This window comes from Nerophis lumbriciformis, linkage group LG23, assembly GCF_033978685.3.
Source record: "Nerophis lumbriciformis linkage group LG23, RoL_Nlum_v2.1, whole genome shotgun sequence".
Lineage (NCBI taxonomy): Eukaryota > Metazoa > Chordata > Actinopteri > Syngnathiformes > Syngnathidae > Nerophis > Nerophis lumbriciformis.
This window is the reverse complement of record NC_084570.2, coordinates 31,551,388-31,666,939: the sequence shown is the minus strand read 5'-3', so window position 1 is coordinate 31,666,939 and position 115,552 is coordinate 31,551,388. Positions and strand designations below refer to the sequence as shown.

At 37.8% G+C, this 115,552-nt stretch overlaps 5 protein-coding genes across 8 annotated transcripts in view; 3 read left to right on the top strand and 2 right to left on the bottom strand.

Moving 5' to 3' along the window:
- The first annotated feature begins 10,741 nt into the window (after window positions 1–10,741).
- suox (sulfite oxidase) lies at window positions 10,742–54,484 on the top strand. Of its 3 annotated transcripts, none has more exons than XM_061984742.1 (5): window positions 10,742–10,852; window positions 41,305–41,375; window positions 41,444–41,603; window positions 49,086–49,352; window positions 52,977–54,484. In XM_061984742.1, exons 2-5 carry the CDS (start codon window positions 41,317–41,319, stop codon window positions 54,171–54,173), a joined length of 1,683 nt encoding a protein of 560 aa, XP_061840726.1. In that variant the 5' UTR covers window positions 10,742–10,852; window positions 41,305–41,316; the 3' UTR covers window positions 54,174–54,484. The 3 variants fall into 3 exon arrangements, with proteins under 3 accessions (XP_061840726.1, XP_061840727.1, XP_061840725.1); XM_061984743.1 differs by having other exon boundaries at window positions 10,779–10,848; XM_061984741.1 differs by lacking the exon at window positions 10,742–10,852 and having other exon boundaries at window positions 41,293–41,375.
- A 132-nt stretch (window positions 54,485–54,616) lies between these two features.
- Window positions 54,617–67,808, top strand: LOC133622241 (uncharacterized). The gene is made up of 3 exons (XM_061984744.1): window positions 54,617–55,507; window positions 66,199–66,486; window positions 66,570–67,808. The coding sequence occupies exons 2-3, from the start codon at window positions 66,199–66,201 to the stop codon at window positions 67,125–67,127; spliced, it is 846 nt and encodes a 281-aa protein (XP_061840728.1). The 5' UTR covers window positions 54,617–55,507; the 3' UTR covers window positions 67,128–67,808.
- A 19,508-nt stretch (window positions 67,809–87,316) lies between these two features.
- mmp19 (matrix metallopeptidase 19) lies at window positions 87,317–106,062 on the top strand. Its single transcript, XM_061984745.1, has 9 exons — window positions 87,317–87,604; window positions 87,671–87,756; window positions 96,592–96,722; window positions 96,907–97,122; window positions 98,280–98,525; window positions 102,887–103,009; window positions 105,132–105,296; window positions 105,358–105,485; window positions 105,544–106,062. The coding sequence occupies exons 1-9, from the start codon at window positions 87,506–87,508 to the stop codon at window positions 105,772–105,774; spliced, it is 1,425 nt and encodes a 474-aa protein (XP_061840729.1). The 5' UTR covers window positions 87,317–87,505; the 3' UTR covers window positions 105,775–106,062.
- Window positions 106,063–106,366: 304 nt separating this feature from the next.
- Window positions 106,367–107,244, bottom strand: LOC133622632 (transmembrane protein 198-like). Its single transcript, XM_061985462.1, has 2 exons — window positions 106,713–107,244; window positions 106,367–106,656 (listed from the first exon to the last, which is right to left on the bottom strand). Exons 1-2 carry the CDS (start codon window positions 107,242–107,244, stop codon window positions 106,367–106,369), a joined length of 822 nt encoding a protein of 273 aa, XP_061841446.1.
- A 2,309-nt stretch (window positions 107,245–109,553) lies between these two features.
- The window catches only part of LOC133622243 (transmembrane protein 198-like), a 63,396-nt gene continuing 57,397 nt past the window's right edge, over window positions 109,554–115,552 (bottom strand). Inside the window, exons 3-5 of one of the 2 annotated variants that reach the window (XM_061984746.1) lie at window positions 115,311–115,552; window positions 115,106–115,254; window positions 109,554–113,354 (exon numbers count right to left, since the gene is read on the bottom strand). The exon at window positions 115,311–115,552 is cut by the window's right edge and continues 334 nt beyond it. In XM_061984746.1, coding sequence (XP_061840730.1) covers window positions 113,205–113,354; window positions 115,106–115,254; window positions 115,311–115,552 — 541 coding nt within the window. In that variant the 3' untranslated portion in view covers window positions 109,554–113,204. The remainder of the gene's footprint in view (window positions 113,355–115,105; window positions 115,255–115,310) is intronic. The other variant, XM_061984747.1, reaches the window with a different exon arrangement.

Genomic DNA, 115,552 nt, shown 5'->3' with positions numbered 1-115,552 from the left:
ACACTTGTGATTTAGGGCTATATACAGTAAATAAACATTGATTAATTGATTGAATTTAATGGCAGCAACACGTTGCAAAAAAGTTGTCACAGGGGCATTTTTACCACTGTGGTACATGGCCTTTCCTTTTAACAACACTCAGTAAACGTTTGGGAACTGAGGAGACACATTTTTGAAGTGGAATTCTTTGCCATTCTTGCTTGATGTACAGCTTAAGTTGTTCAACAGTCCGGGGTCTCCATTGTGGTATTTTAGGATTCGTATTGCGCCACACATTTTCAATGGGAGTCAGGTCTGGACTACAGGCAGGTCAGTCTAGTACCCGCACTCTTTTACTATGGAGCCACGCTGTTGTAACACGTGGCTTGGCATTGTCTTGCTGAAATAAGCAGGGGCGTCCATGATAAAGTTGCTTGGATGGCAACATATGTTGCTCCAAAACCTGTATGTACCTTTCAGCATTAATGGTGCCTTCACAGATGTGTAAATTACCCATTCCTTGGACACTAATACAACCCCATACCATCACAGATGCTGCTTTTTGAACTTTGCGCCAAAACAATTCGGATGGTTCTTTTCCTCTTTGTTTCGGAGGACACGGCGTCCACAGTTTCCAAAAACAATTTGAAATGTGGACTCGTCAGAACACTTTTACACTTTGCATCAGTCCATCTTAGATGAGCTCACACATTTGTTGACAAAGTGGTGACCCTCGCCCCATCCTTGTTTGTGAATGACTGAGCATTTCATGGAAGCTGTTTTTATACCCAATCATGGCACCCACCTGTTCCCAATTAGCCTGTTCACCTGTGGGATGTTAAAAAACAAGTGTTTGATGAGCATTCATCAACTTTCTCAGTATTTTTTGCCTCTTGTGCCAGCTTTTTTTAAACATGTTGTAGGCATCAAATTCCAAAAAAGCTAATATTTGCAAAAAACAAAAGTTTTCCAGTTCCAACGTTAAATATCTGGTCTTTGCAGTCTATTCAATGGAATACAAGCTGAAAAGGATTTGCAAATCATTGTATTGTGTTTTTATTTACGATGTACACAACGTGCCAACTTCACCGGTCTTTGGTTTTGTATTTCAATTGGTGCTAAAAAGAGAACCGAATGCGTATCATAGAAAAGTAAGAATAAAAGCTGCTAAAATAAGTTGGGGAAATGACCAAAGTTCATGGAAATAATGAATCTTACAATAGAATAATCACTTGCCTAATATCTTATGTTTGCAAATGTATTGGGGAGACTTCTGAAACTGCTACATATTTTGTTATACAGTATTTACAAATTCTCAGGCCAAATGATGCCTGACTTTAATGACTCTCTCTTGATGGAGATGGAAACAAATGACCAAAGATTAGTCTGTTTACCTTTTTGAACAGCAGTGAAAAATACATTTACCAAGATAATACTGCTTAATAATGATAATATAAGATAAGATAATAATGGACTTCTCCTTGCAGGTGTAGTTTGCAGCACACCACATGGACATAATGTACAATTAAAAACTATTTTAATTCTAATCACCATATTTGTGCAGCTCTTGTAACTGGATCACGTTCTGCCGATGTACCTAATGTAGTGTCCAATGTAAGTAAGCAGGTTAACAAGTATGTTTTTTAATCCATCTTTAGTCAAAGTTTTTCTGTATCTGACTAATTTTTTTGCTTGTAAAATATTCTGAATACCTACTGTAGAGGATGTCTCTTATGGGCATCCATAGTTGTTGGACTTAATGGGGAGGTAATATCCTTCAAAATTGACACAAGTGCAGCGGTCACCGCGATCCCCACCAATCTGTATAAATACATCAGAGATGGCCCCTTGATGCAAACAACCAAGAGACTATATGGCCCCAATAACATTGTACTACAAGTCGCTGGGCAGGTAAAATGTCAGCTTAAGAGTAAAAATGAAACAGTCACCCAGCCCGTGTTCGTGGTGGACTCATTGGTCAGACCCCTACTGGGCCTGCCAGCCGTAGAGGCCCTGCGGCTGGTGGAGCGAGTAGATGAAGTAGAGCATCCAGGAGAAACATTTAAAAACAGGTTTTCCACGGTGTTTGCTGGTCTAGGTAGGCTCGACGGGGACTACAGCATTCAATTGAAGGAGTATGCGAGACCCTATGCACTCACGACACCACGCAGGGTGCCAATTCCTCTGACAGAAAAAGTAAAGGAGGAGTTAGAGAGGATGGAAAAGATGGGGGTCATTTCGAGGGTGGAAAGGCCAACATTGTGGTGTGCAGGCATGGTGCCCGTAGTTAAACCTAATGGGAAAATCAGAATCTGCGTGGATATGACCAGACTTAATGAGGCAGTATGTAGGGAGAGGCACATATTGCCATCAGTAGAGCAGTCACTGGCACAGTTAGACGGAGCAAAGGTATTCACCAAGCTGGATGCCCGGTCTGGTTTTTGGCAGATTCCCTTGGCAGAAGAAAGCAGAGAACTTACAACATTTGTAACCATGTGTGGCTGTTTTTGTTTCAATGTCCTACCATTTGGAATTAGCTCAGAGCCAGAACACTTTCAACGCCGCATGTCGCAGCTCGTAGAAGGACTGACAGGGGTTGTTTGTCATGCTGATGACATATTGGTGAGTGGGGTGGACCGGCAACAGCATGATGAGAGGCTGACAGTGGTGCTCTCCAGACTTCAGGATGCTGGGCTCACCCTAAATGAAAAATGCGCATTCGCACAGCCAGAGTTAGTGTTTGTGGGGCACAAAATCAGTGGCGAGGGCATAGCACCAGACCCTGAGAAAGTCAGAGCAATCACAGACATGTCTACTCCACAAAAGGTAGCAGATGTGAGAAGGTTTCTAGACATGGCAACATACATGGGTAAATTTTTGCCTTTTTTCACAGACATAACCAAACCGTTACGGGACTTGTTAGCAAAGGAGAGTGAGTGGGTATGGGGAGAAGTGCAACAGGCCGCATTTGAAAAAGTGAAAAGGGAGCTGGCCTCAGACAGGGTGCTGGCACAGTACAGGCCGGGTGCCAAAACGAGAGTGTCCGCAGACGCTTCTTCTTTTGGGCTCGGGGCGGTTCTCACTCAGATGCAAGAGAACAAAGAGTGGCGGCCAATAGCATACATATCACGCAGTCTCTCTGATGCTGAAGAGAGATATGCACAGGTAGAGAAAGAGGCGCTTGCAGTTACATGGGCATGCGAAAGGCTCAGCTCATACCTAATAGGCCTGCAGTTCACCCTAGAAACAGACCACAAGCCACTGTTAGCTCTGTTAGGAACAAAGGCACTGGATGACGTACCCCCGAGAATCCAGCGCTTTCGCCTCAGGCTCCTCAGGTACTCATATCAAATAGTACATGTCCCACGGAAAGCATTGATAACAGCAGATGCGTTATCACGCGCACCCATCGTGCGCACACTCACAGACGATGAAAGGGAGGTGAAGGTGTTTGTGGAATCAGTGCAACAGTGCCTACCAGCATCTAAGGCAAAACTACAACAGATTAGAGATGCACAAGAGCAGGACTCCATATGCAGACGGCTTAGAGAGCTATGCAAACGGGGGTGGCCCAGACAGGAAGAGCTGCCAGAGCAGCTAATGCCCTACTGGATGTACCAGGGCGAACTATACTGTGCAGGAGGACTTTTAATGAAAAGTCAGAGGATTGTGATTCCTCAAACTATGCAAGCAGAAATGCTGGCCTGTCTGCATGAAGGTCATAAGGGTATATCTAAATGCAAAGCAAGAGCAGAGCAGTCAGTGTGGTGGGTGGGCATAACGAGTCAAATCACTAAAATGGTGGCACAGTGTGTAACATGCATTAAGAGCCAATCACAGCATCCTGAGCCCATGATCCCATCAGCACTACCCCAGCGCCCCTGGCAAAAGGTGGGGGTGGATATGTTTTACCTGAAAGGCAGCTCCTACCTGTTAGCAGTGGACTATTATTCGAGATGCATTGACATTGAGAAAACCCCAATTACCACATCTAAGGGGATTATCAATACACTTAAAGGCATGTTCTGCAGGCACGGAGTCCCAGAGGAGCTACGGAGTAACAATGGTCCACAGTTCTCATCAGCAGAGTTCACAGCCTTTGCCAGAGATTATGACTTTTCGCACGTGACAAGTAGCCCTTACTCCAGCCAAAGTAACGGAGAGGCGGAGAGGGCTGTCAAGACGGTGAAATTGTTGTTACTTAAGAATGAGGAGGACCCATACAGGGCAATGTTAGCATATAGAGTCACACCATTGCACCATGGGCTGTCACCAAGCGAGCTCCTGATGGGAAGACGTCTCCGCTCGCCGCTGCCACAAGCGTCATCCAACCTCAAACCACAGCGGCCCAGAACAAAGGCCTTCGAGAAAAAGGACTATCAGCTGAAATGCACACAGGCTCAGAACTTTGACAGCAGACACCGGGCCACACAAAAGCCCGAGCTGCGGCCTGGACAGTCAGTATGGATATCTCCCTCAAAACAAACAGCTACAGTGATCAGAAAGAAGTGTGGCGTGTCGGCCTATGTGTTCGACACTGGAGCAGAGGAGGTGAGGAGAAACAGGGCTCACCTTCAGGCTCTTCCTGAGCCACAGCTCCAGCCACAGTCGGCTCCACAAGAGCCACCAACCCCACAAAAGGAACACAGAACAGAGAGGGAAGCAACACCAGGTATACCAATCAGAGAGCAGGTAACCCAGACACCGAAAGCAAGAGATGCTCCAAGACGGCAGGTAAAGCCACCGGGGTGGCTTAAAGACTACCGTATTTTCCGCACTATAAGGCGCACCGGATTATTAGCCGCACCTTCAATGAATTACATATTTCATAACTTTGTCCACCAATAAGCCGCCCCGGATTATAAGCCGCGCCTACGCTGCGCTAAAGGGAATGTCAAAAAAACAGTCAGATAGTTCAGTCAAACTTTAATAATATATTGAAAACCAGCGTTCTAACAACTCTGTCCCAAAATGTACGCAAATGTGCAATCACAAACATAGTAAAATTCAAAATGGTGTAGAGCAATAGCAACATAATGTTGCTCGAACGTTAATGTCACAACACACAAAATAAACATAGCGCTCACCTTCTGAAGTTATTCTTCATTCGTAAATCCTTCGAATTCTTCGTCTTCGGTGTCCGAATTGAAAAGTTGCGCAAGCGTGGCATCCAAAATGGCCGGTTCCGTCTCGTCGAAGTAATCGGAGTCAGTGTCGCTGTTGTTGTCCAGTAGTTCTGTGAATCCTGCCTTCCGGAAAGCTCGGACCACAGTTGTGACCGAAATATCTGCCCAGGCATTTACGATCCACTGGCAAATGTTGGCGTATGTCGTCCGGCGCTGTCTGCCCGTCTTAGTGAAGGTGTGTTCGCCTTCGGAGCTGTGTGAAAAAAGCCACCCGGCCTCTTCGCGTAAACTTCCCTTAACCACTCGCTCATCTTTTCTTCATCCATCCATCCCTTCGAGTTAGCTTTTATGATGACGCCGGCTGGAAAGGTCTCTTTTGGCAAGGTCTTCCTTTTGAATATCACCATAGGTGGAAGTTAGCATGGCAAGCTAGAACCACAGTGAAGGATGACTTCTCATTCCCTGTGGTGCGAATATTCACCGTACGTGCTCCCGTTCCACAGTGCGGTTCACAGGAATATCAGTTGCTGTGAAATACGGTAGTAATCCGTGTGCGGATGGAGAGATTGCGTCTTTTTATGAACCGGATCCTTTTCGCTTAGTAGGAGCCATTTTGTGGTCTTTACAGATGTAAACAGGAAATGAAACGTACGGTGATATCCGCGCGTTTTTTCTTCTTCTTCCGGGGGCGGGCGGTAGCTTACAGTAGAAGAAGAAGCGCTTCCTGTTCTATGGGGGCGGGTGCTTACCTTGGCGGTTGCTTGCGTAGAAGAAGAAGCGCTTCCTGTTCTACCGGGAAAAAAGATGGCGGCTGTTTACCGAAGTTGCGAGATCGAAACTTTATGAAAATGAATCGTAATAAAGCGCACCGGGTTATAAGGCGCACTGTTAGCTTTTGAGAAAATTTGTGGTTTTTAGGTGCGCCTTATAGTGCGGAAAATACGGTATGTCTTGGGAAAGGACAGGACATAACGAAACACATCTTGTGTAATGTCGAAGCCTAAAAAGGCAATTACTGTTTGATTGTAAGTTGGCAACACTGTTGTTTTTTTTGTTTTGTTTTTTGTTTTTGTTTTTTTTCTTTCTCAGGGAGAAATGAGGATGGTAAGGAATTTGTTATGCAATTCTCATACATAATGCCGTTAAAGGGTGTTAGGTTGATTCATTATAAATGGTGATCCTTATTTATAAATACATTGCAATGATTGTTCATTTCTTGTTGTACATTGGAGAAGGGGAGATGTAGTGGATGTTAATGTTGTGTCGTTCGCGAACGATTCGTTCGAACGAACGAATCTTTTGAGTGGACGTACTGAACCGAATCACTTCATGAACTGATTCGTTCCTTTCTCAGTTCAGTTGAGCTCCGCCGCGACCATGCCGGTGTGAGTGGAACTGGCGCATTCTGTGACTCACTGAACCCTCAACGTCGGCGAACGACGCAGCCAGCTACTCATCATGGGGGCGGGGGGAGGGACTGAGCGAACGATTCGTTCACCGCGGATTAACGACATGAATCACTCAGTGGACGACAACGCTCTCGCTCTCTGCTCTGCTTGCCCCAATGCCGCGAGTGATTCTCCTTCTGCCGCGAGTGATTCTCCTCCCGTCGCGGGGATATGTTTCATGCCATTGGCATCCGTTCTCCATTCATTCTCCAAGCTAACGGCTAATGTTGACTCAAGCCACATGAAAACAAACACACACACGCGCCCCGTCCCAATTATCTCAACACATAAAGTTATGAGAGTAGAGGAGACAGAAAGAAAGTCAGTGCAGGCAGGGCAAAGCTGAGCAGCAGCGACACGAGGGGGAGGGGCGGGGGGTAAAGTGTAGGGCAGGCTGTTTTGAGAAGATTTAAAATAAAAATAATAACTAATGTATGTCATACATAGGCTATTATTTACACAGTTATTGTAACAAAAATAATCGGCTCAGCTCATCCAAAGTCAGCCAGCTTGTATTTTTAAATGCAAATCTGGAGTAGGGGCAAGATCTTTGGACGAAAATACCTTGATAGAGAACATAATGTGCAAGAATTACAATCTTTCCTTTGTTTGACACTTTTGGTGTGTGTGTGTGTGTGTGTTTAGTTTCTTGATTTTTATATTATTTAAGCTATTTATTTTCTTTTTTATTGCATATTTAAGTTGATATTTCCATTTTTATATTTTTAAATGTAAGCTACAGAAATGTTAGTTTTAATGTTGGCATTTCTGGCACTTGGTTTAATATTTGTTTTGTTTTATTTAAGGTAGCCTATTTATTTTCTTTTTGTTTGCACATTTAAGTTGATATTTTCTTTGTTATATTTTTAAACGTAGGCTACAGAACATTTAGTTTTTATGTTGGCATTTCTGGCTCTTAATTTATTTGTTTTATTTTGAAGGTATTTATTTTCTTTTTGTTTGCATATTTAAGTTTACATTTTCTTTGCCACAGAACATTTAGTTTTTATGTTGGCATTTGTTAAGGGTTTCTTAATTTAATATTTGTTTTTGCACTAAACAAACGAGGCCTATCTATTTAACTGTTGATTGCAAGCATTTTAGTAGGCTATTACTATTTTTTTTATTTCCCACTTTTATTTATTTCTTATTTTCATTTCAGTGCAATAAAACATATTTAACAACCAAGACATTTAGTCACATTTTGTTTATTGGACAGGCCGGAAACGCACACGCAGTGTTTTTAAAAGTAACAGAATCTCTACTACAGCTGTAATGTCTGTTTGCGAACGTCAAGGGGAGTCTGTCAGGGCAGAGAGCGATTCACGTCTGTCGCCCTCTCCTCTGGCCCACAGAACTGTAGCTGAGTGATTCAGGTGCTCTTCACGAACCTACAAGCAGGCCCGGCCCTAACCAATCTGGCGCCCTAGGCAAGATTTTAGGTGGCGCCCCCCCCACATCGGCAGTGAAGTGTATATACGCACAAGAAACCGAATAGCTTTGTCTTTGACCTTTTTTTTTTACTTAAAGAAAGCAAATTAACAATCAGAATAGTTAACAAGATAAAAAAAAATATGAATAAATAAATGAATGCAAAAAATAAATAATGAATATATGAAATACAATATTTTTTACATACATATTGCTTAATTAACATTAATGATGTGCACTTTAACAACTAGGCTTACAACTATACCTAATATATAAAGGGGTGGAAAAGTGACTATTACCTGCAGGGCAAACATTAGCTAACCAGAAGGCAATAATGTAAACAAAAAACACCTGCTTAAAAGATCTAATACAAATGTCCCTGAGGAATGTAAGGTGGGAGTACTGTAATTACCTAACGTTACATTATTATTTTCCATAACAATTTAGCCCCCTCCACAATATTAACCCGACGTTAAAACAGAACTAGCTATTTATTGATTAGCAATTGCCGAATCATGTAACATTAGCTTAATGCTAAAAAGCCAGGTTACTATCACATTCTGTAACAGACAAATAATTTCATGTAGGCTAACGTTACCTACCTGCTACCTCTGTCTTTTCTCGTTTCTCCTCCTCTTTTCTCTTTTTTCTTCCCTGGGCACCTGACAGTTTTGGCCGTTTTGACATCTTGTGTTGATTTTTTGATGTGGTGACGTCCAAAAAGAGTCATGATACGGGAAGGGAGGGGGTGCACCGTGGGGGGGGGGGCGTAATGTTGTAACAAATAATATTTCTATTATATAGGCTTTACTTTGCATTTTAATTAACGAGGGATTATTTTTTGTATTTAGAAATAATAGTACTAACTTTTTTTTTTTTCTCCAACATTTGTGGCACTGGCGTGGCGCCCCCTGATGGACGGCGCCCTTAGCATTTGCCTATACGGCCTATGCCACGGGCCGGCCCTGCCTACAAGAACTGACTAGTTGTCATTTAGGACGTGATTCAGGTTCGCGCTGCACTCAGTCACTCATTCAGAATCAGGACTCGCGAACCTACTGACACAGAGAACTGACTGTGTCGCGGAGGAGGACGTCACATTGAGGCTCTCGTTCAGTCACGTGCGCGTCGTTCATTGGGTGCTGAGGGCTTGTGTCGTTCGCGAACTGACACACACCGAGATCTGCCGCTGGGGAAGCTGTTACTGACTGACTCATGATTCGCCGACCTGCCCACAGAACTGCTGCTGCAGAAGTGATTCAGTGATTCGGTGAACGAATTTTTTGAACGAATCAATTTGAGGAACTGATTCTAGTGATTCAGTACAGTCAAAAGAACTGCCGATCCCATCACTACTCTTATGATCATCCGTAGTTGTGTACGTGTGTTCGGAGCATGCGCAGTTGGTTCAGTAAAGTCTACACCACTGAAGTGGACAGCCGTGTGTGTGTCACTGATTTCTACACTTACAATTAAACCTTTTTCTTGCCAAAAAACGAAAAAAGTTGTTGTTGTCTGTTGTTGCTTGATTTGATTAATGACCAAAATACGTGTAACGCGAATTTAAATTAAATTATAAAAACGTTGTTTACAACGTCAATATGGAAATAATTTCTTTCTTTCTTTCTTTCTTTAGTTTATTTCGAACATGAACACACTTACATCATAATACATCACACAATTTCATATCATTTCATTTTACATCATGCCCGAAAAGGAGTAGGAAGAAGCAAAGCTTATTTAATCCTACCCCTTTCCCACTTCAAAGCGTTTACAAATATATAGAATCATTTGCTGACCTTTTTATATAATAAAATAACATCTATGAATTAGTATACAACAGTTTTGTAATATGTAATTAATTAATTAATTCAGTCATTATTAACATACTGAGATGAAGAATATCTTATTTTCAATAAGGTTGAAAGTATTTCTCATAATTCTTCTTCTTTGTACCAGATTGGTTAGGCGCTTCTAACCAATTCACGCTTCTAACCGTGAATACTATTATTACACAATTTCTAATGCATTTTATTAGTTTTTTGTTTTTTTTAACTAAAATGTAAAAAAAAATGTGGTAAGTTGCAATAATTTCACCTAAAAAGTTTGTGTATTTTACTGGAAATGGAAAAACAGTATTTATGGTAAAAAAATAAATAAATAAATAAAAAAGCAGCTCAGTTGCCAGAATTTTACTGTAAAATTTCCTTTTTTTTATTGTAAATAAAAAACTGCAATTTTACAGTAACATTTTGGCACCTGAGCTGCCAGTTTGTTTTTGTTTTCACCGTTTTTTTTAACTGTCGATTTTTCGGTGTATTACTGTAAATGCCAAAACGGCACCACAGTTTATTACAGTAAAAAAATAAAAAATAAAAAAGTTTTTTTCATTTTGAGAAAAATGCCGTAAAAACCACAGTAAATTTCACAATTTTACCATGAAATCTATTGCTACTTTTACATAAATTGCTCCCAAAATATTACAAAATAGACTTAGACTTAGACTTCCTTTTTAATGTCATTCAAATGTGAACTTTACAGCACAGATAAGAATGACATTTCGTTACATAAACTCATGGTAGTGCAGGATAAAAAAGCAATAAGGTAAAATATAACAAGAATAAGACAAAAAGACTCAATCTAATTGTGTGTATTTGTACATTTCCAACAATTTACGGTGAAAAAACACAACAGCGTCGACGCCAATTTTGACCGCGAGAAAACCCAATAGATAAGAAACAAAAAGGCGGAGATAGAGTCGGTTCAAAAGGCACAGATCTACGCGAAAGACCCACTACTGCTACGTTCCACATCTGACTGTTTATTTTTGGCGTGGCCACATACAAGCAAGCGTCTGACAGCGCGTATGTAAGTTTGGTCTTTTGTTATGTTATTTTCATTTATTATGCTTTTGCTTGATTTAACACCGGAGAGAAGAAATAAACGCATTTCTTCTCTTTGGAAGCACACGTTTGTATTGGTGGGGATGTCGTCCGTGTTGACTGGCAGTGGCGAAGCTTGCTAGCAAAGTTAGCTCTGAAGTCAACCTTGTTTGGACAGACAACAAGTGACGAAACACAAACGTGCTCTTCCCGAACCGTTATAATGGTGTCGAAATCCAGACGTAATCGACTAAAAAGCCAGTAAACGCCTCATTTAATTTGATGGATAGAAACATGTCGGACACCACGTTTACCCCACGTGACGTTAACGGTACAGGAAACAGTGTCGGAAATGCTGGTTTTGTCAATGCATTGATATTTTCTGTTATTGTCATGCTTATTGGCATAGCATCGGATTATCATTTTGGCGCGTGTGCGGTTCTCTGCCAGGAATGTCTTATCATAGTATCGTGGAGCTTCCTTGAAGCCTGACTAATGTCATAAAAGCCTGCTTAATATTCAATATCAGATCTGATGGCAGATTCATGTAAAAGTGTGCTCACGACTTGCATGTTGCACAAGAAATGGTCTTAAACTTTATGGAGTGTACTGTCAGTAGGACTTACTGTATGACTTACTTACTGCATGGTTCTCGGACTTGTTTCACCAAGTACCACCTCAGAAAACACTTTGTTGTCCAAGTACCACCATAATGACTGACATTAAAGTACAGTAGTGTAGCAGACCTAAGTATTCATCAAGTACCACCATAATGACTGATATTAAAATACAGCAACATTAAAGTACAGTAGTGTAGTAGACCTAAGTATTCATCAAGTACCATCATAATGACAACATTAAAATACAGTAGTGTAGTAGACCTAAGTATTCATCAAGTACCACCATAATGACTGACATTAAAATACAGTAGTGTAGTAGACCTAAGTATTCATCAAGTACCACCATAATGACATTAAAGTACAGTAGTGTAGCAGACCTAAGTATTCATCAAGTACCACCTTAATGACAACATTAAAGTACAGTAGTGTAGTAGACGTATGTATTCATCAAGTACCACCATGATGACTGACATTAAAATACAGTAGCGTAGTAGGCCTAAGTATTCATCAAGTACCACCATAATGACAACATTAAAGTACAGTAGTCTAGTAGACCTAAGTATTCATCAAGTACCACCTTAATGACAACATTAAAGTACAGTAGTGTAGTAGACGTATGTATTCATCGAGTACCACCATAATGACTGACATAATACAATAGTGTAGTAAGCCTAAGTATTCATCAAGTACCACCATAATGACAAACATTAAAGTACAGTAGTGTAGTAGACCTAAGTATTCATCAAGTACCACCATAATGACCAACATTAAAGTGCAGTAGTGTAGTAGACCTAAGTATTCATCAATTGTTTTAACAAGTATATTTCATATGTTGGCCACTGTGACATGACACACAATGTACAAACATCAACATTGACACAACACATATTTACAGACTTGATGAAACTAGGGATGTCCCGATCCGATATTTGGATCGGATCGGCTGCCGATATTTGCCAAAAATTGCGTATCGGCAAGGCATGGGAAAATGCCGATCCAGATCCAGTTTAAAAAAAAAAACTCCGGTCCGTGTTTTCCAACGCACCGATTTAAATAATACATTCCACTTTTCTGCTGCTCCGTAATTTCCGTTCCGCATTTTCCAGCACACCTTCAACACATCCACAGGTCTGTGGATTCTCACGCAGTTGCTTTTAGCTGCTGGCATTACACGACAGGCTCTTCTCACTCTTTCCTGTGTCTCCCTCTCACAGACAGCAAGTGCACCTTCTTACACACGTCACATACTGTCACGTCATACGTCACATACTGTCACGTCATACGTCACATACGTATACGTCCTCCCCGAGCAGAGAGGTAGCAGCATGGCTAACGTTAGCTGTGATGCTAGCGCAGCCGTGCGAGCAACGCTCCCTCTAAGGTGCTCGCCTCTGCAATTGCGCACTGTTTAAGCGTCCTCTGCGCATAGCAAATCTATGCCACGCACAAAATCAAATAAAAAAATAAGCGCATAACAATTTTCGACACGACACGGACACGACAGAGAAAACAGTTTTCGTCATCATTGTTCAAATATTGTGACGTCTGTCGAGACGCTTATCTCCATTCGGTGCCACACGTCCACACCATCAAAATGAAGAGGCAAAAATTTCCACATCAAGACCGTATGAAAAAATTAGTGATTTTTTTTAGTTGTGATTTCCTTCTCTGCATGAAAGTTTAAAAGTAGCATATGTTAATGCAGTATGAAGAAGAATGTTTTAATGTAGACATGCAAGCCTTGAAAGAAAATTTTTGAAAATCAAGACTACATTTCCTGCAAATGGGTGCATTTCTACCCTATATTTTAACTTTAAATTTATTCTCATATCAAACTCTTTTGGCTGTCTTTTTGACACTTACATCCAGCGCCCCCCTCCACACCCTGGATTATAAATAATGTAAATAATTCAATGTGATTATCTTATGTGATGACTGTATTATGATGATAGTATATATCTGTATCATGAATCAATTTAAGTGGACCCCGACTTAAACAAGTTGAAAAACTTATTGGGGTGTTACCATTTAGTGGTCAATTGTACGGAATATGTACTTCACTGTGCAACCTACTAATAAAAGTCTCAATCAATCAATCAAAACACATAGAATCATCATACTGCTGTGATTATATGCATCAAGTGTTCATTCAAGGCTAGGGCAAAATATCGAGATATATATCGTGTATCGCAATATGGCCTTAAAATATCGCAATATTAAAAAAAGGCCATATCGCCCAGCCCAAGTTCAATGATGCCATTTCTGTTTGTCATGTATAATTTTGTCTATTTTGTGTTTATCCTTGAATAAACAGGTCAGTTTCTTGTTACCAACCATTGTGTATTATTCAAACTTCCCTAATTCAGCTGGCTAGTTGTTATCAAGAGTACTAAAACCCTTTTCAACATGATTCTGACAACTAAGTAGGCTAAATAACTTTAAACTTTAATACATGCTCGGATAGGCCAGTATCGGTCAGTATCGGTATCGGTCAGTATCGGTATCGGATCGGAAATGCAAAAACAATATCGGTATCGGATCGGAAGTGCAAAAACCTGGATCGGGACATCCCTAGATGAAACACTGGGATGGGGCTTTAAGAGAACTAGGAGACATTTGGAGGATTTGGGATGACTGCTGGTTGTCGGCAGGCTCAGTTGGAGCTGCTGCAAGATAAAGTCGACTGTAATCCCCACAGCTACTGAAAAGCTGCCAAGACAGGTGTAAATGATTGATTGGCATGAAGGCCGGTGTAAATGATTGATTTGCCAATAGGCAGGTTTAAATTCTCTGGTCTGATGAGACCAAGTTTAGAGTACATTCCATAATATTATATTATGGAATGTACTCTACAAACAGGGTTTGTATATATATATATATATATATATATATATATATATATATATATATACACACACAAACCCTGTTTCCATATGAGTTGGGAAATTGTGTTAGATGTAAATATAAACGGAATACAATGATTTGCAAATCCTTTTCAACCCATATTCAATTGAATGCACTACAAAGACAACATATTGGATGTTCAAACTCATAAACTTTATTTTCTTTGCAAATAATAATTCACTTAGAATTTCATGGCTGCAACATGTGCCAAAGTAGTTGGGAAAGGGCATGTTCACCACTGTGTTACATGGCCTTTCCTTTTAACAACACTCAGTAAACGTTTGGAAACTGAGGAGACACATTTTTTAACCTTCTCAGGTGGAATTCTTTCCCATTCTTGCTTGAAGTACAGCTTAAGTTGTTCAACAGTCCGGGGGTCTTCGTTGTGGTATTTTAGGCTTCATAATGCGCCACACATTTTCAATGGGAGACAGGTCTGGACTACAGGCAGGCCAGTCTAGTACCCGCACTCTTTTACTATGAAGCCACGTTGATGTGACACGTAGCTTGGCATTGTATTGCTGAAATAAGCAGGGGCGTCCATTGTAACGTTGCTTGGATGGCAACATATGTTGCTCCAAAACCTGTATGTACCTTTCAGCATTAATGGCGCCTTCACAGATGTGTAAGTTACCCATGTCTTGGGCACTAATCCACCCCCATACCTTCACAGATGCTGGCTTTTCAACTTTGCGCCTATAACAATCCGGATGGTTCTTTTCCTCTTTGGTCCGGAGGACACGACGTCCACAGTTTCCAAAAACAATTTGAAATATGGACTCGTCAGACCACAGAACACTTTTCCACTTTGTATCAGTCCATCTTAGATGAGCTCAGGCCCAGCGAAGCCGACAGCGTTTCTGGGTGTTGTTGATAAAAGGTTTTCGCCTTGCATAGGAGAGTTTTAACTTGCACTTACAGATGTAGCGACCAACTGTAGTTACTGACAGTGGTTTTGTGAAGTGTTCCTGAGCCCATGTGGTGATGTCCTTTACACACTGATGTCGCTTGTTGATGCAGTACAGCCTGAGGGATCGAAGGTCACGGGCTTAGCTGCTTACGTGCAGTGATTTCTCCAGATTCTCTAAACCCTTTGATGATTTTACGGACCGTAGATGGTGAAATCCCTAAATTCCTTGCAATAGCTGGTTGAGAAAGGTTTTTCTTAAACTGTTCAACAATTTGCTCACGCATTTGTTGACAAAGTGGTGACCCTCGCCCCATCCTTGTTTGTGAATGACTGAGCATTTCATGGAATCTACTTTTATACCCAATCATGGCACCCACCTGTTCCAAATAAGTGTTTGATGAGCATTTCTCAACTTTATCAGTATTTATTGCCACCGTTCCCAACTTCTTTGTCACGTGTTGCTGGCATCAAATTCTAAAGTTAATGGTTATTTGCAAAAAACATTTTTTTTATGAGTTTGAACATCAAATATGTTGTCTTTGTAGCATATTTAACTGAATGTGTTGAAAATGATTTGCAAATCATTGTATTCCGTTTATATTTACATCTAACACAATTTCCCAACTCATATGGAAACGGGGTTTGTATATATATATGTGTATATATATATATAATATATATATATATATATATATATATATATATATATATATATATATATATATATATATATATATATATATATATATATATATATAAAGATTAGAGTACATTCCATAATATATATTATGGAATGTACTCTAATCTTGGTCTCATCAGACCAGAGAATTTAAACCTGCCTTTTGGCAAATCAATCATTTACACCGGCCTTCATGCCAATCCATTATTTACACCTGTCTTATCAGCTTTTCAGTAGCTGTGGGGATTACAGTCGACTTTATCTTGCAGCAGCTCCAACTGAGCCTGCCGACAACCAGCAGTCATCCCAAATCCTCCAAATGTCTCCTAGTTCTCTTAAAGCCCCATCCCCGTGTTTCATCAAGTCTGTAAATATGTGCTGTGTCAATGTTGATGTTTGTACATTGTGTGTCATCTCACAGTGGCCAACATACAAAATATAATTGTTAAAACAATTGATGAATACTTAGGCCTACTACACTACTGCAATATAATGTCAGTCATTATGGTGGTACTTGATGAAAACTTGGGTCTACTACACTACTGTATTTGAATGTAGTGTACTAGTATATATTACGGAATGTACTCTAATTCCATTATATATATATATATATTTATTATTATTATTATGGAATGTATATATATATTATGGAATGTACTCCATATATATTTTATGTTTGAAGAAACTGTGCCTTTCAATAAATCTCACATTAAATAAACATTCTACCAAACCCAAAACCTGTGAAGTTGTCACATTGTGTAAATAGTAAATAAAAACAGAATACAATGATTTGCAAATCATTTTCAATTTATATTCAATTGAATAGACTGCAAAGACAATATATTTAACGTTCAAACTGAGAAACTTTATTTTTTGCAAATATTAGCTCATTTGGAATTTGATGCCTGCAACATGTTTCAAAAAAAGCTGGCACAAGTGGCAAAAAAGACGGAGAAAGTTGAGAAATGCTCATCAAAGACGTATTTGGAACATCCCACAGGTGAACAGGCTAATTGGGAACAGGTGGGTGCCATGATTGGGTATAAAAGCAGCTTCTATGAAATGCTCAGTCATTCACAAACAAGGATGGGGCGAGGGTCACCACTTTGTCAACAAATGCGTGAGCAAATTGTTTAAGAACAACATTTCTCAACCAGCTATTGCAAGGAATTTAGGGAATTTACCATCTATGGTCCATAATATCATCAAAAGGTTCAGAGATTTTGGAGAAATCACTGCACGTAACATTGAACGCCCGTGACCTTTGATCCCTCAGGCGCTACTGCATCAAAAAACATCAGTGTGTAAAGGATATCACCACATGGGCTCAGGAACACTTCAGAAAACCACTGTCAGTAACTACAGTTGGTCTCTACATCTGTTAGTGCAAGTTAAAACTCTATTACTATGCAAAGCCAAAGCCGTTCATCAACACCCAGAAACGCTTCGTTGGACCCGAGCTCATCTAAGATGGACTGATGCAAAGTGTAAAAGTGTTCTGTGGTCTGACGAGTCCACATTTCAAATTGTTTTTGGAAACTGGACGTTGTGTCCTCCGGACCAAAGAGGAAAAGAACCATTCGGACTGTTCTAGGGCGCAAAGTTTAAAAGCCAGCGTCTGTGATGGTATGGGGGTGTGTGAGTGCCCAAGGCATGGGTAACTTACACATCTGTGGAGGCACCATTAATGCTGAAAGGTACATACAGGTTTTCGAGCAACATATGTTGCCACCCAAGCAACGTTATCATGGACGCCCCTGCTTATTTCAGCAAGATAATGCCAAGCCACGTGTTACAACAGCGTGGCTTCATAGTAAAAGAGTGCGGGTACTAGACTGGCCTGCCTGTAGTCCAGACCTGTCTCCCATTGAAATAATTCCACTTCAAAAATGTGTCTCCTCAGTTCCCAAACCTTTACTGAGTGTTGTTGTTAGCGTAGTAGACCTAAGTGTACATCAAGTACCACCATAATGACAACATTAAGGTACAGTAGTGTAGTAGACCTAAGTATTCATCAAGTACCACCATAATGACAACATTAAAGTACAGTAGTGTAGTAGACCTAAGTATTCATCAAGTACCACCATAATGACAACATTTAAGTACATCAGTGTAGTAGACCTAAGTATTCATCAAGTACAACCATAATGACAACATTTAAGTACATCAGTGTACTAGACCTAAGTATTTATCAAGTACCACCATAATGACAACATTAAAGTACAGTAGTGTAGTAGACCTAAGTATTTGTCAAGTACCACCATAATGTCAACATTAAAGTACAGTAGTGTAGTATCAATCAATCAATCAATGTTTATTTATATAGCCCTAAATCACAAGGGCTGCACAAGCCACAACGACATCCTCGGTACAGAGCCCACATAAGGGCAAGGAAAAACTCACCCCAGTGGGACGTCGATGTGAATGACTATGAGAAACCTTGGAGAGGACCGCATATGTGGGTAACCCCCCCCCCCCCCCCCCTCTAGGGAGACCGAATGCAATGGATGTCGAGTGGGTCTAACATAATATTGTGAGAGTACAGTCCATAGTGGATCCAGCATAACAGTAAGAGTCCAGTCCACAGTGGGGTCAGCAGGAAACCATCCCGAGCGGAGACGGGTCAGCAGCGCAGAGATGTTCCCAACCGATACACAGGCGAGCGGTCCACCCCGGGTCCCGACCCCGGACAGCCAGCACCCTATCCATGGCCACCGGACCTGTGTGTCTCCCCCTCCACAAGGGATAGGGGGGAGCAGAGGAGAAAAGAAAAGAAAAGGCAGATCAACTGGTCTAAAAAAAAAAGAAAAGGGGGCTATTCAAAGGCTAGAGTATACAAATGAGTTTTGAGATGGGACTTAAATGTTTCTACTGAGGTAGCATCTCTAACTGTTACTGGGAGGGCATTCCATAGTACTGGAGCCCGAATAGAAAACGCTCTATAGCCCGCAGATTTTTTTTGGGCTCTGGGAATCACTAATAAGCTGGAGTTCTTTGAACGCAGATTTCTTAACCGGGACATATGGTACAATACAATCGGCAAGATAGGATGGAGCTAGACCGTGTAGTATTTTATACGTAAGTAGTAAAACCTTAAAGTCACATCTTAAGTGCACAGGAAGCCAGTGCAGGTGAGCCAGTATAGGTATATATATATATATATATATATATGTGTGTATATAAAGGTACTGTATATACAGTGTAGGCGTAATATGATCAAACTTTCTTGTTCTTGTCAAAAGTCTAGCAGCCGCATTTTGTACCAACTGTAATCTTTTAATGCTAGACATAGGGAGACCCGAAAATAATACGTTACAGTAATCGAGACGAGACGTAACGAACGCATGAATAATGATCTCAGCGTCGCTAGTGGACAAAATGGAACGAATTTTAGCGATATTACGGAGATGGAAGAAGGCCGTTTTAGTAACACTCTGAATGTGTGACTCAAACGAGAGAGTTGGGTCGAAGATAATACTCAGATTCTTTGCCAGGTCGCTTTGTGTAATTGTTTGGTTGTCAAATGTATATAATGTCGGTGTTTAGCAGGACCGATAATCAGCATTTCCGTTTTCTTAGTGTTGAGTTGCAAGAAGTTAGCGGACATCCATTGTTTAATTTCATTAAGACACGCCTCCAGCTGACTACAATCCGGCGTGTTGGTCAGCTTTAGGGGCATGTAGAGTTGGGTGTCATCAGCATAACAATGAAAGCTAACACCGTATTTGTGTATGATGTCGCCTAGCGGCAGCATGTTACTACTAAATAGTGCAGGGCCAAGAACCGAACCCTGAGGAACTCCGCACGTTACCTTAACATAGTCCAATGTCACATTGTTATGGGAGATGCACTGCATCCTGTCAGTAAGATAAGAGTTAAACCAAGACAAGGCTAAGTCTGACATACCAATACGTGTTTTGATACGCTCTCATAAAATTTTATGATCGACGGTATGGAAAGCAGCGCTAAGATCAAGAAGCAGCAACATAGATGACGCATCAGAATCCATCGTTAGCAGTAGATCATTAGTCATTTTTGTGAGGGCTGTCTCCGTAGAGTGATTTGCCCTGAAACCAGATTGAAAAGGTTCACAGAGATTGTTAGACACTAAGTGTTCATTTAGCTGCTGTGCGACAATTTTTTTGAGGATTTTCGAGATAAACGGAAGGTGGGACACCGGCCGGTAGTTTACCATGAGGTCAGGATCGAGGTTAGGTCTTTTGATCAGAGGATGAATAACCGCTTTTTTGAATGCTAGTGGAACAGTGCCAGAGGAAAGTGATAAGTTTATAATATTTAGCACTGATGGACCTAATAATACAAAAAGCTCCTTGATAAGTTTCCCAGGAAATGGGTCAAGTAAACATGTTGTTTGTTTTGTCCCATTAACACATCTTAACAATTCCTCTAATGTTATTTCATCAAAGAGAGAGAAACTATTTTGGAGGGCGGTATCCGTCGTAGATACAGTCGTATCTGTGTTAATAGAACCCAGTTGTAGCTGCGATGCATTGTCTTTAATCTCCTTTCTAATGAGTTCAATTTTCTTATTAAAGAAATTCATAAAATCATCTGCCGAGTGGGTGGAGCTACTCGGAGGAGTCCCTTGTTGGGTTAGCGATGCTACTGTACTAAACAAAAATTTAGGATTATTTTTGTTGAGGTGGATGAGATTTGAGTAATATTTAGCTTTAGCTAAGGTAAGCATGTGTTTATAAGTTATTAAACTATCACTCCATGCTTGATGGAAAACCTCAAGTTTAGTAGCACGCCATTTGCGTTCCAGCTTTCTACATGATAATTTATGGGCTCTAGTTTCTTCTGTAAACCATGGGGTGCGCCTTTTAGGGGCTCTTTTTAGCTTTAGCGGTGCTATACTATTAATGGTGTCGCACAGGGCGTCGTTAAATTTGTTAGTGAGGTTGTCAATAGAGCCGACATAATTTGGGAATGGTGCCATTACCGAAGGCAGTAGGCCAGCAAGAGTCATCGTTGTGGCAGCATTAATGTTGCGGCTGCTATAGCAGTTATTATTATTATTAGCTTGTTGACAATGAGTCAGAACTTCAAATTTTATAAGGTAATGATCGGACATTACTTTAGTATACGGGAGTATCGTAACTTTGGAGGTGGTGACACCCCTGACAAGCACTAGATCTATCGTATTACCGTTGCAATGCGTAGGTTCATTTATTATTTGTGTAAGACCACAACTATCAATTATAGTCTGGAGCGCCATGCACTGAGGGTCCGATGGGGTATTCATATGGATATTAAAGTCCCCCATTATGATTATATTGTCGGCGTGCGTCACTAAATCAGCAACGAACTCTGAAAATTCACTGATGAAGTCCGAATAGGGTCCTGGGGGGCGGTAGATAACAGCCAGGTGGAGAGGCAGCGGTGTGACAAACCTCATAGTAAGCACCTCAAACGAGTTATATTTATTATTTAGGTTAGGGGTAAGGTTAAAGTTTTTGTTGTATATGAGTGCGACTCCCCCACCCCTTTTAATGGGACGGGCAATATGCGCTCCCGCATAGCCAGGAGGAGACGCCTCACCCAGCGCAAAGAAATCGTCTGGTTTGAGCCAGGTCTCGGCGAGACCAATGACGTCAAGATTATTGTCTCTAATGACCTCATTAACTAATTACGTTTTGGAAGATAATGATCTTATGTTTAAGAAGCCCATATTATAGGTAGTGGGCTGTTTTGAGGAGTTTTTGTTGAAATTATCCGTAGTAGCAATATTAATAATGTTGTGTTCATTATGTGTAGTGCACTTTAAATAATTTCGACCATATCTAGGAATTGATATGACGGGAATTTTCCGATTGTTTGCTTGATGTTGTGATAAACTGAACGCATCATAACTTGCCACCTCAGTAGAGTGCATGTCTACTTCTGACACAGTCATCACAGAAAAAACATTTTGTGAGTTGTGTATTGTTCTAAAATAATTGCTATGTGTGCAGGGATTATCCAGCCTGGCGCTGGCTAGTTCTATTTTAACTGACTCCTCACCCGGACTAGCGCTTCTTTGAGGATTAGCCTTTCGCTTTGTTGTTAGCCCCGCTCGGCATCCCCGCTTCTGCTTCCGCTCACACCGCTTACGTGTCATTCGTTGACGGTCCCTGCTGGCACTTAACTCCGCTGCTTCAGAGGCCGCTGGATGTAGCCAGCGAAGTATTCCCATGTTAGCGAGGAGGTCCAAAGTAGACCTAAGTATTTGTCAAGTACCACCATGATGTCAACATTAAAGTACAGTAGTGTAGTAGACCTAAGTATGCGTCAAGTACTGATCTAATGACAACATTAAAGTACAGTAGTGTAGTAGACTTAAGTATTCATCAAGTACCACCATAATGACAAAAAAGTACAGTAGTGTAGTTGGCCTAAGTATTCATCAAGTACCACCATAATGACAACATTAAAGTACAGTAGTGTAGTAGACCTAAGTATGCATCAAGTACCACCATAATGACCAACATTAACGTACAGTAGTGTAGTAGGCCTAAGTATGCTTCAAGTACCGCTCTAATGACAACATTAAAGTACAGTAGTGTAGTAGGCCTAAGTATTCATCAAGTACCACCATAATGACAACAAAAAAGTACAGTAGTGTAGTAGACCCAATTATTCATCAAGTACCACCACAATGACAACATTAAAGTACAGTAGTGTAGTAGACCTATGTATTCATCAAGTACCACCATAATGACAACATTAAATTACAGTAGCACAGTAGGCCTAAGTATTCATTAAAAACAAGGCAGACGTTTTATGTTTATATGTAAGTATATTTCATAATTGTGGCCACTGTAACATTGCACACAGTTTGAACAGTAACACTCTGTTTGAATGTCGTAAAATAAAACACTGTACTTTAATCAAGTGATTCCTTGGCAAAGCACTGGCTGGAGCCCAGCAGTCGTAGAAGTACCTCAGTTAGAGAATGACATCACCACTGTTAGTCAGCTGAGTGGATGCTGATTGGTCCAATGAGTGGGAGGTCAAGAGTTTCAAGGTTCAGGTTCATCATTTTTCAACAAGAAAAAAAACTTGTGGACCATTGTGGAGTGTTTATTGAAGATGGTTTAAAGATTGTGTCAAAGTCTAGTACTCCACATGTAGTAGTACCCAGGAGGACTAGTACTCCACATGTAGTAGTACTCAGGAGGTCTAGTACTCCACATGTAGTAGTACTCAGGAGGTCTAGTACTCCACATGTAGCAGTACCCAGGAGGACTAGTACTCCACATGTAGTAGTACTCAGGATGTCTAGTACTCCACATGTAGTAGTACTCAGGAGGTCTAGTACTCCACATGTAGCAGTACTCAGGAGGTCTAGTACTCCACATGTAGTAGTACCCAGGAGGACTAGTACTCCACATGTAGTAGTACCCAGGAGGACTAGTACTCCACATGTAGTCGTACTCAGGATGTCTAGTACTCCACATGTAGTAGTACTCAGGAGGACTAGTACTCCACATGTAGTAGTACTCAGGATGTCTAGTACTCCACATGTAGTAGTACTCAGGATGTCTAGTATTCCACATGTAGCAGTACTCAGGAGGTCTAGTACTCCACATGTAGCAGTACTCAGGAGGTCTAGTACTCCACATGTAATAGTACTCAGGAGGACTAGTACTTCACATGTAGCAGTACTCAGAATGTCTAGTACTCCACATGTAGTAGTACTCAGGAGGACTAGTACTCCATATGTAGTAGTACTGAGGATGACTAGTACTCCACATGTAGTAGTACTCAGGATGTCTAGTACTCCACATGTAGTAGTACTCAGGAGGACTAGTACTCCACATGTAGTAGTAGGCAGGAGGTCTAGTACTCCACATCAGTGTTGGCGCTATGAATCTTCAAAACGGGGTCCCAGGGACCCCATCAAATCATAAAAATGGGGTCCCACAGTAAATGTATGGGGTCCCATTTTTTGTAACCGTTTTGAAAACAAATTATAAATGTATGCATTATCCCGTTATATCTCACATTCTATTTTGTGTTTTGGAAAAAGGTTGTCATAAACGTTACTTAAATCATTAAACAAATAACACAAAAGAAAAAAAATGCAGTATTTGTGATCAATTAAACTTTCGGTGAATCAAAATTTAAGAAACTGTACCGGAAAGTGCATTACTTACAAGTCGACCAATAATAAATCATGAATAATTTGACCCGGCAAATATACCGTATTTTCCGGACCATATGGCGCACCGAATTATAAGGCGCACTGCTTATTTTTAATCTTTTTTCACATATTAGGCGCACCGGATTATAAGGCGCATTAAAGGAGTCATATTATTATTATTTTTTTGTAAATGTAAAAGACTTCCTTGTGGTCTACATCAGGGTTCCCCAACCTTTTTTCCACCAGGGACCGGTTTAATGTATGCATTACTTTCACGGACCAGCTTTCTATGTGTGGCAGATAACAACAACAACAAAATTAGCCTTTGGCAACAATCTGAAAGTTAAGTCGGAGAAAATGCGGTAGTTTATAAATTAACTAGATGAGGCAATTCCTGAAGGAATTGCATGTGAATACTCCAATGCTGACAGAATGAAGTATGAATGTAAGAATAGTTTCAATGTTGGAATGTTTTGAATGTTGAAGCATTTGAATTTCCAGGAAAACCGGAATTTGGTTTGGAATTTGGGAAAGACTTAGCTTGAATGTCCAGGATGAGTGGAATATGTTGAAGGTGGAATATTTTGAATAGGTTGAAAAATGTTGGAATTGTGAAAGAGTGAAAAATGGATAATTCATTTGGAATGGGGACAATGTCCCTAAAAACTGAGAATTCTTGTAAATCTGGGATTTTTTTTACAGTTTTTGAAAGGGAGCACACAATTCTTGAACAGGCTGAATATTTTGAAGTGGGAGTTGTGGAACTTTGAAAAATGTCCCATTCTTTTCAATGGGAATTTCATGGAAATTTGGGGATTTCGGGAAAAGAGGGAATTTTTTGGAAAATGCAAAAACAATTGAATCTTCAGAATGAGTTGAAATGGTTGAGGACCGGCGTCGGACGCTACGGAGCAACGATGAAGAGGTGGGGACTTGCGGAAGATGCCTCCTGCGAATGTGGGGACCCAGTCCAGACAGTAGAGCATATAGTAACTAGTTGCCCCAAACACCGTCCACCAAATGGCGAACAAGGTCTGATTGACCTGGACGATGACACGTTGACCTGGCTCGCCTCAACAGAGCTGAAAATCTAGACACATGACAGAAGAAGAAGAAGAAATGGTTGGTGTTGGAATTTTTCAAATTGGTCGAGAAATGTTGAAGTAGTAACATCTTTAATTGAGAAATGGTATTAAGGAATTCCCGGAATTTGAAATGGGTTGAAAAACGTGGAAGGAATAGTTGCTAGAAAAAAGGGTCAAAAAAGGGTTTGAAAAAAACTGGAATTTTTTTTTTAACTTGAAAAAATTATAGTTTCAATGTCCAGATGAGTGGAATATGTTGAAGGTGGAATGGTTTGAATCGGTTGAAAAATGTGTAAATTTGAAAAATGGCCAATTCATTTTGAATGGGATACATTTTCCGGAAAACCTGGAATTCTGGGAATTTTGGGAATATGTCAACGATTGGAATGGTTTGAATCGGATGAAAAAAGTGGAAGGTAGAGTGCGCCAAAATCTGGAGAAGAAGAAGAAGAAGTTGAATAAAAATAGATGAATTTTGGTGTAGAAGGGGCGGTATCGCTCGGTTTGTAGAGCGGCCGTGCCGGCAACTTGAGGGTTCCAGGTTTGATCCCCGCTTCCGCCATTTTAGTCACTGTCGTTGTGTCCTTGGGCAAGACACTTCACCCACCTGCTCCCAGTGCCACCCACACTGGTTTAAATGTAACTTAGATATTGGGTTTCACTATGTAAAGCGCTTTGAGTCACTAGAGAAAAAGCGCTATATAAATATAATTCACTTCACTATTAATTGTGTGAATGCCTTTAAAGCAGGGGTGTCAAACTCAAATACAGAGTGGGCCAAAATTTAAAACTGAACAAAGCCGCGGGCCAAGGTTGAACAAATTAACCTTTTAATAGGGACCCAAACACGTTTTGCATTGAATATTGAACAAGCAAGGCTTATATAACTTTATAGTGACATGCAAAATCAAGTTTCAAATAATAATAAAAATAATAATAAAAAAATATCAATGGCATATCAAATACAATTTAAATAAAAAATGAATGCCTCTTTTCTATTTGCAGCCTTCTGAGGTAAATATCAACATTAACTTTTTCCACAGCCTAATAAATTTGAAAATAAAATAACAATGAATAAACCAACCATTCAGGGCTTTAAACTGCTCAGTTTGCAACACACTGATCTATTCTGATGTGCTCAAGCCAGATACCTGCCATCTTTTCTTGGATGCTAGTTCATTAATGTCGGGGCTCAGGCTTTGAGCTGAGGCAACCTTCATTATTGAACGAAGGTGTTCATCAGTCATTATATCTCGTAGTCCACCCGGACCACAATCTTGGGGGCGTGCTTTAAAGGCACTGCCTTTAACGTCCTCTACGAGCTGTCGTCACGTCAGCTTTTCATTCATTCTAGCAACGTGCCGGCCCAGTCACAAGATATGTGCGGCTTCTGTACGCACACACACGTGAATGCAAGCATACTTGATCAACAGCGATACAGGTTACACTGAGGGTGGCCGTATAAACAACTTTAACACTGTTAGAAATATACGCCACACTGTGAATCCACACCAAACAAGAATGACAAACACATTTCGGGAGAACATCCGCACCGTAACACAACAAAAACACAACAGAACAAATACCCAGAACACCTTGCAGCCCTAACTCTTCCGGGCTGCAATATACACCCCTGCTACCACCAAACCCCGCCCCCCCACACACACACACCTTGTAGCATCCCGGAAGAGTTAGTGCTGCAAAGGATTCTGGGTATTTGTTCTGTTGTGTTATGTTGTGTTACAGTGCGGATGTTCTCCCGAAATGTGTTTGTCATTCTTGTTTGGTGTGAGTTCACAGTGTGGCGTATATTTCTAACAGTGTTAAAGTTGTTTATACGGCCACCCTCAGTGTAACCTGTATCGCTGTTGATCAAGTATGTATTGCATTCACTTGTGTGTGCGTGCAGAAGGCGCGCATATTATGTGACTGGGCCAGCACTCGTTGGACTGGATGAAAAGCGGACGTGACGATTTTCGGGAAGGGCACTGAAATTTGGGAGTCTCCCGGGGGGGTTGGCAAGTATGACAATTAGCGGTGAATGCGGTGTTACCGCGGCACCGCTGCTGTATATAATCGGCGGGCCAGCTCTAGTGTTAATTTGATATCGCCTCAAGGGCCAAGTGAAATTACACGGCGGGCCAGAGTTTGACACCCATGTCTTAAAGCATTCACACAATTAATGTTGCTGTGCGGCCCGGTAGCATATGCGTCACGGACTGGTACCGGTCCCCGAACCGGTGGTTGGGGACCACTGGTCTACATAACATGTAATAGTGGTTCTTTGGTCAAAATGTTGCATAGATGATGTTTTACAAATCATCTTCAAGACGCTTTCTAACAGTCGCTTCAGGATGCGCCGTTTTGTGGGTGGTCTTATTTACGTGGCCCACCTTCAACAGTGTCTTCTCCCCCGTCATCTTTGTTGTAGCGGTGTAGCGTGCAAGGACGGGAGTGGAAGAAGTTAACTGTTTTAATGACATTCAGACTTTACTTCAATCAACAACAGAGCAGCATCTCCTCATCCGGAAACAACAACACCGGAAATGTGTCCTGTGAAAAACCGTCTAAAGTTCCTTGGGTGAATTATGTAAACTCACTACACCGGTATGTTTTAGCACTTTTATGGCCAGTTTAAGAACTTTACACTACTTTATATTAGAAATGGCACTAAAACATTTACTACTAAAACATTTTGATAGATTTTTGAGCGCCGTGTGTAATGTTCTATATTTTCAATGGAACTAGGGCTGCAACTAACAACTAATTTGATAATCGATTAATCTGTCGATTATTACTTCGATTAATAATCGGATAAAAGAGACAAACTACATTTCTATCCTTTCCAGTATTTTTGTGACGATGTGTCACTTCATTTCTGTTTGTTTCCTCGTGTTTGTATTTACTTCCTATCAGTGCTCTTATTTTGGTTTCCACTTCCTGCTTGTTCCGCTGAGCACTGTTTATTCACACACCTGCTGTTGATTGGCAGCTGGTCCACACCTGCGGCCAATCAACATGTATGCCTTGTCTCGAGCACTCTTCAGTGCTCGATGATAACTCTTTATGTTGGAACTGTTGTTTGCAAGACTGCTTCATTTCTCTGTTGATGATAATTAAAGTCATCTTACCTGCTCATCGTCCTCCTGGTTCTTGCATCTTGGGGTCACAAAAACGGCAGCCATGCGAGTTCCCAACAATTTTATTGAAAAAAAGCAGCATACTGGCACCATACTTATTTTGATTATTGTTTCTCAGCTGTTTGTAAATGTTGCAGTTTATAAATAAAGGTTTATAAGAAAAATAAAAAGGAGCCTCTGCGCATGCGCATAGCATAGATCCAACGAATCGATGTCTAAATTAATCGCCAACTATTTTAATAATCGATTTAAATCGATTTAATCGATTAGTTGTTGCAGCCCTAAATGGAACATTTAAAATGTTGGTGTTTACTTATCTCTTATGTTTGACTGCGATCTACTGGTCACACTTATAATTACACCTTGTACCAAATAAAATAGTGTAGCGTCCCGGAAGAGTTGGTACTGCAGGGAATTCTGGGTATTTGTTCTGTTGTGTTTATGTTGTGTTGCGGTGCAAATATTCTCCCGAAATGTGTTTGTCATCGTTTTTGTTTAGTTTGGTTTCACAATATGGCACATGTTTATGACCGTGTTGGCGATGTTTATACGGCATGGCTGTTGAGTAATAATGCCCTTCATTCACTTGTACATGGGATGTTCAAAAGCAACATAGTTATTTAAATTGGCTAAAATCATACAGAATGACAGCTTTTCTGACATCTTCGATTTAAGACCATTATCACCCCTTCCAACACTTTAAAAGCATTCAGGTGGGTGCGCTCAACCGTACAGCCCAGATAATCCAGTAAACAAAACGCCGGCGGAAAGCGAAAATCCTGTAAAAAATTTTTTTAAATCCGGAATTTCGCGTCCTTTCTGATTTCAATGCATAAAAAGACACAAAAAGTGCTTTAGCGCCAACACTGCTCCACATGTAGTAGTACTCAGGAGGACTAGTACTCCACATGTAGTAGTAGTACTCAGGAGGACTAGTACTCCACATGTAGTAGTACTCAGGAGGACTAGTACTCCACATGTAGTAGTACTCAGGAGGACTAGTACTCCACATGTAGTAGTACTCATGAGGACTAGTACTCCACATGTAGTAGTACTCAGGAGGTCTAGTACTCTATGACTGGTGAAAGATTCAAACAATAAATATATGAATGGTGAATGATTCAAACAAAATATCTATATTCAAAGATTCAAACAATAAATCTATGAATGGTCAAAGATTCAAAGATACAAACAATAAATCTATGATTGGTCAAAGATTCAAACAATAAATATATGAATGGTGAAAGATTCAAACAATACATCTATGACTGGTCAAAAATTCAAACAATAAATCTATGACTGGTGAAAGATTCAAACAATAAATCTATGAAAGATTTAAACAATAAAACTATGAATGATTCAAACACTAAATCTATGAAAGATTCAAACAATAAATATATGAAAGATTCAAGCAAATCTATGAAGGATTCAAAGATTCAAACAATAGATTTATGAAAGATTCAAACAATAAATCTATGACTGGTGAAAGATTCAAACAACAAATCTATCAATGGTGAAAGATTCAAACAATAAATCTATGAAAGATTTAAACAATAAATCTATCAATGGTGAAAGATTCAAACAATAAATCTATGAATGATTCAACGATTCAAACAATATATGAATGATTCAAAGATTCAAACAATAAATCTATGAATGATTCAAAGATTCAAACAATATATGAATGATTCAAAGATTCAAACAAATCTATGAAAGATTCAAACAATAAATCTATGAATGATTCAAAAATTCAAACAATAAATCTATGAATGGTGAAAGATTCAAACAATAAATCTATGACTGGTTGAAAGATTCAAACAATAAATCTATGAAACATTCAAACAATAGATCTATGAATGATTCAAATATTCAAACAATAAATCTATGAATGATTCAAAGATTCAAACAATAAATCTATGAAAGATTCAGACAATAAATCTATGAAATATTGAAACAATAAATTATGAATGGTGAATGATTCAAAGATTCAAATAATACATCTATGAATGGTAAAAGATTCAAATAATACATCTATGAATGGTGAACGATTCAAACAATAAATCTATGAATGGTGAAAGATTCAAACAATACATTTATGAATGGTGAAAGATTCAAACAATACATTTATGAATGGTGAAAGATTCAACGATTCAAACAATACATCTATAAAAGATTCAAACAAATCTATGATTGGTGAAAGATTCAAACAATAAATTTATGAATGGTGAAAGGTTCAAACGATAAATCTATGACTGGTGAAAGATTAAATATTTTAATCTTTCACCAGTCATAGATTTATTGTTTGAATCTTTCACCATTCATAGATTTATTGTTTGAATATTTGAATCTTTCACCATTCATAGATTTATTGTTTAAATATTTTAAACAATAAATCTATGAATGGTGAAAGATTCAAACAATAAATCTATGAAATATTTAAACACTAAATCTATCAATGGTGAAAGATTCAAACAATAAATCTATGAATGATTCAAAGATTCAAACAATAAATCTATGACTGGTGAAAGATTCAAACAATACATCTATGAAAGATTCAGACAATAAATCTATGAATGGTGAATGATTCAAAGATTCAAATAATACATCTATGAATGGTAAAAGATTCAAATAATACATCTATGAATGGTGAACGATTCAAACAATGAATCTATGAATGGTGAAAGATTCAAACAATACATTTATGAATGGTGAAAGATTCAACGATTCAAACAATACATCTGAAAGATTCAAACAATAAATCTATGAATGGTGAACGATTCAAAGATTCAAACAATAAATCTTTGACTGGTGAAAGATTCAAACAATAAATTTATGAATGGTGAAAGATTCAAACGATAAATCTATGTCTGGTGAAAGATTAAAAGATACAAACAATAAATATATGAATGGTGAAAGATTCAAACAATAAATCCGAATGGTGAAAAATTTTAACAATAAATCTATATTCAAAGATTCAAACAATAACTCTATGACTGGTGAAAGACTCAAACAATAAATCTATGAAATATTCAAACAATAAATCTATGAAAAATTAAAACAAATCTATGAATGATTCAAAAATTCAAACAATATATGAATGATTTAAAGATTCAAACAAATCTATGAAAGATTCAAACAATAAATCTATGAATAATTAAAAAATTCAAACAAGTATATCAATGGTGAAATATTCAAACAATAAATTTATGACTGGTTGACAGATTCAAACAATAAATCTATGAAAGATTCAAACAATAAATCTATGAATGGTGAATGATTCAAAGATTCAATTAATACATCTATGAATGGTAAAAGATACAACGATTCAAACAATACATCTGTGAAAGATTCAAACAATAATACATCTATGAATGGTGAACGATTCAAAGATTCAAACAAATCTATGATTGGTGAAAGATTCAAAGATTCAAACAATAAGTCTATGAATGATTCAAACAATAAATATATGAATGGTGAAAGATTCAAACAATACATCTATGACTGGTCAAAAATTCAAACAATAAATCTATGACTGGTGAAAGATTCAAACAATAAATCTATGAAAGATTTAAACAATAAAACTATGAATGATTCAAACACTAAATCTATGAAAGATTCAAACAATAAATATATGAAAGATTCAAGCAAATCTATGAAGGATTCAAAGATTCAAACAATAGATTTATGAAAGATTCAAACAATAAATCTATGACTGGTGAAAGATTCAAACAACAAATCTATCAATGGTGAAAGATTCAAACAATAAATCTATGAAAGATTTAAACAATAAATCTATCAATGGTGAAAGATTCAAACAATAAATCTATGAATGATTCAACGATTCAAACAATATATGAATGATTCAAAGATTCAAACAATAAATCTATGAATGATTCAAAGATTCAAACAATATATGAATGATTCAAAGATTCAAACAAATCTATGAAAGATTCAAACAATAAATCTATGAATGATTCAAAAATTCAAACAATAAATCTATGAATGGTGAAAGATTCAAACAATAAATCTATGACTGGTTGAAAGATTCAAACAATAAATCTATGAAACATTCAAACAATAGATCTATGAATGATTCAAATATTCAAACAATAAATCTATGAATGATTCAAAGATTCAAACAATAAATCTATGAAAGATTCAGACAATAAATCTATGAAATATTGAAACAATAAATTATGAATGGTGAATGATTCAAAGATTCAAATAATACATCTATGAATGGTAAAAGATTCAAATAATACATCTATGAATGGTGAACGATTCAAACAATAAATCTATGAATGGTGAAAGATTCAAACAATACATTTATGAATGGTGAAAGATTCAAACAATACATTTATGAATGGTGAAAGATTCAACGATTCAAACAATACATCTATAAAAGATTCAAACAAATCTATGATTGGTGAAAGATTCAAACAATAAATTTATGAATGGTGAAAGGTTCAAACGATAAATCTATGACTGGTGAAAGATTAAATATTTTAATCTTTCACCAGTCATAGATTTATTGTTTGAATCTTTCACCATTCATAGATTTATTGTTTGAATATTTGAATCTTTCACCATTCATAGATTTATTGTTTAAATATTTTAAACAATAAATCTATGAATGGTGAAAGATTCAAACAATAAATCTATGAAATATTTAAACACTAAATCTATCAATGGTGAAAGATTCAAACAATAAATCTATGAATGATTCAAAGATTCAAACAATAAATCTATGACTGGTGAAAGATTCAAACAATACATCTATGAAAGATTCAGACAATAAATCTATGAATGGTGAATGATTCAAAGATTCAAATAATACATCTATGAATGGTAAAAGATTCAAATAATACATCTATGAATGGTGAACGATTCAAACAATGAATCTATGAATGGTGAAAGATTCAAACAATACATTTATGAATGGTGAAAGATTCAACGATTCAAACAATACATCTGAAAGATTCAAACAATAAATCTATGAATGGTGAACGATTCAAAGATTCAAACAATAAATCTTTGACTGGTGAAAGATTCAAACAATAAATTTATGAATGGTGAAAGATTCAAACGATAAATCTATGTCTGGTGAAAGATTAAAAGATACAAACAATAAATATATGAATGGTGAAAGATTCAAACAATAAATCCGAATGGTGAAAAATTTTAACAATAAATCTATATTCAAAGATTCAAACAATAACTCTATGACTGGTGAAAGACTCAAACAATAAATCTATGAAATATTCAAACAATAAATCTATGAAAAATTAAAACAAATCTATGAATGATTCAAAAATTCAAACAATATATGAATGATTTAAAGATTCAAACAAATCTATGAAAGATTCAAACAATAAATCTATGAATAATTAAAAAATTCAAACAAGTATATCAATGGTGAAATATTCAAACAATAAATTTATGACTGGTTGACAGATTCAAACAATAAATCTATGAAAGATTCAAACAATAAATCTATGAATGGTGAATGATTCAAAGATTCAATTAATACATCTATGAATGGTAAAAGATACAACGATTCAAACAATACATCTGTGAAAGATTCAAACAATAATACATCTATGAATGGTGAACGATTCAAAGATTCAAACAAATCTATGATTGGTGAAAGATTCAAAGATTCAAACAATAAGTCTATGAATGATTCAAATAATACATCTATGAATGGTGAAAGATTCAAACAATAAATCTGTGAATGGTGAAAGATTCAAACGATAAATCTATGACTGATGAAAGATTCAAACGATAAATCTATGAATGGTGAAAGATTCAAACGATAAATCGATGACTGGTGAAAGATTCAAACAATAAATCTATGAATGGTGAAAGATTCAAACAATAAATCTATGACTCGTGAAATATTCTAACAATAAATCTATGTCTGATGAAACATTTTAATAATAACTCTATGACTAGTGAAAGATTCAAATATTCAAACAATAAAGCTATGAATGATGAAAGATTCAAACAATAAATCTATTACTGGTGAAAGATTCAAACAATAAATCTATGAATGGTGAAAGATTCAAACGATAAATCTATGACTGGTGAAAGATTCAAACGATAAATCTATGACTGGTGAAAGATTGAAACAATAAATCTATGAATGGTGAACGATTCAAAGATTCAAACAATAAATCTTTGACTGGTGAAAGATTCAAACAATAAATCTATGAATGGTGAAAGATTCAAACGATAAATATATGTCTGGTGAAAGATTAAAAGATACAAACAATAAATATATGAATGGTGAAAGATTCAAACAATAAATCCGAATGGTGAAAAATTTTAACAATAAATCTATATTCAAAGATTCAAACAATAACTCTATGACTGGTGAAAGACTCAAACAATAAATCTATGAAATATTCAAACAATAAATCTATGAAAAATTAAAACAAATCTATGAATGATTCAAAAATTCAAACAATATATGAATGATTTAAAGATTCAAACAAATCTATGAAAGATTCAAACAATAAATCTATGAATAATTAAAAAATTCAAACAATTATATCAATGGTGAAATATTCAAACAATAAATTTATGACTGGTTGACAGATTCAAACAATAAATCTATGAAAGATTCAAACAATAAATCTATGAAATAGTTCAACAATAAATCTATGAATGGTGAATGATTCAAAGATTCAATTAATGCATCTATGAATGGTAAAAGATACAACGATTCAAACAATACATCTGTGAAAGATTCAAACAATAATACATCTATGAATGGTGAACGATTCAAAGATTCAAACAAATCTATGATTGGTGAAAGATTCAAAGATTCAAACAATAAGTCTATGAATGATTCAAATAATACATCTATGAATGGTGAAAGATTCAAACAATAAATCTGTGAATGGTGAAAGATTCAAACGATAAATCTATGACTGATGAAAGATTCAAACGATAAATCTATGAATGGTGAAAGATTCAAACGATAAATCGATGACTGGTGAAAGATTCAAACAATAAATCTATGAATGGTGAAAGATTCAAACAATAAATCTATGACTCGTGAAATATTCTAACAATAAATCTATGACTCTTGAAATATTCTAACAATAAATCTATGTCTGATGAAACATTTTAATAATAACTCTATGACTAGTGAAAGATTCAAATATTCAAACAATAAATCTATGAATGATGAAAGATTCAAACAATAAATCTATTACTGGTGAAAGATTCAAACAATAAATCTATGAATGGTGAAAGATTCAAACGATAAATCTATGACTGGTGAAAGATTCAAACGATAAATCTATGACTGGTGAAAGATTCAAACAATAAATCTATGAATGGTGAAAGATTCAAACAATACATTTTTAACTGGTGAAAGATTCAAACAATAAATCTATGAATGGTGAAAGATTCAAACAATAAATCTATGAATGGTGAAAGATTCAAACGATAAATCTATGACTGGTCAAAAATTCAAACAATAAATCTATGACTGGTGAAAGATTCAAACAATAAATCTATGAAAGATTTAAACACTAAAACTATGAATGATTCAAACACTAAATCTATGAAAGATTCAAACAATAAATATATGAAAGATTCAAGCAAATCTATGAAGGATTCAAAGATTCAAACAATAGATTTATGAAAGATTCAAACAATAAATCTATGACTGGTGAAAGATTCAAACAACAAATCTATCAATGGTGAAAGATTCAAACAATAAATCTATGAAAGATTTAAACAATAAATCTATCAATGGTGAAAGATTCAAACAATAAATCTATGAATGATTCAACGATTCAAACAATATATGAATGATTCAAAGATTCAAACAATAAATCTATGAATGATTCAAAGATTCAAACAAATCTATGAAAGATTCAAACAATAAATCTATGAATGATTCAAAAATTCAAACAATAAATCTATGAATGGTGAAAGATTCAAACAATAAATCTATGACTGGTTGAAAGATTCAAACAATAAATCTATGAAACATTCAAACAATAGATCTATGAATGATTAAAATATTCAAACAACAAATCTATGAATGATTCAAAGATTCAAACAATACATCTATGAAAGATTCAGACAATAAATCTATGAAATATTGAAACAATAAATTATGAATGGTGAATGATTCAAAGATTCAAATAATACATCTATGAATGGTAAAAGATTCAAATAATACATCTATGAATGGTGAACGATTCAAACAATAAATCTATGAATGGTGAAAGATTCAAACAATACATTTATGAATGGTGAAAGATTCAAACAATACATTTATGAATGGTGAAAGATTCAACGATTCAAACAATACATCTATAAAAGATTCAAACAAATCTATGATTGGTGAAAGATTCAAACAATAAATTTATGAATGGTGAAAGGTTCAAACGATAAATCTATGACTGGTGAAAGATTAAATATTTTAATCTTTCACCAGTCATAGATTTATTGTTTGAATCTTTCACCATTCATAGATTTATTGTTTGAATATTTGAATCTTTCACCATTCATAGATTTATTGTTTAAATATTTTAAACAATAAATCTATGAATGGTGAAAGATTCAAACAATAAATCTATGAAATATTTAAACACTAAATCTATCAATGGTGAAAGATTCAAACAATAAATCTATGAATGATTCAAAGATTCAAACAATAAATCTATGACTGGTGAAAGATTCAAACAATACATCTATGAAAGATTCAGACAATAAATCTATGAATGGTGAATGATTCAAAGATTCAAATAATACATCTATGAATGGTAAAAGATTCAAATAATACATCTATGAATGGTAAAAGATTCAAATAATACATCTATGAATGGTGAACGATTCAAACAATGAATCTATGAATGGTGAAACATTCAAACAATACATTTATGAATGGTGAAAGATTCAACGATTCAAACAATACATCTGAAAGATTCAAACAATAAATCTATGAATGGTGAACGATTCAAAGATTCAAACAATAAATCTTTGACTGGTGAAAGATTCAAACAATAAATTTATGAATGGTGAAAGATTCAAACGATAAATCTATGTCTGGTGAAAGATTAAAAGATACAAACAATAAATATATGAATGGTGAAAGATTCAAACAATAAATCCGAATGGTGAAAAATTTTAACAATAAATCTATATTCAAAGATTCAAACAATAACTCTATGACTGGTGAAAGACTCAAACAATAAATCTATGAAATATTCAAACAATAAATCTATGAAAAATTAAAACAAATCTATGAATGATTCAAAAATTCAAACAATATATGAATGATTTAAAGATTCAAACAAATATATGAAAGATTCAAACAATAAATCCATGAATAATTAAAAAATTCAAACAAGTATATCAATGGTGAAATATTCAAACAATAAATTTATGACTGGTTGACAGATTCAAACAATAAATCTATGAAAGATTCAAACAATAAATCTATGAAATAGTTCAACAATAAATCTATGAATGGTGAATGATTCAAAGATTCAATTAATGCATCTATGAATGGTAAAAGATACAACGATTCAAACAATACATCTGTGAAAGATTCAAACAATAATACATCTATGAATGGTGAACGATTCAAAGATTCAAACAAATCTATGATTGGTGAAAGATTCAAAGATTCAAACAATAAGTCTATGAATGATTCAAATAATACATCTATGAATGGTGAAAGATTCAAACAATAAATCTGTGAATGGTGAAAGATTCAAACGATAAATCTATGACTGATGAAAGATTCAAACGATAAATCTATGAATGGTGAAAGATTCAAACGATAAATCGATGACTGGTGAAAGATTCAAACAATAAATCTATGAATGGTGAAAGATTCAAACAATAAATCTATGACTCGTGAAATATTCTAACAATAAATCTATGTCTGATGAAACATTTTAATAATAACTCTATGACTAGTGAAAGATTCAAATATTCAAACAATAAATCTATGAATGATGAAAGATTCAAACAATAAATCTATTACTGGTGAAAGATTCAAACAATAAATCTATGAATGGTGAAAGATTCAAATGATAAATCTATGACTGGTGAAAGATTCAAACGATAAATCTATGACTGGTGAAAGATTGAAACAATAAATCTATGAATGGTGAACGATTCAAAGATTCAAACAATAAATCTTTGACTGGTGAAAGATTCAAACAATAAATTTATGAATAGTGAAAGATTCAAACGATAAATCTATGTCTGGTGAAAGATTAAAAGATACAAACAATAAATATATGAATGGTGAAAGATTCAAACAATAAATCCGAATGGTGAAAAATTTTAACAATAAATCTATATTCAAAGATTCAAACAATAACTCTATGACTGGTGAAAGACTCAAACAATAAATCTATGAAATATTCAAACAATAAATCTATGAAAAATTAAAACAAATCTATGAATGATTCAAAAATTCAAACAATATATGAATGATTTAAAGATTCAAACAAATCTATGAAAGATTCAAACAATAAATCTATGAATAATTAAAAAATTCAAACAAGTATATCAATGGTGAAATATTCAAACAATAAATTTATGACTGGTTGACAGATTCAAACAATAAATCTATGAAAGATTCAAACAATAAATCTATGAAATAGTTCAACAATAAATCTATGAATGGTGAATGATTCAAAGATTCAATTAATGCATCTATGAATGGTAAAAGATACAACGATTCAAACAATACCTCTGTGAAAGATTCAAACAATAATACATCTATGAATGGTGAACGATTCAAAGATTCAAACAAATCTATGATTGGTGAAAGATTCAAAGATTCAAACAATAAGTCTATGAATGATTCAAATAATACATCTATGAATGGTGAAAGATTCAAACAATAAATCTGTGAATGGTGAAAGATTCAAACGATAAATCTATGACTGATGAAAGATTCAAACGATAAATCTATGAATGGTGAAAGATTCAAACGATAAATCGATGACTGGTGAAAGATTCAAACAATAAATCTATGAATGGTGAAAGATTCAAACAATAAATCTATGACTCGTGAAATATTCTAACAATAAATCTATGTCTGATGAAACATTTTAATAATAACTCTATGACTAGTGAAAGATTCAAATATTCAAACAATAAATCTATGAATGATGAAAGATTCAAACAATAAATCTATTACTGGTGAAAGATTCAAACAATAAATCTATGAATGGTGAAAGATTCAAACGATAAATCTATGACTGGTGAAAGATTCAAACGATAAATCTATGACTGGTGAAAGATTGAAACAATAAATCTATGAATGGTGAACGATTCAAAGATTCAAACAATAAATCTTTGACTGGTGAAAGATTCAAACAATACATTTATGAATGGTGAAAGATTCAAACGATAAATCTATGTCTGGTGAAAGATTAAAAGATACAAACAATAAATATATGAATGGTGAAAGATTCAAACAATAAATCCGAATGGTGAAAAATTTTAACAATAAATCTATATTCAAAGATTCAAACAATAACTCTATGACTGGTGAAAGACTCAAACAATAAATCTATGAAATATTCAAACAATAAATCTATGAAAAATTAAAACAAATCTATGAATGATTCAAAAATTCAAACAATATATGAATGATTTAAAGATTCAAACAAATCTATGAAAGATTCAAACAATAAATCTATGAATAATTAAAAAATTCAAACAAGTATATCAATGGTGAAATATTCAAACAATAAATTTATGACTGGTTGACAGATTCAAACAATAAATCTATGAAAGATTCAAACAATAAATCTATGAAATAGTTCAACAATAAATCTATGAATGGTGAATGATTCAAAGATTCAATTAATGCATCTATGAATGGTAAAAGATACAACGATTCAAACAATACCTCTGTGAAAGATTCAAACAATAATACATCTATGAATGGTGAACGATTCAAAGATTCAAACAAATCTATGATTGGTGAAAGATTCAAACAATAAGTCTATGAATGATTCAAATAATACATCTATGAATGGTGAAAGATTCAAACAATAAATCTGTGAATGGTGAAAGATTCAAACGATAAATCTATGACTGATGAAAGATTCAAACGATAAATCTATGAATGGTGAAAGATTCAAACGATAAATCGATGACTGGTGAAAGATTCAAACAATAAATCTATGAATGGTGAAAGATTCAAACAATAAATCTATGACTCGTGAAATATTCTAACAATGAATCTATGTCTGATGAAACATTTTAATAATAACTCTATGACTAGTGAAAGATTCAAATATTCAAACAATAAATCTATGAATGATGAAAGATTCAAACAATAAATCTATTACTGGTGAAAGATTCAAACAATAAATCTATGAATGGTGAAAGATTCAAACGATAAATCTATGACTGGTGAAAGATTCAAACGATAAATCTATGACTGGTGAAAGATTGAAACAATAAATCTATGAATGGTGAAAGATTCAAACAATACATTTTTAACTGGTGAAAGATTCAAACAATAAATCTATGAATGGTGAAATATTCAAACAATAAATCTATGAATGGTGAAAGATTCAAACGATAAATCTATGACTGTTCAAAGATTCAAACAATAAATCGATGAATGGTGAAAGATTCAAACGATAAATCTATGACTGGTGAAAGATTCAAAGATTCAAACAATAAATCTATGAATGGTGAAAGATTCTAACAATAAATCTATGACTGGTGAAACATTTTAACAATTAATCTATGAAAGATTCAATGATTCAAACAATAAGTCTATGATTGGACATCCTGTCTGCGATGTTTAAAACACAAAAGAGATGAAATGATGACCTTGCACCAGAGTCATGACATTCGCCACATTTAGCGACATCTGTTCCAGGTGTGCGACTTCATGAAAGTGCATTTCCTGTAGGAAGAAAGTGTTTCTCCATGTTTCCACAGAACATCGATGCCATGCTGCTGCTTCGACGCTGCCGAGGTCTGACTCCATGTGGTGGTCTGGCTCCTCAAAGGTAAGGTGGTCTGGCTTTGGCCCACCCTGAGTTCTCCACTGCTTGTGACCTTGTCTTCATTTGTTCAGAGGCCAAGAGTGGCCGCGTGCGCTTCGTCTGGCGAGCAGCAGCAGCCGTGATGAGCAGAGGTCCCAACATGGTGGACACGCTCTTGGCTGGAAGCAGGCCTTCGCGGGTGTGCTGGCTGGGACAGGAGCCGTTCTGGCTTATGGTCTGCACCACCACCAGGTCAGATCGCCATGTCAATGACGCTATTTGGAAATTTTAAAAACTGTTTGTGATATATATTTATATATATATATATATATATATATATATATATATATATATATATATATATATATATATATATTTTTTTTTTTTTTTTAAATAAAAACATCCCTCAAAACAACAGCTACAAAAACAATGAAGGCACACAGCTTCAGTCCAGAGTATACTAGAGCATACTTGCCAACCTTGAGACCTCCAAATTCGGGAGATGGGGGGGGGGCGGGGTTTGGTGGTAGCGGGGGGGTGTATATTGTAGTGTCCCGGAAGAGTAAGTGCTGCAAGGGGTTCTGGGTATTTGTTCTGTTGTGTTTATGTGTTCTCCCGAAATGTGTTTGTCATTTTTTTTGGGTGTGGCCCATATTTGTAACAGTGTTAAAGTTGTTTATACGGCCACCCTCAGTGTGACCTGTATGGCTGTTAACCAAGTATGTGTTGCATTCACTTGTGTGTGTGTGTAAAAGCCGCATATATTATGTGAGTGGGCCGGCACGCTGTTTGTAGGGAGGAAAAGCGGACGTGTGTAGAGGACGTTAAAGGTAGTGCCTTTAAGGCACGCCCCCAATATTGTTGTCCGGGTGGAAATCGGGAGAGTGGTTGCCCCGGGAGATTTTCGGGAGGGGCACTGAAATTCGGGAGTCTCTTGGGAAAATCGGTAGGTTGAAACCGATACCGATAATTTCCGATATTACATTTTAAAGCATTTATCGGACATCTCTTATATTTATATATATATATATATATATATATATATATATATATCCATCCATCTTCTTCCGCTTATCCGAGGTCGGGTCGCGGGGGCAGCAGCCTAAGCAGGGAAGCCCAGACTTCCCTCTCCCCAGCCACTTCGTCCAGCACCTCCCGGGGGATCCCGAGGCGTTCCCAGGCCAGCCGGGAGACATAGTCTTCCCAACGTGTCCTGGGTCTTCCCCGTGGCCTCCTACCGGTCGGACATGCCCTAAACACCTCCTTAGGGAGGCGCTCGGGTGGCATCCTGACCAGATGCCCGAACCACCTCATCTGGCTCCTCTCGATGTGGAGGAGCAGCGGCTTTACTTTAAGCTCCCCCCGGATGACAGAGCTTCTCACCCTATCTCTAAGGGAGAGCCCCGCCACCCGGCGGAGGAAACTCATTTCGGCCGCTTGTACCCGTGATCTTGTCCTTTCGGTCATAACCCAAAGCTCATGACCATAGGTGAGGATGGGAACGCAGATCGACCGGTAAATTGAGAGCTTTGCCTTCCGGCTCAGCTCCTTCTTCACCACAACGGATCGATACAGCGTCCGCATTACTGAAGACGCCGCACCGATCCGCCTGTCGATCTCACGATCCACTCTTCCCTCACTCGTGAACAAGACTCCGAGGTACTTGAACTCCTCCACTTGGGGCAAGATCTCCTCCCCAACCCCGAGATGGCACTCCACCCTTTTCCGGGCGAGAACCATGGACTCGGACTTGGAGGTGCTGATTCTCATCCCAGTCGCTTCACACTCCGCTGCGAACCGATCCAGTGAGAGCTGAAGATCCTGGCCAGATGAAGCCATCAGGACCAAATCATCTGCAAAAAGCAGAGACCTAATCCTGCAGCCACCAAACCGGATCCCCTCAACGCCTTGACTGCGCCTAGAAATTCTGTCCATAAAAGTTATGAACAGAATCGGTGACAAAGGGCAGCCTTGGCGGAGTCCAACCCTCACCGGAAACGTGTCCGACTTACTGCCGGCAATGCGAACCAAGCTCTGACACTGATCATACAGGGAGCGGACCGCCACAATCAGACAGTCCGAAACCCCATACTCTCTGAGCACTCCCCACAGGACTTCCCGAGGGACACGGTCGAATATCTTCTCCAAGTCCACAAAGCACATGTAGACTGGTTGGGCAAATTCCATGCACCCTCAAGGACCCTGCCGAGAGTATAGAGCTGGTCCACAGTTCCACGACCAGGACGAAAACCACACTGTTCCTCCTGAATCCGAGGTTCGACTATCCAGCGTAGCCTCCTCTCCAGTACACCTGAATAGACCTTACCGGGAAGGCTGAGGAGTGTGATCCCACGATAGTTAGAACACACCCTCCGGTTCTCCTTTTTAAAGAGAGGAATCACCACCCCGGTCTGCCAATCCAGTGGTACCGCCCCCGATGTCCACGCGATGCTGCAGAGTCTTGTCAACCAAGACAGCCCTACAGCATCCAGAGCCTTAAGGAACTCCGGGCGGATCTCATCCACCCCCGGGGCCTTGCCACCGAGGAGCTTTTTAACTACCTCAGCAACCTCAGCCCCAGAAATAGGAGAGCCCACCACAGATTCCCCAGGCACTGCTTCCTCATAGGAAGACGTGTTGGTGGGATTGAGGAGGTCTTCGAAGTATTCCCTCCACCGATCCACAACTTCCGCAGTCGAGGTCAGCAGAACACCATCCGCACCATACACTGTGTTGGTAGTGCACTGCTTCCCCTTCCTGAGGCGGCGGATGGTGGTCCAGAATCGCTTCGAAGCCGTCCGGAAGTCGTTTTCCATGGCTTCCCCGAACTCCTCCCATGTCCGAGTTTTTGCCTCCGCGACCGCTGAAGCCGCACACCCTTGGCCTGTCGGTACCTGTCCGCTGCCTCAGGAGTCCCATGAGCCAAAAGAACCCGATAGGACTCCTTCTTCAGCTTGACGGCATCCCTCACCGCCGGTGTCCACCAACGGGTTCTAGGATTACCGCCACGACAGGCACCAACTACCTTGCGGCCACAGCTCCAATCAGCCGCCTCGACAATAGAGGTGCGGAACATGGTCCACTCGGACTCAATGTCCAGCACCTCCCTCGTGACATGTTCAAAGTTCTTCCGGAGGTGGGAATTGAAACTCTCTCTGACAGGAGACTCTGCCAGACGTTCCCAGCAAACCCTCACAATGCGTTTGGGCCTGCCAGGTCTGTCCGGCATCCTCCCCCACCATCGCAGCCAACTCACCACCAGGTGGTGATCTGTAGAAAGCTCCGCCCCTCTCTTCACCCGAGTGTCCAAAACATGAGGCCGCAAATCCGATGACACAACTACAAAGTCGATCATAGAACTGCGGCCTAGGGTGTCCTGGTGCCAAGTGCACATATAGACACCCTTATGCTTGAACATGGTGTTCGTTATGGACAATCCGTGACGGGCACAAAAGTCCAATAACAAAACACCACTTGGGTTCAGATCCGGGCGGCCATTCTTCCCAATCACGCCTCTCCAGGTTTCACTGTCGTTGCCAATATGAGCGTTGAAGTCCCCCAGTAGAACGAGGGAATCACCCGGGGGAGCACTCTCAAGTACTCCCTCGAGTGAATCCAAAAAGGGTGGGTACTCTGAGCTGCTGTTTGGCGCGTAAGCGCAAACAACAGTCAGGACCCGTCCCCCCACCCGAAGGCGGAGGGAAGCTACACTCTCGTCCACCGGGTTGAACTCCAACATGCAGGCTCTGAGCCGGGGGGCAACAAGAATTTCCACCCCAGCCCGTCGCCTCTCACTGCTGGCAACGCCAGAGTGGAAGAGAGTCCAGCCCCTCTCGAGAGAACTGGTTCCAGAGCCCTTGCTGTGCGTCGAGGTGAGTCCGACTATATCCAACCGGAACTTCTCTACCTCGCGCACTAGCTCAGGCTCCTTCCCCCCCAGCGAGGTGACGTTCCACGTCCCAAGAGCTAGCTTCTGTAGCCGAGAATCGGACCGCCAAGTGCCCTGCCTTCGGCTACCGCCCAGCTCACATTGCACCCGACCTCTATGGCCCCTGCTATGGGTGGTGAGCCCATTGGAGGGGGGACCCACGTTGCCCCTTCGGGACAGGCCCGGCCACCAGGCGCTCGCCATCGTGCCCCAACTCCGGGCCTGGCTCCGGAGGGGGGCCCCGGTGACCCGCGTCCGGGCGAGGGAAATCTGAGTCTCGGTTCTTGCATTTCCATAGAAGTCTTCGAGCTGCTCTTTGTCTGATCCCTCACCTAGGACCTGTTTGTCTTGGGAGACCCTACCAGGGGGCATGGAAGCCCCCGGACAACATAGCTCCTAGGATCATTGGGACACGCAAACTCCTCTACCACGTTAAGGTGGCAGCTCAGAGAGGAGATATATATATATATATATATATATATATATATGTATGTATGTATGTATGTATGTGTGTCCATCCATCCATCCATCTTCTTCCGCTTATCCGAGGTCGGGTCGCGGGGGCAGCAGCCTAAGCAGGGAAGCCCAGACTTCCCTCTCCCCAGCCACTTCGTCCAGCTCTTCCTGTGGGACCCCGAGGCGTTCCCAGGCCAGCCGGGAGACATAGTCTTCCCAACGTGTCCTGGGTCTTCCCCGCGGCCTCCTACCGGTCGGACGTGCCCTAAACACCTCCCTAGGGAGGCGTTCGGGTGGCATCCTGACCAGATGCCCGAACCACCTCATCTGGCTCCTCTCGATGTGGAGGAGCAGCGGCTTTACTTTGAGCTCCCCCCGGATGGCAGAGCTTCTCACCCTATCTCTAAGGGAGAGCTCCGCCACCCGGCAGAGGAAACTCATTTCGGCCGCTTGTACCCGTGATCTTGTCCTTTCGGTCATAACCCAAAGCTCATGACCATAGGTGAGGATGGAAACGTAGATCGACCGGTAAATTGATACACACATATATATATATGTGTGTATATGTATATATATGTATATATACATACATATACACACATATATATATATATATATATATATATATATATATATTTATATATATATATATATATATATATATATATTTATATATATATACATATATACATACATACACACACATATATATACACATATATATATACATACACACACACATATATATATATATATATATATATATATATATATATATATAAATAAATGTGTATATATACAAACCCCGTTTCCATATGAGTTGGGAAATTGTGTTGGATGTAAATATAAACGGAATACAATGATTTGCAAATCCTTTTTAACCCATATTCAATTGAATGCACTACAAAGACAAGATATTTGATGTTCAAACTCAAACTTTATTTTTTTTTTTGCAAATAATAATTAACTTAGAATTTCATGGCTACAACATGTGCCAAAGTAGTTGGGAAAGGGCATGTTCACCACTGTGTTACATGGTCTTTCCTTTTAACAACACTCAATAAACGATTGGGAACTGAGGAAACTAATTGTTGAAGCTTTGAAAGTGGAATTCTTTCCCATTCTTGTTTTGTGTAGCGCTTCAGTCGTTCAATAGTCCGGGGTCTCCGCTGTCGTATTTTACGCTTCATAATGCGCCACACATTTTCGATGGGAGACAGGTCTGGACTGCAGGCGGGCCAGAAAAGTACCAGCACTCTTTTTTTACGAAGTCACGCTGTTGTAACACGTGCTGAATGTGACTTGGCATTGTCTTGCTGAAATAAGCAGGGACGTCCATGAATAAGATGGCGCTTAGATGGCAGCATATGTTGTAACAAAACCTGTATGTACCTTTCAGCATTAATGGTGCCTTCACAGATGTGTAAGTTACCCATGCCTTGGGCACTAATGCACCCCCATACCATCACAGATGCTGGCTTTTGAACTTTGCGTCGATAACAGTCTGGATGGTTCGCTTCCCCTTTGGTCCGGATGACATGATATCGAATATTTCCAAAAACAATTTGAAATGTGGACTCGTCAGACCACAGAACACTTTTCCCCTTTGCATGAGTCCATCTTAGATGATCTCGGGCCCAGAGAAGCCATTGGCGTTTCTGGATGTTGTTGATAAATGGCTTTCGCTTTGCATAGTAGAGCTTTAACTTGCACTTACAGATGTAGCGACCAACTGTATTGTCACGTATTCAGTGGTTTTCTGAAGTGTTCCTGAGCCCATGTGGTGATATCCTTTAGAGATTGATGTCGGTTTTTGATACAGTGCCGTCTGAGGGATCGAAGGTCACGGTCATTCAATGTTGGTTTCCGGCCATGCCGCTTACGTGGAGTGATTTTTCCAGATTCTCTGAACCTTTTGATGATATTATGGACCGTAGATGTTGAAATCCCTAAATTTCTTGCAATTGCACTTAGAGAAACGTTGTTCTTAAACTGTTTGACTATTTGCTCACGCAGTTGTGGACAAAGGGGTGTACCTCGCCTCATCCTTTCTTGTGAAAGACTGAGCATTTTTTGGGAAGCTATTTTTATACCCAATCATGGCACCCACCTGTTCCCAATTAGCCTGCACACCTGTGGGATGTTCCAAGTAGGTGTTTGATTAGCATTCCTCAACTTTATCAGTATTTATTGCCACCTTTCCCAACTTCTTTGTCACGTGTTGCTGGCATCAAATTCTAAAGTTAATGATCATTTGCAAAAAAAAAAATGTTTATCAGTTTGAACATCAAATATGTTGTCTTTGTAGCATATTCAACTGAATATGGGTTGAAAATGATTTGCAAATCATTGTATTCCGTTTATATTTACATCTAACACAATTTCCCAACTCATATGGAAACATGGTTTGTATATATATATATATATATATATATATATATATATATATATATATATATGTGTGTGTGTATATGTGTATGTGTATATATGTGTATATATATGTATATGTGTATATATACTGTGTATATATGTATATGTGTATATATGTATATGTATATGTGTATATATATGTATATGTATATATACATATATATACATATATATGTATATATATATTTATATACATACAGACAGACAGACAGTGCAGGCCCACACCTTCTCATTCAATGGGTTTTCTTTATTTTCATGACTATTTACATTGTAGATTGTCACATCAAAACTATGAATGAACACATGTGGAGTTATGTACTTAACAAAAAAAGGTGAAATAACTGAAAACATGTTTTATATTCTATTTTTTTCAAAATAGCCACCCTTTGCTCTGATTACTGTTTTGCACACTCTTGGCATTCTCTCGATGAGCTTCAAGCACACCTGTGAAGTGAAAACCATTTCTTGTCCCGATACCAAAATATTTGTATCGGACAACCCTACTTGATAGTGTCTGCTATTTCACATCAGCCATTCGAGACATTGTGACAATGTTACATCATGTCAGTGTGACGCTATAAGCGCTAGGCATCATGGGAAATGTGGTCTTCTTCTGGCAAAACACTACCTCTTTGCTCCACTGGCGCCGCCAAAATCAAGCAAAAGTGAAAGTTCCTAAGTGGGGCTTGAATTGTGGGACTTAAAAAGGGGTGTGACGTGTTAGCTGCCAGCCCCGCCCACTTAGTTGTGTTGTTCTCGCCGACTCAGCACATTATTTGCACTTCCAGTGTGACTCAGCATCTGGTCTGGTCTCATCAGAGCCAATGGAAGTTGAAAGTCCTCCCAGCTATTACTGGAACTGATGACACACTTCAGTTAGTCATCTTTACGCTGACGTGGCGTTATCTCTCCTTTTGCAGGCGCAGCACACGGACGCCGTCAGCGTCCACGCCCAACTCTCCCATCTTCCCGTCTTCAGCCAGGAGGAGGTCACCAAGCACCGCACGCTGCAAGATGGCGTGTGGGTCACCTACAAAGGCGGCGTCTATGACATCACAGACTTTGTCGCCATGCACCCCGGCGGCGATAAAATCCTGCTGGCGGCGGGCGGCGCCCTGGAACCCTTTTGGGCGCTGTACGCCGTGCACGAGCAGGACCACGTGTTGGACATCCTCTCTGAATACAGGGTGAGTCAACCCAGTCACTGCCCTTATGCCCTTGGGCAAGACATGTTACCCTCCTTGCCCCCAGTGCTGTCAATGTAGATCAAAGTATTGTCTGATATATAAGCCACCCCCACTAAACTTTGGAAGGAAAACATATTTTTACATATATAAACCACAGATATATACTCCGGCAGAAAAAATTGTGTAAACATTTATTTACAAACCTTCATTGTATGTAAACAGTGTCTGTAACAGGGCAGTAAAACAGATGATCAAACAAAACAGAAGTTATTGATGTTTTTATTAATTTTTTATGAGATGAATAAGTCACATAAGGAACTGCAACTTTGTAATCACAATCCTTATGTAAGACAAGAACACATATGCTTTTCTTTTTTCATACATTCCAAATCATAAATAAATGCTAGCAAAAGTCAGCCAATGGAAGTCGCTCTATTCCGTCTATAAAAAACCTCCATTAATGTTTAATATACACGCTCTAAGTACCGTATTTTTCGGAGTATAAGTCTCACCTGCTGAAAATGCTTAATAAAAAGGAAAAAAACTTATATAAGTCGCACTGGAGCCCGGCCAAACTATGAAAACAAAACTGCGACTTATAGTCCGAAAAATACGGTATATAGGTAATGTAGTAACATACGTAATAACATGTAGTATTTACATATTTTCATCATACTGTAATTATACATGCAATGTAGTAACATTCATAATATGTAATATTTACATATTTTTATTTTACTGTAAGTATATATGTGATGGAGTAACATTCATAATAACATGTCATATTTACATATTTTCATCATACTGTAAGTATATATGTAATGCAGTAACATTCATAATAACATGTAATATTTACATATTTTAAGTATATGGCAGCGTATTAATTTCACAGACGCAACACAACACTCACTTTTCAACAACAACAAGACTACTAATCATGGCAGACTTGATGAGAGACAACAAAGACTACTTTGGGATTTTTGAGCCTGAATATAAGGAGGATGACCTACAAGTTTTAGAAGCTTTGTGCTAAACAAATGTGGATTTAGTCAAACACTAAGCATCGTGTAGCAGTATTGCTAAGTGCTAAATAAGAACATAATAAACAATCACCTACTGTACAATGTCTGCTCTCACTGGGATAAAGACTGATGGGATGTTTAGAGCTTCCCATTTACATCAACAATTCATCATAAACCTCAATGTCAAAGTTGACCAACTTGTGGTTTGTGTCCACAACCTTCTACTATCCAGGTGAGAGGCATGATTTATCATCTAGAATTAACTTTCACCTACTCAGAGGCCATACAGCAGCTCAATATGTCAATATAGCAGCATAAGCTAGTTAGCGCTCTAAAAGTAGTTCCTCTGTGTTAGTGTTTATAATAATAACAATATCACTAATACTTGTTAATATTCAGGTCAGGACATGTACATGGAGTATTGTTGGCACTTTTTCGATGTTGTCTTATGGGCAGAATAGTGTATTCTTATTGGCTATATTGTTACCCACCTCTTACTTGCCATATTTTACGACTTAGAATGCATAAAAAAGCAAAACATAAGTGTTCTTGTCTTACGTAAGGATTCATCCAACATTCCCATATAGAATAAAAAAATAAATTAATCAAACAATAGGATAAAATAACGTTGATAAATTGCCTTTTCTATGACTTTGTTGCAGTTTGTCAACTAAGAAACAAAACATCCGACCCACACTTGCAAGACGTTTAATATTAAAGTGCAAACAAAGATTGAGTCTGATTTATTTTTTATTTCATTTTGTTGACTTATTGAGGACAATTGAGTTATTGACCTTCCAATTACAATGGTAAACAAACTAATAGGACATAAAATGTTATTGTGTTTTAAATAAATACTTGCAATATTATTATTATTATTAGTGGTAGTAATATTACTAATGGTTACATTAGTGCTTGATTTGATATAAAATACTGCTAATAATTAATATTGTTTACCAACAATATCAGCCCCAGCCTAACCTCGCACACACTATGAAGATGGCCTGGCTCAGATGGTAGAGCAGCCGGCCAGAAAGTTAAGGGGTTCCTGGTTTGAATCCAGCCTCTGCCATCCTCGTCCCTGCCACTGTGTCCTTGGGCAATACACTTCACCCACACTGGGATAAAAGGTTTCACCATGTATAGTGCTTTTTTTTTTTCTCGAACGTGACAACAACATCATGACAACAAAGTGACAACAGCATAACACTGTGACAATAACATGACAACATCACAACAACAACGTGACAACAAAGTGACAAAAACGTGACAACAACATCACAACAAAATGACAGCAACATGACAACAACGTAACAAAACGGGACAACAACATGACAACTTCACAACAACAACGACACAACAGCGTGACAACAAAGTGACAACAACATCACGACAACAACATAACAACAACATGACAACAAAGTGACAACAGCATAACACTGCGACAATAACATGACAACATCACAACAAAGTGACAAAAACGTGACAACAACATCACAACAAAGTGACAACAACATGACAACATAACGGGACAACAAAGTGACAACAACATGACAACAACATAACAACAACATGACAACAAAGTGACAACAGCATAACATAGTGACAATAACATAACACAACAACAACGTGACAACAAAGTGACAAAAACATGACAACAACATGACAACAAAGTGACAGCAACATGACAACAAAGTGACAACAACATGACAACATAACGGGACAACAACATGACAACTTCACAACAACAATGTGACATCAAAGTGACAGCAACGTGACAACAACATGACAACAACGTAACAACAACATGATAACAAAGTGACAACAGCATTACACTGTGACAATAACATGACAACAACATGACAAAAACATGACAACAACGTGACAACATCACAACAAAGTGACAACAAAGTGATAGTAACATGACAACATAACGGGACAACATGACAACTTCACAACAACAACATGACAACAATGTGACAACAACGTGACAACAGAGTGACAACAACATGACAACAACGTGAAGTGAAGACATGTAATAATAGAAACATCAGAATCATGCAGTACAGTATATTTGATTGTGATTTAATTGTACTGAAACGTATATTTGTTGTATAAAGTGGTAACATCAATTTTAAATATGTTTTATTTCAGCTCATGCAAGGCAACACCATCAAACCAAAAAGATAATTTGGAAAATAACTCTTCAGTACAGTATTGATCCTGAGTCAACAATATTTGAAAGTTTTGGTCATTAATACTTTTTCTGCAAGAATATATTTGAATAATAATATGAAGAGTTTATAATATTTTGTGGAGCAAGGAGTCGTGCTCAAGTGACGGGTGCATTAGAAAGTAGGAAGGGGACTCATATGGCCCCCATTCGTTGCAGTTTGCCTGACACATGAAACTCGAGAAATTGGACAGTAGAGTGTTTAATATCTCAATGTGTTTTGTGGCAATTCCCACTTTGACCACAGCGTCAGTTTCCATCATTTTCAGCAGACTGCATTGCAAAATGATGAACCCCCCCTCTTCCTCTCACGCGAGACCCACCCAGTACTGGAGCCTTGTCCCTACTTTCATGTTCTTTGTCCACAAGGTGGGCGAGTTGAGCGCCGAGGACCAGAAGAAGCAGCAGAGTCTGTCATCCAGCGACCCCTACTCCTCCGACCCCCAGCGACACCCCGCCCTGTGCGTCAACAGCCTGAAGCCCTTCAACGCCGAACCGCCTCCCGAAATCCTTTCCGACAGCTACATCACGCCGTCCGCCATCTTCTTCAAGAGGAACCACTTGCCTGTCCCGCGCGTGGACCCCGCCTCCTACGAGCTGCTGGTGGAGGGAGCGCCCGGAGGAGGTCTGCGCCTCTCCCTGGAGGACTTGAAGAGCCGCTTCCCCAGGCACGCGGTCACGGCCACACTGCAGTGCGCCGGCAACCGCCGCTCCGAGATGAACCAGGTCAAGCATGTGAAGGGGCTGAACTGGGGCATCGCTGCCATCGGGACCGCCACCTGGGCCGGCGCTCGCCTCAGGGACGTGCTGCAGGCGGCCGGCTACGGCCCGGACACGGCCCGCTGGGCTCGCCACGTTCAGTTTGAGGGGCTGGACAAGGACGCGACGGGAACGACTTACGGCGCTTCCATCCCTCTGAACAAGGCGCTGAGCGAGGACGGCGACGTGCTGCTGGCGTACGAGATGAACGGCGAGCCTCTTCCCGCCGACCACGGCTTCCCCGTGCGGGTGGTGGTGCCGGGAACGGTCGGCGCCCGGAACGTGAAGTGGCTGGCCAAGATCACAGTCAGCGCCGAGGAGAGCGGCAGCCACTGGCAGCAGAACGACTACAAAGGCTTCTCGCCCGCCACCGACTGGGACTCCGTCGACTTCAAGTCCGCCCCCGCCATCCAGGAGCTGCCCGTCCAGTCCGCCGTCACCACGCCCGCCGACGGAACCGTGGTCTCCCGCGACGACGAGCAGCTGACGGTGAAGGGCTACGCGTGGAGCGGCGGAGGACGAGAAGTGGTGCGCGTGGACGTGTCTCTGGACGGGGGCAAGACTTGGCAGGTGGCCCGGCTGAAGGCCGGCGAGGAGCTTTCGCCCCCACCCGGCAGAGCCTGGGCCTGGAAGCTCTGGGAGGTCACGGCAGCGCTCCCGCCCCATACCCGGCAGCTGGAGATAGTCTGCAAGGCGGTGGACGACAGCTACAACGTGCAGCCGGACTCTGTCGCTCCCATCTGGAACCTGAGAGGCGTGCTGAGCAACGCCTGGCACCGGGTGAGGGTGCAGGTACGGGACGAATAGTCCTCACGGCAAGTATTTGCTCCAGTACTTCAATGTTTGTGGTTTTTGGTGTCTCAAGTCCTCAGATTGGATCGAAGGACTTTCAAAACCAGAACGATGCGGCTCGGCAGCTTTTTTGTACGCATCAGGAGCATAGGAATAGGAAATATTTCTTTTTTTCACAGGTTTTTTTACGACTTTTTGCAGGATTAATGCCAATTTAAGCAACAAGGAAAAGTGCTGACTTTGCAGAAAAGCAACCGCGTTAGTTTTAATGGAAGATGGTCGTCATGACGACGAGGATGAATAAATATTTTTAATTTGCTAACTGACTCGTGGTGTTGAATTGTTTCTTTTCAACATAATACTAACAACATACTAACGACATGTTCCTAACAACATATTAATGACATGTTTCTGACATATTACTAATGACATATTACTAATGACTTATTACTAATGATATATTACTAATGACATATTAATGACATGTTACTGACATTACTAATGAAATATTAATAATTACTCATTACTAATGACATGTTACTAATGACATTTTACTAATTACATATTACTTATTACTAATGACATATTACTTCATACTAAAGACCTATTACTAATGACCCTGTTACTTATTACTAATTACGTATTACTAATGACATATTACTAATGACTTATTGTTAATGACATGTTACTGACATATTACTAATGACATGTTACTAATGACATATTACTAATTACTCATTAGTAATGACATGTTACTAATGACAAATATACTGCAAATGGCAAACAGTACAACTGACTTGTTTTATTTTGGCAACTGAGCTGCCAGTTTTTGACCGTTAAAAAAAAGTACAGTTTTTCCATTTACTGTAATTCACTAAAAAAACAACCATAGATTTTACTGTCAAATAAACTGGCAGAATTTTACCATGAAAAAACATTGGTAGATTATTTTAAATTTCCAATTTACAGTATAATTTACAGCATTAATCTGTTGTCATTTTCCAGTCTACAATTGAAGGATAACTTGTTTTGAAATCATAAATCAAAGAGTATTGATTTTGTTTTGACAAAACTATTTTTAGAAAGTATGATAATATAATAGTTAACAATATTTTGTTTATTAAAATGTGTCCAATAATTCTGAAGGACACATTAAATGGGATATTCAAATAAATGGATTTGGCGGCCACATTTGCAGAAAGCTTGGGGCCAAACTTCTCCCTTGAATAATAATCTAATTTTGTATATTCCAGAGAACCAGCGTCCTCTACAGTGGACATTTGATTTTGCTTGATTATTTAGTCATCTACAGAAGTGCTCTGCTGTTCTTCAGGACCTTCTGCACAAATGTGAGTCCCTCACAAATTATTTCAACTGAACTTGTTGAATCACACACTTGTTGAAAAGGAGGGGACCTAAGATTTAGGGATGTCCCGATCCGATATTTGGATAGGATCGGCCGCCGATATTTGCCAAAAAATGCGTATCGGCAAGGCATGGGAAAATGCCGATCCAGATCCAGTTTTTAAAAAAAACTCCGGTCCGTGTTTTACAACGCACTGATTTAAATAATACATTCCACTTTTCTGCTGCTCCCTAATTTCCGTTCCGCATTTTCCAGAACACCTTCAACACATCCACAGGTCTGTGGATTCTCACGCAGTTGCTTTTAGCTGCTGGCATTACACGACAGGCTCTTCTCACTCTTTCCTGTGTCTCTCCCTCTCACAGACAGCAAGCGCACCTTCTTACACACGTCACATACTGTCACGTCATACGTCACATACGTACACGCCCTCCCCAAGCAGAGAGGTAGCAGCATGGCTAACGTTAGCTGTGATGCTAGCGCAGCCGTGCGAGCAACGTTCTCTCTAAGGTGCACTGCTCAAGCGTCCTCTGCGCACGGCAAATCTTTGCCACGCACAAACTCAAATAAAAAAATAAGCGCATAACAATTTTCGACACACGGACACGACAGAGAAAACAGTTTTCGTCATCGTTGTTCAAATATTGTAACGTCTGTCGAGACGCTTATCTCCATTCGGTGCCACACGTTCACACCATCAAAATGCCGAGGCAAACATTTCCAGATCAACACCATATGAAAAAAAATTGTGATTTTTTAATTGTGATTTCCTTCTCTGCATGAAAGTTTAAAAGTAGCATATATTAATGCAGTATGAAGAAGAATGTTTTAATGTAGACACAGAATCATCATACTGCTGTGATTATAATAATAATAATAATAATACCTGGGATTTATATAGCGCTTTTCTAAATACCCAAAGTCGCTTTACATGTGTGTGGGGGGGGGGGGGAGGGGGGAGGATAAAAACAACTTTATTTGAAAAAAATAAATAAAAATAAAAATAAATAAGAGACACCTAGGGCAGGGTCCGTTTGGAAAGGCTAATGTGAAGAGGTGAGTTTTTAGGGTGGCTTTGAAGGTAGGGAGGGAGGGGGCATCTCTGATGTGCCTGGGGAGAGCGTTCCAGAGAGAGGGGGCAGCCACGGAGAAGGCCCTGTCGCCCCAGGTTCGGCGCCTGGTCTTGGGGACCTCAAGGAGGCCGGCATCACTAGACCTGAGGGAACGGGACGGGACTTGTGGCTGGAGGAGGTCAGAGAGGTAGGGTGGTGCCAGGTTATGGAGTGCCTTGTAGGTGGTGAGGAGTATTTTAAAGGTGATTCTGTATTTGACAGGCAGCCAGTGGAGGTCATGAAGGACAGGTGTGATGTGCTCTCTGGAGCGGGTTCCGGTGAGCAGGCGGGCAGCAGAGTTCTGGACGTATTGCAGTTTGTTGAGGGTTTTGGAGGTGATGCCGTAGAGGATGCTGTTGCAGTAGTCTAGCCGGGATGAGATGAAGGCGTGGATGAGGGTTTCAGTGTATATGCATCAAGTGTTCATTCAAGGCTAAGGCAAAATATTGAGATATATATCGTGTATCGCAATATGGCCTTAAAATATCGCAATATTTAAAAAAAGCCATATCGCCCAGCCCTAGTTCAATGATGCCATTTCTGTTTGTCATGTATAATTTTGTGTATTTTGTGTTTATCCTTGAATAAACATGTCAGTTTCTTGTTACCAACCATTGTGTATTATTCAAACTCCCCTAATTCAGCTGGCTAGTTGTTATCAAGAGTACTAAAACCTGTTTCAACATGATTCTGACAACTAAGTAGGCTAAATAACTTTAAACTTTAATACATGCTCGGATAGGCCAGTATCGGTCAGTATCGGATCGGAAGTGCAAAAACATCGGTATCGGATCGGAAGTGCAAAAACCTGGATCGGGACATCCCTACCTAAGATGGAACCTTCAGGCACACCACTAGTATAAGTCAACACATGACTACTTTGTTGTCACGTTGTTGTTGTCATGGTGTCACGTTGTACCGTTATGTTGTCATGTTATTTTCACTTTGTTGTCACGTTATTGTCATGTTGTTGTTGTCATGTTGTTGTACCGTCATGTTGTCGTCATGTTGTTTTCACTTTGTTGTCAAGTTATGTTGTCACATTGTTGTCACACAGTCGTTATGTTGTTGTCACTTTGTTGTCATGTAGTTGTCACTTTTTTGTCACGTTGTCACTTTGTTGTCATGTTTTCGTCACTTTGTTGTCAAGTTATGTTATTGTCACTTTGTTGTCATGTTGTACCGTTTTGTTGTTGTCACTTTGTTGTCAGGTTGTTTTCACTTTGTTGTACCGTTATGTTGTTGTCACTTTGTTGTCATGTTGTTGTACCGTTTTGTTGTTGTCACTTTGTTGTCATGTAGTTGTCACTTTTTTGTCACGTTGTCACTTTGTTGTCATGTTATTGTCACTTTGTTGTCAAGTTATGTTGTCATGTTGTTGTACCGTTATGTTGTTGTCACTTTGTTGTCATGTTGTTGTACCATTTTGTTGTTGTCATGTTGTTTTCACTTTGTTGTGCCGTTATGTTGTTGTCACTTTGTTGTCATGTTGTTGTACCGTTTTGTTGTTGTCACTTTGTTGTCATGTTGTTGTACCGTTTTGTTGTTGTCACTTTGTTGTCATGTTGTTTTCACTTTGTCACGTTATGCTGTCGCATTGTTTTCATGTTGTTGTCACGTTATGTTGTCATGTAGTTGTCACTTTTTTGTCACGTTGTTGTGATGTTGTCACGTTGTTGTTATGTTGTCATGTTGTTGTACCGTTTTGTTGTTGTCACTTTGTTGTCATGTTGTTTTTACTTTGTTGTCACTATATGTTGTCGCATTGTCATGTTGTTGTCACGTTATGTTGTTGTCATGTTGTCACATTGTTGTAATGTTGTTGTCACTTTGTTGACAAGTTGTTGTCATGTTGTTACTTTTTCACGTTGTCACTTTATGTTGTTGTCACGTTGTTGTCATGTTGTTGTCACGTTGTTGTAATGTGTTTGTCATGTTGTTAATGACATAAATCACAAAATAGAAGTGTCAAAAAGGAGAGGACTTGGAAGTTGTGTCTTGAGGAGCACCTCAGTTATGTAAATCACAAGGTTGAAATGTCAGTGAGAGCATCTTTGAAAGTGTTTACATGCACAAGGTCCTCTATAAAACGGGAGGAATTTGCTGCAAAAATGGTTGCTCCAAGATTTAGGAACTGAGCTCTTGGGCCAGCATTTGAAAAGCCCAAATTATGAAAAAGAGAGGACCTAAACTTGAACCTTGAGGAACACCAGGAGTAAAACCAAAGTAGTTGAAGACATGACTAGTGTGAAGTAAACAAGATACAACATGACTAGTGTGACGTAAACAAGGTACAACATGACTAGTGTGAAGTAAACAAGGTACAACATGACTAGTGTGAAGTCAACAAGATACAACACGACTAGTGTGAAGTAAACAAGGTACAACATGACTCGTGTGAAGTAAACGAGATACAACATGACTAGTGTGAAGTAAACGAGATACAACATGACTAGTGTGAAGTAAACAAGATACAACATGACTAGTGTGATTAGTGTGAAGTAAACACGATACGACATGACGAGTGTGAAGTAAACTAGATACAACATGACTAGTGTGAAGTAAACGACATACAACACAACTAGTGTGAAGTAAACAAGGTACAACAGGACTAGTGTGAAGTAAACAAGGTACAACATGACAAGTGTGAAGTAATTGAGACACAACATGACTAGTGTGAAGTAAACAAGATACAACACGACTAGTGTGAAGTAAACAAGGCATAACATGACTAGTGTGAAGTAAACGAGATACAACATGACTCGTGTGAAGTAAACAAGATACAACATGACTAGTGTGAAGTAAACGAGATACAACATGACTAATGTGAAGTAAACAAGATACAACATGACTAGTGTGATTAGTGTGAAGTAAACAAGATACAACATGACTAGTGTGAAGTAAACAAGATACAACATGACAAGTGTGATTAGTGTGAAGTAAACAAGATACAACATGACTAGTGTGAAGTAAACTAGATACAACATGATTAGTGTGAAGTAAACAAGATACAACATGACTAGTGTGAAGTAAACTAGATACAACATGACTAGTGTGAAGTAAACGAGATACAACATGACTAGTGTGAAGTAAACGAGATACAACATGACTAGTGTGAAGTAAACAATGTACAACATGACTAGTGTGAAGTAAACAAGGTACAACATGACTTGTGTGAAGTAAACAAGATACAACATGACTGGTGTGAAGTAAATGAGATACAAGATGACTAGTGTGAAGTAAACAAGATACAACATGACTAGTGTGAAGTAAACAAGGTACAACATAACTAGTGCGAAGTACACACGATACAACATGACTCGTGTGAAGTAAACAAGATACAGCATGACTAGTGTGAAGTAAACGAGATACAACATGACTAGTGTGAAGTAAACAATGTACAACATGACTAGTGTGAAGTAAACAAGGTACAACATGACTCGTGTTAAGTAAACAAGATACAACATGACTAGTGTGAAGTAAATGAGATACAACATGACAAGTGTGAAGTAAACAAGATACAACATGACTAGTGTGAAGTAAACGAAATACAACATGACTAGTGTGAAGTAAACAAGATACATGACTAGTGTGAAGTAAATAAGGTGCAACATAACTAGTGCGAAGTACACAAGATACAACATGACTCGTGTGAAGTAAACGGGATACAACATGGCTAGTGTGAAGTAAATGAGATACAACATGACAAGTGTGAAGTAAACAAGATACAACATGACTAGTGTGAAGTAAACGGGATACAACATGGCTAGTGTGAAGTAAATGAGATACAACATGACAAGTGTGAAGTAAACAAGATACAACATGACTAGTGTGAAGTAAACGAAATACAACATGACTAGTGTGAAGTAAACAAGATACATGACTAGTGTGAAGTAAATAAGGTGCAACATAACTAGTGCGAAGTACACAAGATACAACATGACTCGTGTGAAGTAAACAAGATACAACATGACTAGTGTGAAGTAAACACGATACAACATGACTAGTGTGAAGTAAACAAGATACAACACGACTAATGTGAAGTAAACAAGGTACAACATGACTAGTGTAAAGTAAACGAGATACAACATGACTCGTGTGAAGTAAACGAGATACAACATGACTAGTGTGAAGTAAACAAGATACGACATGACTAATATACAACATGACTAGTGTGAAGTAAACAAGATACAACATGACTAGTGTGAAGTAAACGAGATACAACATGACTAGTGTGAAGTAAACAAGATACAATATGACTAGTGTGATTAGTGTGAAGTAAACAAGATACAACATGAGTAGTTTGAAGTAAACTAGATACAACATGATTAGTGTGAAGTAAACGAGATACAACATGACTAGTGTGAAGTAAACAAGGTACAACACGACTAGTGTGAAGTAAACAAGGTACAACATGACTAGTGTGAAGTAAACGAGATACAACATGACTAGTGTGAAGTAAACAAGATACAACATGACTAGTGTGAAGTAAATGAAATACAACATGACTAGTGTGAAGTAAACAAGGTACAACATGACTTGTGTGAAGTAAACAAGGTACAACATGACTAGTGTGAAGTAAGCAAGATACACCATGACTAGTGTGAAGCAAACAAGATACACCATGACTAGTGTGAAGTAAACAAGATACACCATGACTAGTGTGAAGTAAACAAGATACAACATGAGTAGTGTGAAGTAAACAAGATACGACATGACTAGTGTGAAGTAAACTAGATACAACATGACTAGTGTGAAGTAAACGAGATACAACACAACTAGTGTGAAGTAAACAAGGTACAACAGGACTAGTGTGAAGTAAACAAGGTACAACATGACACGTGTGAAGTAAACAAGATACACCATGACTAGTGTGAAGTAAACAAGATACACCATGACTAGTGTGAAGTAAACAAGATTCAACATGAGTAGTGTGAAGTAAACAAGATACAACACGACTAGTGTGAAGTAAACAAGATACATGGCTAGTGTGATTAGTGTGAAGTAAACAAGATACGACATGACTAGTGTGAAGTAAACTAGATACAACATGACTAGTGTGAAGTAAACGAGATACAACACAACTAGTGTGAAGTAAACAAGGTACAACAGGACTAGTGTGAAGTAAACAAGGTACAACATGACACGTGTGAAGTAAACAAGATACAACATGACTAGTGTGAAGTAATTGAGACACAACATGACTAGTGTGAAGTAAACAAGATACAACACGACTAGTGTGAAGTAAACAAGGCACAACATGACTAGTGTGAAGTAAACGAGATACAACATGACTCGTGTGAAGTATACAAGATACAACATGACTAGTATGAAGTAAACGAGATACAACATGACTAGTGTGAAGTAAACAAGATACAACATGACTAGTGTGAAGTAAATGAGATACAACATGACTAGTGTGAAGTAAACGAGATACAACACGACTAGTGTGAAGTAAACAAGATACAACATGACTAGTGTGATTAGTGTGAAGTAAACAAGATACGACATGACTAGTGTGAAGTAAACTAGATACAACATGACTAGTGTGAAGTAAACGAGATACAACATGACTAGTGTGAAGTAAACAATGTACAACATGACTAGTGCGAAGTAAGCAAGGTACAACATGACTTGTGTGAAGTAAACAAGATACAACATGACTAGTGTGAAGTAAATGAGATACAACATGACTAGTGTGAAGTAAACAAGGTACAACATAACTAGTGAGAAGTACACACGATACAACATGACTCGTGTGAAGTAAACAAGGTACAACATGACTAGTGTGAAGTAAACAATGTACAACATGACTAGTGCGAAGTAAACAAGGTACAACATGACTTGTGTGAAGTAAACAAGATACAACATGACTAGTGTGAAGTAAATGAGATACAACATGACAAGTGTGAAGTAAACAAGATACAACATGACTAGTGTGAAGTAAACAAGATACAACATGACTAGTGTGATTAGTGTGAAGTAAACAAGATACGACATGACTAGTGTGAAGTAAACTAGATACAACATGACTAGTGTGAAGTAAACGAGATACAACACAACTAGTGTGAAGTAAACAAGGTACAACAGGACTAGTGTGAAGTAAACAAGGTACAACATGACACGTGTGAAGTAAACAAGATACAACATGACTAGTGTGAAGTAATTGAGACACAACATGACTAGTGTGAAGTAAACAAGATACAACACGACTAGTGTGAAGTAAACAAGGCACAACATGACTAGTGTGAAGTAAACGAGATACAACATGACTCGTGTGAAGTAAACAAGATACAACATGACTAGTATGAAGTAAACGAGATACAACATGACTAGTGTGAAGTAAACAAGATACAACATGACTAGTGTGAAGTAAATGAGATACAACATGACTAGTGTGAAGTAAACGAGATACAACATGACTAGTGTGAATTAAACAAGATGCAACATGACTAGTGTGAAGTAAACAAGATACAACATGACTAGTGTGATTAGTGTGAAGTAAACAAGATACAACATGACTAGTGTGAAGTAAACTAGATACAACATGACTCGTGTGAAGTAAACGAGATACAACATGACTAGTGTGAAGTAAACAATGTACAACATGACTAGTGCAAAGTAAACAAGGTACAACATGACTTGTGTGAAGTAAACAAGATACAACATGACTAGTGTGAAGTCAATGAGATACAACATGACTAGTGTGAAGTAAACGAGATACAACATGACTCGTGTGAAGTAAACAAGATACAACATGACTAGTATGAAGTAAACGAGATACAACATGACTAGTGTGAAGTAAACAAGATACAACATGACTAGTGTGAAGTAAATGAGATACAACATGACTAGTGTGAAGTAAACGAGATACAACCAGACTAGTGTGAATTAAACAAGATGCAACATGACTAGTGTGAAGTAAACAAGATACAACATGACTAGTGTGATTAGTGTGAAGTAAACAAGATACAACATGACTAGTGTGAAGTAAACTAGATACAACATTACTCGTGTGAAGTAAACGAGATACAACATGACTAGTGTGAAGTAAACAATGTACAACATGACAAGTGCAAAGTAAACAAGGTACAACATGACTTGTGTGAAGTAAACAAGATACAACATGACTAGTGTGAAGTCAATGAGATACAACATGACTAGTGTGAAGTAAACAAGATACAACATGACTAGTGCGAAGTACACACGATACAACATGACTCGTGTGAAGTAAACAAGGTACAACATGACTCGTGTGAAGTAAACGAGATACAACATGACTAGTGTGAATTAAACAATGTACAACATGACTAGTGCGAAGTAAACAAGGTACAACATGACTTGTGTGAAGTAAACAAGATACAACATGACTAGTGTGAAGTAAATGAGATACAACATGACAAGTGTGAAGTAAACAAGATACAACATGACTAGTGTGAAGTAAATGAAATACAACATGACTAGTGTGAAGTAAACAAGATACAACATGACTAGTGTGAAGTAAACAAGATACACCATGACTAGTGTGAAGCAAACAAGATACACCATGACTAGTGTGAAGTAAACAAGATACAACATGAGTAGTGTGAAGTAAACAAGATACAACATGACTAGTGTGAAGTAAACAAGATACAACATGACTAGTGTGAAGTAAACAAGATACAACATGACTAGTGCGAAGTACACACGATACAACATGACTCGTGTGAAGTAAACAAGGTACAACATGACTCGTGTGAAGTAAACGAGATACAACATGACTAGTGTGAATTAAACAATGTACAACATGACTAGTGCGAAGTAAACAAGGTACAACATGACTTGTGTGAAGTAAACAAGATACAACATGACTAGTGTGAAGTAAATGAGATACAACATGACAAGTGTGAAGTAAACAAGATACAACATGACTAGTGTGAAGTAAATGAAATACAACATGACTAGTGTGAAGTAAACAAGATACAACATGACTAGTGTGAAGTAAACAAGATACACCATGACTAGTGTGAAGCAAACAAGATACACCATGACTAGTGTGAAGTAAACAAGATACAACATGAGTAGTGTGAAGTAAACAAGATACAACATGACTAGTGTGAAGTAAACAAGATACAACATGACTAGTGTGAAGTAAACAAGATACAACATGACTAGTGTGAAGTAAACAAGATACAACATGACTAGTGTGAAGTAAACAAGATACAACATGACTAGTGTGAAGTAAACAAGATACAAAATGACTAGTGTGAAGTAAACAAGATACAAAATGACTAGTGTGAAGTAAACAAGATGCAGCAACACCTTGGTTACTTAGATGACATCAAATACATTGGAACTGCTGAAAAGGAGAGGACTCAAAGAGGTGCCTTGAGGAACGCCTCAGTTTGTAGCACTTAGTCGGGACCCCAGTATGCTAACAAGGTTGAAATGTCAGTGTAAGGATCTTTGAACGTCTTTACAGTGCTCCAAGGTCCCCCGTAGAACATTCTAGTCACTGCATTCAGTGTCGTGAAAAAGTATAACCGCCTCCTTTTTGCATAGTTTCCATTTTAATGTTTAGATCCTCAAACAGATGTCAATAACAGATACATGTTTCATTAAACATATATTAACCTTGTTGCCCTAGGGCAGGGGTGTCAAACTCATGTTAGATGGGGGGCCACATATAGAAAAATCTACTCCCAAGTGGGCTGGACTGTTAAAATCACGGCACGATAACTTAAAAATAAAGACAACTTCAGATTGTTTTCTTTGTTGAAAACTCGAACAATCACATTCTGAAAATGTACAAATCATAATGTTTTTGTTGCACTTACATGTTGCGGTTAATTGTATTCTATCTTTATTTGTCGTTATTTACACTTTCTGAATAAATTATGTGATACCCTTCATCAGTCGACGACTTATTGGTGTTCATTTTCAATCCATCAAGATAAAAAAATTATATCAAAATAAAATTACAGGATGTTATTTATGTAGTTTGCTCATTTTCCTCGGCTGATGTACTAACATCAAGTGGTTTATTTATACATATGTAGCATCATCTAGATACAAAGATACAAAGAATTGCTATTGCGACATCTAGTGGACACATTTAGAACAGCGGTTTATTTCATTAAAAAATTTAGGCTCATTTTTATACTTGGCAAAAACATCCCGCGGGCCGGATAAAACCTGTTCGCGGGCCTGATCCAGATCGATGTTTGATGCCCCTGCCCTAGGGGAAACTGGGTAACACATGGCACACTGACAAAGCTTAACCTATTTTTACTATAACAATCTACAAGGTTAATACAGTTCGCTTCTTTCTTCCCCTCCATGTTTCTGCTTTATTTTGTATTTCAAGTTATCATTACATGTATGTATTGTTGATAATAGAAGTAATTATTATTATTCATTATCAATAGTACTATTTCTATTGGTATTTGTATTGATCCATTTGTAAATATCCTATTTGACAATGTTGTTCTGTTGTTATTGTTGTCTCTCTGTCTTGTCCCCCTCTTGTCACCACTATTTCACCCTCTGTCTTCCTTTTTCTCTTTCCTTTGGAAAATCCAAGATGGCGCCAGTATGCGCTTTGGCCTGCCGTCTCTCGCTGTCAGCTCTGTTTGTTTTTGTGCTGTTCGCGTCTGTTGTCGTCTCTGTCAACTCTTTGCTTGTGTATGATCGCCAAACGCTGTTGGATCTTTGTCCCTCTCTCACGGGTATGGTCAATTTCCACGTTGGTTTTTCGAAGTCCCAGGCGCCGTACTCACCCAGCCGGATTCCTGCCTTCCTTTCCCGCCCCCAAGCTCCTCTACCCCGGCGAAGGCGTCACCGCCGCCGCGGTAAACGTGGCGGCCAGCTGGTGAGAGTTAGGGCACTCCTGGCCCGACTTTCCGTGGCTTCTTGAAGGAGGTATGGTCCGCTACCTGGTCTCTTCCTGAACAGGCGTTTGCTGGATCCCGCCGGCTCCTGGCTTGTTCCTGTCGTCGGTTTGCAGGGGGAAGCTCACCCCTATCGCTCCTGCTGTCCCTGCCCCCGGAGGCGCGGGGTGAATTCCCGCCACCTGGATCAGCAGCGGCCTTGGACGCGCCGGCCCCCGTCAAGTTCGGTCTTGTTAACGCAAGATCTTTGACAAACAAAACATTTATCCTGAAGGATTTATTCATTTCTCGCGGACTGGACTTCCTCTGTGTGACGGAGACGTGGCTGAGAACTGGTGAGTTCGCCCCTCTTAATGAACTTTCATCACCGGAGTGCTTGTATTTTAATTCTCCGCGGTCGTCCGGCCGAAAAGGAGGAGGATTAGCAGTCGTTTTTAAAAATGACTTTAAATGTCGTCAGATCCGCCTGCAATCCTCTTTTTCAAGCTTCAAACTATGCATGTTTGAACTGGGTCTTTCTGATGTCGTCCTGTGTGCCGTCGTCTATCGACCACCCAAGTACCATAAAGACTTTCTAAATGACTTTTCTGAATTTCTGGCCGAAATCCTCGCCCAAATATGATCGTGTCCTTATTGTTGGTGATTTTAATATTCACACCTGCTTTCCAGACGAACCGCTCTCCAGGAGCTTCCTGAATGTCAATGACTCATTTAACGTTGTACAGTCTGTGTCTGGTTCCACACATGAACGTGGGCGTACACTAGACCTTGTACTGTCTTATGGTTTTATTGTTGACAATGTCGTTGATGGTGATGCTGTGTTTTCTGATCACAGTCCTGTTATGTTCAATTTAAGTTTGGATCCTGATGTAAAACCACTTGCCGTGCGTCATGGGCGTGTTATTAGGTCTGACAGTGCAGCCGCCTTCTCTCCTTTGTTCACTGTGTCCATGCAGAGTACATCACTCTCTGCAGACACTGAACAATTGATGTGCTCTTTTCTCTCCACATGTTCTGAGAATCTGGACAGTATAGCGCCCCTCAGAGCTATACGTCCAAAGCCAAAACAGGAGCCTTGGCTCAATGAAACCACGCGCACAGCTAGGCGTGCGTGGCGAAGAGCGGAGCACAAGTGGAAAGGGGATCACTTGGAGGTCTCTTATCAAATTTTAAAAGAAAGCTGTCAGAATTATCAAAGTGTGGTTAAAGCTGAGAAAATAAAATATCTGTCAGACTTAATTTCAAATAGTATCAGCAAGCCACGTGTTCTTTTTAAAACTATTAGTTATGTTCTTAATCCGAATCCAGCCACTTCAATGGAGATGAGAAGTGAAACTTGTGAAAATTTCTCTCCTTTTTTAACGACAAGGTTGCTTCTATTCGTGCAAATCTTTCTCGTTCTCCATTGAGTTTTAATGTGGCCACTCAGTGCTCGGCTGTGTTTTGTCAGTTTGAGCCTGTGTCCATGCCTGAGCTTACAGGAATAGTTGACAAGCTAAAACCCTCGTCCTGTCCCACAGACCCAGTGCCCCTTCGCTTTTTTAAAGAAGTCTGGTATTCTATTGACTTGTCTGTTAGGGACATCATCAACAGCAGCTTGATTTCTGGCAGTGTGCCCTCTTTTTGTAAAAGAGCTGTTGTTGAGCCTTTGATCAAAAAAACAGGTCTTGAGTTTGTCACATTATTGGCCCATTTCCAAATTACCTTTTGTGTCAAAAATTTTGGAGAAATGTGTTTTGGCGCAACTGCAGCCTTTTTTTGAGATGAAAATAGCACTTTTGATCCATTTCAGTCTGGATCCAAAGCTTTGTTTGCATAGTACTGCATCTGCACTTTTAAAGGTTTTTAATGACTTGCTTTTAATGTCTGATTCTGGCTGCTTTGCCATTTTAGTGCTTTTAGATCTTACAGCTGCCTTTGACACAGTCGACCACACAATTCTTTTAGACCGCCTGAGAGACTGTGTGGGTGTCAGGGGGACTGCATTAGAGTGGTTCAGATCCTACCTGTCAGAGAGGTCATTCTCTGTCAGGCTGGGGGACGCCACCTCTTCTTCTGCTCCGCTTTACTGTGGTGTCCCCCAGGGATCTATTCTAGGCCCCATCCTGTTTGCACTGTACCTTCTCCCTCTTGGAGAGATTTTTAAGAGACATTGAGTGTCTTATCACTTTTATGCAGATGACTAAATTTATATGCCGATTTCAAAAGGCCACGGCCCCCTGACACCCTTTCTCAACTGTCTATGCGACGTCAAGGCTTGGTTAGCCCAGAATGTTTTAATAATGAATGAGGGAAAAATGGAAATTTCAGTTTTTGGTCCGGCCCTCACTGACTTGGGACCATTGCAAAATGATGTGCGTCCCAAAGTCACCAGCCTTGGCGTCACTATAGACAGCGATTTTAAACTTGACAAACAAGTCAATGGAGTTTTAAAATCGTGTTTTTATCATCTTCGTCTTTTAGCAAAGGTGAAACCGTTTTTATCTTTTAACCTTTTTGAACTATTCGTGCATGCTTTTATTTCAAGTCGCCTGGACTACTGCAATGCACTTTATGCTGGCATTAGCCAAAAAGCTCTCTCCCGGTTGCAGTTAGTCCAGAACGCGGAAGCACGACTTTTATCAGGGGCCAGGAAACGCGACCATACAACCCCAATTCTTCAGAATTTGCACTGGCTCCCTGTTCATTTTAGAATTGATTGTAAAACCTTGCTGTTTGTTTTTAAAGCTTTACATGGACTGGCACCTCTGAGGTCCAAGAGCCAGCTCCAACTCATGGTGCCCAAGACCAGACTTAAATCCAGGGGAGACAGGGCCTTCTCTGTGGTCGGCCCGAAGCTCTGGAACACTCTGCCCCTCCATGTTCCAGCTGCTCCCACAGTGCAGTGTTTTAAGTCTTGTCTTAAGACCCACTTTTATTCTTTGGCTTTTAACACTACGTGAGTTGTGTGGTCCTCTGTCCTCTGTTGTCCTCTGTGTTTTGTTTATAAATTTTGATTTCTATTTACTGTTTTAATTGTTTTTACCCTTTTAAAATCGTTTTTAATCATATTTATTGTTACATTTGTTTTATATTTATTTATTTTTTGTTTTTATTTAGTCATTGGTGGAGCTAAGGATAATATTTGAATATTGTTTTTAATATTGTTGTGCAGCAGGGCAGCACGGTGGAAGAGGGGTTAGTGTGTCTGCCTCACAATACGAAGGTCCTGAGTAGTCGTGAGTTCAATCCCGGCCTTGGGATCTTTCTGTGTGGAGTTTGCATGTTCTCCTTGTGACTGCGTGGGTTCCCTCCGGGTACTCCGGCTTCCTCCAACCTCCAAAGACATGCACCTGGGGATAGGTTGATTGGCAACACTAAATTGTCCCTAGTGTGTGAATGTGAGTGTGAATGTTGTCTGTCTATCTGTGTTGGCCCTGTGATGAGGTGGCGACTTGTCCAGGGTGTACCCCGCCTTCTGCCCGATTGTAGCTGAGATAGGCTCCAGTGCCCCCCGCGACCCCAAAGGGAATAAGCGGTAGAAAATGGATGGATGGATGGATATTGTTGTGCAGCACTTTGGAAACATTTTTGTTGTTTAAATGTGCTATATAAATAAAGTGAATTGGATTCTATCCCCTCCTGCTCCGCTCCAAACAATGAAATAAATCCATGTAATAAAGTCAAATACAAATAAGGCAACAAGAGAAATATCCAACATTTCTCCTTTCTAAAGTAAATGTGTACAGTAGATATAGATCATCTACATCAACATGATGATTTGTCTGAGTAGCTGACAGGACAAAAGAAATTAAAAAAACTTAATTTCGTGTTTGATGGTCTTAAAAATGTAAGTGTGGTTATATATTTCAAAAAGGAATTTGAGAAGTGGGCAAATACTTTTTCACGACACTGCGTGATATCGCATGTATTTTGCTAATATCGAGCTAACGAGGTCAAAATATTGATGACATGAAAGGACTAAAGTGGTGGCTGCTATAAAGTGATGCTTGCTATAAAGTGGTGGTTGCTATAAAGTAGGGCTGGGCGATATATGGAATATACTCGATATATCGCGGGTTTGTCTCTGTGCGATATAGAAAATGACTATATCGTGATATTGGAGTATACGTTCTCACGCAGTTGCTTTTAGCTGCGGGCATTACACTACAGGCTCTTCTCACTCTTTCTTGTCTCTCCTTCTCACAGAGACGTAAACCAAGCGCACCTTCTTACATACGTCACATACTGTCGCGTGAGCAACGTCATACGCCCTCGCCGAGCAGAGAGGTAGCGGCATGGGTAACGTTAGCTGTGATGCTAGCAGTGCGAGTGGTAATACGAGAGAAAGAAGGTGCGAATCTGGTAACAAATGAAGGAAGAATTAATTCCCAAGAAAAACCGCACGGGATCCATTGTCCGGCGGTGGTTTGGCTTCAAGCGGGAATATGTTCAACATTTATGCGGCAAAAGCGTAGCTACAAAAAGTAGCAACACTGCTAATGTAGCATCATTTGAAAAGTCACCCGTTGGAGAATGAGGAGTGCTTGAAACTCCGCATGTCAACATCTCCGGCCGGTGCCACACCAACAAAATGCTGAAGCAACCATTTCCACATCAACACGGTATGAAAAAAAAGTCTACAACAGAAGGAGATAACGTCCGCAGGAACCTACCACATAACGAAGGACATACACTATTTGATTTCCTATTATGCAGCTCATTTTTATTTGACACTTGTTGAAATATCTTGTGTCATCATGCACAAAAGTGCACTTTATTTGTTTTAATTGTAGTGGCGTTCTGTACAAAAAGTGCACTTTAATTTAGTGTTGTTTTGATATGTCATCTTAGTGACATCATGCACAAAAGTGCACTAATAGCTTGTTTTAAAATGTCTCTGACAATCTTGCACTTTCTGTTTTGAAATGACATGAATGTTTGTGCTACTGCTTAATAACTGTTTAATAAATACAGTTTTGGTAAATTGACTTAGTTGTGATTTCCCTCTCTGCATGAAATCTTAAAATGAGCATATATTAATGCAGTATGAACAAGAATGTTTTAATGTAGACACATAGAATCATCATACTGCTGTGATTATATGCATCAAGTGTTCATTCACGGCTAAGGCAAAATATGGAGATATATATCGTGTATCGCGATATGGCCTAAAAATATTGAGATATTAAAAAAAGGCCATATCACCCAGCCCTACTATAAAGTGATGGTTACCATAAAGTGATGGTTGCTATAAAGTGATGGTTACCATAAAGTGATGGTTGCTATAAAGTGATGGTTACCATAAAGTGATGGTTGCTATAAAGTGTTGGTTGCTATAAAGTGATGCTTGCTATAAAGTGGTGGTTGCTATAAAGTGATGCTTGCCATCAAGCGATGTTTGCTATAAAGCGACACTTGCTATAAAGTGACGCTTGGTATGAAGCGATGCTTGATATGAAGCGACGCTTGCTATAAAGTGACGCTTGGTATGAAGTGATGGTTGCTATAAAGTGGTGGTTGCTATAAAGTGGTGGTTGCTATAAAGTGATGCTTGCCATCAAGCGATGTTTGCTATAAAGCGACGCTTGCTATAAAGTGACGCTTGGTATGAAGTGATAGTTGCTATAAAGTGGTGGTTGCCATAAAGTGATGCTTGCTATATAGTGGTGGTTACTATAAAGTGATGCTTGCCATCAAGCGATGTTTGCTATAAAGCGACGCTTGGTATGAAGCGATGCTTGATATGAAGCGATGCTTGCTATAAAGTGGTGGTTGCTATAAAGTGGTGGTTGCTATAAAGTGATGCTTGCTATAAAGTGGTGGTTGCTATAAAGTGATACTTGCTATAAAGTGGTTGCAATAAAGTATTAATTTAGTCCCCGAATCACACATTCATTTAGTCACAGAATCATACATTCATGTAGTCACAGAATCATACATTCATTTAATTACAGAATCATACATTCATGTAGTCACAGAATTATACTTCCATTTAGTCACAGAATCATACAGTCATGTAGTCATAGAATCATACATTCATGTAGTCACAATCATACATTAATTTAGTCACAGAATCATACATTCACGTAGTCACATAATCATACATTCATTTAGTCACATAATCATACATTCATGTAGTCACAGAATCATACATTCATTTAGTCACAGAATCATACATTCATTTAGTCACAGAATCATGCATTCATTTAGTCACAGAATCATTCATTCACTTAGTCACAGAAGCATACATTCACTTAGTCACAGAATCATACATTCATTTAGTCACAGAATCACATATTCAGTCACAGAATCATACGTTCATTTAGTCATAGAATGATACATTCATTTAGTCACAGAATCATACATTCACATAGTCACAGAATCAAACATTCATTTAATTACAGAATCATACATTCATGTAGTCCCAGAATCATACATAAATTTAGTCACAGAATCATACATTCATGTAGTCACAGAATCATGCATTCATGTAGTCACATAATCATACATTAATTTAGTCACAGAATTATACATTCACAAAGTCACAGAATCATACATTCATTTAGTCACAGAATCGTACATTCATGTAGTCACAGAATCATACATTCATTTAGTCACAGAATCACACATTTATGTAGTCACATAATCTTACATTCACGTAGTCAGAATCATACATTCATTTAGTCACAGAATCATACATTCATGTAGTCACATAATCTTACATTCACGTAGTCACAGAATCATACATTCATGTAGTCACAGAATCAAACATTCATTTAGTCACAGAGTCATACATTCATGTAGTCACAGAATCACGCATTCATGTAGTCACATAATCTTACATTCACGTAGTCACAGAATCATACATTAATTTAGTCACAGGCATACATACATTTATTCACAGAATCATACATTCATGTAGTCACAGAATCATACATTCATTTAGTCATATTATCACACATTTAGTCACAGAATCATACATTCATTTAGTCACAGAATCACACATTCATGTAGTCACAGCATCATACTTTCACGTACTCACAAAATCATACATTCACTTAAGTCACAGAATCATATATTCATTTAGTCACAGAATCATACATTGTCACAGAATCATACATTCATTTAGTCACAGACTCAAACATTCATGTAGTCACAGACATGCGTTCATTTAGTCACAAAATCATACGTTAATTTAGTCACAGAATCTTACATTAATTTAGTCATAGAATCACACATTCATTTAGTCATATCACACATTTAGTCACAGAATCATACATTCATGTAGTCACAGAATCACACATTCATGTAGTCACAGCATCATACTTTCACGTACTCACAAAATCATACATTCACTTAAGTCACAGAATCATATATTCATTTAGTCACAGAATCATACATTGTCACAGAATCATACATTCATTTAGTCACAGACTCAAACATTCATGTAGTCACAGACATGCATTCATTTAGTCACAAAATCATACGTTAATTTAGTCACAGAATCATACATTAATTTAGTCATAGAATCACACATTCATTTAGTCATATTATCACACATTTAGTCACAGAATCAAACATTCATGTAGTCACAGACATGCATTCATTTAGCCACAAAATCATACGTTAATTTAGTCACAGAATCATACATTCAATCAATCTTTTTTTTTTCTTTTTTTTTTTTTTTAAATTAATTTAGTCATAGAATCACACATTCATTTAGTCATATTATCACACATTTAGTCACAGAATCATACATTCATGTAGTCACAGAATCATACATTCATGTAGTCACAGAATCATACATTCATGTAGTCTCAGAATCATACATTCACTTGTCACAGAATCATACATTAATTTAGTCACAGAATCACACATTCATGTAGTCACAGAATCATACATTCATATAGTCACAGAATCATACTTTCACGTACTCACAAAATCATACATTCACTTAGTCACAGAATCATACATTCATTTAGTCACAGAATCATACATTCATGTAGTCACAGAATCTTACATTCACGTAGTCACAGAATCATACATTCATGTAGTCACATAATCTTACATTCACGTAGTCACAGAATCATACATTCATGTAGTCACATAATCTTACATTCACGTAGTCACAGAATCATACATTCATGTAGTCACAGAATCAAACATTCATTTAGTCACAGAGTCATACATTCATGTAGTCACAGAATCACGCATTCATGTAGTCACATAATCTTACATTCATGTAGTCACATAATCTTACATTCACGTAGTCACAGAATCATACATTCATGTAGTCACAGAATCAAACATTCATTTAGTCACAGAGTCATACATTCATGTAGTCACAGAATCACGCATTCATGTAGTCACATAATCTTACATTCACGTAGTCACAGAATCATACATTAATTTAGTCACAGGCATACATACATTTATTCACAGAATCATACATTCATGTAGTCACAGAATCATACATTCATTTAGTCATATTATCACACATTTAGTCACAGAATCATACATTCATTTAGTCACAGAATCACACATTGTCACAGAATCATACATTCATTTAGTCACAGACTCAAACATTCATGTAGTCACAGACATGCGTTCATTTAGTCACAAAATCATACGTTAATTTAGTCACAGAATCTTACATTAATTTAGTCATAGAATCACACATTCATTTAGTCATATCACACATTTAGTCACAGAATCATACATTCATGTAGTCACAGAATCACACATTCATGTAGTCACAGCATCATACTTTCACGTACTCACAAAATCATACATTCACTTAAGTCACAGAATCATATATTCATTTAGTCACAGAATCATACATTGTCACAGAATCATACATTCATTTAGTCACAGACTCAAACATTCATGTAGTCACAGACATGCATTCATTTAGTCACAAAATCATACGTTAATTTAGTCACAGAATCATACATTAATTTAGTCATAGAATCACACATTCATTTAGTCATATTATCACACATTTAGTCACAGAATCAAACATTCATGTAGTCACAGACATGCATTCATTTAGCCACAAAATCATACGTTAATTTAGTCACAGAATCATACATTCAATCAATCTTTTTTTTTTATTTTTATTTTTTTAATTAATTTAGTCATAGAATCACACATTCATTTAGTCATATTATCACACATTTAGTCACAGAATCATACATTCATGTAGTCACAGAATCATACATTCATTTAGTCACAGAATCACACATTCATTTAGTCACAGAATCATACATTCATGTAGTCACAGAATCATACATTCATGTAGTCTCAGAATCATACATTCATGTAGTCTCAGAATCATACATTAATTTAGTCACAGAATCACACATTCATGTAGTCACAGAATCATACATTCATATAGTCACAGAATCATACTTTCACGTACTCACAAAATCATACATTCACTTAGTCACAGAATCATACATTCATTTAGTCACAGAATCATACATTCATTTAGTCACAGAATCATACATTCATCTAGTCACAGAATCATACATTTATTTAGTCACAGACTCATACATTAATGTTGTCACAGACATACATTAATTTAGTCACAGAATCATACATTAATTTAGTCATAGAATCACACATTCATTGAGTCATAGAATCACACATTCATTGAGTCATAGAATCACACTTTCATTTAGTCATAAAATCACATTTATTTAGTCACAGAATCATACATTCATGTAGCCACAGACATACATTGATTTAGTTACAGAATCATACATTCATGTAGTCACAAAGTACTTGATCATTTCCAGCCTTTTTTGCAGGCCACATTAATGATGTTGAGGAATGCAAATGTTGGTGTTTATAACGTGTTATTTCAAGGTAAGAACACTGATTGTGTGTGTGTGTGTGTGTGTGTGTGTGTGTGTGTGTGTGTGTGTGTGTGTGTGTGTGTGTGTGTGTGTGTGTGTGTGTGTCACATGTAATGAATGCAAATGTTACTGTGTTTATATTGTGTTATTTCAGGGTGAAAACAATGATTAGGTGTGTGTGTGTGTGTGTGTGTGTGTGTGTGTGTGTGTGTGTGTGTGTGTGTGTGTGTGTGTGTGTGTGTGTGTGTGCGTGTGCGTGTGTGCGTGTGTGCGTGGGTGTTGGTGTGAGTCACATGTAATGAATGCACACGTCTGTTTGTTGTGTTGTTTTCAGGGTGAAAACAATGATTATGTGTTGTTTGTGTGTTGCTAAGTATAAAGTAGTCACAGCTGACTTCAGAAAAAACAAGAAAATAACAACAATGGGAACATTCACACAGTAAATATTCCTGTGAACTATTTGTTTATTGTGAACATTCACACAGTAAATATTCATGTGAACTATTAGTTTATTGTGAACAGTAACTACAGTAATACAGTAACTATTTATGTGAACTATTAGTTTATTGTCAACATTCATACAGTAAATAGTAGTGAGAAGTATTAATTTATTGTGAACATTCATACAGTTAATATTCCTGTGAACTATTAGTTTATTGTCAACATTCACACAGTAAATATTCATGTGAACTATTAGTTTATTGTTAACATTCATACAGTAAATATTAATGTGGACTATTAGTATATTGTGAACAGTAACTACAGTAATACAGTAACTATTTATGTGAACTATTAGTTTATTGTCAACATTCATACAGTAAATAGTAGTGAGAAGTATTAATTTATTGTGAACATTCATACAGTTAATATTCCTGTGAACTATAAGTTTATTGTGAACATTCATACAGTAAATATTCATGTGAACTATTAGTTTATTGTCAACATTCACACAGTAAATATTCATGTGAACTATTAGTTTATTGTTAACATTCATACAGTAAATATTAATGTGGACTATTAGTATATTGTGAACAGTAACTACAGTAATACAGTATCTATTTATGTGAACTATTAGTTTATTGTCAACATTCATACAGTAAATATTGATGAGAACTTGTAGTTTATTGTGAACATTCATAGAGTAAATATTCATGTGAACTATTAGTTTATTGTGAACATTCATACAGTAAATATTCCTGTGAACTATTAGTTTATTGTCAACATTCACACAGTAAATATTCATGTGAACTATTAGTTTATTAACATTCATACAGTAAATATTAATGTGGACTATTAGTATATTGTGAACAGTAACTACAGTAATACAGTAACTATTTATGTGAACTATTAGTTTATTGTCAACATTCATACAGTAAATAGTAGTGAGAAGTATTAATTTATTGTGAACATTCATACAGTTAATATTCCTGTGAACTATAAGTTTATTGTCAACATTCACACAGTAAATATTCATGTGAACTATTAGTTTATTGTTAACATTCATACAGTAAATATTAATGTGGACTATTAGTATATTGTGAACAGTAACTACAGTAATACAGTATCTATTTATGTGAACTATTAGTTTATTGTCAACATTCATACAGTAAATATTGATGAGAACTTATAGTTTATTGTGAACATTCATAGAGTAAATATTCATGTGAACTATTAGTTTATTGTGAACATTCATACAGTAAATATTCCTGTGAATTATATGTTTATTGTGAACATTCATACAGTAAATATTCATGTAAACTATTAGTTTATTGTCAACATTCACACAGTAAATATTCATGTGAACTATTAGTTTATTGTTAACATTCATACAGTAAATATTAATGTGGACTATTAGTATATTGTGAACAGTAACTACAGTAATACAGTAACTATGTGAACTATTAGTTTATTGTCAACATTCATACAGTAAATATTAATGAGAACTATTAGTTTATTGTGAACATTCAAAGAGTAAATATTCATGTGAACTATTAGTTTATTGTGAACATTCATACAGTAAATATTCCTGTGAACTATTAGTTTATTGAGAACATTCATACAATAAATATTCCTGTGAACTATTAGTTTATTGTGAACATTCCTACAGTACATATTCATGTGGACTATTAGTATATTGTGAACAGTAACTACAGTAATACAGTAACTATTTATGTGAACTATTAGTTTATTGTCAACATTCATACAGTAAATATTAATGAGAACTATTAGTTTATTGTGAACATTCATAGAGTAAATATTCATGTGAACTATTTGTTTATTGTGAACATTCAGACAGTAAATATTCCTGTGAACTATTAGTTTATTGAGAACATTCATACAGTAAATATTCCTGTGAACTATTAGTTTATTGAGAACATTCATACAGTAAATATTCCTGTGAACTATTACTTTATTGTGAACATTCCTACAGTAAATATTAATGTGAACTATTAGTTTATTGTGAACATTCATACAGTAAATATTCCTGTGAACTATTAGTTTATTGTCAACATTCATACAGTAAATATTCATGTGAACTATTAGTTTATTGTGAACATTCATACAGTAAATATTCATGTGAACTATTAGTTTATTGTCAACATTCATACAGTAAATATTCATGTGAACTATTAGTTTATTGTCAACATTCATACAGTAAATATTCATGTGAACTATTAGTTTGTCAACATTCATACAGTAAATATTAATGTGGACTATTAGTTAATTGTGAACGGTAACTTCAGTAATACAGTAACTATTTATGTGAACTATTAGTTTATTGTCAACATTCATACAGTAAATATTCATGTGAACTATTAGTTTATTGTGAACATTCATACAGTAAATATTCATGTGAACTATTAGTTTATTGTCAACATTCATACAGTAAATATTCATGTGAACTATTAGTTTATTGAGAACATTCATACAGTAAATATTCCTGTGAACTATTAGTTTATTGTCAACATTCATACAGTAAATATTAATGTGAACTATTAGTTTATTGTGAACATTCCTACAGTAAATATTCATGTGAACTATTAGTTTATTGTCAACATTCATACAGTAAATATTCATGTGAACTATTAGTTTATTGTGAACATTCATACAGTAAATATTCATGTGAACTATTAGTTTATTGTCAACATTCATACAGTAAATATTCATGTGAACTATTAGTTTGTCAACATTCATACAGTAAATATTAATGTGGACTATTAGTTAATTGTGAACGGTAACTTCAGTAATACAGTAACTATTTATGTGAACTATTAGTTTATTGTGAACATTCATACAGTAAATATTCATGTGAACTATTTGTTTATTGTGAACATCCAGACAGTAAATATTCCTGTGAACTATTAGTTTATTGAGAACATTCATACAGTAAATATTCATGTGAACTATTAGTTTATTGTCAACATTCATACAGTAAATATTCATGTGAACTATTAGTTTGTCAACATTCATACAGTAAATATTAATGTGGACTATTAGTTAATTGTGAACGGTAACTTCAGTAATACAGTAACTATTTATGTGAACTATTAGTTTATTGTGAACATTCATACAGTAAATATTAATGTGAACTATTAATTAATTGTGAACATTCATACAGTAAATATTAATGTGAACTATTAGTTTATTGTGAACATTCATACAGTAAATATTCATGTGAACTATTAGTTTATTGTGAACATTCATACAGTAACTATTAATGTGAACTATTAATTCATTGTGAACATTCATACAGAAAATATTCATGTGAACTATTAGTTTATTGTGAATATTCATACAGTAAATATTCATGTGAACTATTAGTTTATTGTCAACATTCATACAGTAAATATTCATGTGAACTATTAGTTTATTGTCAACATTCATACAGTAAATATTCATGTGAACTATTAGTTTGTCAACATTCACACAGTAAATATTAATGTGGACTATTAGTTTATTGTGAACATTCATACAGTAAATATTAATGTGAACTATTAGTTTATTGTGAACATTCATACAGTAAATATTAATGTGAACTATTAGTTTATTGTGAACATTCATACAGTAAATATTAATGTGAACTATTAGTTTATTGTGAACATTCATACAGTAAATATTAATGTGAACTATTAGTTTATTGTGAACATTCATACAGTAAATATTCATGTGAACTATTAGTTTATTGTCAACATTCACACAGTAAATATTCATGTGAACTATTAGTTTATTGTTAACATTCATACAGTAAATATTAATGTGGACTATTAGTATATTGTGAACAGTAACTACAGTAATACAGTAACTATTTATGTGAACTATTAGTTTATTGTCAACATTCATACAGTAAATATTGATGAGAACTTATAGTTTATTGTGAACATTCATAGAGTAAATATTCATGTGAACTATTAGTTTATTGTGAACATTCATACAGTAAATATTCCTGTGAACTATATGTTTATTGTGAACATTCATACAGTAAATATTCATGTAAACTATTAGTTTATTGTCAACATTCACACAGTAAATATTCATGTGAACTATTAGTTTATTGTTAACATTCATACAGTAAATATTAATGTGGACTATTAGTATATTGTGAACAGTAACTACAGTAATACAGTAACTATGTGAACTATTAGTTTATTGTCAACATTCATACAGTAAATATTAATGAGAACTATTAGTTTATTGTGAACATTCAAAGAGTAAATATTCATGTGAACTATTAGTTTATTGTGAACATTCATACAGTAAATATTCCTGTGAACTATTAGTTTATTGAGAACATTCATACAATAAATATTCCTGTGAACTATTAGTTTATTGTGAACATTCCTACAGTACATATTCATGTGGACTATTAGTATATTGTGAACAGTAACTACAGTAATACAGTAACTATTTATGTGAACTATTAGTTTATTGTCAACATTCATACAGTAAATATTAATGAGAACTATTAGTTTATTGTGAACATTCATAGAGTAAATATTCATGTGAACTATTTGTTTATTGTGAACATTCAGACAGTAAATATTCCTGTGAACTATTAGTTTATTGAGAACATTCATACAGTAAATATTCCTGTGAACTATTACTTTATTGTGAACATTCCTACAGTAAATATTAATGTGAACTATTAGTTTATTGTGAACATTCATACAGTAAATATTCATGTGAACTATTAGTTTATTGTCAACATTCATACAGTAAATATTCATGTGAACTATTAGTTTATTGTGAACATTCATACAGTAAATATTCATGTGAACTATTAGTTTATTGTCAACATTCATACAGTAAATATTCATGTGAACTATTAGTTTGTCAACATTCATACAGTAAATATTAATGTGGACTATTAGTTAATTGTGAACGGTAACTTCAGTAATACAGTAACTATTTATGTGAACTATTAGTTTATTGTCAACATTCATACAGTAAATATTCATGTGAACTATTAGTTTATTGAGAACATTCATACAGTAAATATTCCTGTGAACTATTAGTTTATTGTCAACATTCCTACAGTAAATATTAATGTGAACTATTAGTTTATTGTGAACATTCATACAGTAAATATTCATGTGAACTATTAGTTTATTGTCAACATTCATACAGTAAATATTCATGTGAACTATTAGTTTATTGAGAACATTCATACAGTAAATATTCCTGTGAACTATTAGTTTATTGTGAACATTCCTACAGTAAATATTAATGTGAACTATTAGTTTATTGTGAACATTCATACAGTAAATATTCATGTGAACTATTAGTTTATTGTCAACATTCATACAGTAAATATTCCTGTGAACTATTAGTTTATTGTCAACATTCATACAGTAAATATTCATGTGAACTATTAGTTTATTGTGAACATTCATACAGTAAATATTCATGTGAACTATTAGTTTATTGTCAACATTCATACAGTAAATATTCATGTGAACTATTAGTTTGTCAACATTCATACAGTAAATATTAATGTGGACTATTAGTTAATTGTGAACGGTAACTTCAGTAATACAGTAACTATTTATGTGAACTATTAGTTTATTGTGAACATTCATACAGTAAATATTCATGTGAACTATTTGTTTATTGTGAACATCCAGACAGTAAATATTCCTGTGAACTATTAGTTTATTGAGAACATTCATACAGTAAATATTCATGTGAACTATTAGTTTATTGTCAACATTCATACAGTAAATATTCATGTGAACTATTAGTTTGTCAACATTCATACAGTAAATATTAATGTGGACTATTAGTTAATTGTGAACGGTAACTTCAGTAATACAGTAACTATTTATGTGAACTATTAGTTTATTGTGAACATTCATACAGTAAATATTAATGTGAACTATTAATTAGTTGTGAACATTCATACAGTAAATATTAATGTGAACTATTAGTTTATTGTGAACATTCATACAGTAAATATTCATGTGAACTATTAGTTTATTGTGAACATTCATACAGTAAATATTCCTGTGAACTATTAGTTTATTGTGAACATTCATACAGTAACTATTAATGTGAACTATTAATTCATTGTGAACATTCATACAGAAAATATTCATGTGAACTATTAGTTTATTGTGAATATTCATACAGTAAATATTCATGTGAACTATTAGTTTATTGTCAACATTCATACAGTAAATATTCATGTGAACTATTAGTTTATTGTCAACATTCATACAGTAAATATTCATGTGAACTATTAGTTTGTCAACATTCACACAGTAAATATTAATGTGGACTATTAGTTTATTGTGAACATTCATACAGTAAATATTAATGTGAACTATTAGTTTATTGTGAACATTCATACAGTAAATATTAATGTGAACTATTAGTTTATTGTGAACATTCATACAGTAAATATTACTGTGAACTATTAGTTTATTGTGAACATTCATACAGTAAATATTCATGTGAACTATTAGTTTATTGTGAACATTCATACAGTAAATATTAATGTGATTATTAGTTTATTGTGAACATTCACACAGTAAATATTAATGTGAACTATTAGTTTATTGTGAACATTCACACAGTAAATATTCATATGAACTATTAGTTTATTACACAGTAAATATTCCTGTGAACTCTTAGTTTATTGTCAACATTCATACAGTAAATATTCATGTGAACTATTAGTTTGTCAACATTCACACAGTAAATATTAATGTGAACTATTAGTTTATTGTGAACATTCATACAGTAAATATTAATGTGAACTATTAGTTTATTGTGAACATTCATACAGTAAATATTAATGTGAACTATTAGTTTATTGTGAACATTCATACAGTAAATATTACTGTGAACTATTAGTTTATTGTGAACATTCATACAGTAAATATTCATGTGAACTATTAGTTTATTGTGAACATTCATACAGTAAATATTAATGTGATTATTAGTTTATTGTGAACATTCACACAGTAAATATTAATGTGAACTATTAGTTTATTGTGAACATTCACACAGTAAATATTCATATGAACTATTAGTTTATTACACAGTAAATATTCCTGTGAACTATTAGTTTATTGTCAACATTCATACAGTAAATATTAATGTGAACTATTAGTTATATATATATGCATTTATATATACACGTATATATAAACATGTATATATATATATAAATATATATATATATATATATATATACATGTATATATATATATATGTGTATATATATATATACATGTATGTATGTATATATATATATATATATATATATATATATATATATATATATATATATATATATATATATACATATCTATATATATCAGTGACGTGCAGTCAGGGGAAGCAGGTGAGGCGGGGCCTCACGTGCCATCATGGAAAGAAAAAAAATGTAAAAAGAAAAAAACATTTTAAATTGTTATGTATCCAGTGATTATACTATAAAGTTATTTTCCATTTAACTTCACCAGTTTTCGATTATTTGTATTCAAAATCGCTGAATTTTCACATTTGCCGTTCAAATACTGAGAAGAGACTTGCCTTGAGTCAACAGCCAGTTGAGGCACGTCACTGAGTTGAGCCTCACCATGGATTGCGCAATGACTCGGCTAACTGCTGGCCTGCTGTGCAGTGAGACCGTATTGCTATATGAAATATATTATACATTTCCATAGTTTAATTAGCTGAGGTATATAATGTACAGTGTATTTTGTCAACAACTGTATGTGTGTAACGTATTTCTTGTGCTGAGCAATCATAAAACGGCTGCGAAGACGCACTGTGTGAGGCTTGCAGTAATCCCGCCTCCTGGTGGTAGAGGGCGCTAGTGATCCCAGAGATCATTCTTGCGACTACTCGGCTGCAGAAGAAGTGACAACAAGCAGCAACAGTTAGCAGCGATCGTTTATTTTTTCCTCTCGACTGGACTTTTAACATGGAGGATTACATATCTAAAATAAAACAGTTTTCTAAACTGGACTTTCAATCGAAGCAGGAGGTAATACTTAAAGGAAGATCTCCATCGAGACAGAGAGACTTTTAAAACTGAAGAAAGATAAGGAAGACTTCTATAAACAAGTTATCGATGCTTTTGTTCAGAAGGAGCGGCGCATGGACTTCATTTATAAGTAAAGGTAAGACCATAATAACGTTTTTTTTAATTAAATGTGCTTTTTTGTGTGCTACAGTTTGTATTTGTAAAGTTAAAGTACCAATGATTGTCACACACACACTAGGTGTGGTGAAATTTGTCCTCTGCATTTGACCCATGCCCTTGCTCACCCCCTGGGAGGTGAGGGGAGCAGTGGGCAGCAGCGGCACTGCGCCCGGGAATCATTTTTGGTGATTTAACCCCCAATTCCAACCCTTGATGCTGAGTGCCAAGCAGGGAAGAATGCTGGTATGAGCTTTTAAACATAACCCGTTAACTGCTGCCAATCAAATGGTGAATAAGATACTCTTTAGGGTTCATATGTTTGTAAATCTGACTGTGATGAAGTCAGTGCCTCACCAGCCATCAACCTCACCACACGTCACTGATAGACTGACCATACGTCCTCTTTTCACCGGACATGTCCTCTTTTGCGGGGCTGTCGGGCGGTGTTTCTTAAATGCCTCAAATGTCCGGCATTTTGAGTAAGGGTTGCGTGTATTTTCAATGTATGTTCAGGGTTAAGAAGGTTAAAAACAAAACAAATTGTGCGCGCAGCAGCGAGGGAGGGGCAGAGACAGAGAGAGCGAGAGAGTTATGATACACGTGCATGTGTCGCCAGGCTCTGCTTTTTATCCATACATTTATCAGATTTAATTTTTTATTATCTATAGCAGGGGTGTCAAAAGTGTGCATTTTTGTAACATTTTCCTTGTTTTATTTGGCAAGTTGAAAGAACATGGCGCCAGTATGCTGTTTTTTTTTTTCCCAATAAAATACTGGAAAGGATAGAAATGTAGTTTTATCCGATTATTAATCGATTAATCGAAGTAATAATCGACAGATTAATCAATTATCAAATTAATCGTTAGATGCAGCCCTAATATATATATATATATATATATATATATATATATATATATATATATATATATATATATATATATATATATATATATATATATATATATATGTATGTATGTATGTACTGTATGTGTATATATACATACATATATATGAATATATATATATATATATATGAATATATATATATATATATATATATATATATATATATATATATATATATGTATATATATATATATACTGTATATGTATGTGTATATATATGTATATATATATATACTGTGTGTATATATATATATGTATGTATATATATATATATATATATATGTATGTATGTATGTATGTATGTATGTATGTATGTATGTATGTATGTATGTATGTATGTATGTATGTATGTATGTATATGTATACGTATATATACATACATACATGGGGGCGGTATGGCGTAGTGGGTAGAGCGGCCGTGCCAGAAATCTGAGGGTTGCAGGTTCGCTCCCCTGCCGTTGTGTCCTTGGGCAGGACACTTCACCCTTGCCCCCGGTGCCGCTCACACTGTTGAATGAATGATGAATGAATGAAAGGTGGTGGTATAAAAAAAAAAATATATATATATATATATATATATATATATATGTATATATATATACATATATATATATATGGTTGTAGTGCAGGATAAAATAGCAATAATGTGCAGATATAAATAAATATATTACTTTATATATATATATATTTAAATATATATATATATATTTTTATATATATGTATGTATATATATATATATATACACATGTATATATATTTATATATATATATGTATATATATATATATATATATATATATTTATATATATATATATATACATGTGTGTGTGTATATATATATATAAAAAAATATATATATATATATATATATATATATACATACATATATATATACATATATATATATATACATATATATATATATATATATATATACATATATATACATATACATATATGTATATATATATATATATATATACATATATATATATATATATATATATATATATATATATATATATATATGTATATATATATATATATATATATATATATATATATATATATATATATATATATGGTTGTAGTGCAGGATAAAAGAGCAATAATGTGCAGATATAAATAAAAATATTACTTATATATATATATATATATATATATATATATATAAGTAATATATTTACAACGAGCTAATGCAACAACATTTCGTTCTTATCTGTACTGTAAAGTTCAAATTGGAATGACAATAACAGGAAGTCTAAGTCCAAGTCTAAGTCTAAGTCTAACATGTATGATCAATCAACACAAACTCATAAACAGGAATGTCACACCCGGATCTTTTTGTGGTTTTAGGACACAAACATCTGCGCTGACTCCAGCTTTTCTCTGATGACACACACACACACACACACACACACACACACACACACACACACACACACACACACACACACACACACACACACACACACACACACTTATTGTTCATGGTGTGTCACAGTGCACAACTGTGTTGAAGTGAGTCACTGCAAAAAAGTTGCCTTTTAAAAAGCGGAGCAGCTGCGAGTGTAGGAGAACTTTCAGTCCCCACAAAGATGGCGCACGGTGGGCTGCTGGTCCTGCTGGTGGCGATCACTCGCAGCGGCTCTCTCTCTGGCGCGGTGGTCCAGCTGACAGACTTCGACCGAGCCCAGGTAGGACAGTGAGACTATTTGTTGGAAGCGGAAGGACAAGAAGGTGATGGTTGGTGTGCACCACAGGACTACTTACAGCAGTTTGGCTACTTGAAGGAGACCACAGACCCTCAGGACCCTCAACACCTGCAGGAGGTGACTGAAGCTCTCAGGTAACTTTCATCTTCCATCACATCTGATCATCAATACGCGGACTCGACTCAACCCAGCCATCACTTTCACACCTTAAAGCAGGGATTCTACACATGTGTGTTGGCTCCGTCTAGTGGTACGCCAAAGAATGATAAAATGTTGAACTCAAAGATATACATATATATATATATATATATATATATATATATATATATATATATATATATATATATATATATGCTGAGATCCTATGTATTGAATGAATACTCCAACAGGCTCCTTCAGCTTCCTTCCCTCACTGTGCGATTCAAGAACTCCTTCATTCCGCACTACATCCAGCTGTATAATCACTGGCCATACAGCAATAGATGACATCTGCCTATTACCTGACACCTGACATGTTAGTTACTTCTCTTTGTTTACAATGTGTATAATGTCTATTTTCTATTTCCTGCTCGATATACTCTCTATTTTATGCTGCTGCTGTCACATATACTGTAATATTGTACATGGTCATTGGTATATATTGTATATATGTTATAGACATAATATAATATATCTGTATATATATTATTCTGTACACATATTATGTATATATTCGTATATATATGTTAGATTTTTTATCGCTATATTAGTCTATTTATGGGCTTCACGGTGGCAGAGGGGTTAGTGCATCTGCCTCACAATACGAAGGTCCTGAGTAGTCTTGGGTTCAATCCCGGGCTCGGCATCTTTCTGTGTGGAGTTTGCATGTTCTCCCCGTGACTGCGTGGGTTCCCTCCGGGTACTCCGGCTTCCTCCCACTTCCAAAGACATGCACCTGGGGATAAGTTGATTGGCAACACTAAATTGGCCCTAAGTGTGTGGATGTGAGTGTGAATGTTGTCTGTCTATCTGTTTTGGCCCTGCGATGAGATGGCGACTTGTCCAGGGTGTACCCCGCCTTCTGCCCGATTGTAGCTGAGATAGGCTCCAGCACCCCCCGCGACCCCATAGGGAATAAGCGGTAGAAAATGGATGGATGGATAGTCTATTTATACCTGCATTGTCCTTTCCATCCTTACACTTTCCATCATTGTAACTGAGCTACTGTGTTGAACAATTTCCCTTGCGGATCATTAAAGTTTGTCTAAGTCTAAGTCTAGAGAATCGTTTTGAATCAGGAAAAAAATCGTTTTTGAATCGAGAATCGTGTTGAATTGAAAAAACAAAATCGATTTTGAATCGAATCGTGACCCCAAGAATCGATATTGGATCGAATCGTGGGACAACCAAAGATTCACAGCCCTAGTATATATACACAAACCCAGTTTCCATATGAGTTGGGAAATTGTGTTAAATGTAAATATAAACGGAATACAATGATTTGCAAATCCTTTTCAACCCATATTCAATTCAATGCACTACAAAGACAAGATATTTGATGTTCAAACTCATGAACTTTTTTTTTTTTTTTGCAAATAATAATTCACTTAGAATTTCATGGCTGCAACACGTGCCAAAGTAGTTGGGAAAGGGCATGTTCACCACTGTGTTACATGGCCTTTCCTTTTAACAACACTCAGTAAACGTTTGGGAACTGAGGAGACACATTTTTTAAGCTTCTCAGGTGGAATTATTTCCCATTCTTGCTTGATGTACAGCTTAAGTTGTTCAACAGTCCGGGGGTCTCCATTGTGGTATTTTAGGCTTCATAATGCGCCACACATTTTCAATGGGAGACAGGTCTGGACTACAGGCAGGCCAGTCTAGTACCTGCACTCTTTTACTATGAAGCCACGTTGATGTAACACGTGGCTTGGCATTGTCTTGCTGAAATAAGCAGGGGCGTCCATGGTAATGTTGCTTGGATGGCAACATATGTTGCTCCAAAACCTGTATGTACCTTTCAGCAGAGGTGTGGACTCGAGTCACATGACTTGGACTCGAGTCAGACTCGAGTCATGAATTTGATGACTTTAGACTCGACTTGACAAAATGTAAAGAGACTTGCAACTCGACTTAGACTTTAACATCAATGACTTGTGACTTCACTTGGACTTGAGCCTTTTGACTTGACATGACTTGCTACTTTCCCCAAAATCCAAATCTTAAAAAGTTATTTGGGAGCGCTCCGTATTTTTCATTTTCTTCGTCTGTGTCTCTCAGCGTGTTGTTCCTGTCAGCTGGTGTGCTGTCAGTACAACAGCCAATCAAAGTAGATCTACGTTGTTTTCATCACGCAGCATTCATCCAATCAAATTGCAGTACAACCACTGAACAAGAGTTGTCAAACAACGTGCCAGTGATAAACAATTATGCCAAAGTTGGTTTCGTTCGGGTATAAAAACTACGACTTGGTCAACAAAAAACGAATTGCCGTATGCAAATCACGCAGTTCTAATATTACAGACGGAGACGCAACAACTTCCAACTTCGTTCGACATTTGAAGTTGCACAAAGAAGGGTAAGTTTTTAATGTAAGATAACGTTTATTGGCTAAGTAACGTGACTTTTATTTGCTGTGTAGTTAAATCAGTGAGGCTGCAAACTCACTGCTAACGTTATAACCGTAGACATCTTATAAGTAAACGCAACATGGAGCGCTACTGCCTACTGGCGCAGACGAGGCGCGGGGCCGCCATCTTGGAGTGGTGATCAGTGCAATTCATTTGGCAGGAGCAATGAACTGTCAGCGCATTTAATTCATCTTACCTCACTGAATACCACTGATTTTCACCCCCCTTTTTTGTCATACGTGTAGCTATGATAACAGACACATGTTTTGGCGTGTTTTATTATTCATAGTTTGCTTATCAGTAATATAATATTCTTATACGCTATAAGTTACCAGACGTCCAAGATCAAAACTGGGAATATAATCCCAGAGAAGGGGGGAAAAAACGGTAAACTATTTTTAAATTGAAGAAACAATATGATTAGGTTATATATACATGCGTATAACCCTACATAAACAATGTATGAATACATTAGATATCTATATATCTTAGGGACCTATAGACTGTATCTCTGTTGCTTCAGCAGCAGAGAGTTTATTCTGTCTTGACACTATGTATTGATATTTTCTATTACATTCTTCCCTTAAATGATAATGTTTGCAGTGATTGTTTTATATGTATTATTTTATGTAAGTCGCTTTGGATAAAAGCGTCTGCCATATACTTAAACATATATAAACACCTGAAAGTCCTCATATCAGCTAAAACCACCAATCTGTTTCACTGGATTCAGAATAAAACCAAATTCTGTTTTACCCAACAATGTTAGTATTTGAATATTGTTACTTGAAGACTTATTCCTGGTTACAATTATACTGTTAAGAAAGTATTGTCTTATACTTTGCCTAAAATGAGAATGCATCATAATCAGTGGCGGCTGGTGAATTTTGTTTTAGGTGGGGCTGAAAGTTTGTAAACCAAACCCCTCCCCCAGAAGATTTCTTTGTGATTTTCACATACAAATATTGAAGATCTTTGATCCTTCTCAACTCTGTGGTAATATTATTTTCATAAGATACAACCAATAGTACGTTAATGTTAAATCTTACTTGTGAAAAGTAATCCCCCGATTCCTATTTTCAACAGTCCGCTCATTTGAGCAGGAAAACGCTGAACACCAGCCCGGCATCTTTGTTTTCTACCTGTCAACTGTCAGTTTAGGCTGCTCGCCGGCTCCTCATCACCACTTCAAGATGGCGGCCAAATTGCTCACGTCACAGCAACCAACTACTTATAAGATGTCTATGGTTATAACGTCATTGCAAACACGGCAATCTGTTGCGTCCACTGCAGTTTGCTACCTTATTCATACTTTTTGTCAAGTGATTTTTTTTAAGCAGGGTTGCATGAGGTACCTACACATAACGTTACGTTAGACAATGTATCACACACAGTAACGTAACGTTAGTCAATGCATCACACACAGTAACGTAACGTTAGTCAATGTATCACACACAGTAACATTACGTTAGTCAATGTATCACACACAGTAACATTACGTTAGTCAATGTATCACACACAGTAACGTAACGTTAGACGGTGGTCAGCAGCACCGCGTATTTTAGCCACCTACAAAAAGACAAACATAGTCAAATAAAGGTCAGTTAAAATGTATACTATATTAAGAATATGTGTACATATTGCATAGGGTCCTGACATCTAAAAAGTACAACTCTGTTCATTGTTATGTTCATATATTTGTTATGTTTTTCATGTGTACGCAGTTACGCACACATAAACACACATACAGTATGAGATGAGATCAATGAGATAAGGTAAGAACAGGATATAAACTGCTGTGGAACTAGTTACAATGCAATATGCCATTGAAATACAATGTTAACACTTTTGTGCAAATAAGTACAGTTGCACTTGTTTTTTTCAAATGTGTTTATTCTGTAGAGGAATGAGTTACATGTTTAAAATGACTGGTTAATAGTGCTATTTTGAAGTGCAATGTCAGCACTATCTTTTTCCCTGCAATTTCAAATGCACTTGTTTTAATAAATAAATACAGCGTTTTAAAAGCATACACAATCTGTGTAAATATATTAGTCTGTGGTTAAACGACTTGAAAGGACTCGAAACTCAAAATGCAGGACTTGGGACTTGACTTGAGACTTTCCAGTCTTGACTTTGGACTTGACTCGGACTTGCCCTGTCTTGACTCGGGACTTGACTCGGACTTGAGGGCAAAGACTTGAGACTTACTTGTGACTTGCAAAGCAATGACTTGGTCCCACCTCTGCCTTTCAGCATTAATGGCGCCTTCACAGATGTGTAAGTTACCCATATCTTGGGCACTAATACACTCCCATACGTGTCCGGAGGACACGACGTCCACAGTTTCCAAAAACAATTTGAAATGTGGACTCGTCAGACCACAGAAAACTTTTTCAATTTGTATCAGTCCATCTTAGATAAACTCAGGCCCAGCGAAGCCGACGACGTTTCTGGGTGTTGTTGATAAACGGTTTTCGCCTTGCATAGGAGAGTTTTAACTTGCACTTAAAGATGTAGCGACCAACTGTAGTTACTGACAGTGGGTTTCTGAAGTGTTCCTGAGCCCATGTGGTGATATCCTTTACACACTGATGTCGCTTGTTGATGCAGTACAATCCGAGGGATCGAAGGTCACGGGCTTAGCTGCTTACGTGCAGTGATTTCTCCAGATTCTCTGAACCCTTTGATGATATTACGGACCGTAGATGGTAAAATCCCTAAATTCCTTGCAATAGCTGGTTGAAAAAGGTTTTTTTTAAACTGTTCAACAATTTGCTAACGCATTTGTTGACAAAGTGGTGACCCTCGCCCCATCCTTGTTTGTGAATGACTGAGCATTTCATGGAATCTACTTTTATACCCAATCATGGCACCCACCTGTTCCCAATTTGCCTGTTCACCTATGTGATGTTCCAAATAAGTGTTTGATGAGCATTTCTCAACTTTATCAGTATTTATTGCCACCTTTCCCAACTTCTTTGTCACGTGTTGCTGGCATCAAATTCTAAAGTTAATGATTATTTACAACAACAAAAAAAATGTTTATCAGTTTGAACATCAAATATGTTGTCTTTGTAGCACATTCAACTGAATATGGGTTGAAAATGATTTGCAAATCATTGTATTCCGTTTATATTTACATCTAACACAATTTCCCAACTCATATGGAAACGGGGTTGTATATTTATGTATTAATACTGTATATATATATATATATACATATATATATATATATATATATATATATATATGTATATACATACATACATACACATCTATATATATATATATGTATATACACACACACACACACACACACACACACACACACACACACACACACACACACACACACACACACACATACATACATACATACATACATACATACATATACATAGCTCCCTTCACCTCCCAGGGGGTGATCAAGGGTGAAGGGTCAAATGCAGAGAATCATTTTGCCACACCTAGTGTGTGTGTGACAATCATTGGTACTTTAACTTAACATATATGTTACGCTTGCATGGCATTGTGATGCCGGAGGTCGTCTTTTCAAGATGCAGAGGGATGTCAGGAAGCGGCTTGCAGGTGAGAATAAATGATTTATTCTAGTTGCAGAACAAAATATGCTGCGCGGTGCCCACGGCACGGAAAACAAAAGGGTAGCCAAAAGATGCTAATATCAAAAATGCAGACTATGAGCAAAACCAAGAGCGTAACTTGTTGCATGGGAGCAAACAAGACCAACAGACCGAGTGAGGCCAGCGCATAAACTAAATAGCCCTCTGATTAGTGCCCGGGCAACAGGTGCGCGTCCGGAACACTAACCAGAGGCAGGTGACTGTAATCTGCAGTCATGGCAACAGAAACAAACAAACTCAAGAGGTGCTGAAAACACAAGAGACTTGAAAACAAACAGAATATGATCCGGGCAGCGGATCATAACAATATATATATATATATATATATATATATATATATATATATATAAATAAATAAATAAATGATAAATGGGTTGTACTTGTATAGCGCTTTTCTACCTTCAAGGTACTCAAAGCGCTTTGACACTACTTCCACATTTACCCATTCACACACACATTCACACACTGATGGAGGGAGCTGCCATGCAAGGCGCTAACCAACACCCATCAGGAGCAAGGGTGAAGTGTCTTGCTCAGGACACAACGGACATGACGAGGTTGGTACTAGGTGGGGATTGAACCAGGGACCCTCGGGTCGCGCACGGCCACTCTTCCACTGCGCCACGCCGTCCCGTATATATATATATATATATATATATATATATATATATTAGGGCTGTGAATCTTTGGTTGTCCCACGATTCGATTCAATATCGATTTATTTTCAATTCAACACGATTCTCGATTCAAAAACGTTTTTTTCTCGATTCAAAAGGATTCTCTCTTCATTCAATACATAGGATTTCAGCAGGATCTACCCCAGTCTGCTGACATGCAAGCAGAGTAGTAGATTTTTGTAAAAAGCTTTTATAATTGTAAAGGACAATGTTTTATCAACTGATTACAATAATGTAAATTTGTTTTAACTATTAAATGAACCAAAAATATGACTTATTTTATCTTTGTGAAAATATTGGACACAGTGTGTTGTCAAGCTTATGAGATGCGATGCAAGTGTAAGCCACTGTGACACTATTGTTCTTTTCTTTTTTTTTAAAAATAAATGTCTAATGATAATGTCAATGAGGGATTTTTAATCACTGCTATGTTGAAATTGTAACTAATATTGATACTGTTGTTGATAATATTCATTTTTGTTTCACTACTTTTGGTTTGTTCTGTGTCGTGTTTGCATACTTGCCAACCATGAGACCTCCAATTTCGGGAGGTGGGGGGCGTGGTTGGGGCGGGGGCGTGGTTGGGGGCGTGGTTAAGAGGGGAGGAGTATATTTACAGCTAGAATTCACCAAGTCAAGTATTTCATATATATATATATATATATATATATAAGAAATACTTGACTTTCAGTGAATTCTAGCTATATATATATATATACAGTATATTTATTTTAATATATATATATATATATATATATATATATATATATATATATATATATATATATATATATATATATAAAAATAAGAGAAATACTTGAATTTCAGTGTTCATTTATTTACACATATACACACACATAACACTCATTTACTCATTGTTGAGTTAAGGCTTGAATTGTCCATCCTTGTTCTATTCTCTGTCACTATTTTTCTAACCATGCTGAACACCCTCTCTGATGATGCATTGCTGTGTGGCACGCACAAAAGGGCTTTCATCAAATGCACTAGAGTCTGGAATCTTCCATCTCTCCCTAGCATGGCCCAAAACCGGTCAATCTTTGCTTCCTGAGGAAGATCTTCACTGCCAAGCACTTGGTAGTCCACTACTTCTTCCTGGAGGCTATCCAGGTCCAATCGCAGCTGCGGCTTGGAACCTACAAGCGTATTTCTTCATCTTACTCGTCATTGGCGTCGCCACGGATGTATCTTCCTCGTTCTTCTGCTTCGTCGAGTTGTTTATGAGTTGTTTATGTTTACCAGTTGTTTATGTCGATGAAATGTTTATATTTACCAGTTGTTTATGTTTACAAGTTGTTTATGTTTAGGAGTTGTTTATGTTGACCAGTTGTTTATGTTGCTGAGTTGTTTATGTTAACAAGTTATTTACAGTATGTATAGGAGTTTTTTATTTTTATGAGTTGTTTATGTTTATGAGTTGTTTATATTGATGAGTTGTTTATATTTACCAGTTGTTTATGTTTAGGAGTTGTTAATGTTTAGGAGTTGTTTATGTTCACCAGTTGTTTATGTTAATGAGTTGTTTATGTTTAGGAGTTGTTTATGTATAGGAGTTGTGTATGTTGACGAGTTGTTTATGTTTACAAATTGTTTATGTTTACAAGTTGTTTGTGTTTAGGAGTTGTTTATGTTTCTGAGTTGTTTATGTTTATGAGTTGTTTATATTTATGAGTTGTTTATGTTTACAAGTTGTTTATGTTTAGGAGTTGTTTATGTTTCTGAGTTGTTTATGTGTACGAGTTGTTTATGTTTAGGAGTTGTTTATGTTTCTGAGTTGTTTATGTGAACAAGTTTATGTGTACGAGTTGTTTATGTTTAGGAGTTGTTTATGTGAACAAGTTTATGTGTACGAGTTGTTTATGTTTAGGAGTTGTTTATGTTTGAGTTGTTTATGTTGACGAGTTGTTTATCTTTAGGAGTTGTTTATGTTTCTGAGTTGTTTATCTGTACGAGTTGTTTATGTGTACGAGTTGTTTATGTTTACAAGTTGTTTATGTTGATGAGTTGTTTGTGGTCAGGATGTTCCAAAAGGTGAACGACCTTCAGCCCAGCGGAGAGTTGGACGATGCGACCTTGGAGGTGATGAGTCTCCCACGCTGCGGCCTGCAGGACAACTTCCTCAACACACACCTCAAGTTCAGACTGACGGGTGAGTTGTTGTTGTTTGTTCTACATGTAGGAAGGATTCTAAACATGTCAACAAAAGTCTAAGATCCTACAGTCGCCTCTTTTAAGTGTGTGCATGCCTGTGTGTGTGTGTGTGTGTGTGTGTGTGTGTGTGTGTGTGTGTGTGTGTGTGTGCGTGCGTGCGTGCGTGCGTGCGTGTGTGTCAGGTCGTTGGAGAAAGAAGCACCTGACGTACCGCCTGCACAACTACACACCTGACATGAGCAGAGCTCAGGTGAAGTTGTCCATCCAGCAGGCTTTCAACATGTGGAGTGATGTCAGCGACCTGACCTTCAGGGAGGTGGACCATGGTCTACAGGAGGACATCAGGATCTCCTTCCATGACTCACACACCTCATGTCCTTTCCCCTTTGATGGCCCTGGTTAGACTCTACTACTACTACTACTACTACTACTACTACTACTACATGTAGTACCATGTGTACTACAACACATAGTACTACATTGCGTATTACTACACGTGTACTACTATGTGTAGTAATATGTGCACTACTACATAGTACTATGTTTAGTACTACATGTACTACTACGTGTAGTACTGTGTACTACTACATGTGCTACTATGTGTAGTACTATGTGTACTACTACGTGTAGTACTACACATGCTACTACTACGTGTAGAACTACACGTGTACTACTATGTGTAGTACTACATGTGCTACTACGTGTAGTACTGCATGTGCTACTACGTGTACTACTATATGTACCACTACGTGTACTACTACATTTAATACTACTACGTGTACTACTACGTCTACTATGTGTAGTTCTACGTGTACTACTATGTGTACTACTACGTGTGCTACTACGTGTATTACTACGTGTGCTACTACGTGTACTACTATGTGTAGTACTATGTGTACTACTACGTTTAATACTACTACGGTTAGTACTACGTGTACTACTACATGTGCTACTACGTGTACTACTACGTGTGCTACTACGTGTAGTACTACATGTGCTACTATGTGTAGTACTATGTGTAGTACTATGTGTAGTACTACATGTAGTACTGCATGTGCTACTACGTGTACTACTACGTGTACTATGATTAGTTCTACGTGTACTACTATGTGTACTACTACATGTGCTACTACGTGTATTACTACATGTGCTACTACGTGTACTACTACGTGTAGTACTACTACGGTTTGTACTACGTGTACTACTACGTGTGCTACTACGTGTGCTACTACGTGTGCTACTACGTGTACTACTGTGTGTGCTACTACGTGTAGTACTACATCTGCTACTACGTGTACTACTACGTGTGCTACTACGTGTACTACTGTGTGTGCTACTACGTGTAGTACTACATCTGCTACTACGTGTACTACTACGTGTGCTACTACGTGTACTACTGTGTGTGCTACTACGTGTAGTACTACATCTGCTACTACGTGTACTACTATGTGTGCTACTACGTGTAGTACTACATCTGCTACTACGTATAGTACATGTGGTGCATGTAGTACTGCATGTAGTAGATGTGGTGCATGTACTCCTCCTGTGTGCACAGGTGGGGTTCTGGCCCACGCAGAAGCGCCAGAATCAGGAAGAATCCACTTGGACGAGGACGAGCTGTGGACGGAAGGCACGCGCCGCGGCTCTAATCTGCGCATCGTGGCTGCTCACGAAATAGGCCACGCCCTCGGGCTAGGCCACTCCCAATTTCGAAGTGCTCTGATGGCACCAGTCTATGTCGGTTACCGTGGCAACTTCAAGCTGCACTCGGACGACGTGAACGGCATCCAGGCGCTCTATGGTGAATTGATGTTGTGTTGTTCACGAACACACACACACAGCACAACTTTGTTGTTTTCAGGAAACACACAAACACAACACAACTTTGGTGTTTTCAAGAAAGACAAAAAAACAACACAACTTTGTTGTTTCAGGAAACACAAAAAGAACACAACTTTGTTGTTTCAGGAAAAGCACAGCACAACACAACTTAGTCATTTCAGGCAAACACAAAAACAACACAACTTTGTTGTTTCAGGAAACGCACAAACACAATACAACTTTGTTGTTTTCAAGAAACACACAAAAACAACACAACTGTTGTTTCAGGAAACGCACAAAAACCACACAACTTTGTTGTTTCAAGAAACCCACAAACACAGCACAACTTTGTTGTTTCAGGAAACACACACACACACAACACAACTTTGTTTTTTTTCAAGAAACACACAAAAACAACACAACTTTGTTGTTTCAGGAAACGCCCAAACACAACACAACTTTGTCGTTTCAGGCAAATGCACAAAAACACAACTTTGTCATTTTGGAAACCACACAAAAACAACATAACTGCTGTTTCAGGAAATGCAACAACACAATAAAACTTTCTTGTTTTCAAGAAACACACAAAAACAACACAACTATGTTGTTTCAGGAAACGCACGAAACAACACAACTTTGTTGTTTCAGGAAACGACAAAACACAACTTTGTTGTTTCAGGTAACACACGAACAACACAACTTTCTTGTTTTCAAGAAACACACAAAAACAACGCAACTTTGTCGTTTCAGGCAAATACACAAAAACAACACCACTTTCTCATTTCAGGCAAACGCACAAAAACAACACTACTTTGTCATTTCAGGAAACACAAAAACAACAAAACTTTGTTGTTTCAAGAAACACACACAAAAAAACCGCAACTTTGTTGTTTCAGGAAACGTTCAAGCACAAGAAAACGTTCTTGTTTTCAAGAAACACACAAAAACAACACAACTTTGTTGTTTCAGGAAACGTACAAACACAATAAAACGTTCTTGTTTTCAAGAAACAGACAAAAACAACACAACTTTGTTGTTTCAGGAAACGCACAACTTTCTTTTTTTCAAGAAACACACAAAAAACAACAGCTCTGTTGCTTCAAGAAACGCATAAACAACACAACTTTGTTGTTTCAGGAAACGCACAAACACAACTTTGTTGTTTTCAAGAAACACACAAAAATAACACAACTTTGTTGTTTCAGGAAACGCACAAAAAGAACACAATTTTGTTGTTTCAGGAAACGCACAAACAACACAGCTTTTTCGTTTCAGACAAACACAAAAACAACACAACTTAGTCGTTTCAGACAAACACAAAAAAACAACACAACTTTGTCTTTCAGAAAACACACAAAAACAACCCAATATTGTCGTTTCAGGCTAAAGCACAAAATCAACATAACTTTGTTATTTTAGGCAAACACACAAAAACAACACAACTTTGTCGTTTCAGCCAAACACAAAACAACACAACATTGTCATTTCAGGCAAACACACAAAAACAACACAACTTTGTCGTTTCAGGCAAACGCACACAATCAACAGAACTTTGTCATATCAGGCAAACACAAAAACAACACAACTTTGTTGTTTCAGGAAACGCACAAACAACAACAGCTTTTTCGTTTCAGACAAACACACAAAAACAACACAACTTAGTCGTTTCAGACAAACACACAAAAAACAACACAACTTTGTCTTTCAGAAAACACAAAAACAACACAACATTGTCGTTTCAGGCAAACGCACAAAACAACACAACTTTGCTGTTTCAGGAAACACAAAGAGAACACAACTTTGTTGTTTCTGGAAACGCACAAACAACACAGCTTTTTCGTTTCAGACAAACACACAAAAACAACACAACTTAGTCGTTTCAGACAAACACAAAAAAACAACACAACTTTGTCTTTCAGAAAACACACAAAAACAACACAACGTTGTCGTTTCAGGCAAACGCACAAAAACAAGACAACTTTATCATTTTAGGCAAACGCACTAAAATCAACACACCTTTGTTGTTTCAGGCAAACGCACAAAAACAAGACACCTTTGTTGTTTCAGGCAAACACACAAAAACAAGGCACCTTTGTCTTTCAGAAAACACACAAAAACAACACAACTTTGTCGTTTCAGGCAAAAGCACAAAAACAACACAACTTTGTTGTTTCAGGCAAAAGCACAAAATCAACATAATTTTGTTATTTTAGGCAAACGCACAAACACAACACAACTTTGTCGTTTCAGCCAAACACAAAAACAACACAACATTGTCATTTCAGGCAAACATACAAAAACAACACAACTTTGTCGTTTCAGGCAAACGCACAAAATCAACAAGACTTAGTTGTTTCACACAAACACACAAAAAACAACACAACATTGTCGTTTCAGGCAAACGCACAAAAACAACAAAACTTTGCTGTTTCAGGAAACACAAAAAGAACACAACTTTGTTGTTTCTGGAAACGCACAAACAACACAGCTTGTTCGTTTCAGACACACATACAAAAACAACACAACTTTGTCTTTCAGAAAACACACAAAAACAACACAACATTGTCGTTTCAGGCAAACACACAAAATCAAGACAACTTTATCATTTTAGGCAAACGCACAAAATCAACACAATTTTGTCGTTTCAGGCAAACACACAAAAACAAGACACCTTTGTTGTTTCAGGCAAACGCACAAAAACAAGACACCTTTGTCTTTCAGAAAACACACAAACACAACACAACATTGTCATTTCAGGCAAACACACAAAAACAACACAACTTTGTCGTTTCAGGCAAACGCACAAAAAAACACAACTTTGTTGTTTCAAGAAACACACAAAAACAACACAACTTTGTTCTATCAGGAAACACACAAAACCAACACAACATTGTCATTTCAGGCAAACACAAAAACAACACAACTTTGTCATTTCAGGCAAACACAAAAACAACACAACTTTGTTGTTTCAGGCAAATGCACAAAAACAACACAACTTTGTCGTTTCAGCCAAACACAAAAACAACACAACATTGTCATTTCAGGTAAACACACAAAAACAACACAACTTTGTCGTTTCAGGCAAAAGCACAAAAACAACACAACATTGTCATTTCAGGCAAACACAAAAATAACACAACTTTGTCGTTTCAGGCAAAAGCACAAAAACAACACAACTTTGTTCTAACAGGAAACACACAAAAACAACACAACATTTTCATTTCAGGCAAACACAAAAACAACACAACTTTGTCGTTTCAGGCAAAAGCACAAAATCAACATTTTGTTTTGGCAAACGCACAAAAACAACACAACTTTGTCGTTTCAGGCAAACACACAAAAACAACACAACTTTGTCGTTTTTAGGCAAACGCACAAAATCAACACAACTTTGTTGTTTCAGGAAACGCACAAACAACACAGCTTTTTTGTTTCAGACAAACACAAAAACAACACAACTTAGTCGTTTCAGACAAACACACCAAAAAAACACAACTTTGTCTTTCAGAAAACACACAAAAACAACACAACATTGTCGTTTCAGGCAAACGCACAAATACAACAACTTTGCTGCTCCAGGAAACACAAAAAGAACACAACTTTGTTGTTTCAGAAAACGCACAAACAACACAGCTTTTTCGTTTCAGAGAAACACACAAAAGCAACACAACTTTGTCTTTCAGAAAACACACAAAAACAACACAACTTTGTTGTTTCAGGCAAACGCACAAAATCAACACAACTTTATAATTTTAGGCAAACTCACAAAATCAACACAACTTTGTTGTTTCAGGCAAACGCACAAAAACAAGACACCTTTGTTGTTTCAGGAAAACGCATAAAAAAAGACACCTTTGTTGTTTCAGGCAAACACACAAAAACAAGACACCTTTGTCTTTCAGAAAACACACAAAAAGAACACAACATTGTCATTTCAGGCAAACACACAAAACAACACAACTTTGTCGTTTCAGGCAAAAGCACAAAAACAACACAACTTTGTTCTATCAGGAAACACACAAAAACAACACAACTTTGTCATTTCAGGCAAATGCACAAAATCAACACAACTTTGTTGTTTCAGGCAAAAGCACAAAATCAACATAACTTTGTTGTTATAGGCAAACACACAAAAACAACACAACTTTGTCGTTTCAGCCCAGCACAAAAACAACACAACATTGTCATTTAAGGCAAAAACACAAAAACAACACAATTTTGTCGTTTCAGGCAAACGCACAAAATCAACACAACATTGTCGTTTCAGGCATACGCACAAAATCAAGACAACTTTATCATTTTAGGCAAACGCACAAAATCAACACAACTTTGTGGTTTCAGGCAAACGCACAACCGGCAGCCCCTCATGGAGTCCAACAACGCCAGCTGACGTTTCTCCGGCTGAAGGCAGCAACCACAGTCCTGCTGACCCGTGCACGGCCAGGCTGGACGCCATCATGCTGGGTATGACGTCACACATGGACTCTGCGGACCTGGTTCTGTGCCAGGACTGTATCAGGGTTTAGGGTTAGGGTAGACTTCACTGGTCACTGTTCGGGGCTATGTAAGGTTAGGTGGAGGTTGAGGGTTAGAAGTAGGGTGTGGGGTTATGGGTAGGGTTTTTGGAGTTAGGGTTGGGGTATAGGTCAGAGTTGGAGTTGAGTTTGTAAAAAAAGGAGAGACAAAGCCAAAGTGAGCAGGTGGGGTTAGGGTGAGAGAAAAATGAAAGGTGGTAGTTGTAATATTTGCAGGGTAAGGGTTAGGGCAGAGTGAGTCTTCAGTTTAGTGGTCAGTGTTGAGGTCTGGGTTCATGTAGGATTAAAGTTGGGGTGAAGTTCGGGGTTAGAATTAAGGTGTAAGGTTATGGTAGGTTTGGGTTGGAGTTTTGTGAGTTGAGAGAGTTGGGTGAAGGTTTCAGGGTTAGGTTTTGGGTTATGGGGATAAGGGTTTAGCATCAGTGTTAGGCTTTTGTCAGGGATTAAAGGTTAGGTTTGGGGTAGCATTAAAGTTGGGGTTGTAGGTTAAGGTTTAGAGTTGCATTTAGGGTAGAGTTGGGCCTGGTAGGGTAAAGAATAATTGGTTTTTGGGTTTGTTAGGGTTTAAGATTCAAGGGCTGAGGAAGGTTTGTAGGCAGGCCCGGCCCTAACCAATCTGGCGCCCTAGGCAAGATTTTAGGTGGCGCCCCCCCACATCGGCAGTGAAGTGTATATACTCACAAGAAACCGAATAGCTTTGTCTTTGACCTTTTGTTTACTTAAAGAAAGCAAATTAACAATCAGAATAGTTAACAAGATTTAAAAAAAATATGAATAAATAAATGAATGCAAAAAATAAAAAATGAATATATGAAATACAATATTTTTTACATACATATTGCTTAATTAACATTAATGATGTGCACTTTAACAACTAGGCTTACAACTATACCTAATATATAAAGGGGTGGAAAAGTGACTATTACTTGCAGGGCAAACATTAGCTAACCAGAAGGCAATAACAATGTAAACAAAAAACACCTGCTTAAAAGATCTAATACAAATGTCCCTGAGGAATGTAAGGTGGGAGTACTGTAATTACCTAACGTTACATTATTATTTTCCATAACAATTTAGCCCCCTCCACAATATTAACCCGACGTTAAAACAGAACTAGCTATTTATTGATTAGCAATTGCCGAATCATGTAACATTAGCTTAATGCTAAAAAGCCAGGTTACTATCACATTCTGTAACAGACAAATAATTTCATGTAGGCTAACGTTACCTACCTGCTACCTCTGTCTTTTTCTCGTTTCTCCTCCTCTTCTTTTCTCTTTTTTCTTCCCTGGGCACCTGACAGTTTTGGCCGTTTTGACATCTTGTGTTGATTTTTTGATGTGGTGACGTCCAAAAAGAGTCATGATACGGGAAGGGAGGGGGCGCACCGTGCGAATGGGGGGGGGGGGGTTATGTTGTAACAAATAATATTTCTGTTATATAGGCTTTACTTTGCATTTTAATTAACGTGGGATTATTTTTTGTATTTAGAAATAATAGTACCAACTTTTTTTTTTTTTTCCCCAACATTTGTGGCACTGGCGTGGCGCCCCCTGATGGACGGCGCCCTTAGCATTTGCCTATACGGCCTATGCCACGGGCCGGCCCTGTTTGTAGGTTAAGGTTTATGGTAGGATTTGGGGTTATAGTCTAGCGCTACGGAATATGGATGGGTTAAGGGTTAGGGGGAAGAGGGGTTTAAGGTTAAGGGTTAGCTGAGGTCAAAACAGAGTAGGGCTAGTTAGGGTTGGACTATGGTTATGAGTTAGGGTTGTTATATTTTCCTTTCCTTTGTATTTTACTTCCATTGATTTACAGTCCTGTTGTCGTTAAAGGGTTTTATTAAGAAAAAACTGGTACGGTCTGGTGTCCTCAGGTCATGGTTGTAGGTCAGGGTTTAGTTTTATCAGTGAGGTATAACAGACAGTAAGGAAGGGTGTAGGGTTAACGTTGGGGCAAATTTATTGTGCAGCAGGTTTCAGATTACAACTCTTATCCGTTAAGATCGGAGACAAGATCTTAGAACGTAAGATGCTTCTGTGTTCACCCAGGTCCTTGGAAGAGAACCTTTGCTTTCAGTGGAAATGACATGTGGACCATCACTGATCTTGGACACAACCCACCAACGAAGATAAACCAACTGTGGAAGGAACTCCCCGGGAACCTGAACGCAGCCGTGCACTCTCCAAGGACCAATAAGACCTACTTTTTTAAAGGTACACACCACCGGTTGTCACGGAGTACTACAGTTCTAAAGTGTGAGGTTCCTGTTGCTAGGTAATCAGGTCTGGAGGTACTCTGGCTCCGTGCTGGATTACGGCTACCCTAAGAAGGTGCAGCGCATCCCTGCTAACATCGACGCGGCTTTGTACTTGGAGAACAACAAGAAACTGGTCTTCATCAAGGTACACCTGGAGTTTTATGGCACAGAAATGTCAGGTCATGGCGTCTCCTTGCTCGCAGGGTTCCAACTTCTGGCAGTGGGATGAGTTGAGGTACAACATCTTGGCCCACTTCTCCAGACCGCTGGCCAGGCTCTTCAGCGGTGTACCGTCCAGCCCGGACGCCGCCTTCACCTGGACCAACGGGATGGTGTACTTCTTCAGGGGGGATGACTACTGGCGAGTCAACAAGAGGCTGACGGTGGACAGAGGATACCCGCTGAGCAAGAGAGAACGTTGGATGAGATGCTGAAGAGTGGCCACAAGAGGGAGCTGTTGTCTTGTTGTAGACCTGCTCCACTGCAGTGTGACCTGTCCTTCACCTTCTTGGCACAAACCTGCAGGATATTGTTTGATGTCCAGGATTATGTAAAGACCTTTGTACCATCTTACCATCTTGTGCAGAAATGAAATTGTTTTTCTCTCTGTTGCATTGTAAGTTTTAACAATGTAACGCAATAATGGGACTGTGCTCTTTCTACTGCCTGTCCCATCATTGTGCACTTGTTCCCACAGGGACCCCATAAAACAGCGCACGCTGTATTTGTATCAGCTCATATTTACATTTACATTCTGATTTAACATCTAGATTTAGATTTAGTTTTATTGGGGCGACGTAGCTCGGTTGGTAGAGGGGCCGTGCCAGCGACTTGAGGGTTCCCGGTTTGACCCCTGCTTCCGCCATCTTCGTCACTGCCAGTGTGTCCTTGGGCAAGACACTTGACCCACCTGCTCCCAGTGCCACCCACACTGGTTGAAATGTAACTTGGATCATAGGTTTCACTGTGTAAATTTTTTCGAGTCACTAGAGAAAAGCGTTATTTGTGTGCCGTAAGGTGGAAATTTTACAAGCCTAAATTCCAGACCATGATGGCCCAAAGTTGACTGATTCTTCTAAAAAGGAGACTTTGAATTCCGAGAGTCCAGAAGGTGAGGAGTAAGAAAAGAGAGAAACCACAGCACACGCCATGTTGGGCGACACTGACCGGTGCCAGAAGGTCCCCAGCGTAACGTTTGAGTGGGGTGGCTTTACGGCGGTACGTGCCTTCCTGCCCACCTGCCTGCTGGCGCTTCTTGCCGTCCTTCTGGCGAATGCGCATCAGCTGCACTCTCTTCTGGCGCCGACTCAACACAACTAGGAGAGGAGAAGGTTAGCTTGGTGGCGGGTGCTGGCGGCTCCTTAGTCCTTACCCTCCGTGTGGGAGAAGCTGTCTTGCGTCAGTTTCCACTGCACCAGGACCCCCACCAGGCTGAGGGCGGGCCAGATGCCCAGGATGACCCAGCTGTACCAGCAGAGAGGCGGCCCAGGAGTCAGGCGCAGGCACTCGTACGCGTGCGTGGCCAACGCCAGCATCTCCACGAAGTAGTCGGCGCAAACTGTCATGATGGCGGCGCCGAACACCGCCGTGGAGACGACCGTGAAGAGCTTCTGCCACTGCAGGGTCAGCACGGCGAACAGCATGCCCGATCCCAGCAGGGCCCCCAGGGGCACCCACAAGGTGACGGGCGTGTAGAACTGCTGGGTGAGCAGCAGAGTGGCCATAGCCAGCAGGAGCCCCAGCAGGAGGCCCGTCATGAAGAGGCCCACGCTGCGCACCAGCATGGTCACCAGGCCGCACAGCAGGCCGATGCCCAGGCCGATGCCCGCGCTGGCCTTGGGCAAGACACTTGACCCACCTGCTCCCAGTGCCACCCACACTGGTTGAAATGTAACTTGGATCATAGGTTTCACTGTGTAAATTTTCTCGAGTCACTAGAGAAAAGCGTTATATACAAACCCTGTTTCCATATGAGTTGGGAAATTGTGTTAGATGTAAATATAAACGGAATACAATGATTTGCAAAACCTTTTCAACCCATATTCAATTGAATGCACTACAAAGACAAGATATTTGATGTTCAAACTCATAAACTTTATTTTATTTTTTTGCAAATAATAATTAACTTCGAATTTCATGGCTGCAACACGTGCCAAAGTAGTTGGGAAAGGGCATGTTCACCACTGTGTTACATGGCCTTTCCTTTTAACAACACTCAGTAAACGTTTGGGAACTGAGGAGACACATTTTTTAAGCTTCTCAGGTGGAATTCTTTCCCATTCTTGCTTGATGTACAGCTTAAGTTGTTCAACAGTCCGGGGGTCTCCGTTGTGGTATTTTAGGCTTCATAATGCGCCACACATTTTCAATGGGAGACAGGTCTGGACTACAGGCAGGCCAGTCTAGTACCCGCACTCTTTTACTATGAAGCCACGTTGATGTAACACGTGGCTTGGCATTGTCTTGCTGAAATAAGCAGGGGTGTCCATGGTAACGTTGCTTGGATGGCAACATATGTTGCTCCAAATCCTGTATGTACCTTTCAGCATTAATGGTGCCTTCACAGATGTGTAAGTTACCCATGTCTTGGGCACTAATGCACCCCCATACCATCACACATGCTGGCTTTTCAACTTTGCGCCTATAACAATCCGGATGGTTCTTTTCCTCTTTGATCCGGAGGACACGACTTCCACAGTTTCTAAAAACAATTTGAAATGTGGACTCATCAGACCACAGAACACTATTCCACTTTGTATCAGTCCATCTTAGATGAGTTCAGGCCCAGCGAAGCCGACGACGTTTCTGGGTGTTGTTGATAAACGGTTTGCGCCTTGCATAGGAGAGTTTTAACTTGCACTTACAGATGTAGCGACCAACTGTAGTTACTGACAGTGGGTTTCTGAAGTGTTCCTGAGCCCATGTGGTGATATCCTTTACACACTGATGTCGCTTGTTGATGCAGTACAGCCTGAGGGATCGAAGGTCACGGGCTTAGCTGCTTACGTGCAGTGATTTCTCCAAATTCTCTGAACCCGTTGATGATATTACGGACCGTAGATGGTGAAATCCCTAAATTCCTTGCAATAGCTGGTTGAGAAAGGTTTTTCTTTAACTGTTCAACAATTTGTTCACGCATTTGTTGACAAAGTGGTGACCCTCGCTCCATCCTTGTTTGTGAATGACTGAGCATTTCATGGAATCTACTTTTATACCCAATCATGGCACCCACCTGTTCCCAATTTGCCTGTTCACCTGTGGGATGTTCCAAATAAGTGTTTGATGAGCATTCCTCAACTTTATCAGTATTTATTGCCACCTTTCCCAACTTCTTTGTCACGTGTTGCTGGCATCAAATTCTAAAGTTAATGATTATTTGCAAAAAAAAAAAGTTTATCAGTTTGAACATCAAATATGTTGTCTTTGTAGCATATTCAACTGAATATGGGTTGAAAATGATTTGCAAATCATTGTATTCCGTTTATATTTACATCTAACACAATTTCCCAACTCATATGGAAACAGGTTTTGTAAATATTATTCACATCACTTGATGATTTAGGTTTAGCTTTAATAAACATTTAGATTTACAATTTAGGTTTAGATTTAACATTCAGATTGAGATGTAACATTTATATTTAGGTTACTATTCAACATATAGGTTTAGATTCAACATTTGGACTCAGATTCAACATTTATATTTAACATCCAGGTGTAAATTTAACATTTAGATTTACATTCAACATTTAGGTTTAAAGTTAATTTCAATTTAGATTTAACACATTTGGGTTTAGATTTAACATTTAGATTTATAGATAACATTTATATCTAACATATAGGTTTAGATTCAACATATAGACTTAGAATTAACATTTAGGTTTAGATTTGACATGTAGATTTATATTTAACATTTAGGTTTAGATTTACTATCAAGATTTAGATTCAACATTTAGGTTTAGATGTAGAATTTAGGTTTAGCTTTAACATTTTGATTTAAAGGAACCATATGTAAAATGTGAAAATTCTATTGTCCCCTCCCCCTCTGCCTGGATGAGGTTGCTAGATACTCAGCTGAATCCAGCTGGATGGACTGGGCTAATCTAAGAAACTTCAAACTTCCACAAGCGTTTTGTCAATAACAAATCTCTAACCAACACATTTGACACAAAAATTAGGCTATTTTCAGGAAGAAGTAGGTCATGCCTGCGTACGTTTTCACAACAAATGGCAATCATATGGTTATTGTCAGTACTATCAGAAAACAAAGACTAAATCCAACTACAACCAACGCTAGCAATGGTTATAAAGAGGAGACATTTACCAAGGTATGCCTATAGACTACTGTTTCAAACCTTTCAGATCGCCATATAACTTGGTACATGTAGTCCACAATATGCAAACACCAATGAGGAATTATTTCATCATGTGATTTGGCTGTCTCCATACCTTTCACATTGCCATGATGACAGCCGTGCTAATGTTGGAACCCATTTCCTCAGCGTATCAGCATATTGAGAAGGAAATAGGCAGTGACACTACCCATATCCACATAGCTTTTATTTGTCCAAAATATATGCCTATCAGTTGGATGACACATGGACATACAGGCTAACTGGCATATACAGTATATCCCCTGTTAGCCTGTATGTCCATGTGTCATTGACCGGGCTAGCATGCAATGCATTACACTCGGAGTTACACACCATCACACTAAGCATTGGTTGCAGGAATATACTAGCTTTGTTAGACAAGATCATAGACTGTATTGGACAATATAGTTTACATACCAAATGTCCATTTCCTTTTATTGCAAGTAATAAGAAAACGTAAATGTCTGACTTACCTATCAAGGAGGAAATGAGCAAGTTTGGCGTCTCCCCCGCCTTCAATCTCCTCCATCTTTCAAAGGCATCCCCGATACAAATCCTGGTTTTGTTCCTGGCTTTGTCATGAATAAGTTGAGAATGGTAATAAGGCCTTTTAGATTTACGAAGGTCTGACATGTTTAGTAACTTTACCAACTAACTGGCAACCTGGATGTGACACACTCACAGACTTTCTAATTGGTCAAACGGTGGAGAGCGGGACATCGAAATGAAAACAATAACAAGATTTCTGGGCTGTAAATCTAATTTTTAAATGAGCATATCCCGGCTGAACTACTGTTATCAGTTATAGAGGTATTGGAAAAGAACATGATTTATTAATGCCTTTTGACATATCAGGGCCATTTAATGATGACTTGACATGAAATTATTACATATGGCTCCTTTAACATTTAGATTTAGATTTATAAAACCCAAAAGCAGTGAAGTTGTCACGTTGTGTAAATGGTAAATAAAAACAGAATACAATGATTTGCAAATCCTTTTCAACTAATATTCAATTGAATAGACTGCAGAGACAAGATATTTAACGTTCAAACTGGAAAACTTTGTTATTTTTTGCAAATATTAGCTCATTTGGAATTTGATGCCTGCAACATGTTTCAAAAAAGCTGGCACAAGTGACAAAAAACACTGAGAAAGTTGAAGAATGTTCATCAAAGACTTATTTGGAACATCCCACAGGCGAACAGACTAATTGGGAACAGGTGGGTGCCATGATTGGGTATAATAATAATAATAATAATAACTGGGATTTATATAGCGCTTTTCTAAGTACCCAAAGTCGCTTTACATGTAGAACCCATCAATCATTCACACCTGGTGGTGGTAAGCTACTTTCATAGCCACAGCTGCCCTGGGGTAGACTGACGGAAGCGTGGCTGCAATTTGCGCCAACGGCCCCTCCGACCACCACCTATCATTCATCATTCAATTCACCGGTGTGAGTGGCACCGGGGGCAAAGGGTGAAGTGTCCCGCCCAAGGACACAACGGCAGCGATTTTTTTGGATGGTAAGAGGCGGGGAGCGAACCTGCAACCCTCAGGTTTCTGGCACGGTTGCTCTACCCACTACGCCATGCCGCCCCGGGTATAAAAGCAGCTTCCATGAAATTCTCAGTCATTCACAAACAAGGATGGGGCGAGGGTCACCACTTTGTCAACAAATGCCTGAGCAAATTGTTAAACAGTTTAGGAACAACATTTCTCAACCTGCTATTGCAAGGAATTTAGGGATTTCACCATCTACGGTCCGTAATATCATCAAAAGGTTCAGAGAATCTGGAGAAATCACTGCACGTAAGCGGCAAGGCTGAAAACCAACATTGAATGCCCGTGACTTTCGATCCCTCAGGCGGTACTGCATCAAAAACCGACATCAGTGTGTAAAGCATATCACCACATGGGCTCAGGAACACTTCAGAAAACCACTGTCAGTAACTACAGTTGGTCGCTACATCTGTAAGTGCAAGTTAAAACTCTACCATGCAAAGCGAAAGTCATTTATCAACAACACCCAGAAACGCCGCCGGCTTCGTTGGGCCCGAGCTCATCTAAGATGGACTGATACAAAGTGGAAAAGTGTCCTGTGGTCTGACGAGTCCACATTTCAAATTGTTTTTGGAAACTGTGGACATCGTGTCCTCCGGACCAAAGAGGAAAAGAACCATCCTGATTGTTCTAGGCGCAAAATTGAAAAGCCAGCATCTGTGATGGTATGGGGGTGTATTAGTGCCCAAAGCATGGGTAACTTACACATCTGTGAAGGCACCATTAATGCCTTCACAGATTCACATATGTTGCCATCCAAGCAACGTTACCATGGACGCCCCTGCTTATTTCAGCAAGACAATGCCAAGCCATGTGTTACAACAGCGTGGCTTCATAGTAAAAGAGTGCGGGTACTAGACTGGCCTGCCTGTAGTCCAGACCTGTCTCCCATTGAAAATGTGTGGCGCATTATGAAGCCTAAAATACCACAACGGAGGCCCCGGACTCCGGACTGTTGAACATCAACATCAAGGAAGAATGGGAAATAATTCCACTTCAAAAATGTGTCTCCTCAGTTCCCAAACGAGTGTTGTTAGAAGGAAAAGCCATGTAACACAGTGGTAAAAATACCCCTGTGACAACTTTTTTGCAATGTGTTGCTGCCATTAAATTTTAAGTTAATGATTATTTGCAAAAAAAAAAAAAAAGTTTCTCAGTGAACATTAAATATCTTGTCTTTGCAGTCTATTCAATTAAATATAAGTTGAAAAGGATTTGCAAATCATTGTATTCTGTTTTTATTTACCATTTACACAACATGCCAACTTCTCTGGTTTTGGGCTTTGTAGATTTAACATTGAAGTTGAGTGGTAACATTTAGGGTCAACAATTTCACTGTAAATGCGATGAAAATGAGCTAAAAGTGTGAGAAAAGTGCGCTCCATGGGATAAATATGTCTGCTAGAGAGTGTTTAGACTGACCACCTCTTAGATGTTCTGCACAATCAAACCAAAGCAGCAGAAAAACAAGAGAGAAAAGTATGGCTCATTAAAGAGTGCTCATGAAAGGAGGTTTTGTCCTGCCTTGGGTGAGCAAGAAGAACAAAACTTCAAGTCCAGAATAGGAAATCCTTGCAGTGACCTGCTTATTGCCCGAGTGAGGTCCGGTTGCTAGGAGTCCACGCAGCAAAAACAAAGCAAGCAGTGATAAGTATGAAAGACATATTTCATTCATGTATTTACAGTCTTCATCACTACCATGTATGACAAATAAATTATACAACTCCTTCATAGAATCTGAGTTCTGCTAGAGAAGAACTTTGCATGCTTGGGACATTTTTCACTGAAGAAGCCAAATGGTCCTCCAACCAGTAAAAACCTGACAGGGAGTAGAACACTGCTAGAAAGGTGGACTAACGAGGGCAAAAAGTGGCTCACATGTTCTTCACCAAGACCATTGTCCCTGTCCTGGGTTTTGAGAGAGGCTCTCAGACCCGCACCACGGGCCTTGTGGCGGTGAGGGGCACGGTGGAGGCGCTGTCACAGTCCAGGTCCACGGTGGTCTGGTTGGACGTGCTCTGGCTGCTAAGGGAAGTGCCGGTGCTCATTTGTCTGTCCCGTAGACTTTGGAGGTAGCTCTGAGGGACACACGCAGAACAGGGTGGTTGGAATATTGCACGCACGAGTAGAATCTGACAGTCGGACCCTCGGAACCCAAAGTGTTGATGTTTTTGTGTGCCATTTAGATTTATAAATAACATTTATATTTAACATTTACGTTGAGATTCTATACCTAGGTTCAGATTTAACATATAGGTTTAGATTCAACATTTAGACTTAGATTCAACACTTAGGTTTAGATTTGACGTGGAGATTTGTATTTAACATTTAGGTTTAGATTGAACATATATGTTTAGATTTACCAGCTAGGTTTAGATTTACTATCAAGATTAGATTTAGATTAAACATTAAGGTTTATATTTAACATTGAGATTAAACATTTAGGTTTGGATTAAACATTTAGGTTTAGATTTAACATTTATATTTAACATTTAGGTTTAGATTCTATACCTAGGTTCAGATTTAACATATAGGTTTAGATTCAACGTTTATACTTAGATTTAACATTTAGGTTTAGATTTGACATGGAGATTTATATTTAACATTTAGGTTTAAATTCTATACCTAGGTTCAGATTTAACATTTAGGTTTATATTCAACGTTTAGACTTAGATTTAACACTTAGGTTTACATTTGACATTGAGATTTGTATTTAACATTTAGGTTTAGTTTTAACATATATGTTTAGATTTACCAGCAAGGTTTAGATTTACTGTCAAGATTAGATTTAGATTTAGATTTAACAATTAGGTTTATATTTAACATTCAGGTTTAAATTTAACATTTAGATTTACATTCAACATTGAGATTAAACATTTAGGTTTAGATTTAACATATAGGTTTAGATTCAACGTTTATACTTAGATTTAACATGTAGGTTTAGATTTGACATGGAGATTTATATTTAACATTTAGGTTTAGATTTAACATTTAGATTTATAAATAACATTTAGGTTTAAATTCTATACCTATGTTCAGATTTAACATATATGTTTAGATTCAACGTTTAGACTTATATTCAACATTTAGCTTTAGATTTGTCATGTTGATGTGTATTTAACATTTAGGTATAGATGTAGGATTTAGGTTTAGCTTTAACATTTACATTTAAAGGAACCATATGTAATAATGTGGCCAGAAATGGTACTGCAGCCACGGTCAAAATTATGTAGTCCCCTCCCCCTCTGCCTGACTGAGGTTGCCAGATACGCAGCCGAATCCAGCTGGATGGACTGGGCTACTCCAAGGAACTTCAAACTTCCACTGCCTCTTACTAGGGGTTGAGGTGCTGGGACCATAATAGCTGAATAGACAAGCTTTGTGTCAATAACAAATCTCTAACCAACACATTTGACACAGAAATGAGGCTATTTTCAGGAAGAAGTAGGTCATGCCTGCGTACAATACCACAACAAATGGCAATCATATTGTTATTGTCAATACTATCAGAAAAAAAAGACTAAAACCTACTACAACCAACGCTAGCAATGGTAGCTTTGGAGGTAGCTCTGAGGGACACACGCAGAGCAGTGCGGTTGGAATATTGCATGCACAAGTAGAATCTGACAGTCGGACCCTCGGAACCCAAAGTGTTGTTGATGTTTTTGTGTGCCGTAAGGTGGAAATTTTACAAGCCTAAATTCCAGACCATGATGGCCCAAAGTTGACTGATTCTTCTAAAAAGGAGACTTTGAATTCCGAGAGTCCAGAAGGTGAGGAGTAAGAAAAGAGAGAAACCACAGCACACGCCATGTTGGGCGACACTGACCGGTGCCAGAAGGTCCCCAGCGTAACGTTTGAGTGGGGTGGCTTTACGGCGGTACGTGCCTTCCTGCCCACCTGCCTGCTGGCGCTTCTTGCCGTCCTTCTGGCGAATGCGCATCAGCTGCACTCTCTTCTGGCGCCGACTCAACACAACTAGGAGAGGAGAAGGTTAGCTTGGTGGCGGGTGCTGGCGGCTCCTTAGTCCTTACCCTCCGTGTGGGAGAAGCTGTCTTGCGTCAGTTTCCACTGCACCAGGACCCCCACCAGGCTGAGGGCGGGCCAGATGCCCAGGATGACCCAGCTGTACCAGCAGAGAGGCGGCCCAGGAGTCAGGCGCAGGCACTCGTACGCGTGCGTGGCCAACGCCAGCATCTCCACGAAGTAGTCGGCGCAAACTGTCATGATGGCGGCGCCGAACACCGCCGTGGAGACGACCGTGAAGAGCTTCTGC

Coding starts and splice junctions, on each gene's coding strand:
- LOC133622241 (XM_061984744.1), top strand. CDS start 66,199: ATGGCGCCAGTATGCGCTTTGGCCTGCCGTCTCTCGCTGTCAGCTCTG. Junction 66,487..66,569: donor GTAAACGTGGCGGCCAGCTG/GTGAGAGTTAGG, acceptor CTTCCTGAACAG/GCGTTTGCTGGATCCCGCCG.
- mmp19 (XM_061984745.1), top strand. CDS start 87,506: ATGGCGCACGGTGGGCTGCTGGTCCTGCTGGTGGCGATCACTCGCAGC. Junction 97,123..98,279: donor TTTCCCCTTTGATGGCCCTG/GTTAGACTCTAC, acceptor CTGTGTGCACAG/GTGGGGTTCTGGCCCACGCA. Junction 103,010..105,131: donor GCTGGACGCCATCATGCTGG/GTATGACGTCAC, acceptor GTGTTCACCCAG/GTCCTTGGAAGAGAACCTTT.
- suox (XM_061984741.1), top strand. CDS start 41,293: ATGTTTCCACAGAACATCGATGCCATGCTGCTGCTTCGACGCTGCCGA. Junction 41,376..41,443: donor GGTGGTCTGGCTCCTCAAAG/GTAAGGTGGTCT, acceptor TCATTTGTTCAG/AGGCCAAGAGTGGCCGCGTG. Junction 41,604..49,085: donor ATGGTCTGCACCACCACCAG/GTCAGATCGCCA, acceptor CTCCTTTTGCAG/GCGCAGCACACGGACGCCGT.
- LOC133622632 (XM_061985462.1), bottom strand. CDS start 107,244: ATGATCCAAGTTACATTTCAACCAGTGTGGGTGGCACTGGGAGCAGGT. Junction 106,657..106,712: donor CAGCTTCTCCCACACGGAGG/GTAAGGACTAAG, acceptor CTCCTCTCCTAG/TTGTGTTGAGTCGGCGCCAG.